Source organism: Cupressus sempervirens, chromosome 8 (genome assembly GCF_028749045.1).
Source record: "Cupressus sempervirens isolate cs-2001-9-10 chromosome 8, ASM2874904v1, whole genome shotgun sequence".
Taxonomy (NCBI): Eukaryota; Viridiplantae; Streptophyta; class Pinopsida; order Cupressales; family Cupressaceae; genus Cupressus; species Cupressus sempervirens.
Window position 1 is genome coordinate 163,883,760 of NC_143125.1, and position 144,179 is coordinate 164,027,938.

Here is a 144,179-nt window from a genome sequence, read left to right on the forward strand (position 1 = left end):
ATTTGAAAGAAGATGTCTATATGCTACAACCTCAAGGTTTTGTTATCAAAGGCCAGGAACAAAAGGTATGTAAATTGGTAAAATCTTTGTATGGTTTGAAGCAAGAACCACGTGCTTGGTATGAAAAATTGACTGAGCACCTCCTAAAATTAGACTACAAGCATTTTAGTCTTGATGATGCAACTCTCTTTGTCAAGAAAATTGGTAGATCAATTATGTATCTACTTGTATATGTTGATGATCTTCTCATCACTGGCAATAATGATGGTTATATAGAATCCATTAAGAGAGAGTTGAAAAAATGTTTTTATATGACTGACTTGGGATTACTTCATTATTACCTAGGTATTGAAGTGATTCAAAATCCTAAGTTCATTTTTATTTCTCAAAAAAAAAATATTGGAGTATTATACAGATTTGGCATGAAAGATTGTAATTTTGTTTCCACTCCAATGGAGCAAAATATGAAGCTTTCATCCAATGAAGGAAATAGTTTTGAAGATCCAACCAAGTATAGAAAGCTTGTTGGAAGTTTGATTTATCTCACCACTACTCGCCCTGACATTACCTTTGCAGTAGCAATTTTGTCCAAATTTATGCATAAACCATGTGAGGGGCATTGGATTGCAGCACAAGTTGTTTTGAAATAGTTAAAGGGAACTCAAACTCTTGGCATAAAATATTCAAGAGTTTCAAATTTCCATCTTACTAGCTATGCTAATTCATATTTTGATGGTGACAAAGAGCATGGGTTATCTACTTCTAGTTATTTGATGACCCTAGGATCAACAACTATTACTTGGAGATCAAAGAAACAAACAATTCCTGCTGACTCTACAACTAAAGCAGAATATGTAGCAGTAGCTCAAGCTACAAAGGAAATTGTATGGCTAAGAAAAATTCTTGATGACTTGTAAGAGGCACAGACAACTTCAACAACTTTATTTGTTGATAATAATTCTACAATACAATTGGCAAAGAATCCTAAATTTCATGATCAAACCGAGCATATCAACACCAAATATCACTTGATTCGATATCATGTTGAGGCAAAAACTATACAGCTGAAACATTGTTCCACTGAAGAACAAATTGCTGATATTTTTACTAAAGCATTGGCACTATGACCCATTTTTCCACATCTACAACATTGTATAGATTGCCTTTCTTTTTGTTGATAATCCCTATGTTGGTGTTGTGGCTAAGAATATTGTCTATCACCTTGATAATTTTTATTCCCCTTGCCTCTAGATTGTCTTCTTCCATGACCTCTATTGCTATTGTCATGTCTGGAAGGCTCATCTTTGGATGTTTGCCCCTATTGTTTCTATGCAAGACACAAAGTCTCTACATTTGAAAGTGAATCTTTTTTTCCAAATGCTTTTTCCCTCTCTGCAATCTTCTCCACAAGTTTGTCAAATGTTATATCTTTCACTTCTCTTAGCCTTACACTAAATTATTTATCATGTGTAATCACTCTCTTTCATCTCCTAGAGTGTGATGGTTGATGGGAAAAATACATAGATGTTTGAATCTAGAAATCTGTAATGTATTTATAATTGATTGTGAAAATCTGATATCTCTAAGTGATCTTTAAGTATAGCCTGAGTTGGCCTCAGGGAACCCCCCCCCCCCACAAAATTTATAAAATTGTGGTGAATCACATGTCATTTGGGTGAAAAAAAATTAATAGTGTTGGTGAATTATGCGTCAATGGATGGATATTTGGTGGCAATTTTTTTAATAGTTTAGACAATTTTTATAAAATAATGGCGATTATATTTTTTGTTTTTAATAAAATTATTAACATTGATGGAAAATTATGTTTTGAAATATGGATATTGGTTGGCAAATATTTTAATAACCGATACCTTTTTATAAAAAGGTGGCAAAATTATTTTCCAAAGAATTGAATTAATTTATTTGTTATGGCGAATGGTTTTCAGAAAGTTATAGTTGGTATGGCTATTTTCAAAAGATGGGAAATAAGTAGCCTAACCTAACATACCAACTTACATAAATTATTGGCAACTGGCAAGTGATGGTTTAAAGATGTGGTTGTTTGATCGTACATTATGGAAACATAATCTTTGCCACTACCACTATAATTATGTTAAATGTATTATTTGAGAACTCGGACTGAGTGATGATCCAAGATCAATGGCTGAGGTTTAATTTCGGCCAACATTTCTTGAAAGAAGAAGAATTGTTGAGGTAGTCACCAGAATATTGACACGTATCAAGGTAAGTTGTATGTGGAGTACAATGCACTCGAAAAGAATTAAATGCCATGTCAGTGATAGCGACATTCTCTCGCTAGTACGCTACCAAACATTTGGAATGAAGCCTCGACCTTGTTAAAGTGTTCGAAATGGTGACACGTTTCTGTCCAGCATGTATCACTTAAGTTGCAGGAGATAGTATATTGATGTCTTGTCACTGTTAATTACAATTTACAATTGGCCTTTTCCATCGGCTAAGTGGCTTCGCACACATTACAGGACATGCCACAGTCCACTAGCAGTAGTACTATTAGTCTTAATTACAATTGGCCTTTTCCATTAGTTAAGTGGCTTCACATGCATTACAAGACAATTGACGGTATTGGTGTTTAATTACAATTGGCCTTTTTGGCACGTACTTGCAATTATGTTCAAGATTGGAGAATATTTGCTAATTTAATGTAATTGAATTGGCATTCGGACGGAAACAAATAAATAATCCCTCGCACCCTGCCCACCAAGCTTATTTATAGGCAATTGAGCTACTTCTTTCATCATTGCTCATCTCATTTTTGGTAGTCGATAGGTCTGGTTTGTTTGGTGTTAGTCTACTAGAACTTAGAGTTTGAACTTTGCAGTAAAGATGGACAACCCTATTCTCATGAGATGCACTTTGGAAGAGGAGTAGAAGGCCTTTCTAGGTTGCATTCCTGAGGAAAACCTCTTGTCAATTTGCAATGAGGTTGTTCCATGCTCTGGTGTGAAGTTTTTTATTGCTGCTGTCAAAATGGTTCTGGGGCGTGAGTTTTTGAAGAATAAGAATTAGTATCCTGTCAATAGTGACATTATGTCACAATTTCTAGCCTCCCTGCTTGACCTCGGAGAAGCAAGGGCTGAAATTGTGCTGCTCCTGAGGAAGATTTTTAAAGTAGTATATTTGGGCGATGACATTGAAATTGTTGCTCATGCAGTTTTAGGAGTGGGGATCCCTTGGGCGGGTGAAGTCCACAAGCTTCTGGAACCTGGCCAGAATGTGGTCCTGCAACCATTTTTACTTGACTTGACTACTGGGCAGTTGCAGCACCATAGGAAATGCACAAGAATTGGGTTGAATTTTCTTCGAAAATGGTTTTTCCTTGATGAAGTGGAAGATGACAACCACTGGCTACAAGAATTCACAACCATGGTCAATTCTGGTGGTTTCTACGATGAATAGTACATTAGTTCTAGAGTCTAGGGTTTTCCCTTGATTTTGTAAATTTGTAAATTTCAAGAAATAACAATGAAATTTCTGGAGTTTCAGTTCCATATAAAATTGTATTTCATTGTTTTAAATTCTTATGCTTACTTATGCAACATTGCAATATTTTGCATTTTTGAATTTTCTATTGAATTGTTTAGAAAAGCCTATGTGAATATAAAATATTATTAGTTCCTGCCTTTGGCAGGAAACTAATGGAATCACCTAGTTCTATATTAGTTCTGTAATCTAAAAATTTCATTGATATACCAATGTTTGCAAAAGGTTTATTAATTTGCATTTTTTTTGAAATTGAAAAATACAATTTTTTTAAAACTTTATTGGTTCATGATGAAAAAGGCAATGAAAAAATTCAATTTTCTTCATAAAAAAAACAACTATTTTTTTCAACTCCTCTATTAATGCAAGCATTAATTGCAACCTTATATTTTATTGTGACAAGTGGATAAACTTTTTTTTTAATATATAATCATTTTTCTAACACCTCTATTAATGAATGCATTAATTTCAATTTTATATTTTCCACATTTGTGACAAGTGGATAAACTTTTTTTAAAAAAGACAATTAGTTTTAATTGATGTTTATCTTTGTAATTTGTAAAATGTTTTTTTTTTTTTTGGGCAAATGTGGACGGGGCCACAAACTATATATTAAAATAGCTGGTTTGATAACTCCATGGGGAAAGAACTAGAAAGAAAACCTCATTTCCTCGTTGAAATACAAAAATATAGATATAGATATTCAAATATAGACATTTTAATCAAATATAGACATTTTAACTCTTTTAAATTGTCAATTTTCAAAAATTATTTTTTATATAGTTTAATTTCATATTTATTTTTATTTTAATTTGTATATAAGTTTAAATTAGAATTTAATTATTTTTATTTTTACATATCTAAACCAATGCTTTTAATACATTTTATTTTATTTTATATATATATATATATATATATATATATATATATATATATATATATATATATATATATATATATATATATAATTTTATTAGATTATAGATTTATTTAACATATATAATTTTTACTATATTGATATTTTTAATTTATACTTTAAAATACATAATATTAATTTTGTATCAATTTTAATAGAGTTCAAATTATTTAGCTTGGTATATTATCAAAATTATTTATTATAGGTGTGTTTGGTTTTTTTAAAGCATAAATGTTATTTTAAAATTAATTTATGTTTTTTTTTTATGCATTATATTTAACCTTAAGAATATTGTCCAACTTCTGCAATTGGATGAATTTATCACTTGAACAAGATATATCAAACAATTTAATAATTGAAATTAATCAATTTAACTCTTTTTTAAAAAAATTATACAATTTTATCTATATCTCATGTATAATTAGTTGATAAATATCTTTGGTATGATAAATGTTCTTTAGGATGTTATCTAATTTTAATTTAGCATGATACTATAATTTTTATTTATATATTCTTTTACTATTTTAATTAATATACATCATTGCAGTTATATAATTTAATAATATACTAACTATACTCGTAATTTAATGGGAGTGGGACCCATGACCCACAGGGCAACCACACCATTCACAGTGTCGTTGGATGTTTATAGATCAACGATCGAAGTTGAGTTTTGGGATGAAAGGAAAAAGAAACCCTATCATTTCAAACGCATCTCGAAATCATGACACGTGTCACTAAACTCCTCGATCGACCAACAAATAACAATGTCATTTCAATTTGGTGATGACGTGACACTGACACATCTGACTCGTGATGTGAGTCATCCTGATACTTGACTAGCTTAGTTAATGGGAGTGGGACCCATGACCCACGGGGCCACCACACCATTCACCGGTGTCGTTGGATGTTTATAGATCAATGACCGAAGTTGAGTTTCGAGATGAAAGGAAAAAGAAACCCTATCATTTCAAACACATCCTGAAATCATGACACGTGTCACTAAACTCCTCAGTTGACCAACAAATAACAATGTCATTTCAATTTGGTGATGACATGACACTGACACATCTGACTCATGATGTGAGTCATCCTGATACCTGACTAGCTTAGTTAATGGGAGTGGGACCCATGACCCACGGGGCCACCACACCATTCACCAGTGCCGTTGGATGTTTATAGATCAACGATCGAAGTTGAATTTCAGGATGAAAGGAAAAGGAAACCCTGTCATTTCAAATGCATCTCGGAATCATGACACGTGTCACTGCTCAGTTAACACATTGACATAATCACATTCCACTTGCAGTTAATAGTGACATTATGAATGCCATTAATACATTATGACGGGTTAGTTAACACTTAACATGTGTCTAGTAACTACTAACTAGTGGTCCACAATTCCACTCACATTTAAACTAAAAGTGTACTGTGTGACAAGTGTGATGAATATAGACTATAGAGTATAGATTGTACAATTTTAGCACGTTAAGTTTCTTTAATTTTGCAGTTATACATTGTCTGCAGATTTAGAAATTAGAAAGGGGTTACAAATTATAATTTACAAAGTTATAGTGCAACAAAGTTATGGATTCTTAATTTCTAGGTTGAGGATTGTGGTCTGAGGAAAGCAACAAACTACAGTCTCTCAGCTCTCTGCAAAAATTGAAACTAAGGGCAACGTGAACGTGAACGGGTAAGTGCAACTACTAAAATCCTAAAAATTTACGTCTTGCATTTTAAATTTTACAACTTTACTATTTATATTATATAAAAAAAATTAGTCTGTAAGGTTTTAATTTTGAATCACCCATGTAGGCTTGTAGCTGTGTTTAAATATTTACCATGATGGGAAAAACAAATACCAAGAATAACATGGGAAAAATAATAGAATTCCACAATATGCTTAAAACACCAGGTTTTAGTGATTTATTCCATGATATACATGATCCTGTTGTTCATGGAAATAAGGGTATAATGGAGATAAGATTTGCACTTGAAAACAAGTGGAACGATCCAAATAAGGCTTCAAAATTTTGTTCATTTAACCCTAGTGTAAATGCAACTACAAATAAAATTGCACCGTGGGTAGCTGGGTTGGCACACATGGCATTACCTCAAGTATTCCCTTGCCCAAAAATTATTATGCTCTCTGCCAAAAATTATGATGAAAATAGAAAAGCAATTGTGAATAAAATTACTCAGGAGGAAATTTTGTCCATAACTGAGAGTGAATTTACTAGTCTGTTGAACCTAGGGTTTCAACAACAATAGTCAAACATACATATTGACCTGGGAAAGCTGGCAGATGATTATGAAAAATTAGATGCAGAACAGAGAGATTCTTATATCAGAGGAATAACAAGCGGTTGTAGGCTGAGTCCAAATCACATGCCTCCTTATGATTTTGAATTTTGTGTGCCATGGGCACAGGACAGTATTTCCTTGCTAGCATTTTGTTTGGGATTGGATAGTAACAAACAAGTGGATGCTAGCATTCTTGAAATGCTTTATCATATTCATTTTTAAAAAGAACCAGTAAGATATCATTTTATTGAGCACATTGTTCGTTGCATGCAAGATCAATTACTAATGATTCAAAGAGGTTCAGAGAAGACATTTAGATTCACAACCTAGTTGTGCTATCTTCTCCTTGCATTATTTGAGGCAAACAAGCTTTGCAGTCAGACTCAAGGCCAAAATCCAATATATGAGTGAACACCTCAGATAAGGATGATTGATAACAAAAGGAACTACAACAATTTTGTAGATTTCTTTTTGGCACCAATGTACCATAAAATTATAGGCACTCCAATGCCTAGATTGCCTGTTACTTGTAGAAATTGCATTCAACTCAAAAGTGAACTACAATTGGCTGACTGGTACTTAATGGAAGAGTACACTGTGTTAAGGTTTTATGATTCATGGTTAGAACCCTACAAACTTTCAATACATGTAACAGAGAGGGTATTTGTATTGGAATATGTATGACAAATGGAGAGCACAGATGTACTCTTTCATGGTCAGCAAAAGAAAAGGATATTTCCCTCCTTGCCATTCTCCTTTGGAGGGTTCACATTTGAAAGAAGAGGATTCAAAGTGGCAGAAGCCTTTTTTTCAATTTTTTGATTTGATGTTGATAGTCACTGGCGGTATGATCCACTGAACATAATTGGAGAAAGGCTTAAGGGCATTGGGACTTCTGCAAGCAAATATTAACATGAAAGTATGCCTTTGATTGAAAATTTTAAAAACATGGACTCTTGGGAGGAGGTCAAAAAATGGATGGAGAAATATGCTGCTGAAAATAATATGTCAATACAAGAATTGTCATCACAAATAATGGCATTGCACAAACAGAAAGGAAAAGTGCAGGGCATGACATCGTCCAATTTCTACAAGAAAGCTGATAAACCATCTACAAAACCTATTCCAAAAGAGCTAATGAATGAATGTATAGATGCTGGATGGAGTCGAAGCAAAATTTCTCAATTTTGGGAAATGAGTAAGAATCTCGGTGAGCCAAAGACCTCTTTAGATCATGATGAGGTTGAAGAGGATACAATATTTGACGAATTGTGGAATAAGGAGCATCCACCTGAAGCACATCACAGTGATGAACAATAGAACAACAAAATTGATATCTCTTGGTTTACCGAGTCCTGGACTTGATTTCTCAACAACGGGTTTCGTTGGAAGAGAAGTTTACAAAAAAAAGTTGGAGGACCAAATAACCTCTGATTTAGGCAACCTTCCTCGGGATAGAACTCATGAAGGCATTGCAAACTACATCAAAACATTCACAAATTTGCATACAGTAGTGGAACAAACATTGCTTGAAACTCGCTCTTCCAAGTATGGAATGCTAACGAGAATGCAAGTCATTTACCATAACATCAAATTTTTTTCCCTTCCAACCAAAGAAGAATGGAGCATACTACAGAAACTTATAGTCTGTATGTGAAAGTACTTTTAGTTTCAATCATCTCTATATCTTTACTATATATGAATATCTTTCATATTATCCTACATACTATAGTCTAGACTCTAGAATTGAGTTTAAAGTAACAAGTTTGAACTTTGTTTTTTGAACAGGATCAATGTTGTAGTCTTGCAGATGCTATTGCCTATGCTAAAATTGTTAATTTACTAACCCGGCCTATCAAATGCAAAAATGTACAACTAAAGTTGTAGAGATGTTGTAGACTTGTAGATGTCTTACTAATTTAGATTTTGAGACTTCACATTAGGCAAATTGACCTAAAGCTGTTGTTGCTCTCTTGTTTCTATAAAAGGGAATTCAAGGTCATTGGCTTACAAGAATTGTACCATATTAGCTGAATATTGCAAATGAAAACCATTAATAATTATTAATTGTGGAATTGAATCTATGATTCTATCTAATTTTCATGTTTTCCAATTCAATGTATGTTGAATAAATGAATAAAATAGAAAAAAAAATTTCATTCAGGAATTTCAAATTCAAATATGAATGATCATTGATGACATGATATAAACTACACTCTACAGTAATAATACTCTTTTTTCTCAAATTTTAATGATGAAACATAATACATTCTAATTTCTTGCTTTTCTAAAATGAACATTGAATGATAGGATATCATATAGTAGTTAATAAGTTCAAAAAATACCTATTGGTTGCCACTGCTAATTTAGCATAAATTTCCTAAATTTTCCAATTCATCTCTATGTCATCATCATCATCCAATTCTGGTAGTCCAGTTGCTTCATTGTTCTCTTCATTTTTGTTTGTGTCTTCTTCAATTTCAAGTTCACTCTGACCTCTGCTTCTATGACTCCCAACCCCATGGCTAGTGCCACTGCCAATTATACTTGTCCCACTTGGAGTCGCTGTAGGAGATTGGTTAATGGTGTTGCCCAGTCCCACCCCTCTTCTTTTCATCTTTTCTTCTAGATTTCCATTGCTTTTTGAAAAGGAAAAGCATTGACATTATACCTAGATGTGTATACCCTCAAGCATGATTCCAAATTCTTGTCTAGTTTGTTTCTTAGCTTTGATTTTAGGAAGCCCAAAGCACTAAAAACTCCCTCATCCTCCACTGAACCCAATATCATGGTTTGACATAGATCAGCAAGATTGAAGTACTCCAAAATTTCTTCACGCAACAATGTGCTCTGTTTTAGTTCTGTCCAAAGCTTTGTTGTCGAACCCTCTTCATGTGGGTTACGCATTAATTGATATTGATGCTTCATGGTCCTTGCAAAGGTGCCTGATTTCTCTCTAAGAAGACCCTCATCTAATATTCTGTTGATAGTCACTCCATTGAATTCTATAGATTTGCAAAATTTCTTTATCAAAATCAACAGCCTTCTATGATAATCTTCCTTATTGTTGAAGGACCAATATTGAGGAAACACAATTGCCATGGCCTCAAGTAGTTGATCATATGGGAATCATGATATTATTTCAAAGGAAACTCTATAGGCTATGTCCCTTGTAGCAGATGCTATAGACTCAATGATCTTGGTAAACTCTTCCCTTGTAACTCTTGTAGCTCGCTTCTTTGGGGCACTGTAGTACATTGGTATCTGAAATCCCCTTGCACACACACACATAAATCTCCATTTTCAATGATCTTTAAATAATTATCAGGATCGTCCAAATTTGTTAGTTTTCGCCAGTGATTAAATCTATCATCGGATAAATTTAGGTCAGTACGATAGAGACTATTGAGGGCTCGGCATGACATTTTACGCAACTGAGCATATTCTGCAATATACATGGCTCTTTGCTAGGCTTTTTTCATACTTAACCTCATTTCTTCTAGCATGGGAAGAAGAGATGCCAAATTCAAAAGTGTCTCTATATTGCTTAACCTCCGAAGCAGGTCGCCACATCTCTGATTTTCTGCATTGTCTCGATTTTTGTACATCAATCCAATCAAAGATTGATATTCAAAAAATACTCGATGCACTGGTCCATCCAAAGAGATCCATATGGTATCAACATCTTTTAGAAGCTTGTTTCCATTGGTAATTCCATTAGCAAAGTGTTGAAATTCCCTAAAACGCTTTGGACTTCGACAAAAATATACATACAACTCTCTTACTAAATCTTCAACCTTGTTTATTGAAGGAAACTTCTTCACAACTCTAAAAGAAAGATTCATCCTATGGGCCATACAATGAATGGCAACAACATATGGTGAACAAGAAGCCTGCATCTTTGTGCAAAGACCATTCCTTTGACCTTGCATTACTAAAGCTCCATCTGCTCCAACACAGACCAACTTCTTCGCTATTGTCAATTCATCCATAGCTTCATATTCAATTAAATTGCTCTTTACTAACTGAAATAAAGTTTTTGTTGTCGCATTGTCTCTCAATTTAGCAACAGATAGTAGATGTGGCTGGTGGACATTATTCTATACAGTATAAACATGCATGCATACCCATGAGGTATTATCTATTGCCGTAACTTCATCCAAGGACAATGCAATAAAGTTTGACTCTTTTATTTTTCTTTGTACATCCTCTATTTCAACCTGCGCAAGACAACTTGCCCATTCCCATCCACTGTTTATCGACCAATGACTGACAGGATAGTTAGGAACTTTCAGAAAGTGTAAAGAACCACTCATTTCTGGATAGTCTATCATTGGACGCCCTTTGCTCAAAATATAGAAAAAATTACTTAATTGAACAGCTTTTCCACATTCTTCTACTTCACTTGCTTTTGCAAAAATAGCATTAATAGAACCTTGAACTTCACCAGGCTTTGTCTGAAATTTTTGAAACATATAATTTTCTTCAGCATTCCTTTTATGTTGACATTGCTCCTTTGTTTTATTTCTTACCACTTTTATTTCCTTACCGTCTACAGTTGAGGTTTCGTAAATCTTACCAACATGTTTCTCTATGGTGTCTAGTTTAAGCTGCAACTGCTTTTCCTTTTTATACCTCCAACTACAAATTGCACATCTGCATTCTACTGGTGGCTCACCTACAATTGGATTGTCCACGAGCTCAATGAATGGATACTTTGCTGCCCAATCAAATTTAAATCTCTTGGCCATCTCCCAGTGACGATCAATTTTTTCTTTCAATTTTTCTCTCCCTTTAGTGTCACTATTACTGTTAATTACACCATCATCATCACCGAAGTCGATTGATTCATCCTGGTACTAGTTATTTACTAGATATTCTTCTTCAAGGTCATCTTCATTAGAGATATCAGGTTCTACAACTCCGTCACCAGATTTATTAGGCTCCCCAATTTGTTGAATGGACTCCTGTGTAGGTTGAGATTGTACAGGCTCCTCTGATGATGAACCTTCCTTACTTTGACCAACACTGTTTCGTCTATCCCCACCAAAGTATGAAGATATATTTTTGCATTTCATTGGCCTCTCTTGGACATCTCCACCTTCATTATTCCTACTCCTCTTCCTATTTAAATTTGACTATGACATCTCCATCAAATTAAGGCTGCAATAAAATACTATGGACTCATAGTCGTAGTCGTTCCGGTTCTCTACTGATCACAATACTATGAAGAAGGCTCCTTCTTTTAGCATGTTTCAATAATGAAACTCATATGTCTTAAATAGACAACTACAAATGAATCGTTTTCATTTTGGCGAATGGGCCGACTGTTACATATGATAAGAACTAATATTTGGCGAAGCTCACGTAATTTCAAGTAATTGAGTGGGCAAATAGGGCAAGAATTTGGGACCCCATTGTGTGTGATGCATGATGAATTGGGCCCTAGGAAAAATACAAGTTTCACATAGGAAAATGGGAATTTGGCAAATGATGATCATCGAAAGAGACACTCAATTAATTCCGTGGCGAATAAGAGTAAACATTAAAGAGAAATATGGGCGAAGAACTCGACTACCAAACTGAAATTACGTAATAATAGTGGCGAACATTTTGACCACTATATGAGTATTTTATAAAATATGGGCGAATCGATCAACTAGTATACGGTGTTTTTTTCGCCAATTTCTATAGCTCGATCAGGGCATATTTGCCAATTGGCGACTAATCACCACTAAAAAAATCCCTGGTTGGCCTAGTGGTGATTCATTGTACTCTCAAAAGAGAGGGCCTGATTTGTAGTGCAGTTAGGTACCTCTTGCAAAGAGTACGAGGTAGTGGTGTCGTGGACTATAAAACTATAAAACAAATTTTCCTTTCCTTTTTTTGTTCTATAAAATAGTTGGCATGAAAAATTGTAAGTATTTGTTGGAATTATCTATGTTTGCACCAAAAGCTCCAAGGTCGTCAAGGATCAAAGTTTTGGTAAGTGCAAGACTCCAAAATTATAAAGATTGAAATTAGGATTATACCTCTGCCAAATTTAACATAATAAATACTCTTCAATCTTGAACTCTTAACTAAAGAATTTTTAACCTATACACACAAATTCTTTATAATAGCTGAATTGATTTACTAATAGACTCCCTAGCCTTTGAACAACCTTTAGATTGTTAATACTTTCAGTAATTTCAGTATTAATTCTTTAGAGTGTTATATTTATGCTTTAATTAAAATATAGTCTAATAGTTCATTAGGCTCCATAACTTCTCAACCTCACACTAAGCGATTTATCATGTGTGATCACTCTCTTTCATCTCGAAGAGTGTGATGGTTATGGTAAAAATACATAGACATTTGAATCCATAAATTTGTAATGTATTTATAATTGATTGTGGAAATTTGATATCTCTAAGTCATATAATTCTCAAGATTCCTTTGTTCTATAAAACAATTGGCATGAAAACTTGTAAGTAATTGTTGGAATCATTTGTTGTTGCACCAAAAGCTCCAATTAGGTATCATACAAATGTCAGATCTAACAAGATCCATGGAAGGTCGTTAGATCATGTAACAATCTTCAAGAAGTTCCCGAGCACGGAAGCAATGGTCCAATTTTGCTAAATGTATGACTCCGAATCTGCCAAATTAAACCTAATAGATAATCTACAAAACTCTTAACTAAAGAAATTTTAACCTAGACTTTAAAAAATAAATTATAATATCATGACCCTAGGTGAATTGATTTACTAATAGGCTCCCTAGCCTTCGAACAATCTTGAACCTCCATCAAGAAAAAGGCTAGGGGTATTGTACAAAAGTGTTTTTTAAGTTTATTCAATTGTTTAAAAGCAAAATCTATGGGAAAAGTTGAAAAAAAACACACAAACAAGAAACACGCCTAAAATGTAAGCAAGTGGAGTAAGAAGACGCGTGGACTGGTATATCACTAAGGTACTGAACAGATATGGAAACCATCATGACCAGTAAAAAGTGTGTGGAGAAAGTTACAACATCTGTTTCAACGAAGCTGCCAGACTATTATCAAATTTCCGCAGTGGTTTCTCCACTATACGTCTTTTCATCTTAAAAAACTTTCTAAATTCAGGCAACCAGTAATCAAAAGATTGTATAACAACAACACCCAATAAAATCCATCCAAATACACATAAAATATTAAAAAAATCCCAATATCATGACAACCATGTTCCTGTATCATATGTCACTCATTCTCCACAAGTCAAACGATTGATTTAAATGTAGCTCAACAATTTTGACAAGAATGTCAGAAATATTCCCAAACTTAAATAATAAAACTAATTTCTCTGCAGACTGTTGTAAAATGGGGATTTTATAAAGAATTTTAGCCCTAAGAAAATTGCCAAATGTAAGAATGGAATCAAAATAATGTTTTTCCTTGAGTGCAATCATTTTGAAAGCAGTGGATCATGGGTAGATGGGCAACAACACAATCAAAAGGAGGATTTATTTTGTCCCAAGTACTAAATTTTAAAAACCAAAAGACTCCAAAATTGTGCGGACTCCACTTTCATCCAAAGTGCGATTTCCGTGCTGTACCGACCAACTAAGTTCACTATGTACGGACCAACTGTGACGCCACTAAAAGGCAACATGACGTCATCACTGGGATCTCTTGTTCTCTATAAGAGGCCCCTGCAGTTGTACTGCAAATCACTGCATAACATTGGATTTTGAGCGAAATTGGTTAAGTTTGAGAAGAAGAAAAAAGTTGTGTTCTTGATCAAGAAAAAATTGTGCTCTTCTTGATCGGGAGCTTGTGGGTCTTGCTTTAATGGCGGTTCACAATCTGGATGAGTGCAAGATTGATGTTGCAGTAGAAATATCAGACAGTTGTGGAAAGATTTCTTGGGACAAGTTTAGAGTGATTAAGAGGAAATTAGGGTTTGGGTGGTTTGAGAAATTTGGGGAGATGGTGTGGAAATTGGGTAAAGATGACCCAAGGAGAGTTATTCATGCAATGAAAGTTGGTCTTGCATTGTCTCTGGTGTCACTCTTTTATTTGATGGAGCCTCTGTTTAATGGGGTTGGGGATAATGCCATCTGGGCTATCATGACTGTTGTAGTTGTTTTTGAGTTTACAGCAGGTACAGGTTGTGATTGATTGCTAACAATTATTGGAAAATAGTGTTGTTAATTGGGATTTTGGATGTTTCAAGTAATAACATTTTAAAGTTATTTGGAACTCAAAATTTCTATCTTTGTAGTTTGTAAATTTGCATTTGTTTTGACATTTGTGTAGAAGATATCCAACAGTGAGATTTTTTACTATGATGGTCTTTCAATTATGTAGGAGTAAATCTAAAGTATTCCAATTCATCATCATCATTTGTTTTCTAATAGTTTGTGTTGGAAATTAAGTGTATATTTAGATCATAGGTAAACTGACCACAATGGTAGAGAAATCTAGTAATAATTAGAAGGTTCTAGGTTGAAATTCTCATTGGTCTATGAAAATTCAACAATTTATCAAAGTTAGAGTGAGAAATTGGAAGCAACTCTAAAATACTTCAGTTTTGAAAGTAGACCACATCATCTTCTTTCGTTTTACTTTCTAATAAAAGATCATAGAATTTGAATCTAAATAAAAATAAAAATATACACAAACAAATATGCTTTAAAATCTCTATTAATGCAACCCCTTAGTGCCATTATGATTATGCCAAGAAACGTAATGATATAGTAGCTATTATGTACATGGGTGCTCATCTATCTAATCCATTGAAGAAGGAAACAACAAAAATATGGTTTATAGCACATGAACATAGTAATCTTTTTCCTTGAGAAATGTATTTGTTAGTATTCTCTCTCAACAAGCTTGGGGAATTTGGTTTTGCAGGTGCTACATTGAGCAAGGGACTCAACAGAGGATTGGGCACAGTGGTAGCAGGTTCTCTTGCAGTTTCAATTGGTTATCTTGCTGAAAAGGCCGGCAAAATTGGAGAAGCTACTATTATCGGTTTTTCTTGTTTTATTCTTGGTAAGTTCCATTTTAATATAATTTTTAATTAATGGATGTATGGTCAGTAATTCATTACAATATTGTTTGAATGATGGTTTTTAAATTTGATTGTGTGAATATTAACATTTTTATGATCTATCATTATAAGAATGGAAAAAGAGATTATAAGAAGAAACATTCTGCTCATAGACAATGGAATTTGATCTAAAAAGTTGATATAAAATTAATCACTCATCTAAACAATAAATTCAAAAAAAATTATAGATTGTAAAAATCTACTTGCTGTCATTATGAACTTACATTTGTTTATTGTCCACAGGGGCAGCAGCAACATTCTTTCGTTTCTTTCCAAAGATTAAAAATAAGTATGACTATGGAGTTGTGATTTTCCTTCTTACATTCAACATGATAATTGTATCTGGATACCGGGTTGAGAACATATTTGCCATGGCTTACGAACGCCTTTCCACAATAGCAATTGGATGTGCAGTCTGCATGGCCATAAGTCTCTTTATATGTCCCATCTGGGCAGGAGAAGATCTTCACCACTCCATTGTTAAGAGAATTCATTCTTTAGCAGATTCCCTTGAAGGTAACGTCAATTGCATATCAACTTTCTACTTCTTCTTTTTCCCTTTTATATCTTAGGATTCAAATCTTAGACCATTAATTTGACCACCCAATTACTGATATTTTAAAGACTAATCAATCCGTGTTTATGTTATAACATTTCTCCTGCCTGTTGCAATGTCACAGGATGCCTGATTCAGTATTTGGATGGCTCACGGTGTCATGAGATTAGCGAGGACAAAATTGAAGAAGGATACAAACCAGTCCTAGATTCTAAAGCCAGTGAAGAATCCCTGGTACATCCTAATTTCTGCTGAGTTTTGTAAAAGAAAGCATTAGATTTTTTTCTGTTTTGTTATGGTGATAGATATGCATCTTATTTAAAAGTTCAGTAATAAATTTCAAAAGCTTTATTATTTATACCATCAAAATAATACAATTTTTAAATCAAAATGATAATTGAAAGCATTTGGATTTGATTGTATTTATTTTTCTAATCAAGTTTCAGATTTTACTTATATAATTCATCATTTTCTCTTTTCTAATTTATTACTCTGACAATAATCATAGAATATGATCTGAAACACTTTTACAAAATATGCAGCTTTAATATTTTTAATATAAATAAAATGAAGTTTTGTTAACACTCTAGCATTATTACATTCCACTCCTGTCATTGTAGAATATCTAACTACATGGTATCATTTTGCAGGCCACTTTTGCGAGTTGGGAGCCTCCACATGGAAAGTTTGGATTCAGGCATCCATGGAAACAATATGTGAAAGTAGGAAGCCTGGTTCGCCACATGGCTTACTGTGTTGTTGCTCTCCATGGCTGCCTTCGTTCAGAACACCAGGTAAGTTATCAGATCTATATTCAACATTGATCTTATCCCGGAGTTTGAATTGATATAAAAATATGCACACAATCACAATCAAATCCCAGAAATTGTTTGTCATAATTTATGAGTTTTAGAAATCTATCAACAGAGAATATCTCAGCCATTGACACAAATTTCACCTGACAGGCACCCAACAGAAATCAACTGGCATTCAAGAATCCTTCTGCCCATATGGTGGGCAAGGAAGTGGCAGATATTCTTCATGAGTTAGCTGAGAGCATAAAATGTATGAAACAATGTAGACCCAGAGAAGCCATGATGGAGAGTTTGTATGTTGCAGTTGAAGAAATGCATACTTCATTCTGTTTCCTTCCAAGAATATGTTATCAAATCCAGTCATTGCATAAACCATATCAAAGCAGCCCAAGTCTTTTAGAAGCCACTAACATCCATGGAAATCCTACACAACAATCCTCACAAACAAAGGAAGTCATGCAAGGATTGAAAGATATAAATGCCCATGTTGTCAACATAATTTCAATTGAATCCAAAGGGAAAGAAGAATACAAATCAGAATCAAGTAATGTGGGTATGAAGGAACAAGATGGCCCCACTGTAAATGGAGGAGAGGAGAATCATGTGATGTTGAATATTGCAGATAAATACAAAGCAGACTTCTCAGAGGCAATTCCACTGGCCATGTTTGCTTCACTTTTGATAGAGATTGTGGCAAGACTTGAACTTGTGATTGAATCTGTAGAGGATCTCGGAAAACAAGGAGGATTTAAATCCTAGTCTTATTATATGGTTGCTTAAGTACAGAAACTTGTTGTACTTACATTTAAGCCCTAGTTAGAATATTCTTATGAAAGATTAAAATTATAGAAAAAATAATAATATGGACTCCATAGTGCCTTGCTATAGAAAAGGAGCTGGTCCACATTTATCAGATTAGTATAAGCTTCTAAAGAGAAAGCATTTTCTCTACGAAATACAACAGAAATTTCTACTGATGTACGAACAGAACATTGATATGTATGTGACAATATCAAGAAAGGTTATATAAATTGCATTATACTTTTAAAAGTTTTGATGTTGATTTCCATTTCTCTTTTTTGTTGGGTCACTCATCAAAACGCGTGAACCATTTGAATTTTTTTTATATATATAAAATTAATGACTTTTCAACTTCGTTATTATCTTTTGAGGTAATTTAATCGATTATAAGTTAAACATTCTAGTTAAATTATTTATTCAAGAGTTTAGAAGATTAAAGTTAACTAAAATAATATAATATATGAGTTTCTTTTATAAATAAATTAAAAATAAAAATAATCAATATTTAAAATCATAAAAGCTTTGAGTTGGTTTATAAGATCAAATGTTTGGTAAGGTTGTGATAAGGATTTAGGTTCTTCTCATATAGATCTAATGTTCAATTAGGTTGTTTGAGCCTATCCTCATCCATTTTGGATGACTAACCTTGCCCCAACACAACCAGAATTGGGTTTGTAGGTTGGATTGGTACATAAAAAATAACTACCAAAGTTTTGACTTCCCTAAAAAAACTTCCCCAACGGATAATTCCTTGAGTGAATAGATAACAACATCAAGGATCAATTGATCATATAGATAAAAGATAATAATTGCATTACAACATCCTCATTGCATAGAGGTTTTGGACAAATTCTCAACTTAAGCATTGTGAAATAGATTGTATAATTGATTATTTTTAGCTTCATGTAAGACTAAACAAAGATTGCATGTGAGAGGAATTTATGATGCCAACAATTATCACAAGACATAAAGTCTTCCAAACAAATAAATTAAACATTATGTACAACCCATGCAAACATTAATTTTACATATATCCACTCTTCTAGAAAGCGTTTAGACTTTTAGATTTGTGATAAAATTGTATCAAATTCAACTATTTATTTATAACTTGATTTCTCTTAATACCTTTCACTCAAAACATGTTATTTTGTAAATATGTAACTTTATTGTATTTTTTTAATATAAGAAAGGACTATTCATCAAAAAAAAAATCATAGTATTGAAACATACCTCATATCACTTTTCTTCATTAAAGATTGAAAATTTCTCTATTACCATTTATATCTTTTATAAATGTAAATATTTTTAAGAACTATCTTATCATATTTTTTTAATAATATTTTTAAGATCTTCACAAAGTTTTCAGCATACCAATCACTTAATATATTCACATAATATAATGAAAATAAAAATCAAATGAATACAATAATATATTATTTATTTATAATTTAAAGTATAAATGTAAATAATATTCATTACAAGACTTACAATATAATGAGACGTTGACGAATAATGAATTACAAACGATGTCAAGTTGATTGCTCATTACAATCTTTTGAGAAACTATAAGGTGCGATCATCTTGAATATTCAGTGGTCTTAAGCTACTACTAAATATCTTAATATGTAATTGGCCTCTTTTCTTCAAATGTGAATGAATGATGTTACTACTAACTGCCAAATTAATTAACTTATTTCCTTAACATGTGAATGAATGATATTCTTATTAAGTACCAAAAAGTAATATGTTATGAGCTAATACTCATAATTGTATATTTCTCAATACAGGGGAATGTGAATGTGTTTTAAAGGATTTTTTTTGAATGAATGCAATAAGACACAAGCATGGAACTCAATGTTATGTTATTTATAAATTTCTAAAATACTTAAGAAATATTACACAATATTAGAATATGATGTGTTGAAGTTCTAATATCAATTTAAAGGTTCTAATGTTATCATATGTTTTTACACAATAAATCATATTTATACTATAATGTACTATTCTTAAAGAAGCTATAACTAGAGGAGCTTACCTAAGATGAAAAGGAAAATAAAAGATTCTTTAAAAAAACATAAAATAAAGTATATATTGCATTAATCTAAGATAAATATATAAAAATATCAGAAGTATTTAGAATATCTTCTAAGTAGTAAATACACTAAAAAATTTTAAAATTGATTGAAAAATAATAAATGTACTTAGTGAGAAAATTGTAATAAGTAAAAAACTTAGTAAAAACCAAATAAATAACTTAGTTCTCTTAATCTTTCTCATATATGTAATCTAGACCTATGGATTCCATCTTTTGAAACATTCTCAATATCTCCTTATGAAATATGACACTCAAATGCTCTAAAATGAAATATAACTATAACTAATCTTTACAATGCTTGAATGCCTTGAATCAATATACAAAGATAATAGACGAGTAATCTCAATCATAAATGAGATTTTGAATTTTTAGTAAGTAAATGAAAAATCAATTGAAATCACTTCCATGATTATAGATTCTAACTACAGTAAACAAAGATAAACTAAATTTTGTAATCGTATCTAAGAATTAGTAAACTTTCGCATTCTCAACAATAGTTAACATAAGGAGTGACACCACAGGATCATTCTACAGGTTTCTGGCTCCAACTACTGCTGGATAAATTAGAGGAGAAGGAGAAGAATAAGGAGAATTAGTTCTCCTTGTGTGTTAAGTTTTAGTTTTAATCTCTTGTTATGTTAACTGCTTTAGCACCCCACCCTTTTCGACGTTGTTCATGGTGCTGTTATGGACTATTTGCTTCCTATACTTTAATGCAGGAGTTTTTAGAATTAAAAAAGAATAAGCTAAATTTAGTCTCTTTTGACTTATAGTTGTTCTGCAGCATTTTGTTTTTCAGATGACCCCAGTTTTCTGACTGCTTTTAATATTTTTAATTTCAAAAACAATAGTACAGCATGTAGTACACTTATTATCATATTACAAAAGTCTCACTAACCAAAACAATAGACCCAAGGTGTCAAGGTAGAAGGCATGAACATGGTATCGTCACCAAGAGAATTCTAAGCTCTGTAAAGATTGGTCGCACTCAGTTTCTTCAGAGTTATGGAAGCCATGGCCCCATCATGGCAATAGAAACACCAAAGTCTTGAAAACAATAATAAAAATAAAGGCGAAAACCAAAGAGAAGACAAACATAGAACAAAGGCATTATCCGACATGTTTGAATGACTCCTGTTGAATGGTTGCAGTGGGTTCTCCACTTAATTTCCTTATTAAAACATCTGTCAATCAAACCCAAAAATGCAACATCTTGTCGACCATTCTTTTTTTCCCCATAATTGCATTTCAATTGTTGATTTATCTTTAACGGCTCGAAGAAAAACTCCCTGCATTATAATATTGGATTGTGTGGCTGAAAACACTATCACCTTTCAGTGGATCAAATAACTGATATGAAATGAATCAAAACCCTATGTCAGACCAATTGTTTTGCAGTTTTGTGAAATCTGTTTAAAAATGTTATCAATGATTCAGTAGATATACTCTGACATCTTCATTCTTCATTGCCGGGGAAGATACGATGAAATGAGGGCCACAAGAGGCCACGCGCACAATAATTATGTTGAAGAAATTTGAGAGACAATTACCCAACAGGAATACAATTTCTTTGTACTTGAGATCTGACAGAATCCAGATCTAATGGAACCCATTTTATCATACGTGAAGTAGTATTGCGTATGGGTTTATGGTAAATTGTTGTTTACTTATTTTGGAAATGTTCAAGTTGATGATAGATTTGAGAAGTCACATTAGTTGAGCGCACTTAGTATTTGGTAATAGTATATCTATGAGTTATCGTACTTGTTAAAAGTTATCTTGGTGGAAATAATATCTTTATATTTGGTCAAACAGATATTAAGTATCGAAGTTCAAATTTATGAGAGGTATGACATAAGGAATGAGGTCAAGATTGGGTTCCCTCAAGTTGATAGGAGATTGATCAATTCAATGGTTGAAAGTTACTAGTTGAATATGATTAGTGTTGGCAATAGTATATCTTTTAGTTACACCATACAAAGTTTAAATTGTCAGAGGTATTGATAGAAGGGATAGAATCAAGATTGGACTCTATACTACTTTGGTGGAAAGGATACTGATTTCTGATCAGAGAGATATTAACAACCGAAGTTCAAATTGTAGGAGGCATGACATAAGGGATGAGGTGAAGATTATGTCCCTTTAGCTTTGGTAAATTATTTTGGGAAAGTTCAAATTTACGGGAGATTGATCAATTCAATAGTTAAAAGCTCTACTAGTTGAGTACAATTAGTGTTGGCGATTGTATATCATTTAGTTCCATCATCTAAAGTTTAAACTGTGGGAGGCATGATATAAATGATGGGGACAAGATTGGGTTTTGTAACTTTTTTGTGGAAAAGATGCATTGATTTCTAACCAAAGAGATATTAACCATAAAATTCAAATTGTGGGAGGTATGACATAGGGGACGAGGTCAAGATTGGGTCCCATGCAACTTTGGTGGAATGAATAGCTATAATCTCTATATATTTTTACCTCAATAGACATCAACCTAGACTTCTACTTTTATGTCAAATAATAATAAGAATTGGTAGATCCATAAAAAAAAATTGATACATATGAAAGATTCACATATAGATATATGAGTATTAGATGCACTTAAAGATTATAAAGTAGTGTTGTGTGTGTGTGTGTGTTATTTTTTCCAATATGACCCTTCCACTTCCATTTCCACTCTTCCACTACCTTGCCAATTCTTGATGTTATATTCCATTGTCTTTAGAATCAAACATTGGAAAATAGATATCAAATTTATATTAAGAATTATTGTTTATCACAAATTTTTGTTGCCATTATAAGAAAGTCTTGAACAAGATGAAAAATCAGATTAAAAATTATATTTCAGTTAAATTAATAAAATATATACTTCAATTTTTAGTTCTGATTAAAAATATATTAACCTACACATAAGATTTTTATTATTAAAAAGATATTAACCTACATTTAAGATTTTTATAAAGTCTTCCACTTAAAAATCTCCTTAAAACTTCCTTTAATGGAAAAATCACACACCCACTATGTCAAATGGAAAAAGAGTAGATGAATATTAAAAGAAAAGAAAGTAATTTTTCAGTTCCCTTATTTAGCTAGACATATAAATGTGATAAATGGATAATTACCCTTGCCACTCGTTAATGCAGGACAAAGTGATTTATCCATACAAACTTCATCTCTATCCTATCTATAAAAAGCTCCATTGTTTTAAAAAGTTGCTCAAGCAAGTGTCAATTTGTGAGATAATTGTGTTTATTGCTCACCAATGGCAACTGATGGTCTCTCTCACTGTAATATCGACATTGCATTGTCTGAGCTTGAAAATTCTGAAATCAATTGTTTTCGAAGTCTTTTTGCATGTATGAAGAAATTGAGCCAGCTTTTGGAGACACCTGCGAAGAAAATATGGAAGTTTGGCAAAGATGATCCAAGGAGAGTCATACATGCAATCAAAGTGGGCCTCGCATTGTCTGTAGTATCACTGTTTTATCTTATGAAGCCTCTCTTTGATCAAGTTGGTGATAATGTCATTTGGGCTGTCACGACTGTTGTTGTTGTTTTTCAGTTTACAGCAGGTATGTTCTTTGTACTCATTCGCTGAAGAAGTTAGCATTGGGCAAGCTTTTATTTGTTAAGATTTAGGAATATCTATATATTTGATTGGAGTTATGAACTATTTATATGTGTATCTCATTTCTAAGAGAAATTCAATCTTGATGGTAAAGAATTCTAATATCACAATTTTACTATCATATGATATGTTATATTATTTTTGACAAAATAGTTATTAAAATTTAAATTAATCAATTCTGTCAAGCCTATATTATGGAAAAAGAAAATAAATATAATTCTATGGCTAATTATTTTGCAGTCAGTTTCTCTCTTTTTGCCAATGGTTATTAAATTTATTATTTTTAATAGAAATAAATTGGATTACATAGATGTTAGCATCTTTCTTTTCACATATGGAATTTCAATTATTTGGGTAGATATATATCTAGATAAAAAATAAATTTTAAATTAGTTTTTTGGTCAATGGATCTTTGGTCTGTTGGTGAAGGTATGTAATTTTTTATGAGCTCACCAAGGATAAGTCTTGTTGAGTACAAGGCTGTGACATCAGAAGAGACGAGGCTAAGATTGTCCTTAGATGAATTTGGTAAGATGAATGCTCTTCAATGACTGAGATTATATTCATTATTTCAAAATAAATTGGAATGAATACTCCTGAATCAAAACCTCTTATTTGAATAAGTTTCAGCCTAAGACCTAAGGTTCACATATGCAAATTTAGTAGAATAATTATTCTTCAGTTCTCGACTCTTCAAATCATACTTTTGTATTGAATAGCTGAAACAACTTTATAAATAAAAATTTCTTCATAAAGAATCAATTCTAATTATAGATATAAAGACATTGAATAGTTGATATGAGAAAGTTAAATACTTAACCAAATTTTTGGCTATTGGGTTTTCAGGTGCTACTCTGAGTAAGGGGTTAAATAGAGGACTAGGCACGGTGGTGGCAGGTTCTCTTGCTGTACTTGTAGGTTACATTGCAGACAAGACTGGCAAAATTGGAGAACCTATTACAATCAGTTCTTCTTGTTTTATTCTTGGTACTCCAACTCAGCTCTAATGAAAGGAGGACCATGATAAATATTTCTAAACATTTTGATCCATTACTTGGTAGGGATGGGAATAATTCATTATGCTCATGCTTCTTTTGTTGTTGTTTAACAGGGGCCCTTGCAACATTCTTTCGTTTCATCCCCAAGATAAAATTAAAGTATGATTATGGCGTCATGATTTTCATTCTTACATTCAGCATGATAACAGTGTCTGGATACCGAATTGAAAACATATTCAGTATGGCTTACCAACGCCTTTCCACCATAGCAATTGGATGTGCAGTTTCACTCATTATAAGTATGTTCATATGCCCCATCTGGGCAGGGCAGGATCTTCACACCTCCATTGTTAAGAGAATTCATGGTTTAGCACATTCTCTTGAAGGTAGCACCATCATGCTTCAATTCACCACAATAGAAACCATTTTATTTCACTAAGTGAATAACATTTTGTCTGAGCTGGTACACTGTTGCAGGCTGTATGGTAGACTATATGAAGCTTTCTCAGTATTCTGTAATAAAGGAGAATGAATCAGGATTAATACTAGAAGGCATTATCTACAAAGGATACAAGGATGTCTTAGATTCTAAAGCAAATGATGAATCCTTGGTAAACAATAAAACTCTCCTATAAATACATCTAATATGTGTTTATCAGTTTATATATATATATATATATATATAATTCAAAATATACACAATCAAATTCATAAACAACGAAAACAATGTTCTGAACCATTCAATTTTTGCAGGCCAATTTCGCTAGTTGGGAACCAAGACATGGCATGTTTGGGTTTAGGCATCCTTGGAAACAATATGTGCACGTAGGTTGCATGCTGCGTCATCTGGCTTACTGTGTAGTTGCTTTACATGGATGCCTTCGTTCAAAATATCTGGTAACATTTCATTACAGGCATTTTATAATTATATATGATGAGGAAAGAATCAGTATATATAATTTTCCAGTAAGCCAACAGCCATTTTCAATAGTAGGCAAAAATATTTTCTATATTGTATGATATAAATTAGGAGATTTGTGTATTAGTACTGGATAGATTGTATAAATTTTATAATGGTAAAATTGAACGATTATTTAAAAATATGTATGAGATGTCAATTCAAAATGACAACTGTTCTATAATTGGATACATAACAAATCTTTCAATGATAGTTATAATATCTACAAGTCCAAACAATAGCTATAAGCACTTAGCTCATTTATGAAGATAAGGAAAAAGGATGGGTACATGGGTACTTAGAGTACGAGTATGGGTTCTACTATTTTTTTAAATGAGAGATGAGGGTACTTGGGTACTTCAATTTTTTTTTAATATAATTTTATATTTATAGAAAATCTGAAATTATGAGTCATGACAATATTTTCTAGAAATAAGACCACTAATAAAGTTTGCAATTGTAATGCATGCTTTGAGTTTCAGATTTGCAATATGTTTGTAACAATAACATATGACAAATGCTTAGATGCATAACATAAAAGGCAGACTTTAAGCATGAACAAGATCATAAATCATATAACAATGACATATTGCAAATGATAAACTTTTGATTTGAAAAGTTTACTGTTAATTAGTATTGTATCAAAGTTTCTTGAAGTAATTGTGTGTTGAGTTAAGCTTAGTAAACAAAAAAATGATACACACAAAACAATCAATTCAAAAATCAGAAATCTTAATCAAGATGCTTAAGCTATAATGCTCTCCATTAAATACTCAATACTTGAATACATAAGTACCTTACTAGAAACGTACACGTATCCATACAACCTAAATAAAAACTTCAAAATAAATACAACTTAATATATTAATATATGTTTTATAATAGTAAAAATAAAATATTTCATACTTGTTATATAGATTTTTTTTAAAGATATATAATTAGACACTTTATTAAGCTCTTGGCAGAATTCTTTCTTTTTACTGAAATTTTTACCATGCAGGCACCCCACATCAATCTATCAGCATTCAAGAAACCCTCAACTTATAAAGTGGGCATGGAGGTAGTAAAAATACTGCATGACTTAGCTGAGAGCATAAACAGTATGAAGCAATGCCCTCCTCCACTATCCATGATGCAGAGTTTGCATGTTGCAGTTGAGGAACTCAATACTTTAGTCTGCTTTCAACCAAAATTTTGGCACATAATCAAGCCAGATCAAAATTCTACTCAACAATCCTCACAAAAAAGGTGCTTAGCTGAACTTCACAAGCCAATACATGTACTTAAAAATTATGCCCATATCGATATTTCCACTGAAGGGATCTCCATGGGTTTGGAAGAAGAAGATTCATGTTTTGATAAACAAGAGAAGCATATATTGGTAGGTGTTGAGCCACCTCCTAAATTTAACATGACAGTCAGTTTGGAATATCCAGAGGCAATTCATTTGGTTACTTTTGCATCACTTGTGATAGAGATAGTGGTTAGACTTGAACATGTAATTGAGGCTGTTGAAGAACTCGGCACACTTGCAGGGTTCGATCACTAGGCCTACTCTCTCATAACAGTGAGCATAACAGTATAGGCTATTTGTTCTCATACTCTTACAGTAATAATAGTAATGGGTTGTAGTCTAGATTAATTATTATTATGTGTAAAGTTTGAGTAAATTTGAAATCAAGAGCTCGCATATGAGAGATTCACAAATTATCATTGTGTTGTAGGCTCTTGCCTTGTCTTAACATAGATTTAATGGATTTGCTGATAGAAAATATAAATATGCTAATCAATAATATTTTCTTATTAATATTTTTACATATATAATAGTCCTTCAATGATCTGTTTTTATTCCAATAAATTCTTAAGTACATTCTAAAATTTGAAATTATATATACTTATATTTGTCTTGATATTCTTATTTATTATTATGAAATGAAAAAACATATTCTTTTTGTAAATGAAATTTTCAATAAAATATTATGTTTATAATTTATTTTTATTTTTTAAAGACATTGAAAAGTATTTTAAACTAAAATAACATTCTAGCTGCATCAATGTTAGAAGTTCATTTAGTCAAACCGTCAACAAAAATATTCACTCTAAAGAAATATGATAAAAATGATGAAATTAAAAGTCAATGCTAGGTAGAGAATTTGTGGCCAATCTCTAAAAAGACTTGGAAGCTTTCCCATTATGCAAAAGAGAAACCAAAACTATTGAATCCATCTCACAAGCTATTTCCATAGCTAGTAAGATTAATTGAGCCTCCATGTGATAAAATGTAGCAATCTAACAACTAATAAAAACAAGTGAACTAACTTAATATATAATATTCCTCTAATTCCATCAGTCCCTATACAACTCCTAAAGTACCCCACGAAGAACCATCATTATTAATCTTAAAAAATTCAAAAGAGGACTGGACCATTTAGCAACTTTATTTACCTCATTCAAAAATCTACCTTTGTTTCAAAAAAGTCAACTGCTCCAAGTCTAACTTATGAAAAACTAGATTATCAAAAGAAGAATGAAAAACATTCAAAGAGCACTTGGAACCTTTTCCCTAATACATCTAATAAAACTTTCATAACCTTGAAAATTTTAAATATTTCTTCCAAACCAATTTTTTCAAATGATGACATTCAATTAATAGACGATAAGGTAGGAGAGAAATCTAAATAGCCCAACATTAGATATAGAAGAAGCATTCAAACAATGGGGTGATTCTAAATAGACAACTATTATCTCCACAAGTCATAAAAAATGACATTGAAAGAAATGATAAAACACAATCTCCTCACTAGACCCACATAGAACATATTAAGGACCTTGAAAGCCTCATTTTATGTTAATCCAAATGATACACTTATGATGAGAAAAAATCTAGAAAGAAACATCATGGTTGTCCAACAATATGATATTCATCTTTTCCACCAAGGAAAAGCCTCATACCCATTTCAATCTTATAGAAAAAATTTATAGTCATTTGAAGCTGAATAAACTCCCTTGGATCATAGCCCCAATCATTTTAATTCCTACCCATAGACCAACAATTCATATCTTTCTAAGAAGTAATGTGAGTGTTACACACAAGATTTGAAATCAATAATTTTATACCAACAAAAACTACTGCAAGATATAAGATCAAGAAAGTGGGGTGAAGAATAAGAAATAAGCAAAAATATCCTAAGAATTTTATTGTATTTCTGTTTTTTTGTTTCTTAAAAAATTTGCTAAAGTTGTTAAAGTTGTTATGGAATAAACGACTTCAGATTTTTATCTTTAATTTTTTAGTTACAACTAATATTCTACCAAAATCTTTATGTAACCCCTTCAATTTTATAAACCAATATAAATTTTATTTTTATTCTGATCCTCTACCTACTTTAAATATATTAAATAAATTGTTAACACAAATTTTAAATATTCACATTGGAAAATATAAGGGTTGGACGGAATAATTGAATGTTGAACTCACATCAATTTATGAGATGACAAACAGTTGATCTTAATTGATTAGCTTACGAATGAAAGCAACAAGGAAGAATAGAGGAAGCTTAGGGACAAATAGATCTTTATGTTAACTTAATGAAACCACAAAGGAAAAAAAAAGAAAAATGGAGCCTAATCAGGCGACAAACATATAATCTTGCCTAATCACTGCTAATAATACCACAGACAGGAAAAACAAGATGCCTGAACGACAATAACCAAAGCATATATACATCCAGGTCAAGTTATCACTGAATTTTCATTTGGACGTACAAATGCAAAATTATTTGGAAATGATATTCAACTGCTGACAATAAACACCATCAGCTACACTATAGTTTGTTTGATTGTAGTTATTTGAGCACTTTTCATTTATTGTAATTTAGACCATAAGCAAGTGTGATGTAATGCTACGATAAAGTGACTTTGAAGTTGGTTTAATAACATTTTGAAGCTAAAGATACATTGTGATGACTAGTATTTCTCTAGCCTTCTCAAAGATTGAACTAATGAGGGAGCCCTTATAGAGGTACATTAGGCGTAAGGGAAGCTATGAAGAAGATTGCATGAGGATATTTTATTATGTTATCATTGTGTGTTGTTTGGCATTTTTGTATTAAGCTGATTAGTTAAGTTTTAGATTTAGAATTAGAGGTTTGGATTAATAAATTATTATTAGTTGTTTTTGTGATTATAAATTATTCATTATTTCTTATCTAAATGTACTTTGACTGGTTGAATGAATGGATCGAATATAATTCTAAATACATTGAGTTTGAAATTGTTCTATCGTGTGTGATTTCGAGGTTGTCTATATTTGGTTGGCTATTTATTTATATTGTCTAGATATTTGTGTCACCTTCTAGGTTATGTAATTCATCATCAATATCTCCAATTGTTACATATACAATACATGCCATATATTTGATGATCAACATGAGAGATACAGGAAAAATCAATATTTGTCAAATGTATTAAGGAAGATTTTATGGATAAGGTATAGGAGAAATACAATAACGAGGAAGCAAGTTTTAAGAGAATCAAAGTATAACCATAAAGCACAATGCAAAGTAAAAACTTTATGATAAGAGAGTGTGAAGATCTGGTAATGTTATTGTGTACTTGAGTGTATCCCTTACGACAAATTTGAAAGTGGAAAATTAGTAGTGTGTTAATAATCCATGTGTCAATTATCCATGATTGTAACCTTGTTGTAACAAGTGATTTTAGTTTAGAATGTGAGAGGGTCATGTTGAGCCTTCCATATTTAAAATGAATTTTCTTCTAATATGATCTCAATCTATTAAATTGCATGCACAAACAAATATGGTAGGACTTAAAGGATCATAAAACTAAATATCTAAGAACATGCTTTATTTCAACCTCAATTAGAAATAATTTTGATGAATTTCAAATAACCTATAATTTAGTGACCATTATTGCATTGCATAAGAAACACTATATCTAAGAAGGATTGCAATGGATTCAATAAATATTTTAGAGATAAATGCATGTAACCACCATATTACATGTATAGATTTTGCACATCACTCTCTTGAAATAATTTATAAATTTCATAGAAATTTTCATCTTGGAGATCATATAACACAAATTATATCACAACATAGGAAGAAAATAGCCACAAGATGATATGGTGCTTATTAATTTGCAATTGGTATATGAGTTGTTCTAACTCCCTAATTTTAGAAAAAAAAATTGCAAAACTTAAATATATTTTTAAAAATCACTTAAATACCTCCATACTCGGTGTCTAAAACTAAAAAAACAAAGAAAATTTTCTCTACATCCAAAAATGATCTTTAGGTTAAAAACTTAAAAGTTAGATTTAATTTCAAATCCTAACCCCAATTTTTTTTTTACACATTGTCCTAATTGAGCATAAGAAGAAAATTATAATCAAGCACACTATTAAAAGGATTTCAAATTATTACACTGTTAATAATATATTATTGTAGGAGAAAGGAATATGAGTTACTAGCACATATTATCATATTACTAACATGGTTGGCCTTGCACCTTTGTAGGTTTAGGAAGAGTGCTTAAAAATTATATAATGTGAATGCATCTAGAACCAAGATGAGTTTGGAGTGATGATGAACTACACTCATAAATTTTTTTGATAATAGGGTCTATTTGATATTCTCAAAAATTTAATTCATCTTTGAAATCATCACCTAGAGAATACTGGAATTCCTCATAGCCTTCATGGGTTCGTCTATGACATAAGAGACTTAACCATTAGACCAAAACATTCTTTGATGATAACAACTAATATGTTTGATTCACTAGGATAGTATTAAAAGGTGTAAGGAAGGGTTTAAGTAATTTTTCTGATGTCAATATTTTCACTATAACAATCTTCATCATCATAGCATATTTCTTCTTATAGTCCTTTAAGACATGTTGGTTTTCTTTTTTTGGTGAGTTACTACTCCAAATGTATTTTTGGGTTCCACATAGGAGAGTTTCATTTCTTTGTTGATATTTACATAAAATCCTTGCAATTTCCATAAATTTTTCCTTCTATCTATTAGTAAAATTAACTTGTGATCAAGATCTACTTCTTACTTCTTAGACTTAATCATTGTGTTATATTCATCAATCACTTTTCAATGGCACTGGATGAACTATTAGATTAAATTACTTCCTTTAGACTCCAAGGATTCTCTTTAATTTTATTAGGGACTAAAAATATCTTTAGAGGATTATCTATTCTTATCTTTATCCTAATTGTTTAACACAATATGATATGGTGCACTAGAATGTGTTAGCACCATGAGGTGATATTTATAAGTAGTGAGCTCACCAATTTGGGCCTTAACTTTAAATCACTATCCATAGTGTTCTCATATTTGGTCATAATTAATACAATATGGTATATATAAAAGTTTTGAAAGATTAATTTTCTTCCACTCATGTTTGGTGACGAAGATTTAAGGTTTGAAACGAACCAAGATTTCAGGTTTGAAACTAACAGTCTCTTGGTTTCTTGATTTCTTTATCCTTAGCTACTATGAGAGTTACTACCTATGTATTTCTTACTCTACAAGAATGATATTTATGGAGAAGAAGGTTCATAATTTATAACATTGGACATAAAAAAAATTTAACCAACCTAGAGAATTAATTCAAAATAGGCTTTTCATCCTTTACTTTTTATTGACGATGACAATCAATCAAATTAGTAATCCTAAACTTTTGGGTAAAGCATAATTTATATGTGTATTGGGAGGTGTTGGCTACTTGAGGAATGACTTTGTTACTTATAATTAACTAATTATTAAAAATAAAATAGGTTCAATGATGGAGCTCTATGAAAGGGTATTTTCATATTTTTGCCAAAGTACCCTAGTAAAAATATTTAGAGTTGAAGTTGAATATTGTTTTAATTTTTTCCCAAGATTTTTAAGTTTCTACATAGACAATTATAGATCAAAGGGCTTCAATTGAAAACCTCTCAATAAATGGCTTTTCATTTCAAAATTTGAACAAAATAGACAACTGGACGATTCAAATATCTAATGGAAGATTAATTTTAATCAAATAGTATGTAAAGTTTCCTTTGTCATTAGATTATTTTTCTCTCTTGCTTAGGATTTTTCAAGGTAAAAATTATATATTGTGAGATTTTTATTTACCATTTTTAGCACAATGATTCGTAGTCAAAGTAAAAAAACTTTCTATTTTCAAATAGGTTCCAAAACACTTTTGTTATGTTCACTTCAAAACTTTGAAGAACCTATAGATCATGCACTGATTGAGAAATGGAGTAACTCAAAAAAAATTGGAACCCTTTATAATATATAAGCACATTCTAATGTCATGTTTGGTAGCTTATTCTTATCAAAAGATCTATTGAATTGAATGAACCAATGTTTGAATATACGGATGGGTTCTTGAGGCTAAGTGTAATACCAATGCAAAGAACAATGTTTGAAGGCCTTGAGAAAATATCATCGAATCCCAAGGAAGGAATTCTCAAACAAATGTTACACATGCAAGGTAAAGGTTACAAAAACACAAGAAACTCTTATTAGGTCCTCCTAAGCCCAAGTTACCAGTAGGAGGGATAAAGCATGTTTATAAATCACTTATTTGGTTGGTAATGAAGAATAATATGAGATGATGATTACTTTATGAGTTGACTATTGATTGGTAGCTTGTAATTTAACCAATTTAGATTGTAAACTAATTAGTTAAATTAAATAAAAATCATCAAATATATTAATTCCAATATATTTGGTTAAATATAATGAGTTTAAGATGAGAACTAAATGTTCATGAAGGTGAGTAATGGATGATCGTCCCCAAATTAGTCTTGAAATACGGATGAGTTCTTAACCATGAAGGACATGCTTTTAATATATCTCTTTCATAATATGATATTGATAAGTGTGAGTAGAGTTATAAATTGTGGCATCAAAGCAGTCATATGAAATCAAATATAAAATTAAGTATGTCCTCAAAGAATGACATCCTTATTTTTAAATCATGAATAATGTAGTAATTATGAGATCGTGCACATAAGAACCTACTAGAGGGTGTAGCGAAGAAATCTAAAGTTCAAGGACAAGCAATAAACATGGAAGAAGACAATAGAAAACATGTACTAGAATTAGTGAATATTTATGAGGATGCAATATATATAGAAGACAATCAATTAGACAAATGACTATGAATATATGGTGAAATGAATATTCATGTAATAGTGTAGTAAATAAAATAAAGGCTTAGAATAGTGAGAAAGGTATTGTTCTAGGATATTTATGGTCCATGTGAAGGAGTGCAAATGTATATAAATTTACACTCTTTAAAACATGCTTTTTTTAATGAATAATCCTTTTTTATTAATAAAAATAACATACTTGTTACATATACACAAAAAAGGGCCAAGGATACAAGACCACCCCATAGAAACAACAACTATTCACCAAAAGAACATATAAGCATGCATTTTAAAACATGCTTTTTAAGATCACCCCACGAAAGTTAAAACATGTTTTTTCACAAAGTTTTAAAAATAATAATAGAGAATTCTGCACATGTTTTATAATAAGAGAATGTCAAAAGAATATAAGAAATAAAGAACTAGATTCTTAAAACACTCAAAATCATGTTTTTCATTTCTTGGCCACAAATTTTGGCCACAATAGATAGTGGAATGTGAAACTTTTATGGTGGCTTTATTTTTGTGCAAATTATGCAATCATCATGAAGCTCATGCATTTATTAGCTAGTTATGTGACTATGACATACTATGCAAATTGCAATGCTTTCTTATAACCACTACATGGTAAAAAATTATTTTGTTAAAATACTAGATGAAAAAATAGATTTGTAAGAAAAATAAATTACAAAAGGAAAACTAGGACCAAACTGAAAATACATATGAAGACAATGCAAGCAAGACTAAGCGGAATGTCCAAACTTTTCAACTTATTGACAGTTTTATATCATAATAATACTTTATATATAATTAAATTATTATTAAACATAATATTGATCCATCAAAGGACGTGAAAAAAATGGTGCAATAATTTTTTTAATCCTAAATTTAAAAAAAATTAAAAAAATACCAACGCTCTCTAGATTGATGTATAAGTTGACCTATACACCTTTGCAACAATTCTTTTGTATTTTCTTTTGCATGTTTTTCAAAGTTTGATGTCTATACTTTTATTACAAGAAATAAGGGCAAGTGAAGGCTTTCATGTTCAAGTCATTTATTCAAACAAATAAATTCAAATATTCCTTTCCATTAAGAAACAACATTTATTTTTATCAATTTATTATTTTTACAATTTGATTTAGAAGTAGAAGTCATAATTTATACTGTTCAATAAAATATTTTCAAAAATATCTCTTACCATATTAAAGACCTTTCACTAGATAAAATTCAATTTATTATTAGCTTGCTCAACCCTTTTCAAATTCACTAATAATTTGAAATCTAAAAATTGTGTAAATTATATCTTAATAAAAACTTAATATCTTTAACAAAATTTATTGAAAACTATGTTAAAAACAAACATTTATATTATTTACCATCAGATTGAAAACACTGAGTCTTATTTAATCACATAATGTATATTTATAATAACAACTGTATATATAGATTGTCCATTCCTTAACTCCCTCCTAGATTATATATAAGCTAAACTTCAAACATAGCGATCTTCCCAAGTTCATGTATACTCTGTACGAGATGCTCTAGTCTGCCTACCATCTCAATCACAAGTGAAGGAAAGGTGGCAAATGGTTCACCACCTTTTGCCACGTTGTATGTACTTTCACACTGCATCTTCATATCACCATCACTCTTCTCTCCTTCATTAAGGTGAGGTATTGTAATGCTGATATGCACTGATTTTTCATGATGCCCACTTGGGTTTCTAGTTAAATCAGTGATTTTCATAGTACTTGTGAGCTTTTCATCTAGATTGATAAGATGCCATATTTTGTGCTCCATGCAGACTAAGGAATTGAGCTCCTCTACTGCAACTTTCAAATTCTCCATCGTGGATTGTGGAGGAGGACATTTCTTCATGCATTTTATGCTCTCACCCAATTCATGTATAACTTTCGCTACCTCCATGCCCACTTTATAAGACCATGGCTTTGTGAATTCAAATTGCCTAAAGTTGGATTTCTGCATGGTGAAAAAGCTTTAGTCAATAGAGTCTCATCAATTGTCTAAAAATTCATCTAAGTTTATCTAAAATTTTAGGCATTAGAGTCTTCTAAATTCTCTAAGAAGTTTGAGTAATGAAGATAAGATTTCATGTCTCACCTCATGTGGGGAGTGAATGCAATCATGCAAGGCGACCACACAGTAAGCCATGTGGCGAAGCATGCCTCCTACTTTAACATATTGCTTCCATGGATGCTTGAATCTGAACTTGCCATGGGCTGGTTCCCAACATGCAAAATTTGCCTAAAAAAATAACTTCAAATAAATTAATATATCCATAGTTTCATTTGGGGTACAGTAAGGCTAAATTGTTGGTTCAAACTATGTGTTTGCTTGACTGTGTGTCTATCGTTAATAGTCTAAGCATATTTATAGATTATCCTATTTTAAAATAGGATGAGATAGATTTAGCAAATAATAATATGGTATGTAAGAGAGGAAAATTTTTACTCTATAAAATTGATATATGAATTTTTGTATGTAATTGTATAATTATTTTTAAAATCTTACATTTTATTATTGTTTATTATGATAAAGAAAGAAGAGTAAAGACACTTTATTCTATTATCTAAGATATTGATATTTAGATGAAATCATTGTTAAATCTTAAAATTCTATCTTTGGACATAATATCTTTTTAGTATTTAAATATCAATATATCTAATATGTAAATTTAATCTTTATAATTTAATAATACGTATAAAATTTAAAAGTATTTATATATAATTTTTTTACATTATATAAATTTTGAAGCATATTTCAATTGTCAAGGAGAGTCTCATGTTTGACACCTGTGGACATCATCAACACACATTGAGCGCTAAATGGATCGTTCATTCTCATGACAGGTAAGTTCTGTGAGCCCCTATTCATAAGACACCGATTAATGAGACGGACTTCAAAACTACACTATTGAATTCTAATAACTATTATAATTTCTAAATAATATTTAATAATAAAAATAAATTTATAAAACATATAATACAAAACACAATACAGAAATCACAATTTATTATATAAACCAATCATTAAGAAAAAAATTGGAAGCTTTTTCAGTATAATGTCTGAGAAGATGCTCTTAGCTTGTGTTAAATCCATACATTTTGTAGTTCAATTTAGAAAAACAAAAAGTAATCTGCTTTCTTTTCAAAAAGAATGAGATATACCAAGGATTCTTCACTAGTTTTAGACTCCAAGACATCATTACATCCCTTCAAGATTGTGTCTTCTATACTTTTGACTGATTCTCCCTCATTCATCTTACAATTCTCGTATCCTTTTATGTACTCCATCATGCATCCTGCAACAATTTATCACTTCCTTGAAATGCTTAAAAATAGATAGATAGCCCATATGGAAGCAAATTAAGGCATTGATATTGTCACCTTCAAGGGAATCTGCTAAAGAATGAAATCTCTTAACAATGGAGTGGTGAAGGTCCTCTCCTGCCCATGTAGGAGAAATACACAGATTGATAAGAAGGGCTGTGCTGAACCCAATTGCCATTGTGTAAAGGCGTCGGCAACAAATAATAACTATATTGTCAACTCTGTATCCAGAAACTGTTATCATGTTGAAATTCAGTATGAAAATCAGCAACCCGTAGTCATATTTTCTCTTTATCTTGGGGAAGAAACGAAAGAATGTTGCACTTGCTCCTGATGAAAAGTCAATACCAAGTGAGTGATATATAAACTGATGTTAATACTTATAATTTTTAAAAATATATGAATATTTGGCTTTGGTAGCTACATTAAGCTTTGATTTGTTTAGATGGTTCATCTAAAACTGATAGATTTTATGGACGAAACTAGTATACTTTTAGACGAACCATCTAAGCATTTATCAGAATATTGAATGTACAAATTTTAATGAAACTAATATGATTTTAAATAAACTATTTATATCAATCAAAATTTAGAATATATTGTTTAAGTCTAAATATTTGTCCAATAACCTACCAACGATGAAACAGGAGAGAGCAATAATAATAGGCTCTCCAACTACACCAGCCAACTCTGCAATATGACTAACCAATATAGCAAGAGAACCTGCTACCACTGTGCCCATTCCTCTGTTGAGCCCCTTATAAAGAGTAGCACCTGGACAACAAATATATTCAAGCTTCATTCCTAGAGATTGGTATTCACAAAATTTTAAAATGAGGACAGAATCAGATCAATCATGAACCATCAAAGCTGTGGCAGGTCAGTGGAAGGAGATTTTTGATATAAACTAAGTTTTTAAATACAGTGATGCATATATCAATGACATTAGATTTGTACAATTTATTACAATGTTTTGGATCATTCTATAATCTATTATTAATATGAGACTGCATATAAGAAGAAGAAAAATGAATTCTAGAGTGCGAATTAAAACATTTTAACGAAAAATTTACACAATTCAATCCAAAAACAATAGACTATCAAGAATGTAAATAATTTGACCATCAACAATCTGTATAATTTAACTATTAAATGAACTTAATAAGTATTCACTGACAAATTAAAAACGGATTGTAGAGTGCTGTTTAAAACATTAGAACTGTAAACTCTTTCACAATCAGATCCAAAAACAACAAACTATCAACAATCTATATAATTTAACTATTAAAAAAACTTAGAAAGTATTCACTGAGATAAATAACCTGCAGTGAATTCAGAAACCACAACAACAGTCATGATAGCCCAAATGGCATTATCACCCACTATATGAAAGAGAGGCTCCATGAGATAGAGCAATGAAACAACTGTTACACCCAAGCCAACTTTCACTCCATGTATGACTCTCCTTGGATCATCTTTTCCCAACATAAAAACTTCTTTGGCTAGCTTTTTCACAATGCCCATCATTTCAATCACTTTCTTCCTACATAAACACTGAATTTCAGAAGAATTCTTCCCACCCATATCTTCCTTATCGATGGCAACCTTACAATCATCCAAAACAAGACCACCCATTATGAAGAAATGCTATACTGAGCTTTCAAACAACAATTCCAAGCTTGAGAATTCAATTCAAGCCCACCAAAACTTTCTAGGCAAACCACAAGTAGTGCTTCATGTTCTTTATAAGCTTTGTGAATTGCAGTATGCGAAGAGCCTCCCTATCATACATATTAGGAGAGTACTATGTAGCACGGTATGAGGAGTAATAGTTGAAATGGGCCCATTCTGACATGAAGATTCAGAGGGCATTGATGTGGTGATGGTAAAGTTTGTATGATAGATTCCTTTTGAAAATGTAATTTGTGGCTCACAGTTGTCTTCAATAAATTTCACTGCCACCTACACCTTATGGTTAAATCTTGCATTTTAATCTTGAAAACAACAGCCTTAAAGAATCAGTAATATTCTTAGCATAATCTCCTTGTTTTGGAGAAAAGTGCCATGGCTTTTATGATCATGCTCATTTATTTACTCTCTGAGTAATTGCAGAAAAAATAGCCAAATTTATGTGATTGACGACATGAAAATGCCACTCTCCTGGAAGCAGTTAGCGGTCGTTATCAATGCCATTGCCATTCTTAACTAAGCGAGGAATCTGAAGGAACGATACCATTTTGGAAAAGGAAAAAGAAAGCTGTAAAATTATACCTCTGAAGATTAGAAAACAAAGAAAAAAACAGTCAAGGAGATATTTTTTCTAGTTGCAGAAGTCAGTTTACATCTGTATTTGTTGTACTATCATCTCTTGGTTTTTCTGTTTCTTCATAGCAAAAATATAGTTGAATTGTACAAGGAATTTGTCTGATCTCAACTACTTATTGGTCCCACATTACATATGTTGGTTGAAACTTGATATAATTCAAGCTATCTAGAGCTTCTCATTTATTTCCATGATATGAGCCATCTCTTTTTGAAAATTGATTTCTTGGAATAGGAAATGGTAGGAACTTGCATTGAATTCTTCTTCAATCTTTAGAAAAATCAAATATTAAGAAAATTTGATGATAGTAGTTTGCATTGAATTTTTATACAATTTGATATATATATTTTTAATTGAACAAATGATCCTTTTGCATGATACAATTATGAGACTGTGGTGGTATAGTTTAAAGATATAAGTATGGTTTTTCTATCATTAAATTAATGTTTTTATTTAATTTATAAAAATAGAATTCAAACAATCAGTTAATTCTAGAAGAAAATGACTATTATGAAGGTGGATTTTCTTAGGGCAACATTTTATTATTTTAATGAGTGAATTTTTAACTAGCAAGTATATAATCAACCCTCTTATTTTATATATCGCTTGTTTGTAAAACTTTGAATAAATTAATATAATTCTATACCATATTTTTGTTCAATATAACTTAATATAATCACGGTTCACATCATGGTTAAGGCTAAAGCAAGTGTTTAGGTTATGCTTAGAAATAGGCTTTAGCATTAAGTGTTTAGGATTACAATTAGGGTTCTTAGGTATATATCATGATTAGGGTTAGGATTTGAGTGCATTGTTAGGGCAATACATAAAATTACCAGTGAGGAGGTTTGAAGTACCATAAGGATTAGGGGTAACATTTACATCATAGTTAGGGTAGACATTAGGGTTATAGTTACAATAAGGCTTAGGGGTAGCATTTACACCATGATTAAGGCAGATGTTAGGATTAGGATTATGGGCAGGGATAGGTTTTGGGTTATGTTAAATATATTATGATTAGGGTTTGATTTATTGATAAGTTTAGAGCTATAATTGTGGTTAGGGAAAGTGTTTAGGAAAAGGGCTATATAAATGGTTAAGATTAGAGTTTACATCATGTGCTTAAGGCTAGAGTAAGTATTTAAGTAAGAAATAGGGTTAGGGTTTAGGTTTATTTAGGCTGGATGTAGGTTTAGGTTTGGGATTATTGTCAGGGTTCTAGAGTATACATCATTGTGAGGGTTACAACTTTGTGAATGGTTATTGCAAAGCTTAGAATTCTTATTGTAGTTAGGATTTAGGTTATAAGTATATTTGGGGTTAGAGTTTGAATTAGGGTTTGGTTAGGGCTTACAGTTAAGGTTATGGTCTAAATTATGCTTCTAGATTAAGGCTATATTTATCTTTGGATTAATGATTTTGTTAGGTTTAGGGTCATTCTTAGTTTCTAGAAAAATAGTTAGAGTTTATGTTTAGGTTATTCTTAGGGTTAGAGTTAGAGTTATGTTTAGGGAGAACAAGTCTATAATTTGGATTAGGATATGGTTAGTGTTTAGTTTATACACCATAGTTATGTTTAGTGTTAGGATTTAGGGTATGGTCAAGACAAGACTTTAAATAATTATTAGGGTTAAGACTATGGTTAGCTGTATGATTATAATCACAGTTTTAATTATTCTTATGATTATGATTAGGATTAGATTAGGGTTTAGATTAAAATTTAAATTAGGGTTAAGGTTAGGGTTAGGTTTAGGAAAAAGATTTTGGTTATAATTAAGCTTTAGGATTAAGATTCTTTTTGAATTATGGTTTGGGTTGGGTTAGTCTTAGAGATTAAGATTAGGTTTAAGGTTTGAAATGAGATTGGGGTTTAAGGTTAGGATTAAGTTTATGGTTTATATTATAGATAGTATTATAGTTACATTAGTATTTTAGTTATTGATAGGGTTTAGAGTTAGAGTTGAAATTAAAGTTATGCTTTCAATTGTTGTTAAGGTAATTGTTTACATCATGGATAGTATTATGGTTTAGGTTGGTGTCTAGACTAGGTTTAGGAATTAGGGTTTAGGGATTGGAATTTATTCACATCAAGTTTGGGATTATCGATGGATTGGGTCTACATCATGGTAAGGGTTGGGTTAAGTCTAATATCTTGAGTATGGATAGGGTGAGAGTTAGAGTTATGGATAAGGCTAGGATTATGCTTAGAATTGGGGTCATGGTATAGGATTATACTTCAGATTTTGTTAGAGTTATTTTTTCTCCATGGTTAGGATTAGGGTAGATTGTGATTTAGGGTTATAATTTTTATTATGGTCTTAAAGTTAAGGGTAGGACGAGGATTAGGATTTAGGGTTAATATTATGATAAGAATTAGAGATAAGGTGTATCATTAGAATTATCATGTTAGGTTTAGAGATTCTATCATGCTTTTAGAGCTAAGGAAAGGGTTAGGTTTACCGATGAGAATATGATTAGGTTTTAGTTTATGGTTTAGATTTTTTGTATGGTTAAGATTTATAAAACTTATTATTAGGTTTAGGATTGGGATTAAACTTAAGGAAAATAGAAGAATTCCTCTTATGGATTATGTAGACACCCATTACATATTACTAAGATTCAAGAACTAGTGGCATAAGGGAACATGTTTGCTTAGTGCAGAGAGGTAAAAGGAGGAAGATAAATCAATAAAAATCCTAAACAAGATGCACCAAGATGAAATTTTAAACATGACCAAAGAAATGACATATTAAAGTTGAAAAACATGGAAATTTAAGAAAAACACATAAATTATCCATCGTGAAATACTATAAAAAGGCCATTCTTAGCAATACTACAACCAAAAAGTAATATATATGGGAGTCTTATGTAGGTATGAAGAAGTTGCAAAAAATATTTTCTTTTATCTTCCATGACTACTACTTGCGGGTGGAACCTTCAAAATGTTGAATCTAATAGTCTTGGGCATGCCTGATTATAACAAGGCCCCACTTTGTTTTTATATGGAAGAAAGGTGACATGTATGGAGGAATATTTGAGGGCCTCTTCTCATACCTTTGATATTATTTTGATGAATAGATGGTAATAGCAGCGAGTAATGATTGTGAGGTTTATATTTGCATTGAGGCATGCCAGTGTCAATATAAAACCTATAGTTGACCTAGTGCCCATTAATGTGCATATCTTATCAATAAATGTCCCTACAAGGGTGTTAATATACACACTACTAAAATAATTGAAGGAAAGAATGGTTTTACTCATAGTAGTCAAAATTCATAACAAAAATTAGGGATCCAACAAGAAGGTATGGGAAGGAGGAAAGTGAAGACAAAATCTTTGTGTCATTATGAATGAGGTAGAGCCTATGAAGAAGATACATAAGGAGCAAAAAGTTCATTTATAAGAACATTCATGTTTGTTGTGGGTATGTGTAGCATCATGGTGAGCCAAAAAGTGGCACTTTAAAAAATATGTAGTTCTAGAATGCCTCAGAGTATTTCAAAATTTATTCCAAATTTTTTCCCTCCCATCACAATACTAAACGAAAACAATTAATACCTTTATAAGGCCTACTAAATCTTTTGATATCAACCCTATATGGTCAACTTTAGAAACATCCCAAAAATGAATTTTTGGCCTATTCTTGTGTGTTTATTACTTCAAACATGTAGCTAACGAAAAATTTTCACCAAAATTTGATGAAATGAAAAGGGTTTCTGAAGAATGTTCTCAGCTTTCCATAAATGTAAGGTTTTTCAAATTATGAGTTCAGTAAGTAATATTACTTATTTTCTAATGGAGTTATGTATAAAGTGTTGACTGACATACTACTTGAAAAACAACTATAACTTTTAAATGGTACAACATTTTTGCAATCCAAAAGATGCATCGCATTCTATGTTTCTTCTACTATAAGGAAAAAAATAAAATCAATGCTACAGATTTTGCAATTAGTTAAAGTGGCTAGACACAAGAGTTTTTTTACTCTAAAAATACTAAAGCAAAGAAATAATAATTAATTACTTATTTAGAATAAACATACCCAAAAATATGTGTCACATCCAGGCATGAGTCTACTTCTTATATCTAAATTATTATTAAAAAATATTATCATTTTATTTTTATTAAGGTGGTCAGACATATGTCTATTTATTTTTCTCCTAAAATTTTTGTACTAATGCATTACAATTCAAACTTTTGACCAATCAATTTTTACTTTTATTTTTTTTAGATAAGGCCTAGTAGTTTAGAAACTAAATTCAATTTCCTAGAGATTCTTTTGTCTCAACTTTTTGATATAAATTTTATAACAAGTAGAAAATTGCATGTCAAGTTGACATAATCCTAATTTATTGATTTTTTATTGCCACTTAAGAGCATAGTTTGGTTGACCATGATCCTGCACATACCCTTTTTTTTTTTAAGTATGAGATAGAAGGGTATATCTTAAATAGAGATGAGGAAAGGAGTTTCATGTGTAACTCCCAAGTCTATGAAAGCCATCATTCAATGGTAGGTGTATAAAAAGCGTAAACATCCTCTTAAGGAGAATTAGATAATTTTATTATTATTAACTTTACAAAATATGATATGTCTTCACAATTATATAAGAGGATAAACAATCCATTTACAATACATCCAAGGAAAGACTAGATTTCTAACAATTTGAACCTATATCACAAGGAAAAATGACATAACATGTTTGAAAAGTTGTGGTTCCATATTTATGTCGTCAAATTATCCAAGAACATTTCCAAATGTACCACCAAAGATCCATATGAATAGATTTCCATTGCAAGATTGAAATCTATCAATAGTCAAAAAAACTAGAAAGATCACGTTACCTATGAGGAGATGGGTCATGACTTGAGAAAAAAATGGAATAAGCTAAAAAGCTAGGATTAGGAACTAGACTAAATCTACATCATATTCCAAACATCATAAGTGTTGAGTTAAACAAAACAAAGATCACTGAAATGAAAAAATGGAAATATAGAAAAGTAGGAAAACTGAACATATAAGATATTTTGGTTGATGCAAGATTGCTCCAAACTCAAGATGCTTCTAAATTAATTTTCATGGAGTGATATAATTTTAGGATTTGATCCACATCATCTAGATGCTAGTGTAAGGTGTCAAGAGAAGGATTGGTTGTTAGAAAATTGGAGATCACACTCATTAAGCTAGTTTTACGGTGGTAGAACATTGAATTCAAATTTTAATTTAGAAGGTTTCATTAGGAGGATTAATTAGTTGGATAAGTTGATAGTTTCCTAGTTACAATTTAACAACCTAGTTGATCGAGGAAGCTTTTAGTGTTGGTATATTGTTAGTTCAAATTGGGGAAATTGTCACTTGTAATTCAATCACCAAACCCAAGGACTTAAGGATTGGCATCTTGGTAAACATGCCACCTAGAAGAATTAATCATAAACATTAGAAAAAATAATGGATAATTTAAAAATTCGATAAATATAGAGATAAAAAAATTATGGCTAGGGTTGGGATAAATCCTAAGACTGAAGAGAAATTTGGGGAATTTTTAGAAGATTTCATAATAGGAGATAATTTCCATGGCAAGTCAAACTGTGATATTGCTATCAAGATTTAACTGTGTTATTTTTGAGTCAAACTCATTGAGCCATGTTTCATGAGTAGTGGCCTCTTGGGAAGTCCCAGTGCTTCACCCCTGTGAGCATCACCTAGATCCATTTATTCTAAGTGCTAAGTGTTAAGTGCTAAGTGTGATCTTAATGAGTGCTAAATGTTCCATTTATTCTCATGAGATATGGATTCATTTTGAATCACTAGTCATGAAACACGGGTCAATGAGTTTGATTGAAAAATCACACAGTTAAATCCTGATAGCAATATCACAATTTGACTTGTGGAAATTATCTCCTACTTATCAATTGATGATCTTAAGGGTCTTTCTAATGAATGGTTCATAAGGCACAACACTTGGTGAAGGTTTTGCAAATGGGGTTGCAAGCTTTGGGTTTAACCATGGAGGAAAATTTGTAGTTAAGTGCGCTTAGGCTAGAGTAGTACTAGGATGGGTGACCTCCTGGAAAGTCTCAATGCTTCACCCCTATGAGTGTCACCTAGATCCAATGAGTGCTAAGTGTTCCATTTATTCTCATGAGAGATGGATTCATGTTGAATCACTACTCATGAAACATGGGTCAATGAGTTTGACTAAAAAATCACACAATTAAATCCTAATAGCAATATCACGATTTCATAATAGCTAAAGTTGATATTCTTACAGAGGAGCAAATATTTTTGAGATCTATGTCAAAAATTGGTAAGAGTCATAGAACCAATGTTTCATGTCTTTCTAGTTATTTACATACAACTAAATTGATATATTGGATTAATGAGCTAGAGGATTACATTAAGCTTCAAGATATTTGACATACGTAAAAAGTTATGTTAGCATATACTAATTTGAAGAGTCACGTTTCCTTATGGTGGAAATAATTACAAAAAGATAGGGAAGATAATGGTGAACTTAAGATCACTAGATGGAGAGTTATGATTTCAAGATTTAAGGCCAATTTTATACCAAATGATTTTTAAAGTAGAATTGTTTAAGATAATACACAACTTAAAGAAGAAAGATCAAATAGTCAAGATTATATCAAAGAGAAATACAAGATGAAAATTATATCTAAAATACTCATCCAAGGAAAAGGAGGCTAGGTATTTAAATGGTTTGATAATTAAAATTCAAAATGAGGTAAGTATATTGAAGATTAGTACAAATGAGGATGATTATTAGTATGCTGTGAAGGATGAGCATAAGTTAAATAGAAGACAAGCTACCCCTAGGGTTAGACATAAGCTAGGTGTTGAGAAGTTGGAAAAGGAAAACTTATGAGTAAAGAGGAACCTAATCAAAAGATTCAAGGGAAGGGAAGACACGGTGATGACTTCAAAGGTACTTGTTCAGATGTGGTAATGTTGGACACAAAGCTTCTTAATATTCTGGTGGTACAAATAAAATAAAATAAAACCTAGTAGCACACAAGGAATAAGAAGGCAAAAAAGAACTTGTTAAAATAAAACTTTTACCTAAAATGGGATAATCTCTAATGTTCAAAAGAGTTGTGTTGAGACATAAGGAACTAGAGTGTATATAGAGAATGTAGTTGTTCTAAACTTTTTGTAATTCACAAGGAAAATATTACAAATTGATAACAGATGGTGGAAGTATTGATAACATTATACTAGAGGAAGTGTTATAGAAATCATAATTACAGAGACTCAAGAAACCATTTCCTAATGGGATAACTTTTTTTTAGGATGATTTGGTAGAAGTGAAAGAATAATTTTGGGTTAATTTCAACATTCACCCTTATCAAGATGAAGCATTATGTGATGTGGTTAGCATAAGTAATGCTATTTTTATCATCAAAAGTGGAAGAAGATTTACCTTACTTCCTTTAAAAAATTGAATAAATAAAGGAAAAGAACCTAAGTATGATGAAGATTTACACCTTAGACAATCAAATTGCTTCAAAATAAAAAGTCATGGATTTGTAGTAGGTGGCCAAAAATTTTACCAAGGTTGTATAATTGTTGAAGAATTTAATGAATGAATGTGAAATAGTGAAATTAAAGATTGGTCACAACCAAATGATGATGTCATATTATATTACTAGTAAAATGATATTAGATGAGTAGCATAATCTTGTAATAGATTAGGGAACACTAACTTATGGACTAATGTCAGGAGTGGAGTCAAACAATAAAAGTTGAAAAAGTTGTTATTTGGTGATTATAGAGATGCCACAAATTGAAATAGAAATACTTTATATGGTAAGATTGACCATGACAAAGGTTTTTAAGTAGTAGTAAGATACATGATGATGGAGTGATCCTTATGCATTTATTAATTTGTGGAGCCTAGATATCCATTTCCTTCTTGATGAAGAAGATTTATAGGTCAAGAATGAGCATGAAATTTATGTTATGAGTCCCATCATCTATTTATAAGTTCCTCTTTTGGAATATCTTCTATTTAACTAGGGTTTCTTATGAATGTGCATCCTTAGGACATTGAAAAAATTACATAACCTAAGAGTATTTCCTTTTAGTTTATCTATTCATTGTTCATTCAGATAATTTTGGACTATTATTTTAGGCTGTGATCATTGTAGTTGGTTCATTTTCTTATATAATCCTTATGGAATGAACTAGGCATCATGGAGATCCTATGCCTAGCTTTGCATATTTTTCTCATGTTACTAGGTTAAGTTATCTTGATATTAGTATGATTCTATACTTGTTTTCCTATTCTAAGGACTAGGATGGTGAGTTGTGGCTTGTGATGCATAATGGCTATTTTTTATATGTTTCAATATGTTTTATTGAGACTTAATTTTATCATGTTAAAATATTCAACCTCAAGATAAAACAATAAAAGAGACAAAATGAAAACATGAAAGAGAATGAAAACCTCAAGAAACCTAATTATAAATTCTTTTTATTGTATATATTTTTCATACCTATTTGATGTGTCTTAGTAATTTCTCAAGTTCAAATATTTTGAGAGATTTGAGCAATATAATGATATGTTGGATTATGGGTTGGTCTTAATTGTGCATTATAAGTTTGTACAAAAGGTACAAATGAAGAAATAAATATTAGGCTCTCAATTTATATAGTTGAAGGAGATGCAGTAAATAGAACTAATTAGATTGAAGGATAATGAATGGTCAAGATACACTCCAAGAGATCTTGAGAAGACTTTGGGGGTAGAGTAGATTTTCCAAAAAGATATTTCTTATCTCACAACCCAAAGGGAAAGATTGGGGAACGTGACCATTTTGAGGAAAATGAATTAACTTAAATAGGCCGTCTAAGTTTATTTATTATAACTAATAGAAGATTAATTAATTAAATGGTTATGGGTTCCCGTTTAATTAATTAATGATAGTTAATTAATTGAATTGATTTAACTAGAAGGTTAACATTAAATAATTAAATAATATATAATTATTCAATTAATAATCTAAGTAGAAGATTAAATAGGGTTTAAAACGTTAATCAATTTCAGGTATCTACACTATCCAAACTTTCTGTCCAAAAAATAGTAATTTAATATTAGTAATCTTCAATAAGGAAAATGACAGAGAACTTAAATACTCTTGAAAGATAGGCTACAAGTTCAAGCCTACTAGGGTGTAGGACATAATTTTCTCTTTTATAATAAATTGCATTGAAATGAAGTGCAAAGTACTCCCATATACTATAAACATCTATATTCATTGAAAAATAAACTATCTCATACACTCTATAAATTATTTGTAAATCTAAAAACTAATCACCCCATACATATTATAATAGACGATTCCAACATTATGATTATTTATCATTTATGAATAATTATTTAAGTATTAACATAACTTCAAATATTTATTAAACAATCATCGAATAAGTTTTCATTTATTAAACATCTTTTTACTTAAATCTTCATTGAGATTTAGTTTTAAATATTTTTAATAACCTTATAAGTCCACATTAAAATCTATTTGTATTCAAATGGCATCTTGATTTTTGAATATTTTTAAATCTTAACTAACATCTTCATCCCAACTCTCATTGTAAACATAAGTAGTGTAGTTGAATTAATTTGATGAGATTTTGTACTCTTGAAAGTATGGTCACAATTTTAAATCTTAATGGTTTAGGATATGTAGTCTCCTTCATAACATAATTAAGTTCCCTTTATATGAAGTACAAGTGTTCTAATATAGCATTACACTGAAACTTGCGTAAATGTACTAAGATGGTTTATTAGTCAATATGTTATTTGTTGGAGCTTTGCTCCTTGGAAATGTATTAAATTTATGAACCAAAGATGATAATAAAAGATGAATATCTAGGTAATTACCATGAATTTTGTTCTTCTATCTTATTTTGTATCAATTTTATCTTCTATTAAAGTTTTTTTCATGATCTATTTTTCAAAATCTATTTTTTCTTTAAAGATTTTAATTTCTATTAATCAAAACATGTAGAGAAACTTACAAGGGCAATGTTAGAATACAAAAGGTAATATACAAATTCCATTACATTATGATTTATACATTTTTTTAATTGATTTTATTTCCCATTTTTTATTTGAGACACAATTGGTCTTCTTTTGAGAGCCTACATTTCAAGTACATTTATATCTTAGATATAAACCCCAAAGCCATTTTTTTGAGCCAAGTTCATATTTACAAACTATTTTAAAGTCTTCATTCTAAGAGCTATGAAATTTTAACTAGTGGAATTTATCTATTTATGACTCATTCTAAAGTTTTAGTTGTTTTGATAGACTCACATGATTTTTTAATGGTTACGTTTGTTTCTATTAATTAATAGGTAATCATATTTACTAATTATTAATTTATTGTGATAATATTAAAGTTTTATATGTGATTTATATTATCTAAAAAAGAATATTTTAATTTTAATCATTAAACTAGTAGATTTTAATTTCTTTTGCGGTATAAAGTTTGAAAGGGAAAAGGAAAAATTTAAAATATAAAGTTTGGAGGGAAAAAAAGAGTCCCTAGGTGTCCTAGGATCCCTAGGGACATATTTTATCATTTAATAGGTCAAAGGGGGTCATAAGTCACCCTATGACCCACTTTGACCCATATGAACGATTCGAATATGTCCTTAGGGGTCCTAGGACCCCTAGGGACATATGTCGTCGTTTAATAGGTCGAAGGGCGTCATAGGGTGACCTATGACACTCTTTGACCCATTAAATGAGGACACATGTCCCTAGGGGTCCTAGGACCCTTAGGGACATATTTGAATCGTTCATATGGGTCAAAGGGGGTCATAGGGTGACCTATGACCCTCTTTGACCCATTAAACGATGACATATGTCGCTAGGGGTCCTAAGACCCCTAGGGACATATTTGAATGGGTAATATGGGTCAAAGGGGGTCATAGGGTGACCTATCACCCCCTTTGCCCCATTAAATGATGACATATGTCCCTAGGGGTCCTAGGACACCAAAGGACATATTCAAATCATTCATATGGGTCAAAGGGGGTCATAAGGTGACCTATGACCCCCTTTGACCCATTAAACGATGACATATGACCCTAGCGGTCCAAGGACCCCTAAGGACATCTTCGAATAGGCCATATGGGTCAAAGGGGGTCATAGGGTGACCTATAAAACCCTTTGACCCATTAAACAATGACATATGTCCCTAGGGGCCCTAGGACCCCTAGGGACATATTCGAATCATTCATATGGGTCAAAGGGGGTCAGAGGGTGACTTACGACCCTGTTTGAGGCATTAAACTACAACATATGTCCCCAAGGGTCCTAGGACCCATAGGGACATATTTGAATCGTTCATATGGGTCAAAGGTGATAATAGGGTGACCTATGACCCCCTTCGACCTATTAAATGATGACATATGTCCCTAGGGGTCCTAGGACCGCTGAGGACATATTCGAATTGTTCATATGGGTCAAAGAGGGTCATAGGGTGACCTATGACCCCCTTTGAACCATTAAATGATGACATATGTCCCTAAGGGTCTTAGGACCCCTAGGAACATATTTGAATAGGCCATATGGGTCAAAGGGGGTAATAGGGTGACCTATGAAAGCTTTTAACTAATTAAATGATGACATATGTCCCTAGGGGTCCTAGGACCCCTAGGGACATACTTGAATCGTTTATATAGGTCAAACAGAGTCATAGAGTGACTTATGACCCCCTTTCACCCATTAAATGATGACATATGTCCTTAAGGGTCCTAGGACCCCTAGGGACATATTCGAATCATTCATATGGGTCAAAGGGGGTCATAGGATGACTTATGACCCCCTTTAACCCATTAAATAGTGACATATGTCCCTATGGGTCCTAGGACCCCTAGGGACATATTCGAATCATTCATATGGGTCAAACGACATCATAAGGTGACCTATGACCCCCTTTGACCCATTAAATGATGACATATGTCCCTAGGGGTCCTAGGACCCCTAAGGACATATTCAAATGGGTAATATGGGTCAAAGGGCCCTATGACCCTCTTTGGACCATTAAATGACCACATATGTCCCTAGGGGTCCTAAGACCCCTAGGGACATATTCGAATCGTTCATATGGGTCAAACGGGGTCATAGGGTGACCTATGACCCTCTTTGACCCATTAAATGACAACATATGTCTCTAGGGGTCCTCAGATCCCTAGGGACATATTTGAATGGGTAATATGGGTCAAAGGGGGTCATAGAGTGACCTATGACCACCTTTGACCCATTAAAAATTGACATATGTCCCTAGGGGTCCTAGGACCCCTAGGGACATATTCAAATCGTTCATATGGGTCAAAAAGGGTCATAAGGTGACTTATGACCCCTTTTGACACATTAAATGACGACATATGTCCCTAGGGGTCCTAAGAATCCTAGGAACATATTTGAATCGTTCATATCGATCAAAGGGGGTCATAGGGTGACCTATGACCCCCTTTGACCCATTAAACAATGACATATGTCCCTAGGGACATATTCAAATCGTTCATATGAGTCAAAGGGGGTCATAAGGTGACCTATGACCCCCTTTGACCCATTAAAGGATGACATATGTCCCTAGGGGTCCTAGGACTAGTAATGACATATTCAAATCGTTCATATGGATCAAAGGTGGTCATAAGTCACCCTATAACCCCCTTTGACCCATTAAATGATGACATATGTCCCTTAGGGTCCTAGGACCCCTAGGGACATATTCGAATCGTTCATATGGGTCAAAGGGGGTCATAAGGTGACTCATTACCCCTTTTGACCCATTAAATGACAACATATGTCCCCAGGGGTCCTAGTACCCCTAGGGACATATTTGAATGAGTAATATGGTTCAAAGGCAGTCATAGGTCACCCTATGACCTCTTTTGACCCATTAAACGATGACATATGTCCCTAGGGGTTCTAAGACTCCTAGGGACATATTCGAATCGTTCATATGGGTCATAGGAGCTCATAAGGTGACCTATGAAACCTTTTGACCCATCAAACGACGACATATGTCTCTAGGGGTCCTAGGACCCCTGAGGACATATTTGAATGTGTAATATGACATATGTCCCTAGGGGTCCTAGGACTACTAGGGACATATTCGAATCGTTCATATGGGTCAAAGTGGGCCATAGGGTTACTTATGACACCCTTTGACCCATTAAACGATGACATATGTCCCTAGGGGTCCTAGGACCCCTAAGGACATATTCGAATCATTCATATGGGTCAAAAGTGGTCATAGGTGACCCATTAAACGATGATATATGTCCCTAGGGGTCCTAGGACCCCTAAGGACATATTCAAATGGGTAATATGGGTCAAAGGGCCCTATGGGCCTCTTTGACCCATTAAATGACGACATATGTCCCTAGGGGTCCTAAGACCCCTAGGGACATATTCGAATAGTTCATATGGTTCAAAGGGGGTCATAGGTCTTTGACCTATTAAACAACGACATATGTCTCTAAGGGTCCTCAGAACCCTAGGGACATATTTGAATGGGTAATATGGGTCAAAGGGGTTCATAGGGTGACCTATCACCCCCTTTGACCCATTAAACGACAACATATGTCTCTAGGCATCTTAGGAACCCTAAGGACATATTCGAATCGTTCATATGAGTCAAAGGGGGTCATAGGGTGACCTATGACCACTTTTAACCCATTAAATGACGACATATGTCCCTAGGGGTCTTAGGACACCAAAGAAAATATTAAAATGAGCCATATGGGTCAAAGGGGGTCATAGGCTGACCTATGACACTCTTTGACCCATTAAATGATGGCATATGTCCTTAGAGGTCCTAGGACCCCTAGGGACATATTTGAATCGTTCATATGGGTCAAAAGGGGTCATAGGGTGACCTATGACCCTCTTTGACCCATTAAACAACGACATATGTCGCTAGGGGTCCTAGGACCCCTAGGAACATATTTGTATGGGTAATATGGTTCAAAGGGGGTCATAGGGTGACCTATGACCCCTTTTGACCCATTAAACAATGACATATGTCCCTAGGGGTCCTAAGACCCCTAAGGACATATTCGAATCGTTCATATGGGTCAAAGGGGGTTATAAGGTGAGCTATGACCCCATTTGACCCATTAAATGATAACATATGCCCTTACAGGTCTTAGGACCCCTAGGGACATATTCGAATGAGCTATATGGGTCAAAGGGGGTCATAAGGTGACTTATGACCCCCTTTGACCCATTAAATGACGACATATCTCTTTAGGGGTCTTGAAACTCATAGGGACATATTCGAATCGTTCATATGGGTCAAAGGGGGTCATAAGGTGACTTCTGACCATGTTTGATCCATTAAACAACAACATATGTCCCTAGGGCTCCTCGAACAAATAAGGACATATTCAAATCGTTCATATAGGCCAAAGGGGGTCATAGGGTGACCTATGACCCCATTTGACCCATTAAAAGATGACATATGTCCTTTGGGGTCCTAGGACCCGTAAGGACATATTCGCATCGTTCATATGAGTGACAGGGGGTCATAGGCTGACCTATGACCCCCTTTGACCCATTAAAAGATGACATATGTCCCTAGGGGTCTTAGGATCCATAGGGACATTCAAATGGGCCATTTGGATCAAAAGGGGTAATAGGGTGACTTATGACACCCTTTGACCCATTAAACGACGACATATGTCCCTAGGGGTTCTAGGACCCCTAGGGACATATTCGAATCATTCATATGAGTCAAAAGGGGTCATAGGGTGACTTATGACCCCCTTTGACGCATTAAATGATGACATATGTCCGTAGGGGTCCTAAGACCCCTAGGGACATATTTGAATTATTCATATGGGTCAAAGGGGGTCATAGGGTGACTTATGACCCCCTTTGACCCATTAAACAATGACATATGTCCCTAAGGGTCCTAGGACCCCTCGGGACATATTCGAATGGTTCATATGGGTCAAAGGGGGTCATAGGGTGACCTATGACCCCCTTTGACCCATTAAAAGATGACATATGTCCCTATGGGTCCTAGGAGCCCTAGGGACATATTCGAATCATTCATATGGGTCAAAGGGGGTCATAGGGTGACCTATAACCCCCCTTTGACCCATTAAATGACGACATATGTCCAATCCTAAGACCCATAGGAACATATTCGAATGGGTAATATTCGTAAAAAGGCCCTATGACCCTCTTTGAACCATTAAACGATGACATATGTCCCTAGTGGTCCTTAGACCCCTAAAGACATATTCAAATTGTTCATATGGGTCAAAGGGGGTCATAGGGTGACCTATGACCCTCTTTGACCCATTAAATGACGACATATGTCTCTAGAAGTCTTCGTACCCCTAGGGACATATTCGAATGAGTAATATGGGTCAAAGGGGGTCACAGGGTGACCTATGACCACCTTTGACCCATTAAACAACGACATATGTCCCTAGGGGTCCTAGGACCCCTAGGGACATATTCGAATCGTTCATATGGGTCAAAGGGGGTCATAGGGTGACTTATGACCCCCTTTGACCCACCTAGGGACATATTCAAATTGTTTATATCAGTCCCTTTGACTCATTAAACATTGACATATGTCCATATTCAAATCATTCATATGGGTCAAAGGGGGTCATAAGGTAACATATGACTCTTTTTGACCCATTAAAGTACAACATATGTCCCTAGGGGTCCTAGGACCTCTAGGGACATATTCAAATCATTCATATGGGTCAAAGGGGGTCATAGGTCACCCTATAACCCCCTTTGACCCATTAAACGAGGACATATGTCCCTTTGGGTACTAAGACACCTGAGGACATATTTGAATCGTTCATAGAGGTCAAAGGGGGTCATAGGGTGACTTATTACCCCTTTTGATCCATTAAATGATGACATATGTCCCTAGGGGTCCTAGGACTCCTAGGGACATATTTGAATGGGTCATATGGGTCAAAGGCAGTCATAGGTCACCCTATGACCCCTTTTACCCCATTAAACAACGACATATGTCACTAGGTGTCTTAAGACCCCTAGGGACATATTCAAATCATTCATATGGGTCATAGGGGGTCATAGGGTGACCTATGACACCCTTTGACCCATTAAACGATGACATATGTCTCTAGGGTCCTAGGACCCCTAAGGATATATTTGAATGGGTAATATGGGTCAAAGGGGGTCATAGGTCACCCAATGACCCCCTTTGACACATTAAATGACGACATATGCCCCTAGGGGTCCTAGGACCGCTAGGGACATATTCGAATCGTTCATATAGGTCAAAAGGGGTCATAGGGTGACTTATGACCCTTTTTGACCCATTAAACAATGACTTATGTCCCTAGGGGTCCTAGGACCCCTACGGACATATTCGAATCGTTCATATGGGTCAAAGGGGGTCACCTTATGACCTCCTTTGACACATTAAATGACGGCATATGTCCGTAAGGGTCCTAAGACCCCTAGGGACATATTTGAATGGGTAATATGGGTCAAAGGGCCCTATGTCCCTCTTTGACCCATTAAACGACGACATATAACCTTAGGGGTCCTAGAACCCCTAGGGACATATTCGAATCATTCATATGGGTGAAAGGGAGTCATAGGTCTTTGACCCCTTAACTGACGACATATGTCTCTAGTTGTCCTCGGACCCCTAAGGAGATATTTGAATGAGTAATATGAGTCAAAGGGGTTCATAGGGTGATCTATGACCCCCATTGACCCACTAAATGACGACATATGTCGCTAGGGGTCCTAGGACCCCTAAGGACATATTTGATTCATTTATATGGGTCAAACGGGGTCATAGGCTGACCTATGAACCCCTTTGACCCATTAAATGATGACATATGTCCCTAGGGGTCTTAGGATCCATAGGGACATTCAAATGGGCCATTTGGATCAAAGGGGGTAATAGGGTGACTTATGACACCCTTTGACCCATTAAACAACGACATATGTCCCTAGGGGTTCTAGGACCCCTAGGGACATATTCGAATCATTCATATGAGTCAAAAGGGGTCATAGGGTGACTTATGACCCCCTTTGACGCATTAAATGATGACATATGTCCGTAGGGGTCCTAAGACCCCTAGGGACATATTTGAATTATTCATATGGGTCAAAGGGGGTCATAGGGTGACTTATGACCACCTTTGACCCATTAAACAATGACATATGTCCCTAAGGGTCCTAGGACCCCTCGGGACATATTCGAATGGTTCATATGGGTCAAAGGGGGTCATAGGGTGACCTATGACCCCCTTTGACCCATTAAAAGATGACATATGTCCCTATGGGTCCTAGGAGCCCTAGGGACATATTCGAATCATTCATATGGGTCAAAGGGGGTCATAGGGTGACCTATAACCCCCCTTTGACCCATTAAATGACGACATATGTCCAATCCTAAGACCCATAGGGACATATTCGAATGGGTAATATTCGTAAAAAGGCCCTATGACCCTCTTTGAACCATTAAACGATGACATATGTCCCTAGGGGTCCTTAGACCCCTAAAGACATATTCAAATTGTTCATATGGGTCAAAGGGGGTCATAGGGTGACCTATGACCCTCTTTGACCCATTAAATGACGACATATGTCTCTAGAAGTCTTCGTACCCCTAGGGGCATATTCGAATGAGTAATATGGGTCAAAGGGGGTCACAGGGTGACCTATGACCACCTTTGACCCATTAAACAATGACATATGTCCCTAGGGGTCCTAGGACCCCTAGGGACATATTCGAATCGTTCATATGGGTCAAAGGGGGTCATAGGGTGACTTATGACCCCCTTTGACCCACCTAGGGACATATTCAAATTGTTTATATCAGTCCCTTTGACTCATTAAACATTGACATATGTCCATATTCAAATCATTCATATGGGTCAAAGGGGGTCATAAGGTAACATATGACTCTTTTTGACCCATTAAAGTACAACATATGTCCCTAGGGGTCCTAGGACCTCTAGGGACATATTCAAATCATTCATATGGGTCAAAGGGGGTCATAGGTCACCCTATAACCCCCTTTGACCCATTAAACAAAGACATATGTCCCTTTGGGTACTAAGACACCGAAGGACATATTTGAATCGTTCATAGAGGTCAAAGGGGGTCATAGGGTGACTTATTACCCCTTTTGATCCATTAAATGATGACATATGTCCCTAGGGGTCCTAGGACTCCTAGGAACATATTTGAATGGCTAATATGGGTCAAAGGCAGTCATAGGTCACCCTATGACCCCTTTTACCCCATTAAACAATGACATATGTCACTAGGTGTCTTAAGACCCCTAGGGACATATTCAAATCATTCATATGGGTCATAGGGGGTCATAGGGTGACCTATGACACCCTTTGACCCATTAAACGATGACATATGTCTCTAGGGTCCTAGGACCCCTAAGGATATATTTGAATGGGTAATATGGGTCAAAGGGGGTCATAGGTCACCCAATGACCCCCTTTGACACATTAAATGACGACATATGCCCCTAGGGGTCCTAGGACTGCTAGGGACATATTCGAATCGTTCATATAGGTCAAAGGGGGTCATAGGGTGACTTATGACCCTTTTTGACCTATTAAACAATGACTTATGTCCCTAGGGGTCCTAGGACCCCTACGGACATATTCGAATCGTTCATATGGGTCAAAGGGGGTCACCTTATGACCCCCTTTGACACATTAAATGACGGCATATGTCCGTAAGGGTCCTAAGACCCCTAGGGACATATTTGAATGGGTAATATGGGTCAAAGGGCCCTATGGCCCTCGTTGACCCATTAAACGATGACATATAACCTTAGGGGTCCTAGAACCCCTAGGGACATATTCGAATCATTCATATGGGTGAAAGGGAGTCATAGGTCTTTGACCCATTAACTGACGACATATGTCTCTAGTTGTCCTCGGACCCCTAAAGAGATATTTGAATGAGTAATATGAGTCAAAGGGGTTCATAGGGTGATCTATGACCCCCATTGACCCACTAAATGATGACATATGTCGCTAGGGGTCCTAGGACCCCTAAGGACATATTTGATTCATTTATATGGGTCAAAGGGGGTCATAGGCTGACCTATGACCCCCTTTGACCCATTAAATGACGACATATGTCCCTAGGGGTCCTAGGACACCTAGGGACATATTCGAATGGGCCATATGGATCAAAGGGGGTCATAGGGTGACCTATGACACTCTTTGACCTATTAAACGATGATATATGTCCCTAAGAATCCTAGGACCCATAAGGACATATTTGAATCGTTCATATCGGTCAAAGGGGGTCATAGGGTGACGTATGGCCCTCGTTGACCCATTAAACGATGACATATGTCGCTAGAGGTCCTAGGACCCCTAGGGACATATTTGAATGGGTAATATGGGTCGAAGGAGGTCATAGGGTGACCTATGAGCCCCTTTGACCTATTAAACGATGACATATGTCCCTAGGGGTCCTGAGATCCCTATGGACATATTCGAATCGTTCATATGGGTCAAAAGGGGTCATAAGGTGACCTATGACCCCCTTTGACCTATTAAATGATGACATATGCACCTAAGGGTCATAGGACTCCTAGGGACATATTCGAATGGGCCATATGGGTCAAAGGGGCTCATAGGGTGACCTATGAGCCCCTTTGACCCATTAAATGATGACATATGCCCTTAGGGGTCCTAGGACCCCTAGGGACATATTCGAATCATTCATATGGGTCAAAGGGGGTCATAGGGTGACTTATGACTATGTTTGACCCATTAAATGATAACATATGTCCCTAGGGGTCGTCGAACCCATAGAGACATTTTCGAATCGTTCATATAGGTCAAAGGGGGTCATAGGGTGATCTGTGATACCCTATGACCCCTTTTGACCCATTAAATGACAACATATGTCCCTTGGGGTCCTAAGACCCCTAAGGACATATTCAAATCATTCATATGGATCAGAAAGGGTCATAGGTCTTTGACCCATTAAAAGATGACATATGTCCCTACGGGTCTTAGGATCCCTAAGAACATTCGAATGGGCCATATGGGTCAAAAGGGTTAATAGCTTGACCTATAACACCTTTTGACCCATTAAACGATGACATATGTCCCTAGGGGTGCTAGAACCCCTAGAGACATATTCGAATCATTCATATGGGTCAAAGGGGGTCATAGGGTGACTTATGACCCCCTTTGACCTATTAAACGATGACATATGTCCCTAGGGGTCCTAGGACCCCTAAGGACATATTTGAATCATTCATATGGGTCAAAGGGGGTCATAGGGTGACTTATGACCACTTTTGACCCATTAAACGATGACATATGTCCTTAGGGGTCCTAGGAGCCCTATGAACATATTTGAATCGTTCATATGGGTCAAAGGGGGTCATAGGGTGAGCTATGACACTCTTTGACCCATTAAATGATGACATATGTCCCTAGGAGTCGTATGACCCCTAGTGACATATTCGAATGGATAATATGGGTCAAAGGGCCCTATGACCCTCTTTAAACCATTAAATGACGACATATGTCCCTAGTAGTCTTAGGACTTCTATGGACATATTTGAATCGTTTATATGGGTTAAAGGGGGTCATAGGGTGACCTATGACCCTCTTTGACCCATTAAATGATGACATATGTCTCCAAGGGTCCTCGGACCCTTAGGGGCATATTTGAATGGGTAATATGGGTAAAAGGGGGTCATAGGGTGACCTATGACCACCTTTGACCCATTAAACGACGACATATGTCTCTAGAGGTCCTAGAAACCTTAAGGACATATTTGAATGAGCCATATGGGTCAAAAGGGGTCATAGAGTGACCTATGACACCCTTTGACCCATTAAACAATGACATATGTCTGTAGGGGTCCTAAGACCCCTACAGACATATTCGAATCATTCATATGGGTCAGAGGGGGTCATAGTGTGATTTATGACCCCCTTTGCCCCATAAAACGATGACATATGTCTCTAGGGGTCCTAGGACCCCTAGTGACATATTCGAATGGGTAATATGGGTCAAAGGGCCCTATGACCCTCCTTAAACCATTAAATGACGACATATGTCCGTAGGGGTGATAGGACTTCTATGGACATATTTGAATCGTTCATATGGGTCAAAGGGGGTCATAAGGTGACCTATGACCCTTTTTGACTCATTAAATGATGACATATGTCCCTAGGGGTCCTAAAAACCTTAAGGACATATTCGAATGGGCCATATGGGTCAAAAGGGGTCATAGAGTGACCTATGACACCCTTTGACCCATTAAACAACGACATATGTCTGTAGGGTTCCTAGGACCCCTAGGGACATATTCAAATCATTCATATGGGTCATAGGGGGTCACAAGGTGATTTATGACCCCCTTTGCCCCATTAAACGACGACATATGTCCCTAGGGGTCCTAGGACTCCTTGAGACATATTTTAATCATTCATATGGGTCAAAGGGGGTAATAGGATGACCTATGACCCCCTTTGACCCATTAAACGACGACATATATCCCTAGGGGTTCTAGGACCCATAGGGACATATTCGAATAGTTCATGTGGGTCAAAAGAGGTCATAGGGTGACCTATGACCTCCTTTGACCCATTAAACGATGACATATATCCCTAGGGGTCCTAGTACCCCTAAGGACATATTTGATTGGGTAATATGGGTCAAAGGGGGTCATAGGGTGACCTACGACCCCCTTTGACCCATTAAACAACAACATATGTCCCTAGGGGTGCTAAGATCCTTAGAGACATATTCGAATTGTTCATATGGGTCAAAGGGGGTCATAGGGTGACTTATGACCCCCTTTGACCTATTAAAGGATGACATATGTCCCTAGTGGTCCTAAGACCCCTAAGGACTTATTCGAATCGTTCATATGAGTCAAAAGGGGTTATAGGTCATCCTATGACTTCCTTTGACCCATTAAACGACGACATATGTCCCTTGGGGTCCTAAGACCCCTAGGGACATATTCGAATCGTTCATATGGGTCAAAGGGGGTCACCGGGTGACTTATTACCCCCTTTGACCCATTAATTGACGATATATGTCTCTAGGGGTCCTAGGACCCCTAGGGACATATTTGAATAGATAATATGGGTCAAAGGCAGTCATAGGTTACCCTATGAACCCTTTTGATCCATTAAATAATGACATATGTTCCTAGGGGTCCTAGGCCTCTTAGGGACATATTCAAATCGTTCATATGGGTTAAAGGGGGTCATAGAGTGAGCTATGATAACTTTTGATCTATTAAACAACGACATATGTCTCTTGGGGTCCTAAGACCCCTAGAGACATATTTGAATGGGTAATATGGGTCAAAGGGGGTCATAGGTCACCTTATGACCCCCTTTGACCCATTAAACGATGACATATTTTCTTAGGGGTCCTAGGACCCCTAGGGACATATTCGAATGGTTCATATGGGTCAAAGGGGGTCATAGGGTGACTTATGATCCTCTTTGATCAATTAAACGATGACATATGTCCCTAGGTGTCCTAGGACCCCTATTGACATAATCGAATCGTTCATATAGGTCAAAGGGACCCACTTTGACCCATTAAATGATGACATATGTCCTTAGAGGTACTAAGACCTCTAGAGACATATTTGAATGGGTAATATGGGTCAAAGGGCCCTATGACCCTCTTTTACCTATTAAACGATGACATATGTCCCTAGGGATCCTAGGACCCCTAGGGACATATTTGAATCGTTCATATGGGTCAAAGACCCATTAAACGATGACATATGTCGCTAGGGGTCCTACGACTCTTAGGGACATATTTTAAGGGGTAATATGGGTCAAACGAGGTTACAAGGTGACCTATGACCTCCTTTGACCCATTAAATAACAACATATGTCCCTAAGGGTTCTAGGACCCCTAAGGACATATCCAAATCGTTCATATAAGTCAAAAGGGGTCATAGGGTGACCTATGACCCCCTTTGACCCATTAAATGATGACATATGTCCAATTTGAATAGGCCATATGGGTCAAAGGGGGTCATAGGGTGACCTATGACCCTCTTTGACCCATTAAATGATGACATATGTCCCTAGTGGTGCTAGAACCCCTAGGGACATATTCAAATCGTTCATATGGGTCAAAGGGGGTCATAGGGTGACTTATGAACCCTTTTGATCCATTAAATGATGAGGACCCCTAGGAACATATTCCAATCATTCATATGGGTCAAAGGAGGTCATACAGTGACATATGACCCCTTTTGACCCATTCAATGATGACATATGTTCTTAAGGGTCCTAGGACCCCTAGGGACATATTCAAATCATTCATATGTGTCAAAGGGGGTCATAGAGTGACCTATGACACCCTTTAATCCATTAAACGATGACATATGTCCATATGATTTCTAAGACCCCTAGGGACATTCGAATTCTTCATATAAGTCAAAAGGGGTCATAGGGTAACCTATAACCCCTTTTGACCCATTAAACGATGACATATGTCCCTAGGGGTCCTAGGACCCCTAAGGACATATTCGAATGGGTAATATGGGTCAAAGTACCCTATGACCGTCTTTGACCCATTAAACAATGACATATTTCTCTAGGGGTCCTAAGACCCCTAGGGACATATTCGAATCGTTCATATGGGTCAAAGGGAGTTATAGGGTGACCTATGACCCTATTTGACCTATTAAACAATGACATATGTCTCTAGGTGTCCTAGGACCCCTAAGGACATATTTGAATAGGTATAATGGGTCAAAGGGGGTTATAGGGTGACCTATGACCCCATTTGACCCATTAAACGATGACATATGTCCCTAGGGGTCCTAAGGACATATTCGAATCATTCATATGGGTCAAAAGTGGTCATAGGATGACCTATGATCCCCTTTGACCTATTAAATGATGACATATTTCTCTAGGGGTCCTAAGACCTTTAGGAACATATTCGAATGGGCCATATGGGTCAAAGGGAGTCATAGGGTGACCTATGACCGTCTTTGACCCATTAAACGATGACATATGTCTATAGGGGTCCTAGGATCCCTAAGGACATATTTGAATCGTTCATATGGGTCAAAGGGGGTCATAGGGTGACCTATGACTCGCTTTGACCCATTAAATGATGACATATGTCGCTAGGGGTCGTAGGACCCCTTGAGACATATTTGAGTTGGTAATATGGATCAAAGGAGGTCATAGGGTGACCTATTACCCCCTTTGACCCATTAAACGATGACATATGTCCCTAGGGGTCTTAGGACGCCTAAGGACATATTCGAATCATTCATATGGGTAAAAGGGGGTCATAGGGTGACCTAGACCCCTTTGACCCATTAAATGATGACATATGTCCCTAGGGGTGCTAGGACCCCTAGGGACATATTCGAATGAGCCATATGGGTCAAAGGGGGTCATATCATGACCTATGACCTGCTTTGACCTATTAAATGATGACATATGTCCTTATGGGTCCTCAGACCCCTAGGAACATATTCGAATTGTTCATATGGATTAAAATGGGTCATAGGGTTACTTATGACCTCCTTTGACCCATTAAACAATGACATATGTCCCTAGGGGTCTTAGGACCAATAGGGACATATTTGAATCGTTCATATGGGTCAAAAGGAGTCATAAGGTGACCTATGACCCCCTTTGACCCATTAAACGATGACATATGTCTCTAGGGGTTCTAGGACCTCGACAGACATATTCGAATTATTCATATGGGTCAAAGGGGGTCGTAGGGTGACCTATGACCCCCTTTGACCCATATTACCCATTCAAATATGTCGTGAGGGGTCTTAGGACCCCTGGGGACATATTTGAATGGGTAATATGGGTCAAATTGGGTCATAGGGTGACCTATGACCCCTTTTGACCCATTAAACGATGACATATTTCCCTAGGGGTCCTAGGACCCTTAAGGACATATTCAAATCATTCATATGGGTAAAAGGGGATCATAGGGTGACCTATGACCCCCTTTGACCCATTAAATGATGACATATGTCCCTAGGGGTCTTAGGACCCCTAGTGACATATTCGAATGGGCCATATGGGTCAAAGGGGGTCATATGGTAACCTATGACCCCCTTTGACCCATTAAATGATGGTATATGTCTCTTAGGGACATATTTGAATCGTTCATATGGGTCAAAGGGAGTCATAGGGTGACTTATGACCCCCTTTGACCCATTGAATGATGACATATGTCCCTAGGGGTCCTAGGACCCATAGGGACATGTTCGAATTATTCATATCGATCAAAGGGGGTCCTATGACCCCCTTTGACTCATTAAATGATGACATATGTCCCTAGGGGTCTTAGGACCCCTAAGGACATATTCGAATTGTTCATATGGGTCAAAGGGGGTCATAGGGTGACCTACGACCCGTTTGACCCATTAAACAATGACATATGTCCCTAGGGGTCCTAAGACCCCTAGGGACATATTCGAATGTGCCATATGGGTCAAAGGGGGTCATAGGGTGACCTATGACACCTATTGACCCATTAAACGATGACATATGTCCGTAGGGTTCCTAGGACCCCTAGGGACATATTCGAATCATTCATATGGGTCAAATGGGGTTATAGGGTGACTTATAACCCCCTTTGACTTATTAAATGATGACATATGTCCTTAGGGGTCATAGGACCTCTAGGGACATATTCAAATCGTTGATATAGGTCAAAGGGAGTCATAGGGTGACCTATGACCCCCTTTGACCTATTAAACAATGACATATGTCCCTAGGGGTGCTAGGCCCCTAGGGATATATTCAAATCATTCATATGGGTCAAAGGGGGTCATAGGGTGACTTATGACCCCCTTTGACCCATTAAATAACCTAGGACCCCTAGGGACATATTCGAATCATTCATATGGGTCAAAGGGGGGCATAGGGTGACCTGTGACCTCTTTTAACCTTTTAAACGATGACATATGTCCCTAGGGGTCTTAAGACCCCTAAGGACATATTCGAATGGTTCATATGGGTCAAAGGGGGTCATAAGGTGACCTATGACCCCCTTTGACCCTTTAAATGACGACATATGTCGCTAGGGGTCCTCGGACCCCTAGGTACATATTTGAATTGTTCATATGTATATGGGTTAAAAAATGAAAGGATATACATATACATATATATATACATATATATATATATATATATATATATATATATTCTATTTATACTATTTTATGATAATAATAATAATAATATAAAGAAACACTAAATATTAATATAATTATATCTATAGTAATAATAATAATACTATTATAGCTATAATAATAATATATATATTAATACTATATTGTAGCTTAATAATAATAATAATATAAATAAACACTAAATATTTACACTATTATATCTATAGTAATAATATTAATATTATTATGGATATAATAATAATATTGATACTATGGCTATATTAATACTACTATATATTAATACTATTGATACTTTATATTAATACTATTATACTATTAATACTATTATACTATTAGCTTAATAATAAAGCAAAGTCAGGTTCCCTCCAATGATTTTTATAATATTAATATAATTATGGCAAAGGAGAGAAATTATAGCAAGTTTTTCCCCCAAAAATTCACTTTGCCAAATCAGATATCCAATTATACTGGCACCAATTCTCAATATTTTCTTGTCCCTACAAACCTGACAACATCACTTTTTCACTTCTTTTTTTATTGATTTTGCAAAAAGTCACGTTTTGGGGTCCAACCAATCGAAATTTTTTCGAAAATATAACCTTAGGTGTTCGAATGTGTCATCTGAATGGGGAGCAACAGTCGTCGAAAGGATAAACGCAAAAGGAAGATATCCAATGAAGACATTGTGGCATATAGTGAAAGGGACAAAATGAAACACCGAAAAAAAAGACAAGGTATGCTAAATATTAGTCAAGTTGACGATGAATTAATCGAAGGTGAAATCATAGAGATCAGATAATGAATATGTATAGTTGGAGAATGTAAATGTACCTATTGAAAATGATAATGTCAAAATTGAAAATTTAAAGAATGAAAATTTTGAAGAAGAAATGCCACTAAGTCATAATCCAAATTGCATAATTGACCATGTCGAAGATGACAATGCATAGGAACCTTACATATCTCCTAATTATAATCGACATGAAGGTTCTAAAACACCAAAATGGATAATTGAAATTGATGAAACAATTATTACTAGTTTGGAAAGAAAAAAATTAGAAAGAACCATTCGATTATGGGCTTCAAGACTATATCAGATGTTTTTTGGTAACAAGACAGTGGTAGAGCAATGTCAGCTTTTCATGCACTTATTAAAGATGCAAAAGATGAGACCTATGCTTTCCAAATTGAAGATTCATGTCAATAAAAAGTTGGAAAGAAATGCCATTATTGTGAAGAATCTTTTCAGTGCTCTCAATAGCATTGAGAAAAATAGCAGAGAGAAGGATAATAGAGCTGCTCGAAGGGTTATTACAACCTCTTTGGTAAGTCATCATTTGAGAAATGGTAGATATATGAGACAAACTTATATTGATTTGAATCTAAATTGTACTACTTTGAAAAGAGCACTTAGTCGACGGGAGAAAATTGATGATCTTCTTCAAAATGAAATATGGGCATTTGGTGGGAGACTTCCACGTTTTGATAAGAAGCTATTCGACGATGTGAAGGAAGAAATTACACAATTTTGGCATTCTAACTCACGAGTATCACCCAATGCTAAAGACGTCTTAAAGTGGAGAATTGGCATCAAAGACCGCACGCCACATCCTAAACACCATTTGGAGGTAAGTCAAACTATGTTGTTCAAACAATTTAGAGAGAGTCATCCAAGTCTTCATATATCACAAAGGTCTTTTGAATCTTTGAAGCCATTTTATTATGTGCCACTCAAAATTTGAAATACATGTTGTTGCAAATATCATGTTGAATTTTCTATGCACCATGAACTATTACGCTCCATCCGTTCTACTTTACATAGTAAAGAAATGTTGGAGGATTGTGGGGCTAGTGGGCTTCCAAAATCATCAAGAGACTTGCTAGATCAACTCTTATGTCGTATAGTTGATTGTTGTTCCTTTTATAGAAATGGTTGCTTAAATGAGAAGTGTTCAGAATGTGGTGGCTTATCCAAGTTTGACACATGTTTCTATGAGGGGTGTGAATAAGATCTTGAAAAGACAATATTGAAAAAAAGGGTATATGAAACGATGAAATACACATTGAAGAGTGGGAGTGAGAGCTCTAGATGTGAATTGGTTGGAAAAGATATTAGTGTGGCTAATTTTATTTCAGATTTCAAGGAAAATCTTTTTTACAAGTATGCAAGACATAGTCATAGGGCTCAGTGGTTGGATCAACAATTTAGAACGTGTAAGGAGACTTTTTCCATTGGCACTATTATATCAGTTGTTGATTTTGCTAAGAACTACACATTGCAAGCTCAAAATGAGACATAATCTCAGTATTACAACTCCATTTAGATTGCAATTTTTGTTCACATAACATATAGACATGCCCCTGATAGTGTGGAAGATAATCGAAAGATTATTAGAGAGTATCATTTTTTTTATGAGTGATGATAGATCCAACTCTCATGATTTTGTGCAACATTGTTTTAATTTTTTTTTTGATTTATTACATGAGCATGCAATTGCTATGGATAGACATATCATTTGGTCAGATAACTATACAGGTCGATTCAAGAATGCTCGCATGTTTTATTGGTTGTGTAGGATGCATGTAGAGAGAGGGGTGCCTCATATTTGGAGTTTTTTTGAGTTTGGCCATGGAAAAGGGGAACATGATGGAGCAAGGGCATGCGTGAAGAGAGCCCTAGTTAAGGAGCAACTGAAGATTTCAACAATAGAGCTTCTTGATGCTCATAGCATTATTGATTGGTGTAGTTTAACATTATCATAGGGGAGGGCTCTTGATTGAGTGGTATGCAATTTCTTTTGGTTGGTTGAGGAAGGGTCCATAGACGATAGATCAGATTGTGCTACAGTGAGAGACTCATTAAAAATGCATTCATTTTGAAGCTCTGATTCTAGTACATGGATCATTTGGACATGACAACTAGCTTGTTTTTGTCGTACTTTTTTTCAGTGTGATTGGGATCACTGTGAGTCAAGTGAGTGGGTGGACACATGGGCTCCACATTATCTCACTCCATTTTCTATCATACCCTCTATCAAAAATGATGACATGGAAAGTTCACTTGAGCATAACCATCTATCAAATCTACTTTAGCTAGGACATGTCTTTGCATTGGTTGCACCATAGGGGAATGATGAGAAATCTGATTATTGGTTAGCACGTTGTGTAAGAGGTAAACAAAAACTTTCACAACCAATCACAGATGATGATGGATTCACATATCCTACTGGTTCAGTGGTTGTTGCTGGAACATGGCTGCACACATACATGCTTAGAAGGAATGGAATTCTTGCATTCGAAGACTATCATAAGCACAAAGTAATTCTCATATATTCACATCTTATTATAGCAACAAATGTAAAGTTATTGATGTTGGAAATGAGAATAGATTAACTAAGAGGAGGAGGGGGTGAATCAGTTACTTCAAAAAATTTTCACAATCCCTAAGATGTCTGAATATCTCCTTAATCTGATTAATATGAAATGTTGAAACTTGATAATGCAACAAATGACAAATATTAAGAATTGATACGTTATCATGCACAAAGTATTTGGCAATTAAGAACACAAGAGACACCAGATTTAACGTGGAAACCCAATATGGAAAAAATCACCAATGTAACTAGATACTGTTTTTCACTCTTCTGAAGTGAGCCCTGTTAGGAGCCAACCCTATTAAAGGTTACAAAAACACACTGTTAGGTGTGACCCTGTTAAAGGATTTAATCACCCTGTTAGGAGTGGCCTTGCTAGAGGTCTTTAGAACAATTCAACTGAACTATCACCTGGTTAGAGGATTTATTGAATGGCTGTTAAACCAACTGTGTTAAGAGATTTTGAATTCACTGTTACAATGTTTAGAAAGAAACAATGAAGTGACCTGATATAATGTACAACTTATCTTTGTTGATTACAGATCTCAGTTATGCTTGACTAGATCCTTATTGATCAAATACAACTTTACAGATCCTTCAACACATCTGATTCTTCATCAGACTTTGCTCAACATTCGCCTTTTCATTTCATACTATAATTCACATTCATAACTTCTTTTTCATAATCTCACACTTTAATTCATAACTTGAATGACCATATATACCTTTCAGATTATCTTAGTCGGCTCGAGTCACTGACTAAACAAACAATTACAACAGTTGGCTAGAAGTAATTAATTTGTAAATCCCTATACTGGTCAACTCTGCACGGTAAACTTTGTCAGAAAATAATTCCTGTGTTGACCGACTAAGCTCGGTTAATACAGCGAACTTCGTGACAATCCTTCAATCACCGGGAGAACTTGGTAAGTACTGAGTTTCCTGAGAAAACTGAGTGAGCTCAGTGAAAACTATTCTTTGGAGACCGAGTGAAGCTCGGTTAACACTGACTTCTCCATAATTCCTTTGATGACCGAGTGAGCTCGGTGGAAACTTCCCTTTGGAGATCGAGTGAAGCTTGGTTAACACTGACTTCCTAATTTCCTTCATTGATCGAGTGAGCTCGGTGATCACTGTCTTTCAACTTTCCTTTGTTGACCGAGTTAGCTTGATTAACACTGTCTTCCACATTTTTTTCGATGACCGAGTGAGCTCAGTTGACACTGTAGATTGCATTGCAAACTATCTAAGCTTGGTGAATTTGAGACTAATGACTGATATGAAATTTGTGTGATATCAAGGACAATATTATCAACAATCTCCCTCTTTGGCATTGATGGCAACACAACATGTCATAACAGAATGAAATTTTGAAAACAAGTCCAACAAGATAACATACTTCTCCCTCTTTCAATAATCTCCCTCTATTAAGGGACTTCATGGAAAACTTTTCAAATTTCACAAATTTTAGAAGGATATGACAGTAAATCTCTCTCTCTTTGACAACACATGCCAAAGAAAACAGAAGTTAAGTGAATTATAGTGTACCTTTAGTACTATTTCATATGCAATGATTTCTGATTGAACTGCATCAACAGATGGATCTTCAATCTTATATGCGTTGATGCATCACTAGAACTTATTTTAGTGGACTTCAGATAGGGGAATGACCCCTAACTTACCTCTGAGATACAAAAATGCATCCTTAGGTAAAGGCTTTGTGAATATGTCAGCAATTTGTTCCTTTGTATGGACATATTCCAGTCTGATCTCCTTGTCTTGCACCAATTCTCTGACAAAATGATATTTTATTGCAATATGCTTGGTCATGGAATGCATCACTGGATTCTTAGATATGTTGATTGCACTAGTATTGTCACAGAATATGACAACTGGTTCTTTGATCTCCATCTTCATTCCTTGCAATAACTGCTTAAACCAAAAAATATTTGAACAGTTTACTACTGTAGCAACATACTCTGCCTCTGTTTTAGATTGGGATGTACAATTCTTCTTTTTGCTTATCCAAAAAACTAATCTTTTTCCAAGAAAGAATGCTCCTCCACTTGTGCTTTTTCTGTCATCAAGGTTTCCTGCCCAATCAGCATCAGTAAACACTTTCAAATCCAAATTACCTCCAAATTTGTACCATAAACCATAATCTTCAGTTCCTTTCAAATATCTCATTATTCTTTTGATTTCCATCCGGTGAGTTTCTCTTGGCTTCGCTGAAAATCTTGCAACAATGCCAACTGCAAGGGCAATATCTGGCCTGGTATGAACTACGTATTGCAATTTTCCAATCATAGATCTATACAATGTTTGATCTACCTCTTTGGATTCATCATCTTTGGTAAGTTTCAATCCAGTACACATAGGAGTTCCAACAGGTTTACAGTCCTCCATACCAAACTTTTTCAATATCTCCTTGATGTATTTAGATTGAGTGATGTAGATGCCATTCTTATTTTGTTGAATTTGAAGACCAACAAAGAATTTTATTTCACCAAACATAGACATTTCAAATTTCTTGTTCATTTGTTCTAAAAATTCTTTGCAAAGATCATCATGCCCTGTGAAGACAGTATCATCTACAAATATTTCTGCTAAGACAATCTTATTATCTGGTCCTTCCTTTATATACAAGCTACTATTATCATTAGTTCTTTGAAAACCAATCTGAATAAGATAGTTATGCAATCTTTCATACCATGCTCTAGGGGCTTGTTTCAGACCATACAGTGCCTTGTGTAATTTGCAGACCATGTTCTTTTTATCTGGATCAACAAAGCCTTCAGGTTGTTCAATGTAAACCTCTTCATCCAGTATTCCATTGAGGAATTCTGACTTGACATCCATCTGATAAACTTTGAATCTTTTGTGAGCAGCATATGCAAGTAAGGTTCTATCTCCTTCCAATATTGCAACAAGAGCAAAGGTTTATCCATAATCTATGCCTTCTTCTTGAGAGTATCCTTTGCATACCAATCTGGCTTTTTTTTTGGATACTTTACCATCTTCAGTCAACTTGTTTATGAAAACCCACTTGGTTCCAATTACATTCTTATTTTTAGGCCTAGGTACTAGAGTCCATGTCTTGTTCTTCTCTATCTGTTCTATTTATTCGTTCATTGCCTCAATCCAACTATCATTTGTCAATGCATCTTTAATGCTTCTAGGTTCAAAATCAGCAAGTAAACAAGTATTTTTCAGCTTGTTTCTTGTCAAGGTTCCTTCAGACTTGTCTCCAATGATCTGATCTGGTGCATGATGTCTTCTGACATATTTAGCTAATACATGTTCTTTGCCTTTTGAATGAGTTTCATTGCTATCTCCTTGTGCTTCAATTTCATGTTTAGCCTATTCTAGCTCGGTAAGAATTGGCTCGAGCGCTTCGAACTTGATAGATACTTGCTCGGTAATGTCTGAATGTTGCTGTGGCTCAGTTTGAACTTTTTGTAACTCGGTTACTGATGACTTGGGAGTTGAGGATTCTTGAGTGAATGGTATGCTTGGTATAGTATCTGGTTCAATGTAAACAAATCTTTTGTAATCTTCAAGTACCTTTTTGCTTTCTTCCTCAAATTTGTCTGCAAATTCATCAACTTTCACAGGTGCACTTTCTATGACTTTGTGAGTGGATAGATTTAAACATCTATATGCTTTGCTTTTGCAAGAATATCATAAAAATATTCCTTCATCACCTTTTACATCAAATTTTCCTTTTCTAGATTCTTTCAAAATATAACATTTGCTTCCAAATACTTTCAGATAACTTACATTGGGTTTGTAGCCATACCATAATTCATAGGGAGTTTTGAATGAGTCCTTCTTCAACTGTACTCGGTTTAAGGTATGAACTGCAGTGCTGATGGCTTCCTTCCAGTATTTGATAGCAATGTTCTTTTCTATCATCAAGGTTCTTGCACAATCCATGATGGATCTATTTCTTCTTTCAGCTATTCCATTTTGTTCAGGAGTTCCAGGTGCTGAGACTTTTCTTTTAATACCTTTTTCAATGTAGAAGTTGTTGAATTCATGTCAGATGAATTCACCACCTCTATCTGACCTTAAGCATTTTAGTCTTTTTCCTGTTTCTTTTTTCTACTCTTGCCAAATACCATTTGATTTTTTCAAATGCTTCTGATTTATTCCTTAGATACATGACAGTCATCATTCTTGAGTAGTCATCAACAAAAAGAATGAAAAACTTTTCTCCAATATAGCTTTCTATTCCAATGGGTCCACATAAATCAATATGCACAATTTCTAATATATCTTCAGACTGATAGTTCTTACTTTTAAAACTAGTCTTTCCCATTTTACCAATCTAACAATTCTTGCATAGACCAACCTCAGGTTTCTTAATGTTAGGAATACCTCTCACTTTCTTGAATTTGCTTATTTTTACCAGATTATCAAAATTGACATGACACAACCTTTTATGCCATAACCAACTTTCTTCAATTTGAGCAATAAAACATGAGCATTCACCAAGTTCTAGATAAAACAAGTTACCTTTAGTTTGGGTGCCAGATCCTATCAGCTTTCCTTGCTCATTTAACAGTCTTGCCTTTCCATGCATGAATTCCACCTTGAATCCAGTATTGAGTAATTGTGCCACACTTAGCAAATTATGTTTAAGACCTTCAACCCAATAGGTATTATTACATACAAGTTCTTTGGTTAGATAGATTCTCCCTCTTCCTTTTATGAAACAAGGTTCATTATTACCAAACCTTACACTACCACCATCATAGTCTTCAAACTGATCAAACTTAGTTTTATCACCAGTCATATGATGTGAGCAACCACTGTCTATAATCCATGTATCGTTCTTACTTATATGAGAAACAAGTGCCATTTTATCTTCCTCATCACTATCAGAATCATCTTTAATGGCAATATAAACAATTTCATCCTCACTATTATCAGAATCTTTAGAATTTTCAGCCATGAAGCATGATTTCTTACCTTTGTTCTTGGATGATTTGAAGTCTTTCTTGCCATTCCATTTCTTTTCATCATGGTTTTTCTTGTTTGGACACCTTGCTGCAATATGACCAATTTCTTCACAAGAAAAATAGATTAGGGGAACTTTACCTTTGTATTTTTCTCTGCCTCTAGAATATTTCTTTGCTAGTAGAGCTTTAATCACTTCGAGGTCACTATCTGAACTTTGGCTTGATTCATTTTCACTTTCTGACTGAGATTCCTTCTCCTTTTTTTTTTTCTCCTTGAGTGAGAGCTTGACTTGAAATGCTGATTCAATGTTCTTGGAGGCTGGAACATAGTTGTCAAAGTTATCTAGTTCAAAAGCAATTAGTCTTCCAACTATGGCCTCAAGATTTATCTGATGATTTTCTTCACACCTTCTTTCCTGAATTGTAGAAACTCTTATTGCATAAATGGGAAGCAAGGTTCTAAGAACTTTTCTTATAACTGTTTCTCCTTTGATATCACCTCCAGATGCTCTGATTGCACTCACACATGCTTTAACTCTTTCAACATACTTTGCAATGTTTTCATCCTCTCTCATCCTCATTTGATCAAATTGTCCTCTTAGACTTTCTGCTTTTGCTCTTCTCACATTATCATCTCCTCCATAGATTTCCTTTAGCTTGTTCCACATCTCAAAGGCAGTTTTGCAGTCCTTAATGTCATCAAATTCTTCATAACTGAGAGCAGATGCTATGTCTATCGTCATATTGTTGTGAGTCTTCTTTTCAGCAATGTCATTGACAGACAATGTGCCAGGAGGTTCTTCATATTTTTCTTCAAGGTATTTTAGTCCAGTATCACCAACAGTAGCCAGATGAAGTCTCATCAATCCTTGCCATGTGGAGAAGTTATCTCTATTGAGTTTTGGAATTTCTCTTTTGTAAGACATCTTGATCTTTGGCTTAGATCCTTGAAATCTCTTCTTGCAAGCACCAAATGCTCTGATACCAATTGTTGGAAATGAGAATAGAGTAACTGAGAGGGGGAGGGGGTGAATAAGTTACTCCAAAAAAATTTCACAGTCCCTAAGATGTCTGAATATCTCCTTGATCTGATTAATATGAAATGCTGAAACTTGATAATGCAACAAATGACAAATATTAAGAACTGATACGTTATCATGCACAAAGCAATTTAGCAATTAAGAACACAAGAGACACCAAATTTAACGTGGAAACCCAATATGGGAAAAACCACCAATGTAAATATATATTGTTTTTCACTCTTCTGAAGTGAGCCCTATTAGGAGCCAACCCTGTTAAAGGTTACAAAAACACACTGTTAGGTGTGACCCTATTAAAGGATTTAATCACCCTATTAGGAGTGGCCTTGCTAGAGGTCTTTAGAACAATTCAACTGAACTGTCACCTGGTTAGAGGATTTATTGAATGGTTGTTAAACCAACTTTGTTAAGAAATTTTGAATTCACTGTTACAATGGTTAGAAAGCAACAATGAAGTGACCTGATATAATGTACAACTTATCTTTGCTGATTACAGATCTTTGTTATGCTTGACTAGATCCTTATTGATCAAATACAACTTTACAGCTCCTTCAACACATCTGATTCTTCATCAGACTTTGCTCAACATTCACCTTTTTATTTCATACTGTAATTCGCATTCATAACTTCTTTTTCATAATCTCACACTTTAATTCATAACTTGAATGACCATATATACCTTTCAGATTATCTTAGTCAGCTTGAATCATTGACTAAACAAACAATTACAACAGTTTGTTAATACAACGAACTTCGTGACAATCCTTCAATCACCGGGAGAACTTGGTAAGTACTGAGTTTCCTGAGAAAACTAAGTGAGCTCAGTGAAAACTATTCTTTGGAGACCGAGTGAAGCTCAGTTAACACTGACTTCTCCATAATTCTTTTGATGACTAAGTGAGCTCGGTGGAAACTTCCCTTTGGAGACCGAGTGAAGCTCGGTTAACACTGACTTCCTTATTTCCTTCGTTAACTGAGTGAGCTCGGTGATCACTGTCTTTCACCTTTCCTTTGTTGACCGAGTTAGCTCGGTTAACACTGTCTTCCATATTTCTTTCAATGACTGAGTGAGCTTGGTTGACACTGTAGATTGCATTGCAGACTGTCTGAGCTTGGTGAATTTGAGACTAATGACTGATATGACATTTGTGTGATATCAAGGACAATATTATTAACAATTGAAGCATCAAGGAAGACCAAAAGTAAAATAACTTTTCACTATTGCTAATGTTGATCATGAAGCCCTGTTGGAGACCCTAAAATAGAGAGAGGACCCTATTAGAATACTCGACTAGGTATATATACTTCATATGTTATTTTCTTCATAATGATTTAATGAATTGATAATTATCTTGTTTAATAGAATAAGTTACTAATTTTTTTATGATATTGGAAGGTAGGTACATCATGAAGAGTTGGAGGGGGGTGGTATTGGGGAGAATTTCTAAAATTTATGATGTAAAATGTGTACTTTTTTTGTATATGTTTTTTTTTATTTTGGTAGGTTCTTTATAAGGAATTATAAGAGGAAGATATTGAACAAGTTCTTACAAATCATATTTGCATGTGATACAAGGCTATAAGGAAAATTTTAAGAGCATTTATAACTATATGAAAGATAATTGCTTGCGGATATCTTATTACAAATTTGGTTTTTTTCTTATTTGACATAAAGCTGACATTGTGATTATTAAAACTATTTTTATCAAACTAATCAAATAAGAAAAATCTTGAAAGTACGGATGAACAATTAGAATACTTGATTTCTTCCATTTTGCAACCAATCATGGCATTTGAAAGCATAAAGAGTCATAATGTTGTATAATGTTTTGAAAGACTTTCATATTGAAAAGTTTTATGAAGCACATTTGGGATAAGCCATGAAATCCATGAAAGAAGATAGCATGTAGGAGAAGAAATTAAAGGCAATAAGCAAGATAGCATATGCATAATGACATGATATGAAGTTGGATATGAAGGCTATGAGTGAATGAGAAAGTAAAATAGGGAATCTCATGGATAAGATAGCCAATACGTAAGGATAGCTCAAAATTTTCAAGATCAAAGAGGAAGAGGGAATAGATGGATGATGGAAGAATTACACATGATGCATGTTTACTAGGTTTTCATCATGGTACTTATCCAAAGAGAAACAAGAAGTGGTTTTCACCATAGAATGAATTTATTTCTCTTTACTCTTTCTACCAAGGTGCCACAAATAATGGTTTTCACCAAGGCACATTTTTTATCTTCTTTTCTATTTTTTTTTATTTTTTAGAAATAGGTTGAAACTCTTTTCAAGTTAGATAGTGTTCCTATAGGAAAGATAAGTTATGATAAGCCAAGACCATAGATAAGTATGCTCAATGATGTTGATAGGGTGAAGGAAGTGAGATGATAGTAAGATAAGAGTTCATTCCTTGGAAGGATTGTATGAGTATGGATAGTAGGTAAGTGTAGCTTTGAAAACATTGCATAAGGGTAGGTGACAAAGTGGGGAAGATCAACATTTACACACACCTTCGAGGTTTCTGAATGATGGAGGAATCATGGAGGAAATAGGTCAAGGTTTAGATGTATGAGCTGGTAGGACAATGTTAGAAGAACATTGAGTGAAATATTTGTAAGATTTTGAGAAAGATGTTTGGAAGAAAATGGAGTGGAAGCCTTTGAAATATTGAATGTCAACTTAGATTTATGTTCAATATTAAAGTCTTTCAAGAGATACTTTGGAATCCATGTAGCTTTAGATTTTCCTTTGGATACTTTATAACACATTTCTTCAATAATGGGTTTAGGAACCCATATTTTCTTTGATTTCACTTTTTGAATAGTGAACCTTTGTGGTATCTTCAATATATTTTCGTTATGTCCATTCACATGTTGATTAGATGAGACATAATGATCTCTATTTTTTAATGTATTATTGTATTTCTTGTGTTGAACATCCAAATTGCTTTCAAAAGATTTGGGACTTATGGATGAATAAGGCTGATATGACTGGTTTAGATGGTTGAGTGGACAGTTATTTTCTAGGATGAATTTCTTGTTGATCTTGAGGTACATTAGGAGAGATAGAAGTAGAAAGTGTAGGAGAAGGTTTGAAGACTTTAGATTAGATGGATAAGGACCAAGGATAGAAATAGGAAATGTAAAGGGATAGTGACTAGGGATTTCAACATCTTTTGAGTGAGTAGCATGACCAAAGTCATCAATAGACTCATGAGTACCTTTTATAGGAGAAAGACCTTTGATAGGAGTTTTTGAATATTGAGCATAGTTTTGAAGTGGATATGGAGAAGTAGAACATGAGGGGACACTTTGATCTTGACATGTTTCTTCATATAGCATAGAAAGATCACTTTTCCCATAAGTTTTAGTAAGCTCAATGGAGGTAGTGGAAATGGTATCCTCATCATATGTAGGAGGTGGGTAACACACAAGATATAGAAAGGTGAAATTTTGGATGAGATGAAAAGGTGTTTGATCTTGATTTTTATTTATATATTTTTCTTTTTGAGAGTCATCTTGATATGGAGCACATTCTAAGGACAAGGGAAAATGTGAGGTGTGCATGATAGAATCTTAAAGCAATAATGTAGAATTAGCTAAAGTGGTCATAGTAATCATAGTATTGCATGAATGTTGAGGATCTTTAGTCTTAGCAGCATGGAAAAGGTTTGTAGACAAGTGAAGGTTAGCTTGATTTTCTTTTAGTTGTAGCCCTTGAGGGTATGCATGGTCTATATGGAAAGAATTAGGTTCTTTGTTTGGTGGAGGCATTTTGGAAAGCTTTGAAACTTTTGGAGGTTCATTAGTGTTATAAGAAGTGAAGGTGTCAAGAAAATCATCACTTGACATAGGTTCATCAACATGATCTTGTGACACATGAGTCATTAGAGGTATCAACAATCCCATCATAAATGAGATCTTGGATTTTATGTTTCAACACTATGGAATCTTTAGTTTTATGAAATTTTCTTCCATGGAAGTGGCAATAATGATAATTTCTCCACCATGGAGTTTTTCTTTTGGGTTCATAAGGTCTAGAGTTGTCTAGTAATGTGATGGATTCATTATTAAGAAGTGTTTGCAAGATGTTATCATGAGAATCTTCCAATGGAGTAAAAGTTCTCTCAAAAATTTCTCCATGATAATTTTGTTGTTTCTTAAGTGAATAGAATGCATCCATGTCTTCATCACTATCTTGGTCAAAGATAGGTCCATAATGAAAGTTTGGCATAGGCTCAAAGGAGGTATCACTTGCTTGTTCTCTAACGAGGTCTTTAGATCTAGAAGATGAAGATATTTGATGTCTTGGAGTAGAATATGTAGACCTTGAAGAAGATGATACATGTGTATGTAAAGGTCTTAAGGGAGATTAATTTAAGAATGAAATATTCTCCTCTAACCTTTTCTCAAGTTTAGAATTGATTTCTATCATCTGCTTAGAGAGATGAAGGTAAGAAATATTATTTGTCTCTTCTAGCTCTTTGTATTGAACATATAGATCTTGAAACTCTTTAGTGGCATGGAGGATATCATGATCATCTAGATTTGGTTGAGGTTTGGTAGCACAAGGTTTGAATACCATAGTCGTAGATAGATAATAAAGCATGAAGGAGACTAGAGGAATCTAATAAGGTGACACAAGATAACTTGATGTCCAAACTAAAGAGGTAGAGTGTTCACATATCAAAGAGAGGTAGAAATGAATGAGTGACTTGTCAAAAAAATTGTCCAAGTAGGTTACAACACTAGTGACTCAAGTCAAGAGCTACAAAAAAAATCCCAAATAGCAATGTAGATAAAGAAAGAGATATGACAAGTGAACAAATTTAAGTGTAGTCAATAGATCAAGGAAACAATTTAGTGAAAGAAATTCTTAGTATGCATATCATAGACCATGAAGTTACAAAATACCAATAGCTCTAAGACCAAAGAGCCATTTTAAGCATGTTCAAGCACTAGAGACATAGAAAATCAAAGTCAATTTATGAAACTCTCCTTAGCAAAAAATGCAAACAAATATTTGCACTTGATGTTTTGACTTGGTTGAAAAAGTTTGACAATAATTGATAATATTGAAAGCTTGATCTTCAAAAGCAATTTTTTTTCCAAGAAAGATAGTGACACATGGAGTAGTCTTCAAACAATCAAGCAAGGCACAAAGAAACATTTCATGATACAAGTCAAAGAGGTCAACCTTTCTTGACAACTTTTCAAAATCTAACTCCTAACGGCTACAAGTCAATGCCATTAGCTCCGAGTGGGTGGGTGAACCCTAGTGACACCCTTGTTCCAACCACAGAGACCATCTATCGTCTATGGCCACCCCGTACTGAGGAGTCCCCAAGGTTCTCTAAGTGCATTTTGAGGTCGATCTTCTGAGGGTCATAACTCGGAGCTCATGAGGGCTATCAATAAACTATCAAATGCTACAAGACACTGATGTTGAGGCCTAAAATAACCTATCTCATTTTTGAGAGATCACATTCTATTTGGATTCGGCAGAGTGATCTCGCTCGATGCCAAAATTTGCAGTGTGCCTTAGTTCATAGGTGCACCACAACGTAACTTTGAAACCACTAATCTTGGCATCAAATCGTCAGTGCCATTAGCTCTGGATGGGAAAGTGAACCCTAGTCACACCCTTGTTCTAGCTACAGAGACCATCCATCATTTGCGGCCACCCTGTACCGAGGAGTCTCTAAGGTGCTCTAAGTGCATTTTGAGGTCGATCTTTCGAGGGTCATAACTCGAAGCTCATGAGGGCTATCGATGAACTACTAAATGCTACAAGATGGTGATATTGAGGCCTAAAATAACCTATCTCATTTTTGAGAGATCACATTTTGTTTGGATTTGGCACAGCGATCTCGCTCGATGCCAAAACTCACAGTGTGCCTCAGTTCATAAGTGCACCACAATGTAACTTTGAAACTGCTGATCTTGGCATCGAATCATCAGTTCCATTAGCTTTGGATGGGCGGGTGAACCCTAGTCACACCCTTGTTTTAGCCACGGAGACCATCCATCATTTACGGCCACCCCGTACCGAGGAGTCTCCAAGGTGCTCTAAGTGCATTTTGAGGTCAATCTTTCGAGGGTCATAACTCAGAGCTCGTGAGGGCTATTGATGAACTGTCAAATGATACAAGATAGTGATACTAAGGCCTAAAATAACCTATCTCATTTTTGAGAGATCACATTCTGTTTGGATTCGGCACAGCGATCTCGCTTGATGCCAAAACTCACAGTGTGCCTCAGTTCATAGGTGCACCACAGTGTAACTTTGAAACCACTGATCTTGGCATTGAATCGTTAGTTCTATTAGCTTTGGATGGGCGGGTGAACCCTAGTCACACCCTTGTTCTGGCCATGGAGACCATCCATCATTTGTGGCCACCCCGTACTGAGGAGTCTCCAAGGTGCTCTAAGTACATTTTGAGGTTGATCTTTCAAGGGTCATAACTCAGAGCTCGTGAGGGCTATCGATGAATTGTCAAATGCTACAAGATGATGATACTGAGGCCTAAAATAACCTATCTCATTTTTTAGAGATAACATTCCATTTGGATTCAGCACAGTGATCTCGCTCGATGCCAAAATTCACAGTGTGCCTCAGTTCATAGGTGCACCACAACGTAACTTTGAAACCACTGATCTTGGCATCGAATTGTCAGTGCCATTAGCTCTGGATGGGTGGGTGAACCCTTGTCACACCCTTATTCTAGCCATGGAGACCATCCATCATTTGCAGCCACCCCATGCCGAGGAGTCTCCAAGGTGCTCTAAGTGCATTTTGAGGTCGATATTTCAAGGGTCATAACTCAGAGCTCGTGAGGGCTATCAATGAACCGTTAGAGGAGAAAAGTTTGTAAGAAGTAGTGACTTAGTGTTTTTTCTAAAATAAGTTAGTGGGAAAGCTTTATTAGAGGGTCTTGTCCAAACTAGTGGGGTGTCTACCCACTCTCTAATTTTAGAGACAGTTAGGTTTTGGAGGGAGATTAGGGGAGCTCTACTACAACTATCCTTACCCTAGCCGTGACCAAGGTTGGTATCTCAAACTTGCTTCTTTTTCATTTCTTTCTTTTAGTATGGTTAAGAAAATATGCAAGTGTGGAGTTTATCAATGGAGTATGCACTACATTGCATTGTGGAGTAGCATTCATGTGAGTGCTTGAATGGTGTTCATTCCATGTAGATTAGTGTGACACCATTGTGCATATTGTTGTATTATGTGGTGTATTATGAGTATGAGGTTTGGATTCCCTCTATTTCCTTGTTGTATTATGGGTGTTGATATTTGTTGTGAAAATGTGATGTGCTCTTGAAAATTTCTTGTTTTATTTCTACTTGGTTTTGTTTTCTTGTTTTGTGCTTGAGTGTTGTTATGGGTGTGGACTTACACTCACCCTTGTGGGAAGGGAAGAGAAGTCCAGGGTGAAGGGCTTAAGTTGGGTTTGAAAAATGTATTGAGAAACTTAGAGTATGGGCTCCATTGTATGCCATAACCATTCATATCTTGTTGGGGGTGATAAGGAAAGTATGGTGTAGAAAGGAAGTTTGAGGAGTTACAGCTAATGGTAGTGGGTTTGGAGGAGGAAATGTGGAGGCCCAGAGAGGGCATTAACTTGTTGATTTATGATAGCCCCGAGAGGGCATGAAAATTGTTTATTGCATATATGGTTTGGTATGGCAAGTCTCCATTTTAGAACACACCTTCACCCTATGTTTATGGTTCCATCTGTGAAGCCATTGTGAAATAGCCTTGGGGAGAAACTGTTCAAGTTTTAAATGTAATTTTTATGCATTGAAAGAATGTATGTGTATGCCAGTTTGAGCCTTGTTCTGTAGCGTGAGGGTGGTCTCTTTGAGGCCTATGGTTGGGTGGAAAGCACCCATGGTACTTGTTATTTTTTTGTGTTGCATATGAAGATTTATGTCCAAGGGAGCAATGGAAATGGCTTGGAATGATCATCTTGCAGATTGATGTTGGATGAGAAAACTTGACATTGTGCCCTCACTTGTGAAGGAGGATTCACCAGCTTGTTCATGTTCTCAATGATCATGTTGGACAATGTTCATGCTACTCATTGTCCATATCTTTCAATGTTCATGTTCCTTATGATTTTGAAAAGTCCCTTATGTTGCCCCATTGTGATGGAAGGAGATTGTATTATTGTTACCTAATGTACGCGTAGAGGAAATAATTGATAAGGTTGTATATGCATGTTTCATTTGGAGTTTATATTGTTATGAAAGCATTGGTATGAGTCACAGATTTTCTTTGACATCATTGTTATCATTTGAAAATGTGAAAAAAAGTTTTCTCCTTGTGTTATTGTAAATGACTAGTTGATAATAACAATCCATAGATGTTATGTGATACCATTGATTGTATAAATTTAAAACTTAGTAGATTGCTTACAATCTTGTTGTGCACTCAATAATTTGGAAGGAAAGTTTTATGTTCATATCACATGCATGGATAACATTGATTTTAATTACCAAGCTTAATGCAATTCTAGGCAAGGAAATCATCAAATTAATTTCATGATATAACAAAATCAAGTTTGTTGTAAGAGAAGAAATAATAAAATCTATGAGGTACATTGCTGTAGGCATGCATTTTTCTCTTTGGAAAATGTATGGTAAAGGCAAATAAATCCCTTCCTTAATACAGAGCAATAAAATATTAAAGAATATTCCCAGATTCTAGACTGGTATCCAATAAAAATAAAAATAATAATAGCATATAGAGACTAATGAGTGTCCTAGACTAATATATTTCCTAAGTGACAGAATGGTACAAATTACAATCTTGTGACCTCTAAGTCACATCCAACACTCAAATAATAAATTAGTAATTAAATAAATAAAGGCATATTAGTGTGCATGTTAGAGAATATGACAAATTTAAATATTTAACTCAAAAATAAAATAAAAGCCAAGATTGATCTTGACCGCCATTCTAGAGTAGCCCCCAACATTTCCTAAGCCATCATATTGTAAAAAGTTTTCTCCACTCCCCAAGGCGTATTGTTAAATCTGACATTCATTCTGACATGTCATGTCAAAACTTTTATCCTTGAGCTTGCCTCCTTGAAAAGGGGTTTCATCCCCATTAATATACTTGGGTGGATAGGACAAAGGGTTTATGTCACATCCTTGTCTTATGCACTAGTCGTCCCCTCCTTGCAACAGTGGTCACATGTTCCCAAGCATAGGTAGTCAACTTGAAAGATGTCCTAAGGCTTGGATTAGTCAAAATTCAGCACATGACCCACGTGGGACCTTGTGGGGACCACATGTAGGAAGAAATGTGGCCTTGGTAAGAGTTAGGGAATGCTGAGGATTTAAGATAGATAGGAGATTCACCTTTTAGATTTGTTTTTATTTTTATCAGATAATTATTTAATCATTTCAAGTCTTGAATAGAGGATAATGACACTTAGTGTATTTGAGCTTAGTTTAAGGGTAATGTTTATATCAAGGAGCTCATTTAGAAATAGGTAACAATTAAACTATTTGGTAATGGAAAAGCTCAATATAGGAAAATAAATTAAATGAAATAAATAAGTTTACGAGAATGCATATATAATTGAACATGATGTTAAGTACGAAGGGTTTAATTAAATTAGTGTTAAGACTGTAAATTAGGATAGTTGGATGTAGATATAATAGGGTTAATATGAAGTAAGTTGTTAGGATGATGGGATTGGAGAATCAAGGATAAGGATGGATGGTGGATTAAAATAATAACTCAAATCTAGTTTTATCTAGTCAATAAAGCACATTGATAGATAAGAGTTACTAGATAGAATTGAATGAATGACAAACCTGTGTAGATGTTGGATTTAATGTCAAGTGAATTTTATATTTGGCTTGAGGGAATGTTAGTTAGATAATGAATATTGTGGATTCGATTGAAGATATTAGTAGAATATCAAAGTCAATAGAATATATATACCAATTTGAAAATGTAGTGTAGGAATAAAGCATTAGTTAGCTAGTATGTAATAAGGGTCAATAGGCATGTCATTAGAGGTAGCTCGTCAGCTCATGTACCCTATGTATAATTAATGATAATATGATTCATGTACACCACATTTTACAATGTTAGTTGCATGAAATGATGAATACATATATGTCAAAATGACAAGGTATGTTATATACAAACCTTATTTATACGGTTGCACCTAATCCTTGCATAAACAATTCATCTAACAAATTTAAATTGACACACTCAATACGATGGTGTAGTAGGATGTGTTTAAATACTAATCATGAATTATTGTTGAGTTAAGTACTTTGAATTGGCCCTTATACTTACTAAGAGTTTCTCATTTTATGTGCTTACTAATTTGTACTATGAAACTACTTTGAATCTTAATAATCTTTGATAATAATAATATTGATAGTGAGAAAGTGAGCTTTTGGTGAATAATTAGATGTAATAATGTAAAAAGTAAATGTAATAGTATATTAATTATAGTAATTAAAATAGTAAATGTAAAAGCATGGCAATGTAGCTAGATTAGTTAGTAGTTGATGAGCTAGATAATTAGTAATTATCTTTTATTAGAGTGACTTTAATTTATGTATTGAAATAGTAATTTTTGTGTTTAGGAAACGGTAGTGAGTGCTAGTTTGGTGAGAAAGCAATGTTGATAGAATGCATAAGGATGACTAAATAGAGTAAAGAGCGAGAAAAATGACTCAGTATTGGTCCAATCTTCGAGAGGACCTGTAACTAGTAAGATATGGATGCAAGCACATGATACATGTTTGGCACATAAAACAAATTGTTTATTCCATAAGTTGTGTATAGTATGTGCTGAATGATGGATACTATCAATACAAGTGGCCCCTTCTCCATCATGTAGACTTCAAAGCTACCTTTGGGGCATATCTTTTCTAATTTCCAATGGTTAGCTCCGATATAGTGTGGTAGATAAGTGCACATTTTCTTATTTGACTAAGGGTGCTCATGTGATGAGTACTAAATCTAAATTCTCTAGATATGTGTGTTTAATCGATTAAGATATACTACACTTCCACACCATATAGTAATTGTCACATTAATATATATTGTAATGATTAATGAATGTGTGTACATTGGTAATGAGGATAATAAGTAATTCTGATCCCCTTCCCTTACATGCTAGAATCACAACTTAGTCCATATGATACAACCGACAGACCCTAATAGAATATTAGTATCAGAGGCTTGTTAGGATATGAATTACCTCACTAATTTATGAGTGTTGTATCTTGAACTTTCTCTTTTGACTCGTGACACTAACTTGAACTAGATTGTCATCCAACCTATTTGAAAACAACTTGTGACTAAATGTTACAATTGGATGACACTATCCACATGAGTTTTGAACACCTGTTCAATGATAACCTTGTTTTACAATATGTAATTTCTTATGCAACTTCATAAGCTACAAAAAAAATTTTAAAAAAATAAAAAATTGTTGTGTTTTTACTAGTAAAATTTAGGGCATGACACATGATCCACGATAAATTGAACAATACTAGATACTAAATTAATATGTATATCATTGTGCATGTAAATGACAAAAATATATATCAAAATACATGTATCCATAGACAAAATTTTACACAAATATATATCAAAGATCATGTATCCATAGACAAAGTACTCAAATATATATCAAAATACATAGATCCATATACAAAATGTGGTTGATCATGCCATAAGAATGTGTATAATATCAATGTTTCTTTATACAATGTGGCATATGCCATCTCAAAATGTCTCATGATGCATCCTATGAAAACTATACTATCCTAGGGTGCTAGTGGATGATCAAAATGCAGCCTCTTCGATGCACTAGGTGGATCGGATGCCTCCTACATAAACAAAAAAGGAAAACCCAAAGTTAGACTACTAAATTTATATGATTCTATGTATCTAACATTGAATTACTCAAATGCATAATGATCTTTTTTGTAATGGAGATTAATACTATCAAAATTTCATAATAAATACCTCTCTCGTCAACCTCCTGCACCAGTCAGGAGTCCTCTCGTATGCCATCGGCAATGCTGGTACCTCTCTGATTGTGAGCTGTATATGTTCAAATACCTTTGTCAGATGAATCTACAATTTAAACTATAAAATTATAATTCATAGCATGCTAAATTTATAACATATTTAATCATGAATTCAAACTACAACTTACTATTGTAGGCTCCTCCTCGGGAGTGAGTGGTTGCATCATCAAATCTAGATAACTGTCTCATCGAACCTCATGTTCACTAGGAGTCTCCTATGAGATACAGAATAGTATTTGTTAATATCACAGAAATCAATTTTGAATTTATTTATGAAGATAAGGATAATAAAAAATAAATGATACTTATACATACAATGGGGCTCTTAGTGCGAATGGAAATCCCTGATGGTCTACGATGCGAAAGCTATACAGGCTCATCACCAGTAGCGACACCCTATATACAATAAAAATGTAATTAAATGGGATTACCACAAAAATTTTACAAGAATGCATCGATATTTAATCAAATAGAAAGCACCTAATTACCTTTCCCTTATCAATGCGTGCTGGCTCACCCTTCGCACTTTGTCCCTCTAGGATAGGTGCTACCTGCAAGATAAAAGAAAGATTAGCTACCATATATGCTACAATATCAAATAGAAAAAAATGTGAACACAACATAATGTACTGTAGATGTCTCGAGGCCAAATGAAATGGCCGAAAGCATAGCATCATCAATCTGTCTGAGCTCCTCCTTGGTCATCAACTAAACATAAATGAAGATCACATACATATAAAAGTCAATATGGCTTAAAAATTAAAATTAACTTTAAATCACATATGTCATAACAAATATATATATATATATATATATATATATATATATATATAGTACCGATACCGAAGGAGTCCATGCCTCTGCATTCCCCTCCTCTCTCACATCAGGGTCTGTAGCCTCTGCATGTGTGTTTGGTGTATCCTCGTCTAATACAAATTGATACTCACCAAGATCACCTATGGGACCCAAGAAAATATTCTTGTACGTAATGCATGTGTGAGGCACACAAACATGTGATGAGCTAGCCGATGATGAACTGGCACCAACATCATCAACATGAGGAGGCGGGATTGACCTAGCCTAAGATATCATTAGGTTACTCAGCCTATGAATGGCTCTGATAGTCTGAGAGCTAGCCTCTATCATAATATCTGGATGTTGCACTTGAGGAGGAGGGGAGATATCAGGTGGGGGGACAAAAGTGCTAGCTTTCTTCCACTGGGAAGAGGGTCTATCCTAAGGAGCTCCTAGTCCTAAGCCCATGTTGGGCTTCATGCTCCAATAGTTCACTTTAAGTTTCAACACAAATTCAACATATAATTTTCTAAGGAAATAAAATGGTATGTCTAAATTTCCACATGGAGGGATATCAAAGACCATCCACCAACAATCCCAAAAGTTCGCACATATGGCATCATTTTTGCACCATTTAATTGATAGTTTGGATTTTTTTGGGTCAACTGGTAAATCTATTTTTGAGTTCGCAAAAAGGCTGGCCAAATTGTATTTGCTTATGTTGAGGGCTGCAACCTCATCATAATCCAAACTATCATCAAACATCTCATGCATTTGATACGCTAACGAAGAGCAACATTTTGTTGGTTTGTAAGGGTTTCAATATTATCCACTATGGTGTTTAACGTGGATAATGTAGGAGCCAATGTGGGTACATTATTATATGTTCTATGCAAACCTCTCAACTAGGTGAGATTTTTATTTATCAAATCCTCGATTCGAGGAGGGTTTTGAGGGGGTAGAGGATCGTTTGGTGGACAGTTTTGTGGGGGTATTGGATCGTTTGGTGGGAGGTTAAGAGGAATATTATTCCCTGCCTCAGTGTCATCATTTTGATCAGCCATTCCTATTGAATTGCAAAATGTAATACATATTAATAAAAAACCTTAATTTTAACTTTTTTTTCCAAAAAAACCCTAGATTCAACTAAAACAAACAAAATCATGCTAAAATCTATTGAATTTAGATTAAAAATTAGTTTAAAAAACAAAAAAAAATTACCTTAATATCCGATATCCGATTTTGTATTTGATATCCGATCGCATGGTAATACTGGCCCCCGAAATGTGAGAAATAAGGGCTCGTGGGTCTGTTCTTTTTTTAAATGTATGCTACAAGTATCGGATATCCAATCGCACCCATATCTTATATTTTATATATAAGATATATAACATATTTTATATTTTATATATAGCTTTGAAATATTATATTTTATATATATTATAATATAAAATATTATATTATATTATTATATTATTATAATATATTATTATTATTATATTATATTATTATAATGTATTATATTATATTATATTATTATAGTTTATAATATATTATACTTTATTATTATTATATTATATTATAATATTAAATATTATATTATATTATTATAATATAATATTATTATTACAGTATAATATTATTATAGTATAATATTATACGATTATAATATAATAATAATATTATTATTATATTAAAGTATAATTATTATAATAATAATACTATATTATATATTTAATAACAATATTATATAATAATATTATAATAGTATTATATTTAATAATATTATATTATAATGTATTATACTATTATAATATAATATTTTTATATTATTATAATAATAATGTAATATAATTATCAGATATCCGATATATAATCGTATATTCGATAATATCAGATATCTGATATTAGATTGGATATCTGATATGGCTCGGCCTTTCCTTCTAGGCTTGGTACTTGGATAGGTGAAAAAAAGTGAAAGTGGATTTTGAAGAACTTTTAGACGTGTTCAAACTCTTTTTTTTTCACATCGCCACTTTTTGGCACACCATGATTCTACACATACCCTACTGTTTATTAAAAAAAAAACATACCACAGTACAAAGTGTGGCCCCCCTAAAATTTTAACTTTTTTTTTGAAATTCTTTAATTGCTCTTGTCAAAAGTTACCTAACACTGTGTAGTTTATCCTAGATTTTTCAGGTTATTTTATAATGTGTATTCTTTTAATGAATTTTTTAATTGGACACATCCCAAAAACATGAAATATCTATGTGCTCCCCCTAGAAATGATTGAAAACTAATCGAAAATCAAAAAAAAAAAAATTCAAAGTGTGTAGAATGGAGTCTAGTTTCTTAAAAATTAAGTTGTTGCAAAATTTGACGAATGAGCTAAAATCTATAGCCCAATTAGTACATGTTGGTTTTTGACAAAAAATGGACATACATTCAAAATAAATTATAGTTGAAAGGCTTTAAATAGTTCAAATAAAAAATAAATTATATAATTATATAGCTAACATAGAGACCTACAATGTCATGTAACTTGATTTTATTAATGTTCAACTATGAGGAAACTTGAAGGAGAGCACACAAGAAAAATTAATCATTTTTTGTATGTTTGCAGAAAAATACACCTTAGACCAGTTTAGAGACTCCAAACCTTTGGGTTGGATCCCCAAGGCAAAACTGAGCCTTAGGCTCAATAGAATTTAAAGCTTTAAATAGCACATGCACACTATAGCGCGTGTACACTATTCAAAGGTTTTTTAAATTTTAGTCTTAATAGTATTTGCACACTTTAGTGTGTACATGCTTTAGTGCACATAGACTATTAAGACCTAAATTTGGAAGAGAGAGAGAGAGAGAAGGGGATGGGAGAGAGAGGAAGTGTGAGAGAGAGTAGGGGGTGACAAAGAGAGAGTATAGGGGATGGGGGAGAGAGTGAGAGTAGGGGATGGGAGAGAGTAGAGAGGGGGAGAGAGAGAGTGAGAGAGAGTAAGCAGTGGGAGAGAGAGAGAGAGAGAGAGAGAGAGAGAGAGAGAGAGAATAGGGGGATGGGAGTGTGTTAGAGAGAGAGAGTAGGGGATGGGAGAGGAGAGAGAGAGGTTGGGGGATGGGAGTGAGTGTGTGTGAAAGAGAGAGTAGGGGATGGGAGAGGGGGGAGAGAGAGTAGCTAGAGAGAGAGAGGGGGGGGATGGGAAAGAGAGTGTGTGAGAGAGAGTAGGTGGTGGGAGAGGGAGTGGGAGAGGGAGAGAGAGGGGGGATGGGATAGAGTGTGAGAGTGTGAGAGTAGGGGGTGGTAGAGAGAGTACAGGATTGGAGAGAGAGATTGAGAGTAGGGGATGGGAGAGAGAGAGAGAGAGAGAAAGAGGAGGATGAGAGTGTGTGTGTGACAGAGAGAGAGTAGGGGATAGGAGAGGAGAGAGAGAAAGAGAGGGAGATGAGAGAGAGAGAGAGTGTGTGTGTGTGTGAAAGAGAGAGAGTAGGGGATGGGAGAAGGGAGAGAGAGAGTATCCTGAGAGAGAGAGAGTAGGGGATGGGAGAGAGTAGGTGGTGTGAGAGAGAGTGGGAGAGGGAGAGAGAGAGGGGGGGATGGGAGTGTGTGTAAGAGAAAGTAGGAGATGGGAGAGAGAGTGAGAATAGGGGATAGGGGAGAGACAATAGAGAGGGAGAGAGAGAGTGAGAGAGAGAATAGGTGGTGGGAGAAGGAGAGAGAGAGGGAGGATGGAGTGTGTGTGAGAGATCTAGAGAGTAGGGAATGGGAGAGGAGAGAGAGAGGGGGGATGGGAGTGCCTGTCTGTGAGAGAGAGAGAGTAGGGGATAGGAGAGGGGAGAGAGAGAGTAGGTGGTGGGAGAGGGAGCGGGAGGGAGAGAGAGGGGGGATGGGAGTGTGTGTGAGAGATCTAGAGAGTAGGGGATAGGAGAGGAGAGAGAGAGGGGGGTGGGAGTGTGTGTCTATGAAAGAGAGAGTAGGGGAGAGAGAGTAGCTAGAGAGAGAGAGTAGGGGATGGGAGAGAGAGTGCGAAAGAGAGTAGGTGGTGGGAGAGGGAGAGAGGGGGGATGAGAGTGTGTGTAAGAGAGAGAATAGGGGATGGGAGAGAGTGTGAGACTATGAGAGAGAGATAGAGTATAGGATGAGAGAGAGAGAGAGTAGGTGGTAGGAGAGGGAGTGGGAGAGGGAGAGTGAGAGAGAGAGAGAGAGTAGGGGATGGGAGAGAGTGTGTGAGAGAGAGAGTAGGTGGTGGGAGAGGGAGTGGGAATGTGAGAGAGATGGCGATGACAGTGTGTATAAGAGAGAGAATAGGGGATGGGAGAGACTGTGAGACTGTGAGAGTGAGTAGGGGGTGGTAGAGAGAAATTACAAGATGGGAGAGAGTGAGAGAGAGAGAGAGAGTAGGAAATGGGAGATGGAGTGGGAGAGGGAAAGCAAGAGAGAGAGAGAGGATGAGAGTGTGTGAGTGAGAGAGAGAGTAGGGGATGGAAGAGGAGAGAGAGGGGGATGGGAGTGTGTGTGTGTGTGAAAGAGAGAGAGTAGGCAGTGGGAGAGGGAGTGGGAGAGGAAGAGAGAGAGGGGGGGATGGGATTGTGTGTATGAGAAAGAAAGTAGGGGGTGGGAGAGAGTGTGAGAGTGTGAGAGAGAGTAGGGGATGATAGAGAGAGAGTGAGAGTAGGGGATTGGAGAGAGTAGAGAGGGAGAGAGGTAGAGTGAGAGAGAGAGAGCAGAGTATGGGAGAGAGAGTAGATGGTGGGAGAGGGAGTGGGAAAAGGAGAGTGAGTGAGAGAGAGAGTAGGCAATGAGAGAGGGAGTGGGAGAGGGAGAGTGAGAGAGAGTAGTGGATGGGAGAGAGGGTAGGTGATGGGAGAGGGAGTGGGAGAGGGAGAGAGAGGGGGAATGAGAGTATGTGTAAGAGAGAGAGAGTAGGGGATAGGGGAGAGAAAGTGAGAGAGAGAGTAGGTGGTAGGAGAGGGAGTGGGAAAGGGAGAGCAAGAGAGAGGGTGGGATGGGAGCGTGTGTAAGAGAGAGAGTAGGGGATGGGAGAGAGAGAGTGTGACAGAGAGTAGGGGATTAGAGAGAGAGCGAGAGAGAGAGTAGGTAGTGGGAGATGGAGTGGGAGAGGGAGATAGATAAAGAGAGAGTAGCTTGAGAGAGAGAGAGAGTAGGGGATGCAAGAGGAGAGAGAGTGAGAGAGAGAGTAGGGGATGGGAGAGAGAGTGAGAGAGAGTAGGGGATGCAAGAGGAGAGAGAGTGAGAGAGAGAGTAGGGGATGGGAGAGAGAGTGAGAGAGAGAGTAGGGGATGGGGGAGAGAGAGTGAGAGAGAGTAGGCAGTGGGAGAGGGAGATAGATAGAGTAGGGGAAGGGAGAGGAGAGAGAGAGAGATAGAGTAGGGGATGAGAGAGGAGAGAGCAAGAGAGTAGGGGATGGGGGAGAGAGAGTGAGAGAGAGTAGGCAGTGGGAGAGGGAGATAGATAGAGTAGGGGATGGGAGAGGAGAGAGAGAGAGATAGAGTAGGGGATGAGAGAGGAGAGAGCAAGAGAGTAGGGGATGGGAGAGGAGAGAGAGTGAGAGAGAGATTATAGGATAGGAGAGAGAGTGGGAGAGAGAGTAGGTGATGGGAGAGGGAGATAGATGGAGAGAGTAGGGGATGGGAGAGGAGAGAGAGTAGGGATGGAGAGGAGAGAGAGCAGGGGATGGGAGAGGATTGAGAGAGTGAGTAGGAAGATAGAGAGTAGGGGATGGGGGGTAGAGATTATTCTTCACATAGTGCATATGCACTATAGTGTGTATGTGCTTTATAGGGCATACGTGCTATAGTGCCTACGCACTATATGAGAACACAAAAAATGGTCATAACGCAAGTTTGGGTCGCTATTGATCCATATTCTACTTTTTATCTATTGTGCATTCTGTAGTTATGATAAAAAACACAAGTTTCAAGCTACTGGAAGTTAGTAAACACTATTTGAAGGCTTTTTGAGCATTCTTTCATTCTATTTGAAGTTAGCAAACACCAAACTCAATCATTAGATACACTATTTGAAGGTTTTTTGAATATTCTTTCTATAGAAAAGGTTAGTTCAGTCCTTTTTAAATATTCTTTATTTTTATATAGAGACAAATTTGATTATAATTTGACATGTTGTTTAATATAGAGTGAATTCATTGAAATTTGTATGTTTGAATAAATTGTTATTTGAAAATGGTTAAAAATTTGAAAAGTTAATATATATTGTATATTCATTGAAATGATTGTAATTTGTATATGTATTTGAATGAATTGTAATTTAAAAATTGTAAGTAATTCAAATGTTTGAATAATTTGACATATAGAAATCATCATCATGCCAAGGAAGAAACCAAAAACTCAAACAATGGAAGAGAGGGAGAGAGATTTGGCAATTAAAAGAGATAAAATGAAACTACTATGTGAACAAATAAAATTGTAAATCAATAATGAAGAATTGACTTTCAAAGAGGAACAAGAACCACCGATACAAAGAAACAAAGAGGAAGAATTGGAATGACAAAGAGTACGAATGAGATTGTTATGCTCAAGAAGACAATTGAATTGTGAAACTATACCATCTTCCAATCTTGGATTCATATCATCATCTCATGTTGAAGAGACACTAATTTGTAGATTCGGTGATGTGCACACTCCATCATGTCATTTTGAAGGCACAACATCAACATATCAAGTAGGTGATATTCCATCTTTTGCATCTTATTGCAAAGGCACATCATCTTCAGTTCAAGGTACACAAAGCACTCAACCTTATGTTGATGTTTGCAATGTTGAGGGAATGAAAGAGATTATAACACCTTCTAGAATTCATTTTAGAAGATCAAAATATTTTATTGATATTTATACTAACATTTTGAAATCAATGCCTAACAAGATTAGCAAGCATACTTGTCAAAGAAAATTTAATCGTATGTGGAGATTATTCTTTGAAGAATTAAATACTATAGGTCAATGCCAATTATTTGTTAAAATGATGAGAAATTTTAAATTTAAGCCTATCATGAAGATTCTTTGGCTAAGAATGATGGATGATTCAAATGAAAAAATATTGTAAAGAATCTATTGAGTGCTTATGACAAAGTGGGTTCTAAATCACCCACCAAAGATAGTAATATCACAAGATGAGTACTTTCATCAAAAATAGTAAGTACCCAAATGAAGAAAGCTTGACTCATGAGAAAGACAAGAAAAACATTGAAAATCAGTAGAGGTACTCTAAGGAGAGCCATGCTAAGGTGTGAGAGATTGAAAGATCCAAAAAACAATGAGTTATGAACATTTAGCGGTAGACTACCACAAAAGAATAAAAAAATTAATGAAGCTTTGAAATCAATTATCAAAGATTTTTTAACAAATAACACAAGTGTATCCCCTAATCAAAGAGATGTTGTAAGAAGGAGGATTGGTAGCCAAAATCGCAACCCACATGTGAAACATTTTTGGATTCAACTTAGACACAATTTTTTGCAAAATTTATTGGTATGTATCCTCAAATTTGAATAAGTCAAAGATTTTTTGAGATGGGTAAACCTTTTTATGTGAAGATAAATCACACATTCACAGCTTGTTGTTGTAGGATGCACAGTGAATTTTCTAACTATTTTGATGTTTTTAGGCATATATGTGTGTTTTTGCATTCTAAGTTTATTTTGCAAGATTGTGACATGAATGAGCCACCTAGATCTTCAAGGGAATTCATATCCAACATTTTATGTGAAATAAGGGATGGTCAACAATTTTACAAGACATCATGCTTGGATGGTACATGCTTATTTTGTGGTTCATTGCAACTTTTATCAATTTGTGAATATATGGATAGTACACATGCAATTGGAAATGAAAGAGTAGATTATAGAAAATATAAGACAGTAACATATGCTCTAAAAGATGGGAAATAGGGTAAAAGATGTGATTTAGTCATTGAAAGGATTCTAGTGTATGAGTTCATGAAGATTTTTCGTGAAAAGATTATTTATGAGTATGCAAGGCATACACATAGAGCTCGATGACTAGATTTAAAATTCAAGTTGTGCAAGGATATATTTCCACTGGATACCCTTGTTTTAGTTGTAGACTTCACAGAGAACTATAGACTACAACCACAAAATGAGCTGCAAGCAAAGTATTATACTTCTCAATAGATTTCCATATTTGTTCACATAACATTCATGCATTCACTACAAGTACAGAGGATGATAGGAAGATTTTGAGGGAGTACCATTTTTACATCAGTGATGATTGATCATATTCTACAAAGTTTGGACATGGTTATTTTCAACTATTTTATGGAGATTTGGCTAATAGGGGCATACCATATTGTCAGTACATTATTTGGTTAGACAATTGCACATCTCAATTCAAGAATTCATAGATGTTCTATTGGTTGAGAAGGATGCATAGGTTGTCTAGAATTCAATATATGTGAAATTTCACAGGGGTTGGTCATGGAAAGGGAGAGCACTAATGGTGTAGGTGCATGCATCAAAAGATCCTTAGCTCATGAAGAACTAAAGTACAAAGATGGAGCAATATTGATAGATGTGAAATCCATTGTCTAGTGGTGTAATGCTACAATGGGTCCAGGTAAGGAAGGTGAGTCTACAATTCATAGATTTTTTTGGTTCATAGATAATACTAACATTGCACTATATGACGATTGTTGCACACTAACAAGATCAAGTGAGTTGCACTCTTTTAGAAGCTCTAATGTAGGTTCATGGAGTATCCACACAAGAGAAATGGCATGCTATTGTCCATCATGTGTAGAGGAAAATTGAGATGACTATGAGTCGATTGAATGGGTGGACAAATGGGATATATAAGTTTTGGACCCAATTGACACCTATTATCCCCCACAAGCACTGGAAATGGTAGAGATGGATTTGTCCATTAACTTTGACTACTTGTTTGATCTAGTGCAGCCTGGTAATATATATATATATATATATATATATATATATATATATATATCTTTGTAATTTTAATATGTAACTTTATAAATTTTATCTAAGTAGTTTCTAAATTAATGACCGCATTTTGTACATTTATCACTGCAGCCATGCTTTTTTTGTTATTGCACCTGAAGACAATGAAGAAGGGACATATTATTATTTGTATCATTATGTCCAAGACAAACAAAAATTGGATCACTCAGTTATAGATGGCGAAGGTTTAGAGTACCATATCAGTGCAGTGGTTGTAACTAACACATGGCTTAGATGATATTTTAAGAACCCTAACTTGTGGTTATTTAAGGATTGGCAAACAGAGAGGAAGATTCTTTATTATTCAAACCTTGTTTTTGCATCAAATATCCACTTGATAAAATATGGTGGAAAACCACATAATAAGACTCTTTGGAAAGTTCACAAGTCAGACCACGAGGCAATACTTCAGACATTAAAATGTAGAGCAGATCGAATTGGTTTATTAGATTGAAAAGGGAGAGAGAGAGAGAGAGAGAGAGAGAGAGAGAGAGAGAGAGAGAGAGAGAGAGAGAGTGGTATAGACTGGTATGAACATTAGAACATGTGACAATGACCCCAGGAGTTAGATGAGTGAGTTACCTTTCATTTTCATTCAATTTTATGTTTTGATCCTTTGTAGTTTGCAAGTTATTCAAGTTTTGCTAAAGGTGCATTGAAATCAGCATTAAACCAAAGGTTTCACCTAGGGCCTTGTTGTTTTGGCACTTTCTACCATGGGAATTTGATTCCCCTTAGTGGAATGCAAGACTTATCTATATAATTCATGATTTTGTAGGTTTTATAGATGGCCAAGCAAGGAATGAATTTTGCCACCATACCCTAGGTGTATGGCTCCATACATGCACCATTCAACATTTCATTGCAATCACTATAACGTTTTCTCCAGAGAGATCCAAGTTATATAACTTTGGATTTAGACCTCTTTCACATGGCCCTAGATGTTCCAATAATTTTTGTGTAGATTGGCATGTATGAAAGGGTACCGATAGTGTAATTGTAGCCTAATTAGGCCTATCAACACTTTCCAAATGTTGTTATAGCAGTGGCTTCTAGTCTCTTCCAATTTGTGAGGCTTACATATGTTTTATATGTCCTAAAAGGGTGTTTTAATCTCACTTTAAACTATGTCTTCATGTGGGGTTTTTCCATATTATGTTCAATTTATAGTTTGAAGGGCTACTAGACTTTTCAATGGAAAACTATTGTAATTTTATATCAGTGTTGTTTGGACACAATAGAATCACTTTATCTTCTGTATATATACCTTAATAGGTCTAAGGTGTGTTTGTATTCCATTCCATGGTCATTGTTCTCTTTTCATTCATGTTTTGGGTATGTTCTTGGTGTAGAGCACCAAGGCACTTGGTTTATATTTTGGTTTTCATTTTTTTTTTTACCTACTTAGGCTAGAATAAACAAATCTTGGATGAGAAGTCCATGGTTGTCAAAGAAAGACACCATTTTGTATGCTTAAGGAACTTTATGCAATATATGAGCAAAAGTTGTTCATTAGGAAAATTTTGGATTTTTAATGTTTTTGGTCAAGAAATCCTAGGATTAGTTGTTTTTAGTTGGTTTTGGTTAAGTTGGAACCTTTTCTAAGTCCTAGAAGTGGAATCAAGTGAAAAAGGTAAAAATTGCACTTTTTGTGCAAAGTTGCTCAAATTTGCAACTTAGTGGGAAAAGGGTTATAATTATTAAAATATTGGTTGTTACTATTAAAATAGACATGGGAGATACATATACCTCATTTGTGAGGTCTAGAGGGCATTAATGTATGGATTGGAAGAAGTTGCAAAGAAAGAAATTTAGTTTTGGAGTCATTTTTACTTTTGTTTGCAAACTGCATGAATTGTATAGACTTTTAGACTAGATGTGATAGATTTTTGAGATAGAGCTTTGAAAATTTTTCTTTTTCTTCTAGTCTCATCGATCTAAGTGTTTTCTAACTCAAGTTATTGCATTTTTAGTGAAACTAGGCTTTTAGGACAACATTTTGGTGCACATAGAAAAAATGGACCTCTAACTGCAATTTCTTTGGTTGAAATTTCATGGCCTGTTGGGAAATGATAGTTAATAGGGTCTTTTTGAAGATTATAGGGTTTCAAGATTGTAGGATGTATTTTGTGATTTTTCCAATCAAGCCCTAGGTCAAGTACCATGAAGGATTTGACCTCTTGTAGCGTGTTAAATTGTGAATGACAAGAGTTTGGAGTTTGGAAATTGGTGAAGGGATGAGCATTTGGAAATAAGTTATTTTAGTGTTTTTGATCCTTTTTGAGCATTTATTTCATTTCCACAACCCTATTTCTTACTGGTTGCTTTGTAAACCATGCCTAACTTGATCACTTAGGTCTGTGTTGCTTTGTGAAAGAAAGGGAATGTTGGAGTGGGGCTAGAACTTGATGCTTTGGGGTTTAAAGTAACATTGAAAAGGGTATTCAATAAATTAATTTTTTTGGGGTCTTGTTTGAAACTTTGTGGTGTTAGATCCCAAAAACCATTTCACGAGGGCTAAAATGGGCTCACAGGACTACTAGGCCAAGTCGGGGTTTGAGGCTTTGTGCAAGTGTATGATTCAAACCAGTGGTATAGTCTTTGGTAAATAGGCACCCTAAGATCATTTAACCTCTTAGAACCCTTGGTACAAACTTCTAGGGTGTTTTCCTAGTATTAACCTAGTTGTGGAAGATTGGTGCAAAACCCATAAAGTGGGCAAGTTTGGTTCTTTGTCTTTGGGTTTCTTTGATCCATTAGAGGATTGGAGTGTGCTAAAACCTTGCACTAAGGTTAAAGATTTGATAGCCAGTTGGTTGATTTCAAGAGTGGGAAGCTCATTTGAAGCTTCTTAGTTGTGCTCTCTACATCAATTCCCTTATTAGGCTTTTGGAGAATCCTTATGTTTTGGTGCTTTTGAACTTAGGAAAACCTAGTGATTAGGTTCCCTACCTTATTTGGGTTGTGATAACCTATGATAAGTTCATTATTGATGCTTGTGATAAGTGTCCCAACACTAAACCCTCTTTTTGGGAAATTGGAAGGATTCCAACCTTGTCTAATTGCCTAGTGGCTTGCATTTTAGAAGCTTCCACCATGCACTACTGCATTACAACCTATCCTAAGTGAACTGTCTAGGATCCTTACTTGTGCCTTCTTTGATGAGTCTAGAATGGGTGCTCCTGCACCAAACATCTACTTGACTAGGACATGTTTTGGAACTGACAATCTCTATTTAAACTGAAGTCTCCATTTAAAAGTGGCAATGAGCTTTGTGTTGTTTTGATAAGATCATTAATATATTTCAATGAGAACTTTGAGGGATCATGCCCAACTTGAGTATCCTAGCTTCCCAAGTCCTGTAAATGCAAGGCCATTGATGAATAGACATTTGTAATTGAAACATTTTTCATGCTAGAATGAAGTGCCAGTGCAAGAGTACTCTTCCTTGAAATAATGAAATAAGAGTGTTTGGTTCATTTATGACCTTGTTCAAGTTTATTTTCCTTGGTTTTCAATAAGAGACAATGTTGTTAGGTTCATAAGTTCACTTTTAACCCTTTTGTGTGACCCATTAGCAATTTGGGTGTTTTATAAACTTGTTACTCAATGAGGTCACAAGGGCACAAATTTGATGTAATTGGATACATTTTCTATAATTTAGGGTCTATCACTTTTTTTGAGTCATTTAGGACTCATTTAGATAGTTACAATGCCTTTAAGGCTTTAAAATGCAAAAAATGCAATAAAAGTGCAAAAGTTGCTATGCAACTTTGCAACTTTTTTGCATAACTAAGAAAAAATGATTGTAATCATTCCCCCAATAGTCACAACCTTTCAAATTTGGTTGGATCAGTTGGGGAAGACCTTCATATATCCCTTTCAAGTAGGTGAAGGTACAATGTAAGTTTTTGGCATTGAAATCAATAAAAGTAACCTTGTTTTTTGCATTCTGGGTGAGCTTTCTGAATGGTATGGACATGTATAGATGCATAGGAGGTTGAGCTTGACATTTTTAGATGCATCATTGAGTTAGCTTTCCAATGCAACTATTTTGAGGTCCTAAGGCTTTATAAACTCAAGTTACACCTATTTTTGTGCAAACAACCTAGATTTTGAGGGTTTGTAGGGTTTTGAAGGAAATTGTTTCACAACTCTAGATTCCACCATAGGAAATTCATGGCCTTTTTTTGAATCCTTGTACTTCTAATGAGATTTGAGATTTTTTTGGTTTCAGGTGATAATATGTAGGGAGAAGGGAGAAAATGATGCCCTGGATGCATATACCTTGTATGCATCAACACATAGTCCTATTGTAACAAAATTTTAAGACCCCAAAACTTCATGTTCTAATATATATCCCTATTGGTTAGCTTCTTGATTCCATTTAAAATATATAATTTATAGGCCAAAATCCCATTCCTTGGGCTACAAGGAATTTAAGGGCTTAATGAACGAACTATGCCATTTTCTCAGTTTGGGGTTTTTAATTTTAGTCCACATGTCCATACTAATGTAAGAACAACATTCCTTAAGTCAAAGTTCTTGGTTCCATGTTTGGATTATATTTCATGTGTTAAGCCTTTATTGTTGTCAAGGTGCAAGTGCAGGGTCTTGGGTCTAGTTTAGCTTTCAAAATTTGTTTAGGTATTCTTGTGGCTTGTACTCTCCCAACCTTCATTGCTAGTACCCTAACTATTTACATCAAGTGTGTGACTAGATTCTTTTCCTAATAATGAGCCAATTTGAGGCTTCACTTCACATTGCTCCATGGACAATTCTATAGCACCTGTTACTTCTCTATCTAAAAATTTTGTGTCTTTGTACATGTGCACCCTTTCCCAATAGCTGTAGGTTTTTACTCTTCATCCTAAGTAATTGGCATACCCTAGATGGCACTAATATAACCATTTTCTTCTGAAATGTCTTTTTCTCTTAGATTAATCTCTCTATTAAGCAGGTTTTCTATATCTTCCTTTGTATATTTAATAGATGTAGCTACAATTCCTCTATATATTAAGCTTCCCTCCATATGAATGATAAGGCATGGGGAGTGAGGAAAACTTTTTGGCACTATATTAAAAAGGTAGTTCTTGGCCATGCCAATGAACGAAATCATTTCAATCTTATATTTAGAATTAGTACCTCATTTTTGTTGAGAGAATAATATATATTGTTTTCAATGTCTTTGAAATATTTGTAGCTGGTATCCAATTGCTTATTCATTGTATTTTAATATTGATTGGAAACTAAGGTATTTGGTTACCTAATAGGTCCTAGGAATCTTAACTAGGGTTGTGGAATAGTCCTAGATGGACCCATTTGACCTAAATATGTAAAGAGCAAAAACTGCTCAAAAGTTGTAATGTTGCTCAAAAAGTTGCTTGAGCAACTTTTGCAATTTTTGCAAAAAAGTTGCAAATGGAAGTTTGGGAAGTTGTAACTATCCATGTTCGGGTATATGAGCATGAGAAACTTTTTTCTAAAGGTTAGAAGGTTTCTAGTCAGATTTGCATTTTTAAGCAACTTTTACAACTTTTGCAATTTTGCACAAAAAGGGAAACTAATGCAAAGTTCACTAGATTTCATGTCTAGGACTTAGAAAAGGTTCCAAACTATTAAAAGACAACTAAAAACACTTAATCTAGGCTATCTTGACCAAAAATTCAAAAAGACCCAATATGGCCTAATTAGCAATTTTTGCTCATATCTTGCACAAAGTGGCCTAGGCATAAATATCTTGCTCATATCTCTCTCACCATTCATTGTGGGATCAAATTGTCTATTCCATTAGCTCCAAGTGGTTGGGTAAACCCTAGCCCCAAGCTTGTCCCATCCTATTGAGTGCTTGCACATTCTCAGGCATGCCAAATCAAAATGTCCCTAAGAGTCACTAAATGCCATAGGACAGAGATCTTTGATGGGGCATATCTAAGAGCTCATGCAAGGTCTGGATATGATTCTAGGTACTATAAGACTATGTTGCAGAGACCTACAATAACCTCTCTCTCTTTTTGGAGATCTTACTCCATTTTGATTTTGCAATGCCATCTTAGGTGATGTTGAAACTCGTAGTGTTGGCCAGTACAAAGTTTCCAATTGCCAAATCTCCCTCACTGTTTGTTGTGGTATTAAACTATCTATTTTGTTAGCTCTAGGTGGCCAATTAAACCCTAGTCCCAAGCTCATCCCATCCTGTTGAGTTCTCAAACATTCTCAGGCATGCTGAACCGAAATGTCCCTAAGAGTCACTAAATGCCATAGGGAAACAATATTTGATAGGGCATATCTTGGAGCTCATGCAAGATATGGATGTGATTCCTAGTGCTATAAGACCATGTTGTGGAGACCTACAATATCCTCTCTCACTTTTTAGACATCTTACTCTATTTTGATTTTGTGATGCCATCTCAAGTGATGCTAAAACTCGTAGTGTTGGCCAGTAAAAAGTTACCAACTGCCAAATCTCCCTCACCATTAGTCATGGGATCAAACTATCTATTCCATTAGCCAGTAAAAAGTTACCAACTGCAAAATCTCCCTCACCATTAGTCGTGGGATCAAACTATCTATTCCATTAGCTCTAGGTGGCTAGGTAAATCCTAGCTCTAATCTTTTCCCATCTCGTTGAGCACTCGCACATTCTTGGGCATGTTGAACTAAAACATCCCTAAGAGTCACTAAATGCCATAGGGTAGTGATCTTTGATGGGGCATATCTAAGAGCTCATGCAAGGTATGGATGTGATTCTAGGTGCTATTGAACCATGTTGTAGAGACCTACAATAACCTCTCTCACTTTTTGGAGATCTTACTATGCTTTGATTTTGTGATGCCATCTCCGGTGATGCTGAAACTCATAGTGTTGGCTAGTACAATGTTGCCAATTGCCAAATCTCCCTCACCATTCGTCATGGGATTGAACTATCTATTCCATTAGCTCTAAGTATCTAGGTAAACCCTAGCCCCAAACTCACCCCATCTCATTGAGAGCTCACACATTCTTGGGCACGCTAAGCCAAAACGTCCCTAAGAATCACTAAATGTCATAGGGCAGCGATCTTTGATGGGACATATCTCAAAGCTCGTACATAGTATGGATGTAATTCTAGGTGCTATAGGACCATGTTACAGAGATCTACAATAAATTCTCTTTATTTTTGGAGATCTTACTCTATTTTGATTTTGTGATGCCATCTTGAGTGATGCTAAAACTTGTAGTGTTGGCTAGTATGAAGTTGCTAACTACCAAATCTCCCTCACCATTCATCATGGGATCAAATTGTTTATTCCATCATCTTTTGGTGGCCAAGTAAACCCTAGCCCTAAGATCATCCCCTCCCATTGAGTGCATGAACATTCTCGAGCATGTCGAACCAAAACATCCCTAAGAGTCACTAAATGCCATAGGGAAATGATCTTTGGTGGGGCATATCTCAGAGCTTGTGTGAGGTATGGATGCAATTCTAGGTGCTATAGGACCATGTTATAGAGACCTATGATAACCTATCTCACTTTTTGGAGATCTTACTCCATTTTGATTTTGCAATGCCATCTCGGGTAATGCTGAAACTCGTCATGTTGGTAGGTACAAAGTTGCCAGTTGCCAAATCTCCCTCACCATTCATCATGGGATTGAATTTTCAATTCTATTAGCTTTGGGTGGCTGGGTAAACCCTAGCCCCAAGATCACCCTATCCTATTCAGCACTCGCACATTTTCAAGCATGCTGAACAGAAACATCCCTAAGAGTCACTAAATGCCATAGGGTAGCAATCTTCGATGGGGCATATCTTGGAGCTCGTACTAGGTATGGATGTAGTTCTAGGTGCTATAGGAACATGTTGTAAAGACCTAAAATAACCTCTCTCTCTTTTTGGAGATCTTGCTCCATTTTGATTTTACGACTCCATCTTGGGTGATGCTAAAACTTGTAGTGTTGGCTAGTACAAAGTTGCCAACTGTCAAATCTCCCTCACTATTCATCATGGGATCAAACTATCTATTCCATTAGCTATAGGTGGCTAGGTAAACCATAGCCCCAAGCTCATCCTATCTTGTTGAGTGCTTAAATGTTCTCGGGCATGCCAAACCCAAACATCCCTAAGAGTCACTAAATGCCATAGGGTAGGGATATTTGGTAGGGTATATCTCAAAGCTCATGCAAGGTATGGATGTGATTCTATGTGCTATAAGACCATGTTTTAGAGACCTACAATAACCTATCTCACTTTTTGGAGATCTTAATCCATTTTGATTTTGTGATGCCATCTCGGGTGATGCTGAAACCTGTAGTGTTGGCCAATACAAAGTTTCCAACTGCCAAATCTCCCTCACCGTTCATTGTGGGATCTTACTATCTATTTCATTAGCTTCAAGTGGCTGAGTAAACACTAGTCTTAAGCTCCTCCCATCCCATCAAGCACTCAAATGTTCTCAGGAATGCCGAACCAAATTGTCCCTAAGAGTCACTAAATGCCATAGGGAAGTGATCTTTGACATGGCATATCTTAGAGCTCTCGCAAGGTATGGATGCAATTCTAAGTACTATAGGACCATGTTACAGAGACCTAAAAAAACCTCTCTCATTTTTTGGTGATCTTACTCCATTTTGATTTTGTGATGCCATCTCGGGTGATCCTAAAATTTGTACTGTTGGCTAGTACAAAGTTGCCAACTGCCAAATCTCTCTCACCTTTTGTTGTGGGATTGAATCGCCTATTCTATTAGCTCTAGATGGCTAGGTAAACACTAGCCCCAAGCTCCTCTTATCCCATTCAGCACTCAAACATTCTTAGGCATGCTGAAATGAATCATCCCTAAGAGTCACTAAATACCATAGGGTAGCAATCTTTGACTGTGGTAACTAGATATGTCATCTCATCCAATAATGGAGACTCACGATAGAAGGTAAAGGGGTGATCATACACATCATTTTTAACATGTTATTTTTTTATGGTAATAAGGTAATCCTTGTTTGTAAGGTCAAGGAATTTGAGGTCACCTATAAATCCAAGTTGTCTTAGTCCTAATGATTTTCCTTTTTTTATTTATTTTTATTAATAAGTTGACTCAATAAGTGTTTTGAGAGTCATTAGACCTTATATAGCTGCATGTTATCACTAAATGGAGTTAGTGGAAAATGTTAATGATCTTCTTGGTTGAAACATAACCACTTCCCTTTGTGAAGAGTTGTCTAAAAATAAGCAAATCACATATTGTTGCAAAGAAACTACAGTCATAGGATGTTGGAAGATTGTTTTCACTCATGGGATGTTGAAGAATCTCTTGGAAGGATGGAATAGATGACAAATTAAAGTTTGTGAGATATTTATTAGGTGTTCCTTGAAGTGTCTAAGATGTTAGTTTGGAGCAAGAAGTTAATTATGATCCATTTCTCAAATTTGCTCATTTTTCTCTTATTGCTTCCCAAGTCTTGAATAGGGAAAGTGATCAAGTAGTTTTGTGAAGTTGGGTAGAAGTTTGGTCAATGTTGTAACCAAGTTAAAAAGAGTCTTTGAAGACACTTATGAAGGTGGGAAAGGTAGTTTTCCTTAAAAGTATTCTTGCTAGGAATCCACTAGCTTTTGGTGTAAGCACTTTGCATCATTTTGGATGTAATTTACATTAAAATGAAATACATGAAATGTACTTAAAACATAAATTAAAAAAACAAGATATATATTATGATAACCAATAATGTCACACATGAACAATAATAGCATATATTAACCAATAATGTCATAAGTCTAATAATGTCATGCATCAAATATATGTCATACATCAAATATAAAACGTCATATATACATCAAATGTATATCAAATATGTCTACTAACATAAAATCCAACATATATTTTCACTAATACCTATAAATGTGTGTCTATCAATTATATCTTCTCCTTCCCATCAGGGGAAGGAAACAAATCCCTAGAGATCTTCGGTAATTGTGTGGAGGAAGATGATGGGGTCTTCCTCACATGCTCGCTCGTCCTCTTGTTTAGGCTCTTCTCTAACTCAAGCTAATAAAAAACAAAGTAGATATGAATCAATAATTATTATACATTGAAATCAAATATATGTACACACAAAATTAATTATTTTCTTACCACCATCAAATAGTCACTCTGTACGTCCACCTCAAAGGCTCGTGGACGTTCGGGTGTAACAAGGCCCTACAACAACTCAATCAATATAATCACTTATAAATAACATTATAAATTTTGATACTAACTATTATAAACAACAAATAAAACCAAGAAAATTCTTTCATACCTCAGTCAATGGCTCTGAACTAGCCATCACTATAGCAACTCCATGATCGATGGTCTAGCGAAGATGAGGAGGAGTTTCAAATGTCAAGAGCTGCATGTCATACAATGCAAGTTATATGTAACATGAAACATGAAACAAATATAATCAAATTAATTAAATAAAAATGAAACAAATGTACCTCTATGAAGTTCATATCACGCCTAGGGTCGGAGTCCCTAGTGAATGTCGATGGTCCAGTAGAGAACTAATGCACATGCATAATTTTTTTTTGTCAATCCTTCATCTGATTACTTAATAAATGTATGTATTAATTTAAATGATTAAATCGATACATACCTCTAGACTCATCGTCTGGATAAAAAATGGGGCTGGGGGATCTCTATTAGGGCTAGCAACACTCTTACCCTAAATTTTGAACAATGTCAATACATGCTAATTAATTATTCATTCAATATACATATGAAAGTGATCAAATTAGTTTATTATAATTGTAATTTACCTATGTGTCAATGCCAAATGTCTGACTTAGGAACTGATCAGTGACTAGTCCATCATCCATACTATCTCTAGCATGACTGCCAAATGTGCATAAGGATTCACATGATGTGCACATGTGACCACAATGCACAAAATGCTCCTCCTCAATTAATGGACTTGTGTAATGAATGAGGGTCTACATCAAAGCATTAATAATCCCTAGAGTGTAGGTCTCTACATGTTCCTTCACAACTAAAGGAATAATCAGATGCTTACCCTATGGCTTGACAATAGGTGTGCTAACTACATTAGGGTCACAATGTGCCCCCAACCTCTCAAATGATGACCCCCCACTTCTACCTTGAGATTCTAATATATCAAAATAATTGGGCATCTCCACAAGGACAAATTCACAATACAATTTTTTTAAGAAATACATTGGAACCTTGTGATTATTGTAGGGAAGGGCATCAAAGACCATCCACCATCTATCTCAAAAGTTATTTCTAATATTGTCATGTATGCACTAATAGATGGAGAACCTTTTAGTTGTTTCTCTAATAGTATTTTGTTCACTAGGCTTTTTAAATAATGCACAAATGCTACCTTTTTGTTATTTCTTTTTTTTTTTTACATCTTGATATGATAATTTGTTTTCATAATACCTTCTTTTCTCATCCCTCTTAACATGTCAAATATCCAACTGACCACTAACAGAAGCTACATGGGTCATAATGGACTCGAGGGAGGATGCTAATTGTGCTCTCATAAGATTGATTTATCCACAACATTTCAACCTACCAAGGAGTGCTTCTAATTCATTTTTCCCTCTTTCTATTTCATTCATAATGTTTTTTTGAGTGCCAAGAGTAGGTCTCCCAATCAGTGCAGTTTGCAAAATTTCTTGCTCTTGTTGTGGAGGGTTTTATTTTCATCATGTGGAGGGCTTTGATTAGGATCTTGTGGAGGGCTTTCATTTTGATTTTGTTGACCCAGCTAGGGATTTTGTAGTTGGTTATTTGCATTTCTTGATAAAAAACCAATTGCAATCTAAATAAATAAACAAATTTAAAGAAAAATTGAAAAAAAAATACAAAACAATGTAAAAACTTACAAAACAATTCAAAAATATATTAAAAAATGCAAAAACAAGAGTAGAAAACATACTACATGATTTTGATCTTGAACTTCAGCAATGAGGAGGCAGGTGAAAAAATTATTCAACTTCTTCAATCTACGTGCGCATTGTTTGTGAGAAATGGAAAACTAGATGCAATGGTACAATGGGTCGTAGGTTTGCAACCCATTTATAATTTTCTTTTTCTTTTTCAAAGCACATACGTCCTATAGTGTGTATGCACTGTGCAAATTTTTTTTAAAAAAATTAGGTGTCATGTTTTTGGCACCACAAATTGGTGCACATACCCCATGGAAATATGATTTCCTTTACCTAATCTAATTTGTATTGGTTGTTCCAATTGATCATGTCCATTGGTGCATTTGGAAGCCATAGAAAACCATGCATATGAGTGTAAGCTTGTTGTTGACACTCATACCTATGCCAATAATCATTTATAGGACTAACACTTTTAGGTAGCTCAACTTCCATGCGAGGTAGGTGGATACCAAATTTTGTGATTTGGTTGGGCGAGATAGGTGATTTCTCTTGCATCTTTTTTTGAGTATGTACAACATAAAGAAAGTTTCAAGCATATAAGATGATATTAAGGAAGACCTAGAAATGATCAAATACAATGCAAAGAAAAATTCAAGCATAACTACTTAGTTCATTTTATTATTATTGATTAAATAAAGTTTTATTTTTCCAAATTCATTTCCTTTACTAATTCTTGATGAGCAATGGAACTCTATGTTTTATTGATGTGTAATTGGTTAAATTGACTAATATTTAATATCCTAGATTGAATTTTTATTTAGAATTTAGATGTAGAAGGAATTTAATGAACCTAGACAAAAATGAAATGTGCAAAAACAAAGTGTAGCTTGGCTACTAGGCGAGCATAAGGATCAGTATAATGCTAGTAGAGCTTGAAAAAACAATATAAATTAGTCATACTTCTTTGCAAAAGTTAAATGATTTTTTTTACAAATTTATGAGAAATATTGTAACTCTATGTTATTCGATTGATTTGGAAGGAGCTTCATATTATATTTTAATCTACATATTATGTTTAAATTTTATTTGATTATGATTAGTTTCACCATTCTACTCCACTTTACATCTTATTACAATGAGACATAAGAGACACAAAATGAGTCCTCATTTAAGGGCACATGATACAGTTATGAAAATGATAAATTTTCCAATTTTGGTAAGAAGCAAAAGTAATTCCAATATGACTTCATAATAAGTTGTAAGAGTAAATAATATAAATGGAATATTTTACTTTAATTGACTATATATTGAATTTCATTTACTTAAGAAATTTTGATAGCCAATCAAGAATTTTAAGTTTATATTAGTTTTTACATTGATTATTATTTTAAGAACTATATGTACATATATTATATATTTTATTGTATCATATAATTTACATATTTAAATTTAAAAAATAAATTAAAAATATTGTCTAGTTTAAATAGTTTAAAAAATAATAATTAAAAAAATTAATATAGAACATCTTTTAAGAAAACTAATATTGACTAATTTATAATATAATATATTATTAATATCTTGATACTATTAATATTTTCATTATTAAAATATAAAATAAATAACATACTCAATAAAAACTAATTCAAAAAGTACATGTAAATGAAAATTGTAACAACTTACAAATTGTGGGGTGAGTCCTTAGAAAAATGTGGTAGAGAAATTAAGACTCCTAATATTCTACTCTACCCACTCAGTGGATCATTAAAATCAATTGTATTTAGCATTGATGTGAAAAAAAAAATTACTTTCTATTTCATTATGATATAATAGATACATTTTTTGTCTAAGGATCAAGATAAAGAAAACTATTCTATTTCATGTCGATTTTCCTATCATGGATCTTAAACAAGAAACTCTCTTTTGTGATAGATGAGACACAAAATTAATGCATTTGAAAATACTCCTCCATGTGGATTCTTCTATTCCCAACATTAAACAAGAAACTCATCTATATTTCTTTTCGAGTATTCATAAAATCAATGCATTTCAATTTTAAACTATTATTTTCATTGGGAAGATAGGTTATGATGTATGATTGGAAACATTGTTGATAAAAAATTCACAGTGTAATTAAGAAATGAAAAATTATGAAATTCTCTTACATATATTCTTATGTTAATTTGTCACATACATGATTCTTCTGTCATGCAATGATTTTTCTAAAAACCATTTAAAGTCAAAATAGTCTCAAATTCCTTTCAAACTAGATTTACATTATTCTTAGTTCTCTGAAACCAACTTTGAAGAAATAGGGAAAAAAACTCCAAAAATGAAAAAGATGAGAGGCCTCTCTGTAACTGACCTTGCAATACAAATGAAAAAAGCATAAATCAAATGGTAGAGCTTTGAGTGGCTCCAACCAAACATCCAAGACCTCAATGCCTTAGGATTTCTAGAAGAACATTAGCAAGGATGTTGAGTACAAATATTTATGAGTGTAGTCCAAAGTGAAATAAAAGGACAAATATGAATGAAAAGACACCAGAGGCTAACCCTTATGATGACTGCTTGTGCACCATGGGAGAGAGAAGCACAAGTGGGTTTTGGCTTTGTTAGTGACCAAAGGTTGGTGGTAGAGGCTAAGAAAATCCACTAAGATTCTGCCACCAATCCACCCCACTCTATAATTAAGTTAAATTTTTTTTTTTCATTTTATGGAATCTCATAGGTAACACATTTTGTTACTCGTGTGGAAGGTGACTTCTACGGCCATTACCTCATATATTTAATGCAAAATGAAATAAAATGAAAGGAGAAGAAGACCACCGACAACAAAGAGAAGTTGTGTGAGTACTTAGCAGTGGGTAGAGAGAGTACAAAACACTTTAAGAAAGTAAAAGTTTTGATGAAAGATAAGTATCGTACCTGGGGTGTCGAGCTCAAACCTCACCAAGGATACAAATGGCTGCAAATATTAGACAATGATTTGGGTTCCATTGTAGATTATTACAAAACATGTAGATTGTAGTTGAGACATTCAACATCAATGTTTAAGGCTATCCATAAACATTTAGGGCCCATTTGGCAATGAGAATACAAGTAGAATAGGCATATGTATATTCTTAAAATTTGGAATTCTCTGTTTGAATGCACCAAATATGAATTGCAATAGGAATAAAATTGAAATACATATTCCAATGTTGACCCAAAAATGAGCATTTGTTATTCCACCTAAATAGGTGGAATTGGAATACATATTCCTATTCCATTTTTTATTTTATTTTAGAAAATATAAATTTTTTAGTCTGTAAATTCCACATCAAATTATGGGTGAACCAAATAAGAATAAGAATACATAACCCCATTTTCTATTTGAGAAAAAGTATTCCAGAATAGATATTCCTATTCCCATTTTTACATTCCTGCAGCCAAATGGACCCTTAGGGCCCTAGCATAGGAATTGAAAATTAGAATAGAAAAATAGAATGGGAATGGAAATGGGGAATGGGAATAGAAAAGAGAAATTCCAATCCTATTTGGTTCACTTAGAATTCGATTGGGAATATGTTAATCCATTGTTTGGTTGCACAAAAATGGAATAGGAATAAGGTTAAGTTTTGTATTTTTAAAAATACTTCCCTTAAATTTTTTTATTTTAAGTTATTATTGTTTGGTTAATTTTTTCAATAATGGTAAAAAAAAGTTAATTTATTTTCATTTTTATTTTATTCATTGAAGTTAATAAGAAATATAATTTATTTCATTTTTTTAAACAAATAAATCTAATAAAAAGAATCTCATAAAAAATGTTTTTAAAAAAAACTTCAAAAATAAATAAATTTAAAAAACAAAATCAGATTGGGAATAGGAATGGCCTATTTCAATAATAACTATTTTTTGGAATGGACATATGCTCATGTTAAGGGAAAAATTGGAATATGTCTATTCCTTATTCCAATTTGAGGTACCAAACAAAGAATACATCTCCTATTCCAATTTTTCTATTCCTATTCCAGCAACCAAATAGGACCTATAGAAATCCAAGAAAGACATATAAATTGGAGAATTATCAACTTCAAAGAATATTAGAAAGTAGAGAATTAACAACTTAATAGAAAATTAGAAAGTTTATATAAAAAATTATAATACAAAAAATTCTTGAAAATAATATTAATCAAAAAATGTATAGTAAAAAAATGATTGGACTAATAACTTTTCCGCTGAAAATTAACTTTTTCTGAGAAAAGCTCTCACATAAAGCCTATTGGCTTATTTGGATTAAAAAAAAAGGAAAATATAATTAAAAAAATAAACTTAAAAATTTGTTTCTAATAAAAAAATACTTTTTAATTTAGATTTTACTAATCTATTATAATACTTTATTTTTGTATTTTCATTCTTCTTTAATATTATTCAAAAACCATTATCCATTTTAAATGCATCTTGAGATTTCCTTATTTATTTAGTTTTTTGTGCAAGTTTTTATAATATTTAATAGTTATTTTTATGAAATTAAGTTTCATTGCAAATAAGCAAGTAGTACAAGTCACTCAACGCAGTACAACCACTTTGTGGTGAGTCCTATGTAGCTAGAATCTTATGAACTAAAAATTATTTTTGACTAATTATTTTCAATATTTTGATTCATTTTAATTTTATTTAATCATATTCAATAGATATTTGAACAAAAAAATAAATTGATAGTTGTACAATATGTGGAATATGTAGATGAAAATTGTATAAATATGTCAAAATGGCATGTCTCATGATTATTTGGTCTAAAATATAATTACAATTAGTATACTAAATTATTTTATTATATAAATCAAAATTTTGATGTGTCAATTCTAAGTTGTCTATAAAATAGAAATTTCTATAAAATCAAAATCAAAATTTCTATTAGCGAACCATTACATCCACAAAATCATGCAACTGCTAGTAGTATAATGCTTGAGAACTTGTACTTTTGAAAGAGAAGTAACAATTTCAAATTGCTTCCTCTATAATTAATTTAGCTAGCACAACACATGGAGGATGAGGAAACCCTAATAGTTGTAAATTATAATTAAAATACTAAAATTAATAGCATGTTGCCATCAACAAAATGAGAGTTAAGAACAACAACATTGCTACATTGTTAGGAATATGCTTGCCTCTAATAAGGCTCATTTGATTATATTTGCAAAAGATAGCCAAGAGCATCTACAAAAGGAAAATAAAAGAATGGAGACAAAGAACATCCTTGCCTTATAAACCCTTGTAAGGGGAACAAGTCAATAAGTGAATTATTTATAAGTAGCTGAGCATTAACATCTTGGAAAAATATGAGAACATGTTTATAGATCTTTGGCACAAAACACCAACCACTACAACATTTACTAATTAATCTCCACCTAATTCTATGGTAGGATTATCAAAATCAAGTTACAAGTATAACATTCTACCCTATTTGTTGTTAGAAATGCTTTAGAATAATTGAGAGGGGGGGGGGGGGGGGTGGGGGTGAATCAGTTATTCAAGGTCCAGATGTCCTATTCAAACTTTTCACTAGGTATAGTGGATCCATTCAACCATTCAATCGTCCAAGCTTTACCTTATCTAATCAACAAGTTACTGCAAATCAACATGCAAGCATAACACATAAGAAATCAACACATGACACTTTGATTTACGTGTAAACCCAATTTGGCAAAAACCACCAGTAACATGCTACTCAATTCTCACTCTTATGAAGTGATGCCCTATGAAAGGCCTGCCTTGTTAAAGCCTTACAACACACTGTCAAATGTGACCTTGTTAGAGGATTTGACCACCCTATTAGAAGTGGGCCTGGTTAGAGGACTTTAGAACATTCACTTGGAATGCCACCTTGTTAAAGGATTTACAAATGGTTGTTAGGCCAACCTAAGTCCATAGGATTTTCAAATCTAATACAATTGCTAGAGAGTATTAGAAAATCTTGACCTGACTACAACATACAACTTATCTTGTAGATCTCATATCACTTTTTAGTGCATGCCCTTGCCTGGCCTTCAATCTCTACAACTCTTGATAGCTTGTCTTCTTTCAAGGTTTGTCTCCTTGAGTCTCCACACTCAATGTGCTAGTGCAATCATCTCTTCATGACCACTCATAGAAGTAGAGCCTCTATGCTCTTCCTTCTCCTAGATGTCTCCTCCTTGACACCCTTCTAACTACTTTGTAGATTTGGCTCTTTAGTAGTAGTTGTATCAGCAGCTCTTTGCTTCTTGGTCTATGACTTCTTAAATAGAAGTCTTGGAGTACCTTTTTCCTACTCGATTCTTCCATTTTTCAATTTCAATTCACATGGATTAGGTAGGATTCATTGCATTGAATAATCCTTTATAATTTTCTCAAAAATGGTTTACATAGGATTTTGTGCCACCAACTTATCATCCTTATCTTCCAACTCATTTACAAAATTCAATGTAACCACTATGTCGGCTTAGATTTGGTGAATCTTCATCTTTTGAAATAATGCAGTAGCTCAACACTATTGAAATACTGGTGCTTGGCACATACTATGTTACTCGGCATCAACTATGTTTTTCCTAATGCTCGGCACTCGAAGATCATTCAAAACACACTAGAAATTTTTGTTACTCAACTTCTACTGAGAATTTTCTCAGCTTCAACTAACTTTCTTAGCACCCACTAATGATCTTAGTTTAAGCTTTGCAGTCAACCTTGTTACAACTTCTTCCTCCAATAATTCTAAGTGTGACCAACCTCTATATTTTTGAGTATGTCATCAATACATTACTTAACCATTATCTTAACTGATCCTTACACTTCATTACAACATCATAACTCAACCTTTCCCTTAGGTGCTCTTGTTACATCTTGTTGATCAAATCCTCTTCATCAATCAACTAAGTGATAGTACTTGGATCTTATAAGAAAATATCATCCCTACAAATAGAAAGTTTGATGTCAATGACAAAACAATGATTGAAAACATTCTTTTACAACAATCTTCCTTCTTTGCAATAGTCTCCCTCTTTGATCTTCAATGATGAGCTTTTTCAATCAGATTTCCAACATTTGTTGCACCCACTCGCAAGTTTTCCAAGCAAGGATTTAGTTGTCAAGAATGAAACATTCTCCTTAAAGAAACCTAGTACTATTATGGTCTAATAATCTCCTTGGTTGTCAACTTGATGTCTAGGGTTGATGTTGATGCTAATGCTAATACTAAAGCTTGTAGGTTGTAAACCTATATTGATCTATGTTAGGCTCCAAATTAGCTCATCATAAAATAAAATTCCTTATGGTCAATTCTTGTCTAGTCCCTCCTTGTATGCCACATGATTGTAAATAAATTAGACATGGACAAACTACAAGATATTTGGGTATTACCTTTGGCTTGGGCATATCTCTAGCTAATATATGGAATTGGTTCTTGAAGGTATTTAATTGGGGAAAAAAATACCTTTCATTATTTGGGAAAGTTCATGCAGTGAATAAAGTTCAATTGGCATCTCATGTGTATTATTCCTCTTGTCAAATGCCTTCTAAAAAAGGATATGATGATCTAAACAAATTTGTTCAACAATTTTTGTAGGCTAATTGGGAAGAAAAATTAGGATTTAAAACCTCTTATTGGTTCCATTACATACAAACCTTGGAATAAGGGTAGGTTGAGGTTGTTAGATCCAAAAAATCAAGGTGTTTTTTTATTAGAAAAATGGATCCTAAGAGTTGTTAGTGGTAATGAGCCTTGGAAACTTTTGGTTTGACATTGTATTCTCTTTAGATTCTATGAGTAACAAATGGAAAAGTGTAGGGTGAGTTGATAAGATTTTGATGGATCCTTTGTTTCATTTAAGAGCTTCTGTTCCATAACAATAAATTTGGATGCATGGCAACAATTTTACCACTTTTTGAAATGGAGAGAATCTCTTCAACATGGGTTCAATTTTGAGAGTTCCTCTATTTGGTGAGTAAACTAGTACAATATCATGGTCAACCATCAACTATTGGCTTTCCCAAACAAGCTCACTATTTAAATATAGAAAAGGTGTGAAATGGTCTAGTGACATTTCAAATTCTCATTCTCTTCATTGGGAAGAGTGAGAAAATTTTAAAATACCTTTGAGTTACATAATAGGTTTAAAAGTTTTATCATATTTGTGAAATGTTTGATGGAATGGATCTTAAGATGAAACTCTATAGTCTTTTGGAGTGTAACATTGTTAAAGATTGGGAATGGTTTTGCTAAAAAAAATCCTTCTATTTTCCTTTGAAGACAAATTATTTATCTCTTCTTCAAAATTTTAAATTTAACCCATGGCTCAATGTCAAATAGGGTTATAAGTGTTAATATTAGTGTAGTTTTAGTGATATGAAACTCACTAAGGATGTATATAAATGAGATATATATTTAATTAGATTTATGAGATATATTGATGAAGGGTGCTCCCCTTAATACCTTAAACATAGAAGAGAAAAAAAGAAATAATAGAAATTTGCAAGAACACAATATGGGGTTCTTATTATCACTAAAAATGCAAAATTATAGAATTCATAATTGCAATATGATAACCCACATGGGCACCTCCATTATGGTAATCTATAAGACAAAGCTACAAACTATCACCTAGAGCTGTCTTAGACAATGCAAGGACATTTCTTAAATAGGTAATTTTATGCCATCCAGGAAGGTTCTAGACACTCAAACTTAATACCTAGAGCCAACAGACCCTAATAATATATTCAAAATTGGCCAAATACACCATTGACATTTATTCTTGAATTTTTGGTTGGCCCAACTTTGGAAGGCCATAACTTTTGAACCATTGCTCTGATTGGCTATTATAACCACTTTTCAAAATCCTTAGCTTCTGATCTATGTACTTGGATCAATGCAAGAGCCCATCCCTTGAGTTTTTTGAGCCTCATGTAGGCACATTTAGGCCTTCAACAATTATCCTAAAGTTTTTTTATACTTTTTTGGGCCTCATTTGTGCACATTTAGGCCTTTAACAGTGAGCCTGAAGTTTTTATACCGAAATTATACACCAAAAATACATAGTAAATCCATGAATACTCATGATATGGAACTGAGCCTCAACTAGTAGGTTGATATATCTAAGTTGAACATCCACCTCTAAAATTAGGACATTTTGAGCTTGTATGATTGATTTACTACATAGCAGGCCTCTACAGACAATAAATCTACATTAAGGTAACCCTTATTTACACCCAAGATTCTCCTACATCAGAGACCTAGGGTAATTTGAGAAGTGACCCCATCACATCTCAAGTATTCAGAGGAAAATCAAGATGGTTAACCTCCTCTCTTGCTAGCCATGATGAATCTTCTATTGGCCTCCCTTTCCATTTGAGTTCATATTCTTCATAAGTTTTATTCCTCATACTTTTGCGAACATGACAATCCAATATCTCCTTAATCTTCTTTGTAGTTGAACTAACTATTGGAACTCTCACTACAATTCTTCAACCTCATCTCCATCACTTCCTTCATAATACTCTATCAAATCTAAAATGTTAAATATTAGTGAAATATTCAATTTAGCAGACAACTCCACTTCATAGGCATTTCTAGAATCATGTCTTTTCACTATCCTACATGGTCAAAACTTCTTCATTTTCATCTTATTATATGTATCCACTAGAAAATGTTCTTTTCTCAAATGAATGATGACTTCATCTCTAATATGAAATTCCTTATACCTCCTTTTCACATCTTCCTTAGCTTTATATTGTGTATTCATCTTAATAATGTGCTTCCTTACCTCCTCATGGATATTCTTCAAATATTAAGTAAATTCTTTTGCTTCAACACTACTTATCTATCTTTAATCCAACTACCTCAATTTAGAAGCATTTCTGGGACTTCTCCCATATAAAATTTGGAGAGGTGACTTACTAGTAATTCTATTGACAAAATTATTATATGCAATTTCTATCTATGGTAAAATCATATCCCAACTCTTTGGTTTACCTCCAACCAAGCATCTCAGCAAATTTCCCAAACTTCAATTCAAAACTTAAGTTTGTCCATCAGTCTATGGATGATGTGATGAATTGAACTTTAAATTTGTATTCAATTTCTTCCCCAATGTATGCCAAAAATACCATAAAAATTTGGTATCTTGATATGAAACTATACTCTTTGGCAAACCATGTAGTCTCAACACTTCTATGAAAAACAACTCTTCCACATGAACAACATCACTAGTCTTGTTATAGGGAATGAAACTTACCATCTTTGAAAACCTATCAACCACCACAAAAATAGAATCATGCCCTCACCGATTCCTTGGTAATCCAAGAATGAAATCCATGCTAACATCGTCCCATAGCTTCTCTGGTATAGGTAATGGCTAATACAACCCTATATTATGCTTTACTCCTTTTTCCATATGATGTACTCAACAACTTTGTATAAACTTATTCACATCTTTCTAAAACTATAGCTAGTAATATTTTTTTGCAACCAAAACAATGGTCTTATCTCTCCCAAAATATCTACCCAATCCTCCACTATGCTTCTCCTTGATAAGATTCTCCCTCATAGAACTTGTGGGAATGCACAACTGACTTCCTTTGAACAACATAACATCTTGGATAATAAAATCCAACCACTTTGTCCTATTAAGTGTAATAGGTTTTGCATGAGTCTTCCAAACTTTGCCAAAATCAAGACCCTCTCGATAAAAATTCTTGAGTTCCTTGAACCCAACCACCTCAATTTGCATCTTTGTTAGAAAAAGTTGTCTTGTACTAAAAGCATCTGCAACTCTATTAGACTTCCTACTCCTATGTTTCAAAATAAGTATATAACTCTACAAAAACTCAACCCACTTCAAATTTCTTTGGTTCAATTTTCCTTGACTATTCAAATATTACAAATCTTGATGATCAGTATACAAAAAAAAAACATTAGGAAGAAGATAGTGTCTCCACTTCTTCAATGCATGAATTATAGCATAAAATTCTTGATCATAAACAAAATATTTTCTTTTTGTAGCATTTAACTTCTCACTAAAATAAGCAATATGTGTACCTTCTTGGCTCAAAATAGCTCCTATTGTAGCACCACTAGCATCAAAATATACTTTAAACACCTTGTTAAAATATGGAAGTGCTAAAACAAGCCACTCTATAACTTTTTGTTTCAACAAATTGAAACTCTTATCTACTCCTAAAATCCACATCAATTCTTTTGTATCCCCTCTCGTTGTTTGAGTCAAGGGTCCACAAATACTGTAAAAACCTCTCATGAACTTTTTGTAAAAGCTACGAGTCCATAAAAACTATAGAATTCTTTGGAGTAGGCCATTCAACAATAGCCATCACTTTCTCTAGGTCCATTTTTATACATTCTATTGAAACTACAAATCCTAGGTACACCAACTCCTTCATAAAATTACACTTCTGTAGGTTTATCAACAACTTTTCTTCCCTCAACTTATCAAAAACCTTTCAAATATGCATCAAATTCTCCTCCAATGTCTTGCTAAAAATTAGGATATCATATAGGTAAATAATGAAAAACTTACCCTTAAACTTCTTTAGTACCTCATTCATGAGCCTGATGAAAGTTCTCGATGCATTGGTTATCCCAAAAGGCAAGACTAACCACTTGAATAGTCCTTCCCTTATCTTGAAAGAAGTCTTCCACTCATAACCTTCTCTGATGTGAATTTGATGGTATCAACTTTTTAGATCTATCTTTGTGAAATATAAAGCTCCACTTAAACAGTCCATAATATCATCCATCTTTGGCAATGGAAATCTATACTTGATTGTGATCTTGTTGATAGCATGACAATTTACACACATCCTCCATTATCCATTCTTCTTAGGTACTAATATTGTTGGTATGACACATAGACTCAAATTCTCTCAAATCAACCCCTTCTGCAACAAGTCATGAACTTGTATGTTTAACTCTTCACTTTCTGTTGGTGTCATTTTGTGCACTACCTTGTTTGAAAAAATGGCTCCTAGAATTAAATCCATTTAGTGACCGATCTTCCTTACTGGAGGTAATCCATTACATACATTATCTAACATAATATTAGGAAACTCTCCCAACAAATCTAGAACTTCTACATGTACCTCCTCTACTTCTTCTTTACCAAATTTTGGGATTACAACAAAGCACATATGCTCATTCTTCATACCTTGGAGAAACTCCTTTCCATCAACAAAACATATTCTAGTAGAACTACATGTCTTTTCATATTTCTCCTTCAACAACTTCAACTTATGTTTCACTCCATCCTTTGTCAGAGTGTAGGTATTTTCTCACCCATCATGTACAACATGCCTATCAAACTTCCATGACCTACCCATCAACATATGACATATATTCATAGGTATGATATCAAAAAGTACCTCATCCTAGTAACTTCAAATCTTGAACTTTATTAGGCATTTCTCATTGACCATGACCTTGTGGTCATCTTGCACCCAAGCAAAACAGTATGGACATGGGTGTTTCTTCCTCTTTAGATTTAACTTTTTGACCATATTTTATGACACCATATTTTCAGTACTTCCACCATCAATGATCACATCACAACACTTATCTTTACATTTTCACCTTGTCTGAAAAAAGCTCCTTCTTTTGTCAGGTTCATTCTCACCACTCAATAAGATTCTTCTGTTAACTAGGATTTCTCTTTTAGAATCTTTAGAATGTGATGATCTAGCATCTTCATCAACATGTGAAACTCTATTTTGACCTTCTATTATTCGATCTTCCCTTCTTTTGTGCTAGGAACATTAAAATGTGTTATGCCCTTCTTCTCTACAGTGAAAGAATTTTCCACAGTAACCTCATTTTTGAGATCCTTGTTGTCTACCCCTTCCTCTCTGATCTTTATTTCTTTGATCATCAAAATTATTGGGATTATTTCCCCTTTGGTTCTGACTACTACTATTGGTCTCATCCTTGTTCTTCTAAACATTATTTTGGCCCTTGTGAGACCATCTACTAGATCTTCCACCATGACCTCTTCCACTATTCTTGTTATCATTTTTTTGGCTTAGCTTTAGCTTCTCCTCAATTTCTAGGGAAAAAAGATACACCTCCTCAATAATGTGTTGGTATGTTTTTTATTGCACCAAAAGCTTGAGCTATCAATTACTGTCACAAACACCAGACTTACCTAGATCTATGAGAGGTAGTTAATCCATGTTGAGAACCATAAAGGTGGTGCTGACCACCATGTCAAAAATCTCCCCCTTAGCACCAATTGAGGGTTCTACACCAACAGAATGAAGGAGACCTCTCAAGGTTCAAACTCGTGACCTAAGGCTTTGATACCAATTTTTGGCATGTTTTCCATTATACCAAAAGCTTGAGCTATCAACAAATGTCATAAACACTAGACTTATCCTGATCTATGAGAGGCAGTTAGGCCATGTCGAGAACCCCAAAGGAGGTGCTAACCACCAAGTCAACATACTGGTCATTCAACCTAGACTTGACTCTTCCTGAATACTTGGCCTTAACCCATTAATATAACATGAAACTTTCTCCTTATTGGCTTCTACATGGTTAGATCTAATGAGAACTCAATAGAACTTCTTGGTATACCCCTAGATAGACCTTCCCACTCAATTCAACCCTTGTATCTTCTTCAATAGATCAATCTCATAATCCATGAGAGTGACATGTCACTACATTTTAGCTATCATTTATCCTATTTTTTGATTTTGACTTTTCCTCTTCTATTTCATTCCAACTAGATTTCTTGCCACCGGATCTTTGTGTGGCCCTTCAGTTTGGCCTTTGCAAACTTGCCCCTATTTAGATCTTCAATATCTTCATATTTAAAGTAATCTTCCAATTCATTGATCCAATCAATCCATTCCTTTGGGTTAAGATTTCCCAAAAATGTTGAACATCAAACTTATTTCTTTTTGCAATCTTGGAGATGGCCTTAAAAAGCCTCTCTTCCTCTAGATTTGGAACCTCCTCTACTTCAACATTTTCTTCTTCTTCATCCTCATCCTTTATTTCATATCTTATGCCAATATTTATTCCCTTTCATATTTTTTATTACAATGCTTGCATCTATCTATGGCAGGCTCTAAAACCTTAGGTAAACTCTTCCACTACACTCTCTTTGTGGAGGCATTTTTTGTACTTTCACTAAAACCCTAGTGCAAACTATCTCAAAATTGGTAGTCTATCTACACACTTAGCCCAAAATAAAATCTTGGTGCAAACTAACTTACAATTGATGATATAGCCACACACTCAGGAACTCCTACTTTGATATCACTTGATGAAGAGTGTTCTCCTTAATACCTTAAACATAGAACATAAACAAAAAAATAAAATAAATTTGGGAGAACAAAATATGGGCTTCGTATTATCACTACAAATGTGGAATTATAGAATTCAAAATTACAATATGCTAACCCACATGTGCACCTTCATTATAGTAATCTATAGGACAAAGTTGCAAACTATCACCTAGAGTTTTCTTAGACAATGACATTTCTTAAATAGGTAATTTTATGCCACTCGGGAAGGTTCTAGACACTCAAACTTAATATCTAGGGCCAATAGACCCTAACAATACATTTAGGGTCAGCCAAATACACCTTTAACATTTATTTTGGAAGTTTGGTTGGCCCAACTTTGGAAGGTCATAAATTTCAAACCATTTCTTCAATTGGCTATTATAACCACTTTTCAAAATCCTTAGCTTCTAATCTACAGGCTCAAATCAATGCAAGTTCCCATTCATCAAGTTTATAGGACCTCATTTGGGCATGTTTAGGCCTTCAATGGTGAGCCTAAATTTTATATATATTTTTGGGCCTCATCCAGAAATGTTTAGGCCTTCAATAGTGAGCCTAAAGTTTTTATACCAAAATTGCACACCAAAAATATCTAATAAATCCATGAATACTCATGATATGACATTGAGCCTCAATTGGTAGGCTGATATCTCCAAGATGAACATCCACCTCTGAAAACTAGGACATTTTGAGCTTGTATGACTAACTTACTAAGTAGCAAGCCTCCACAGATAGTAACTCTACATTAATACAACCCTTATTCAAACAATTGAAATGATTTTATTTTAGTTGATGCAAGATTTCTCTTTCACCTAGGATGCTCCTACATCATATATTACATATATTTTATTATATGTGATGTTTATATACACACAAATATGTGTATGTGTGTATGTGCATGTGTGTGTGTTAAATAACAAACTATTCTATGAAATACTAATGAATAGACATGTCCTATTAAGGGACATGTCTATCCATATTTCATCTAATATAAGAGAGATGTATTTCATTTGTAAAATATATACCAAGAAGGCAATACTACTACATTTGCAACATTCCTCTAATCTTTATCATGGTATCAGAGCAAGGTTCCCTCAAATTAGTATTACAAACTAGAAGGTAGATCTGAAGAGAAAACTTTAAGGGAAATAAAGATAGAGAGATCATACATCTTCCAACAATTACTTTGTGTAACATAGTCTAAACTGACACAGGTTGAAAAGAGTAATACTCAATACTACTCATACATCATTCGGTACGAGACTATGAGGAAGTTCTATAAATTTCTCAAGGCTCAATAGTAGTGTGATATAAGGTTCATTTCTAGAGAAAATGACACCCAACATATAGGTTCCATGCTTATATTGAGTATACGAGTATTAATACCATCAACCATGGATTACATGGAATGTGGTTTAACAATGATTTCAAAATCTATGAATGGTACAAATTATTTCCAGGTAACAACCATTGAAGTGGGTATATATTATATCATGTAAGTATATACCATATAATATGAGGTTTCTTTTCATATTATTATTAAGAAATGTAATATTAGTATAGATGATTTATAAATAGATGATTATTTAAGTCAAATTTATAATGTTCTTGTAGTGAAAATATAATTATATTATTATTGAGAATAATTATTAAAGGTGATTTTCATTACTATAAGAGTTTTTCCTTGATATTTTTTGAGGATGTTCTTGCAAGAAAAATGAGATTGAGACTTCTTCAAAAGAAATCTTGGATAAGAAGCTTAGATTATTTGTATTCAGAGGGAGTTCGAAAGTCCTTGTGTGCGAATCTATGATTTTTATGGGCCTAACCCATGTGTACATCATGAGGAAGTGACGACTTCCAAATTATTATCACTTGTATTTGCATAAGTTATTGAAAGATAATGATATTACAATAGCTTAATTTTCTATTATGATGGATATCTTACGATGTCTATGTAGATCATGATAGACTATACTTTTGATGGTGGATATTCATATGGTAAGAATTATGTGTGTTCACACACCACATGAAAATTTTGATTACATGGTGACTATTATGCAAATTTATGTTCAAGAGGCCATTACACATAGTACTTAGTGAATATCATATAAAATGACATTCAGGAGCCCATTACTCAAAGTATTTTGTGAATATCTTACAACTTGATATTTAGGAGGCCATTTCTCAAAGAGTACATGGTAAATACCATATGAGATGATATTGAGAAGGTCATTACTAGTAATACATTTACTAAAAGTATTTTGTGAATGTCATATGTTTATATTCTAGAAGCCAATAGTCATGATATCAAATGTTGATTACCTTTTGATCAAATATATTCTTATATTAAATTGAGGTAATATATGGTCATATGTTTGTCCTCCCTAACTATGAGGGAGTGTTAATATTAGTGTAGTTTCAATCGAATAGAATTCACTAAAGATGTATATATATGAGATATATATTTAATTATATATATTATATATGTGATATTTATATATATATATATAAATATATGTGTGTGCTAAATAAAAAATTATTATGGACTATTGTTTGGTTTGGGCTTCTTTGAAAATTTCTTGATATGTAAAGGGTTTCAGACTCCCTTCAAAACTTGTTTTTCTTATCAATTTTTTTATTATTATATTAAATACTAATAAATAGACATGTCCCATCAAGGGAAATGTCTATCCATGTTTCATCTAATATAAGAGAGCTGACTATCATTTGAAAAATATATACCAAGAAGGCAATACTTCTACATTTGCAACATTCCTTTAAACTTTATAATTAAGTTTAAAGAAAAAATGGAGGGAGTTGAGTATTTAGATTTGGAGGTTGAGGGCTGATGTGAATGCTCAGGTGTTAAGCTATAAAATACTACATTTTAAGTTGTCAAGTAGGGGACATAATGAAAATTCTACATATTGGTCCACTAAAGTGTCCCTTTTTCTAGTATTTTGAAACTATTAGACACATTTTTTGGGGTTGTTGGTCTAAGGAAAAATGGAATGTTATTTTTATGCTATTTTTAATCATGTCTTCTGTTGGAAAGAAGTTATTTTGGGCTTATAAAATGTGATTGTTAATTCTATAAGATAGTCTATTCTTATGAATATTTGGAAAACTGAATGTTTAGCTATTTTTTCTAATCACATTATTCATTGGGAAGTGGAAATTCTTTAGTTTTATTATGACATATTGTAACATTTTCCCTCTTTGTGTCTATAGCTAAAGGAGAAGAGATGTTTCAAGCACCTTGAAGAGATTAGATTTCAATTTTTGTAGTTACATGATGGTGATTTTATAGTTTCTAGACAACTTTGTTCTCTTATATAAGTTTGATGGTTCATGTTTATTTTTGACTTCTTATTTTGGCATGTGTTTGAATATTTTTAGCTCATTGTTGTATTTAACTAAAATGTGATATTTGTTGTCATATTTATTTTTATTTTTCAATTCCTTGTGAACTTCTACTTTTTATTGCACTCAACATAGTTCAATAAATTTTTATTTTGTTTGATAAATCATATGTAAACTCAAAAAGAAAATTGTCTCGTATACTTTTAACCATCTATAAGTTTAAACCAAATACACCTCCCAATATACTATAACCTTAAAATTAGATTATCCCATAAATCAAATCATCTATATGTCCAAATATTTGTAAGACAATTTTATACTTCATATATATATATATATATATATATATATATATATATATATATATATATATATATATATATATATATATATATATATATATATATATATATATATATATTCCAATCATTCGTAAACCCAAAAACTTATGCCTCTCATATACTTCAAAGTATAAATTTTAAATAGATTGTCCTCTATAGTAAAAAACTATACTTCCATTTTCATTTCTAGTTTGTGTCACATTATTTACAACTTGTAGGTGCTCCTATTTTTTCCTTAAAATTCATGAAGTTGACATGGTTGAGAGATAAACCAAATAAATCCATAAACAAAGTGACAAAGAAAGGTGCCTAATGTTGGCATGGGGCACTCTTTCCACACTGTAAAACCAATGACAGACTCTCTATTTCAACTCCATCCCAACCCATTTCGCTCCATATCCACACCAAATGATTTCGAGAGATATGGGCATTATAATGATATGTTGGTTTATAACTTGGTCTTCATTTTGCATCATAAGTTTGTATAAAAAGTGAATGATGAAATAAATATTAGGTTTTCAATTTCTAGAGTAGAGGTCGATGTAATGAATGGAATTGAGATTGAATGATAATGGAATGTTTCCATGCACTTAAAGAGAGCTTGAGAAGTCTTTTGGGGGTTGAGTAGATTTTTCATAAAAATATTTATTGTCTCACATTCTAGAGGGAAAGGTCAGGAAAAGTTACCATTTTGGAGATCATGAAAGAATTTTGAAGAAGTGAGAATAAAGAATAAAATATTCTTTGTAGGGAAAAATATTTAAGAATCCTACACCAACTCTTAAAGGTTGAGAAGATGTTCATTAAATTTGGTGGTTAATTTCTTTGGTTAAGATATACAAATGATTAAGAAGAGAATTAAGTTTGGATTAGGGTTAATTGGTTGGCAAGTGGGATATGTTGCATTGGAAGTATAGGCTAGCTATTTGGAATAAGGTTAGGTGAGGGTTAAAGTCAAGACCCATGTGTTTAATTAGATTCAAGATAAATCATTTAATTACAAGTGAAAGAATTTAGCTAAAATGAATTAATTAAAATAGACCTGAGTATGTTTATTTAAATTAGTAGAAGAAAATAGAATAATTAATTAAAAGGCTTGGGTTCCCATTTAATTAATTGAACTAATTTGGCCAAAAAGTTGACATCAAACATTTTAATTTAATATGTAATTATTCAATTAATAATTTAGGTAGAAGACTAAATAACATTTAAATTATTAATTATATTAACACAATAACATGTCTGAAAGAGAAATGGTAGAATAAAATTTGAATATCAAATCGAGCAGGAATGTTGTAGGCGGACATTCAAATGGGCATGGAGGTGGGGATGCCACTGAATTTGCGACTACAAGACAAGGAGAGGTAGAATTAGATGATGGAATCCCATAGATTCAACAATTTGACCTAGGAAAATATGAGATTTTTGCACCCAAAAATATTCCCGACATTCATATTGTGTAGCTCAAAGTCGGTCAGAAGAAAAGGGACCCATTGCATCCTCGTGATGAGTGTGTGTGCAATAAACCATGGTCTTCTCTTCTTGGGGTTAAACTTACTAGTAAGTCATCCTTTCCTTAGGTCAAGGTTGTTTCTAAAGTTGAAAAAGAAATTTACATTATCTTTGTCCCTGATGAGATCATAGACCACAATATTGGCTTAATGGAGATGACATTGGTGGGAAAATTCTTGGGGCCTAGGCTAAATATTTATATTATTAGTATCTTTGCCAAAAAGAAATGGGACTTGAAAGGCAATGTTGTCATGAGCCCAAATAATAGATAATAGAAAATAATTATATTGTCATAGATACAAATAATTATAAACACATTTATGTTTTAAACAATAGTAATTCAAGTCATATAAATCTATCTTATTGAACTAATTAATCTATTATTGATTTAAGGCACATAATTAATCATAATAGTTAATGTGTTATATAACTATTCAATCAATAAAAAATTAATAAACAAATAATTTATTCTATAAATATAATAACAAATAATTTACCTGATGGCTTAATGGTATTGGCACACATAATAACATGTTTGAAAGGACATGACTTATGACTGGGGGTTATGTCAAACTATATATGAAATGCATATAAACTAGGAACGATAGAGGCATGGAAGAAGGCAACCATTATTCAAATTCATAATTAAAGTCAAAGGAAATATTGGAGGTTGGAAAATTTAATGAAATACTGATAAGTTCCCACAAAGACACTACATCATCGATCAAGCAGAAAACCAATTATAGCACACAAAGGAGCAAGTCATCACATGTTGATTGGATAGTCCTATGAGTCAGGCATTAAGAGTCTTACTAGTTGATCAAACAATACAAGCTGGTAAAATATACACCAATTGAGCTCCCAAGTGGATAAAGTAAGGATAGGTCCCTCTCACATTGTGCTACCTAAGTTTGAACGTGGGTGAATATAAAATTTGCGTAGAACTCCACCATATAATTAAAGAGGCATGTGACTATATGCTAATTTGAAATCATATTGATATATAAGAAGGAGATAGTCATCTATAAAAAGCAATAAACAAACACCATATATATATATATATATATATATATATATATATATATATATATATATATATATATATATATATATATATATATATATATATATATATATATATATGTATGTATGTATTTGTGTTTGTTTATGTGTGTGTGTGTGTGTGTGTGTGTGTATAATGGTATACATTGTGATGTACTATAAGTGAGGAGTATTTAATAGGTTAATATATATCAAATCTAAATGAAGGCATATAATTGATAAAATAAAAGGGTTGGGATGATTTTTAACCAATTCTATGATTTTTCACTATACTCATAGGAGTTGATAGATGGTGTAATATAGGGAGAGGTAGAGTAAAACCAGATGGTATATTGGTGTCAAGTGCCCTATGATAAGTAAATCCATGCTCTCCTTAGGATAGGTATAGTAGAAGAAATATAAAATTAATGACATTAACCATATTAATTATTGGCTATATTATAATGTGATATTGTTGAAATATCTAATTAAGTTCCCTATGTATAATCAAGATTAAACTTTGTTTATTAACAGCCTTCGAGAAAGTGGTCATCACAAATGTCGATATCTCAGCAATGACCAACAATTTTCTCTCTTTTTCCTTCATCTACTAGGAAGACCTTGTAAATATTTTGTGTGAAGGCCCTTAGATGGTTGGGAGGGCTACTCTCTAGCTCCAAAGGTGGCTGCCAAATTTAGATCTTAATGATTCTTTCTTTAAGAAAGCCCTAGTTTGGGTTCAGTTACTAGAACTACCGATGGAGTTGTGGTATGAAGATGTCTTTAAAGGTATTACAGATTCATTTGGTAACTACTTACCATAGATCTGATAATAACTTCCAGAAGAAGACTCATGTATGCAAGAACCTGTGTGGGTGTAGAGAAAGACAAAGATATGCTAGAAGTTATAGAGGTTCAATATAAACTTAAAAAGAGAATACATAAGATGGACTTTGAGAGTATTCCATTTTCTTGCTTTTATTGTAAGAAAGTAGGAAACATGGAAAATTTTTGCCCCTCTATCAAGGAAAACAATAAGAGCAAAAGGGTTCAAAAGAAGGAATGGAGGATAAAGGAAAATTTAGCTATTAAGGATGTAAGGGAGGAGAAGGTTGTGGAGAGGGACAAGCTAGTGTGCCATGATCTTATTGAGAAGGGTCTTCCAAATCAAATCACAAGGAATTATTAGGTAGTGAAAGACAATAATGATATAATAGCGAAAATGCTAAAGGGGTGGGTGTATGTGAGTCTTCTAACCTATTTAGATATGACACTCCTTTTTTCCTAGATTCTCTTGTGGACCAATTTTATGAGGAGGGTGAGATCAAGGGTTAGCATGATTTTCTTGAGAGTGGGACTCTTCAATCCCTATCTCAAGAGGGATAGGGATGTAATTTTTTGGGGGATATAGGTATGATCTTGCATGCTAATTTTGGTGATAACTAGAGCGAGGGAGGAGAGATATGTTGGAAATAGGAATGCTAATGATATTCCTATGGGGGAGTATTGTAGATGATGATATGCTACATTCATGATTGAGTTTATCATTGATGTCAACATTTTTTTGTGGATCTAATAGAAGGACAATAGAAAGATAAAGTTGGTATAGATGACTAGTTGGGTATTCTCACTATCCAAGGTTATGGGGATACTTTCGAGTATCTAGTATATGTAGTTAACGTTGGGTGAAGAAATCTTAAGTCTAGAGGAAGTTATGTAAGTTTTGGTGATGCATGTTTTGAGATAGAGTTTATAGAGGCATGATCTAGTAAACTTGTTATATCTCTTAGCAGAATTGTTATTCTGAGAATCAAGGTTGAGGATGTGAAGAAGACACGTTGATGATGACATGGTTAAGCTTGCTCATCATAATGTTACATGTACAAAAATTTATTCAAGTTGAAAGGTAGAAGATTAATGTTATTGCTAAGTGTAACATGTTCTTAATGTAGTCCTATAATAATTAATTGAGAAGGTGTAATATTCAACTTAGGAAATTTTTTTATGGATTTGGTATAAAAGAAGGACATTTTCCTTTATCATGACAAGAGAAGTGATTTGTAAGAAACACAAAGAGCGAAATGTGAAGTTGAACAGAGCAAAGTGGAAGTGAAAGAAACTTCATTGCCGAGGTTTTATTATGTGATCCAAGGTTTGAGATTTGGATCTAACGTTTGTGACTTGGTCTACAAGGTTTGACAGTGATTGGCTCAGTTGATAGAATAGAGGAAAGACAAACTTACTAGTACATTACTATTTTGGGTAGTGAGGTCTTCTTGTAATTGAAATTTCATGTTTAGGCAATGGGCTCTTTTTGCATAGATTGGAGTATAACTCCTAAAAGGGTTGGCATAACTCCTAATAGGGTTAGAATCTCCTAACAAGGATTCGAAGTCTCCTAATAGGGACTTTATGTACTAAATGTTGTAATAGACTCCTAATAGAGTCCATCCTCTATCAAGGAATATTTATATTAGTACAACATCTTGTGGACATCATTCCCACAAGGGTTTTCCCTTTGATCAAGGGTTTCCCTAGTTAACATATATGGTGTAATTGTCTATGTGCATCTTGTTATGGTTGAGTTGTCTACTTTGGTTGAATGGATAAGATTGTTTAAGGTTAAGAAATGTTTTAATTATTGGACAAATGATTCAAACTCCCCCACTATAAGTTAATTTGGGGGACCATTGTTTCTAACAATTGGTATAAGAGCATCATGTCCTTGAAGATAAAGTCTAACATCTTTGAGAGATCCATGGCAAGCTTTCTCAAGAAAGATAGTTTGAAGTTTGATGGAACAAATTATGATAGACGGAAGGAAAAGATGAAGAAACATCTACTGTGTATGGGTCCAGGATATTAGATCTTGATAAAAATATGAAAGACAATCATTGCTGAAAAAGATTTGGAATCTTGTACTAAGGAAGAAAGAGATATTTTTATGTATGACATGAGAGCTAGAGAAGCACTATTAATTGCACTTCTAGAAATTGAATACAATCAGGTAAAGTCACTTGGTACTTCACATTTTATTTGGAAAGCTTTGGAAACTAGTTTTGAAGGTGATGAAAATTCTAAGAAATTGAGGCTACAAAATTGAACTTGTGCATTTCAAGATGCTAAAATGATGAAGATGAATCTATAAGATCATATGTAGGAAGAATATTAGAAATCAATGTAGGTATTAAATCTCAAGGAGGAACTAAAGAAGATGATGAGATCATATGGAAGAATATGAAGACTTTAACACCACCATTTAAGTCAGTAGTTCAAATGATACAATTATTGATATAATGTACCAAAGATTTCACAAAGGAGACATTGCTTGGAAGAATTGAAGCAGTTGAGAATGAGCTTAGATAGTCTGGAGAATTGACCAGAATAGAAAAACCTTTCAATGCCTTGAATATTCAACCTAGTTTATTAAGGAGCACAAGTGCTAGAGGAGACTTTGCTAGCAATACTAGATCTGATGAAGACATAAAGATTGAAGAAGGAGTCACCATTCTAGTAAGGAGAGAAAAAGATGACAAGAAAACCTTTAAATATTGGACTTGCATTGAATTTGGTCATTATGCATCTAAGTGTCCTAAAAAAGAGAAAAATTATAAAGGAAATTACAAACCTATAAGACATAGAGAGTGCCTATATGCAAATGAAGAAGATGATTTTGATGAACAAGCAGTAAGTGCTAGTGATGATGACATAGGATTTGTAGCAATCAAAGAAGAAAGCCTATAGAAAGTAGCTTTGATATCATAGGTTGAAAATAAATCTAAATGGATAATTGATAGTGGTTGTTCACATCATATGACTGGTGATATGAACAAGTTTGTTGACTTCAAAAGTTAGGATGGAGGCATTGTCAGAGTTGGAAACAATGCAAATGCCAAGTTAAAGGTATTGGATCTATAACTCTTGATGGTAAAACTAACACTGAGGAAGTACATTTTTTTGATGGTTTGAAGCACAACCTTCTAAGTGTTGGATAACTAGTAGATAAAGGTTATCAGTTGTAGTTCACAGAAAAGACATGCATGATTAGAGACAAAGATGGAAAGGTAATTGGAATAGGAACCAGATCTAGAGGTAATGTATTTCAGTTGAATCCTACTGAAATGACATGTTTGGTTACAAAGGTAGATAAAAGTTGGATATGGCATAAGAAATTTTTTCATATAAACTTTAACAACATTGTTAAGACTAGCAGTATGTTTTGGGTTAGAGATTTACCTAAGATTGTAAAACCTTCTAACACAATGTGCAAGGAGTGTGTTTTGGCAAAGCATAACAGAGCTTCTTTTCGCTACAATAAGTTTACTACTACAACAAAATTGGAGATTGTACACATAGATCTTAGCAGTCCTATGAAGACTAAAGGATTTTATGGTGAAAGGTATTTTATGATTTTAGTTGATGAATTTTTCAGAATGATGTGGATTGCATTTCTTAAAAAAAAATCTGAGGCATTTGGTAAGTTCAAGATATTCAAGAATAGAGTTGAGAATGAATTAGGCATGAAGATTAGATGTTTAAGATCAGATAGAGGAGGAGGAGAGTTTACTACAAATGAGTTCAATCAGAACCTTCAATAGAGCCAAGAGTTGAGATAATAATTCCTACTTTAGGTAAGAATATGACAAAGAATCATCCATCTGAGCATATCATTGGAAGCAAAGATAAAGGTGCAATGACAAGAAGCAAAGTCAATGAAGAACTATGTTTGATATTTCAAGTTAAACCTAAGAATGCAAATGAAGCATGTAAAGATGACTATTGGAAGCAAGCAATGAAAGAGGAATTAGATCAAATAGAAAAGAATAAGACATGGGAATTGGTCCCCAGACCAACAAACAAGAATGTGATAGGAACTAAATGGGTATTCAAAAAAAAGATGAAGGAATAAGGAAAAGTTGTAAGGAATAAAGCAAGATTGGTATGCAAAGGTTACTCATGGCAAGAAGGAATAAACTATGATGAGACCTATACTCATATGGCTAGAATAGAAGTAGTAACATTATTCTTAGCATATGCAACATATAAGAAATTCAAAGTATATTAGATGGATGTCAAGTCATCATTTTTGAATGGAGAACTTGAAGAAGAGGTATACATTGAACAACCTAAAGGTTGTCCTTTGATAGATGATAAAGACATAGTATACAAACTAAAGAAAACATTGTATTGCTTGAAACAAGTACCTAGAACCTAGTATGTAAGGTCGGAAAAGAATTTGACAAAGCTTGGATATAGAAAAGGTATGGTTGATAGAAATCTCTATTGAAAATAAAATGATGATGGATTAATGATTTCGGTAATATTTTTTGATGATATTGTATTTGGTGGAAATGATGAGGAAAGTGACAAGTTTGCTGAAGAAATGAAGAAGGAATTTAAATGAGTATGATATGAGAAATGAAATATTTTCTAGGATTGCATATTGTACAGGATAAAGAAGGAATCATTATTTCTCAGATTAAGTACTTGAAGGATTTATAGAAAAGGTTTAGTTTGGAAACATGTAAACCTATTGGAAAACCTATGGTAACTAGAAGCAAGTTATCTACAAAGGATTAGACACCTACTATTGAGCAAAAGAATTATAGATCTTTGATCGAAGGTTTTTAATATCTGACTCACACAAGGCCAGGTATAGCAAATGCAGTTGGAATTCTTGCAAGATTCCAAGCTAATCCCAAAGAAGCACATTATGTAACAGTTAAAAGGATATTTAGATACCTAAAAGGAACACCTGAGTTTAGATTGTGGTATGACAAATCTAATCATTTCACTCTAAGTTCTTATATTGATGTTGATTGGACAAGCGGTATGGATGATAGAAAGAGCACTGGTGGTGGAGCCTTCTTTCTTGAAGGAAGATTAGTTTCTTAGCTAAGAAAGAAGAAGGATTGTACCTCACAAAGTATAGCAAAACTAGAATATGTTGCACTGGAAAACAATTGTAATCAAGTTGTTTGGATGAAGCAGATGTTGTAGGATATAAGGATATAATTCAATGAACCCATTGTCATACATTGTGATAACACAAGCACAATAAATATGTCTAAGAATCCAATGTTGCATTCTAAGACAAAACACACTTCTATCAAGTATTACATATTGAGAGAGAAAGTTGAAGAAAAAGAAATTAGATTGGACTATTTGAGCACTAAAGAGTAGATTCAAGATATATTTGCTAAGCCTCATCCCAAAGAGACTTTTGAGTATTTGCGAGTTATGTTAGGGGTTATTCCCCTTCTTACATCAAAGTAGAAGATACAAGGATGCATCATTCTAGTGCAATAGAGCACCAGTATTTGTCTGGACTGAATGTTGATGCTTCCTATAAGGGGGAGTATCTCTGATGGACAAAGTCATTTAGGACTCTTGTTGGATGTTATTTTTGAATAGTGTCTTTGGACACTTGAGCTAGTCAAAATTAGTTGTTGTAGAGTTTTTAGGGTTGTTGAAACATTTGACATTGATGTCAATGGGGGAGAATTCTATCATGAAAAACATCATGAGGAAAAGCATCATGGGGGAGAAGCAAGAACAAGTATAACATGTTTAGGAGAAGAAAATAGCTGGGGAGAATGATTGACGAAGAGGATTTGAAAAGAAAGGTTAATAGTCTTTTGCATTTGATATTCTTGGAACTAGATGTTTTTCATCTATGTTTCCATCAATTCCAAAGGGGGAGATTTTTGGAAACATGAATGCTGGTGATATTCCTATGGGGGTGTATTATAGATGATGATAGTTTTTTGTGGTATCTGACAGAAGAACAATGGAAAGATCAAGTTGGTATGGATGGCTAGCTAAGTATTTTCACTATCCAAGGTTATGGGAGATACTCCTAAGTATCTAGTATATGCAGTTAACATCGGGTGAAGAAATCTTAAGTCTAGAAGAAGTTATGTAAGTCTTGGTAATGTCTATAGGCATGTTCTGGTAAACATGCTATATCTCTTAGAAAAATTGTTATTCTAAGAATTGAGATTGAGGATGTGAAGAAGACATGTTGATGATGATGTGGTTAAGCTTTCTCATCATAATGTTATGTGTACGAAAAGTTATTCAAGTTGCAAGGTGGAAGATTAATGTTATCACTAAGTATAACGTGTTTTTAATGTGGTTCTATAATAATTAATTGAGATGGTGTAATAGTCAAATTAGGGAATTTTTTATGGATTTGATATAAAGGAAGGACATTTTCCTTTATCATGACAAGAGAAGTGATTTGTAAGAAGCACAAAGAGTGGAATGTGAAGTTGAGAAGAGAAGAGTGGAAGTGAAGGAAACTTCATTGCCGAGGTTTTATTATGTGATCAAAGGTTTGATATTTAGATTTGAGCTTTGTGACATAGTCTACAAGGTATACTAGTGATTGGTTTGGTTGATAGAGTAAAAGAAAGAGGAACTTAACAGTAGATTACTTGTTTGGGCAGTGAGCTCTTCTTGTAATTGAAATTGCATTCTCAGGCAATGGGCTCTTCTTACATACATTGTACTATAACTCCTAATAGGGACTCTATGTACTAAATGTTGTAATAGGATCCTAACAAGGTCCATCCTCTAACAAGGAATATTTATATTAGTAAATCATCTTGTGGGCATCATTCCCACTAGGGTTTTCCCTCTAATCAAGGGTTTCCCTCTTTAACATATCTGGTGTAATTGTCTATGTGCATCTTGTTATGGTTGATATTTACTTTGGTTGAATAGATAATATTTTTTAAGGTTGAGAAATGTTTTAATTATTGGATAACTAATTCACTCCCCCTCCCCCCCCAACTCTCATTTATCTTGGTGGGCTATTGTTTCTAACAAGATACTGTCTAAAGAGTGGAAGACAACATACTCTAGGAAACATAGGAATAAAAATAATAAATATCCTTCCCCTGTTGCGTTAGTTGTCACTAGGAGTAAAATTAAGCCTAATGTGGGAGCTAAGTCAAAGACACAAGACATAAAAAGGTCCATTTTGGTAAGGTAATAGGAGGCACACAAGAATATTGTGGACAAGAATCAACCTACCATCCATGGGGCTCTTCTTAGAAAAATAATGAAGATTATTTCTTGGAATATTTATGGTCTAAATAGACCACATAAACATGATGTATTAAGGAATCTTATTAGAGACCACAAGCTAGATGTTTGTTTGATCTAGGAAATGAAAATGTAGAAGGATAAAGTGGAGTGTGTCAAATTTTGTAAGAACTATTTTTGTCTTGGCTCTGATTCTATTGGGGAACTCTTTTAGAGTTATGAATGATATTATTTTTGAAGTAAAAAATATCATGCTTATGAGGTTTAATAATATTAGGGATAGGGATAAGTGGAATATTTTGAATATATATACTCCCAACACAAAAAAAGGGAGAGCTAGGTACTAGGTTAGGTTAATGGGCATAATTGGGAATATTTTAAGTGGAAGGTGGATTTTGATGGGGGATTTCAATATCCCTCTTAAAAGTAATGAGAAGTAGGGGGGCTCTAAAATGGATTTTAATAGTAGGATGGAATTTATGAACTTTATAGATGATCTTTCTCTCCTTGATATGGATCTTCTTGATGCAGATTTCACCTAGACTAATAAATGGTTTGGGAAGGAATGTATACAGGTTAGACTTGGTAGAGCATTAATCACACTATATTGGATATCTTCTTACTCATGTACTCTATCTTCCCTAATGAGGATTAGGTCATATTACTCCCCATCTCTTTGTGGATATATACTTTTAATAGAAGAAAGGGATTTTGTTTAGATTTGAGAAAATGTGGATTAGGCATCCTTGCTTTAAAATTAAGATTTTGGAATGGTGGCTTGTAGATATTTACATATCTTCTATGTTTTAGGTAACTAAAAAATTGAGGATGTAAAGCATAATATTAAGTTGCGGAATAAGACAAACTTTGGAAATATCTTTGAAGCTAAATCTTGCTTAAAGATGGAATTTAGCAAGACCCAACAAACTATGCATGTTCAAGGGTATGATGTTGACTCTTTGGCCAATGAAAAAGCCTTGCTCTATGATTATCATGATGTTATCAGTAAGGAGACTTTATGGAGACAAAGACTTAGAACCAAATGGCTTAGAGAAGGGGACATGAACTCAAGATTCTTCCATCTTACTACTCTCAAGCGTAGGGCAACCAATCATATTTCCCATTTTATGAGTAATGAAAGAATCTTAAAGGAAGAGGACACCATTAGATTGGAAGCTAAGAGTTTCTTTGAAATACTACTCTCTAAATAAATCTCTCTTTTAGCATCTGACCAAAATGTGCTCATCAGTAGCATTCCTTCTCTAATTGATTGTGAGGAAAACAAGCAATTGCAAGCCATTCTGGGGAAGAGGGAGGTGGAAGAGGTGATTTTTTTGTTTGATGGTGACAAGTACCCTATACCAAATGAGTTTTGATTGGTATTTTTCAATACTTCTTGGACATTATTACAAAGGATGTGGTAAAGGTGGTGCAAGAATTCTTTGGTTTGCAAAATTTTCTTAAGGAACTCAATGCTACCTTACTAATTCTGATTCCTAAAGTTGTTGGTGCTAATTCCATGGATATTTTTAGACCCATCATCCTTTTCAATTCATTCTATAAAATCATTTCTATGGTCCTTACCTCCAGATTGTTGAACATCCTCCCTCTTATCATTTGTCCTCAACAATCTGGCTTTACATCGGGAAGACATATTTTGGATTCAGTCTCCCCTATCCATGTAGTTATACATTCCATGATGGCAGCTAATAAGGAAAGCTTTCTTTTGAAGTTGGACCTTTCCAAGGCCTATTATAGGGTGGATTGGGATTTCCTAATGTGTGTCCTATTTTCTTTCATTTTTGATGGAAAGGTTTGGGAGATGGTATATCAGTTAGAGTCTTCTACTTCTATGGCAGTCATGGTGAATGGATCTATATATGCCCTCCTTTTTCAAACCCTCTAGGGGTCTTAGGAAGGGGATCCTCTATCCCCAATCTTCTTTGTCATATTTGCAAATGTATGGCGAGATTAATTTTTGAAAAGGTTAATAGAAAATCTCTAGAAGGTATTAAGCCCTTTTCTAGTTCTAAAGTATTCTCCCATCAACAATTTGTTAATGATACTATCCTGGGGGGCATGGCTACCATTAAAGAAGATAGAAACTTGAAGAAAAACCTAAATAATTACTATAAGGCCATGAGACAAAACATTAACTAGGAAAAATGTCCTTTATTCTTTATCAATATGCCTCACGATAGGCAAAGAAGAGTAGCTAACATTTTATCTTGTGAAATTAGGGAGTTGTCGTCTTTATATCTGGACCTACCTTTGGAAGTTAAACCCCCAGATTCATTTTTGGAAGGATTTGATAGGATAAACCACAGACAGAAATAAAAACTACATGCAAATATAACCAATAACAAAAAATTATAGATCACACGGAAATGAACACAAAGCACCAAGATTTAACGCGGTTCACCCAATCCCTGGGCTACGTCCACCAAAGTACAAGTCCAATATTATTACAATCCAGTGATTATAACCTGATTACAATCTATAATCCCTTACAGCCAAATACCACCACAAGAAGCAATTTCACATCACAACATTATGAAAATACCTAACCCTAAACCCTTTTATACAAGTATTTTATCCGTTTTAGGGTTATAACATGTCGGCCATATCTCGGCCATAATATGTCGGCTACAACATCGGCCATGGCCAAAAAATTACAAAGCATAATCGGATATCCGATTTCAAATCGGATATCTGATATGGCTCGGTGAATTTTGCTGAGAATTTTGAAATCCCAACCCATTTTGGAGGTATAACCGGGTTTAAGAGTTATAGCTTATGATTTATAAATTATTTCAGTTATATTACTATGTAAAGATGTATTTTAATATATATTATATATATAATAACATAATGTAAAGATATAAGATATAATCTATTAATATATAATAATATATTATGTTATTATTATTATAATCGATAAATATAATTTAGATTATAATTTTTTTACTAAATATGATAACGTAATATTTTCATTAAATATAATATGTATTATATATTATTATATTAATATGTATGTTATTAATATATATAATAACGTAATATTTTTGTTAAATATAATAACGTAATATATATATATATATATATATTTTATTAATATATATTATTATTAGAATGGTTAATATGGGTCAAAGGGGGTCATAGGGTGACCTAGGACCCCCTTTGACCCATTAAGTGATGACATATGTCCCTAGGGGTCCTAGGACCCCTAGGGACGTATTAGAATTGTTCATATGGGTCAAAGGGGGTCATAGGTCTTTTAACTCAATAAATGATGACATATGTGTTAGAATTGTTCATATAAGTCAAAGGGGGTCATAGGTTGACCTATGACCCCCTTTGACCCATTAAATGATGATATATGTCCCTAGGGGTCCTAAGACACATGGGACATATTAGAATTGTTAATATGGGTCAAAGGGGAATTGTTCATATGGGTCAAAGGGGGTCATAGGGTGACTTATGACCCCCTTTGACTCATTAAATGATGACATATGTATTATAAATGTTTATATGGGTCAAAGGGGGTCATAGGTTGACCTTTGACCCATTAAATTATGACCCCTTTTGACCCATTAAATGATGATATAAGCCCTAGGGACATATAAGAATTGTTAATATGAGTGAAAGGGGGTCATAGGTTGACCTATGACCCCCTTTGACCCATTAAATGACAATATATGTCCCTAAGGGTCCTAGGACACCTAAGGACATATTAGAATTGTTCATATGGATCAAAGGGGGTTATAGGGTTACCTATGACCTCCTTTGACCCATTAAATAACAAGATATGTCCTTAGAGGTCCTAGGACCCCTAGGGACATATTAGAATAGTTACTATGGGTCAAAGGGGATCATAGGGTGACCTATGACCCTCTTTGACCCAGCAAATGATGACATATGTCCCTAGGGGTCCTAGGACCCCTAAGGACGTATTAGAATTGTTCATATGGGTCAAAGGGGGTCATAGGGTGACCTATGACCCCCCATGACTCATTAAATGATGACATATGTCCCTAGGGGTCCTAGGACCCATAGGGACATATTATAATCATTAATATGGGTCAGAGAGGGTCATAGGGTTATCTATGACCCCCTTTGACCCATTAAATGACGACATATATTCTTAGGGGTCTTAGGACCTCTAGGAACATATTAGAATGGTTAATATGGGTCAAAGGGGGTCATAGGGTGACCTATGAGCCCTTTTGACTCATTAAATGATGACATATGTCCCTAGGGGTCCTAGGACCCCTAGCAACGTATTGAAATTGTTCATATGGGTCAAAGGGGATCATAGGGTAACTTATGAACCCCCATGATCAATTAAATGATGACATATGTCCCTAGGGATCCTAGGACACCTAGGGACATATTATAATGGTTAATATGAGTCAAAGAGGGTCATAGGGTGACCTATGACCCCCTTTGACCCATTAAATGATGACATATGTCCCTATGGGTTCTAGGACTCATAGGAATATATTAGAATGGTTAATGTGGGTCAAAGGGGGTCATAAGGTGATCTATGACCCCCTTTGACTCATTAAATGATGACATATGTCCCTAGGGGTCCTATGATCCTTAGGGATGTATTAGAATTGTTCATATGGGTCAAAGGACTCATTAAATGATGCAATATATATTAGAATTGTTCATATGGGTCAAAGGCTGTCATAGGTTGACCTATGACCCCCTTTGATCCATTTAATGATGATATAACCCCTAGGGACATATTAGAATTGTTAATATGGGTCAAAGGGGGTCATAGGTTGACCTATGACCCCCTTTGACTCATTAAATGATGACATATGTCCCTAGGAGTCCTACCGCTAGGGACGTATTAGGGTCCTAGGACCAATATGAGACCCCTAAGGATGTATTAGGGTCCTAAGACCAATATGAACAATTCTAATACGTCCCTAGGGGTCCTAAGACCCCTAGGGACATATGTCATCATTTAATGGGTCAAAGGGGGTCATAGGGTGACCTATGACCCTCCACGACCCATTAAATGACAACATATGTCCCTAGGGGTCCTAAGACCCCTAGGGACATATTATAATGGTTAATATGGGTCAAAGAGGGTCATAGGGTGACCTATGACCCCCTTTAACTCATTAAATGATGACATATGTATTAAAATTATTCATATGGGTCAAAGGGGGTCATAGGGTGACCTATGACCTCATTTGACCCATTAAATGACGATATATGTCCCTAGGGGTCCTAGGACCCCTACGGACGTATCAGAATTGTTCATATGGGTAAAAGGGGGTCATAGGGTGACTTATGACCCCCTTTGACTCAATAAATGATGACATATATATTAGAATTAGTCATATGGGTCAAAGGGGGTCATAAGTTGACCTATGACCCCCTTTGACCCATTAAATGATGATATAACCCCTAGGAACATATTAGAATTGTTAATATGGGTCAACCTATGACCCCTTGTCCGTAGGGGTCCTAGGACACCTAGGGACATATTAGAATTGTTCATATGGGTCAAAGGGGGTCATAGGGTTACCTATGACCTCCTTTGACACATTAAATGATGACATATGTCCCCAGGGGTCCTAAGACCCTTAAGGACATATTAGAATGGTTAATATGGGTCAAAGGGGGTCATAGGTTTGACTCATTAAATGACGATATATGTCCCTAGGGGTCCTAGGACCCTTAATGACGTATTAGAATTGTTCATATGAGTCAAAGGGGGTCATAGGGTGACTTATGACCCCCAATGACTCATTAAATGATGACATGTGTCCCTAGGGGTCCTAGAACCCCTAGGGACATATTATAATGGTTAATATGGGTCAAAGAGGGCCATAGGGTGACCTATGACTCCCTTTGACCCATTAAATGATGACATATGTCCGTAGGGGTCTTAGGACCCCTAGGGACGTATTAAAATTGTTCATATGGATCAAAGGGGGTCGTAGGGTGACTTATGACCCCCTTTCACTCACTAAATGACGACATATGTCCCTAGCGGTCCTAGGACACCTAGGGACATATTAGAATTGTTCATTTGGGTCAAAGGGGGTCATAGGTCACGACCCATTAAATGATGACATATGTCCCTAGGGGTCCTAGGACCCCTAAGGACATATTATAATGGTTAATATGGGTCAAAGAGGGTCATAGGGTGACCTATGACCCCCTTCGACCCATTCAATGATGACGTATACATATTAGAATTGTTGATATGGATGAAAGGGGGTCATAGGGTGACCTATGACCCCTTTTGAACCATTAAATGATGACATATGTCCCTAGGGGTCCTAGGACCCCTAGGGACGTATTAGAATTGTTCATATGGGTCAAAGGGGGTCATAGGTTGACCTATGACCCCCTTTGACTCAGTAAATGATGACATATGTATTAGAATTGTTCATATGGGTCAAAGGGGGTCATAGATTGACCTATGACCCCCTTTGACCCATTAAATGATGATATATGTCCCTTGACGGACATATTATAATTGCCAATATGGGTCAAAGGGGGTCATAAGTTGACCTATGATCCCCTTTGACCCCTTAAATGATGACATATGTCCCTAGGTGCCCTAGGACCCCTAGGGACATATTAAAATCATTCATTATGGTCAAAGCAGGTCATAGGGTGACCTATGACCCTC

The 144,179-nt window shown here is 34.3% G+C and overlaps 3 protein-coding genes across 3 annotated transcripts; 2 read left to right on the plus strand and 1 right to left on the minus strand.

Moving 5' to 3' along the window:
• The first annotated feature begins 14,439 nt into the window (after positions 1-14,439).
• LOC149542069 (aluminum-activated malate transporter 12-like) lies at positions 14,440-18,243 on the plus strand. The gene is made up of 6 exons (XM_089796156.1): positions 14,440-14,871; positions 15,624-15,764; positions 16,066-16,338; positions 16,503-16,612; positions 17,029-17,172; positions 17,344-18,243. The coding sequence occupies exons 1-6, from the start codon at positions 14,559-14,561 to the stop codon at positions 17,950-17,952; spliced, it is 1,590 nt and encodes a 529-aa protein (XP_089652282.1). The 5' UTR covers positions 14,440-14,558; the 3' UTR covers positions 17,953-18,243.
• Positions 18,244-23,351: 5,108 nt separating this feature from the next.
• On the plus strand, positions 23,352-27,222 carry LOC149542070 (aluminum-activated malate transporter 14-like). The gene is made up of 6 exons (XM_089796157.1): positions 23,352-23,661; positions 24,564-24,704; positions 24,829-25,101; positions 25,193-25,326; positions 25,469-25,612; positions 26,674-27,222. The coding sequence occupies exons 1-6, from the start codon at positions 23,352-23,354 to the stop codon at positions 27,220-27,222; spliced, it is 1,551 nt and encodes a 516-aa protein (XP_089652283.1).
• An 8,118-nt stretch (positions 27,223-35,340) lies between these two features.
• Positions 35,341-107,644, minus strand: LOC149542071 (aluminum-activated malate transporter 14-like). Its single transcript, XM_089795686.1, has 8 exons — positions 107,633-107,644; positions 87,707-87,769; positions 38,528-38,852; positions 37,839-37,979; positions 37,263-37,535; positions 37,044-37,177; positions 35,977-36,120; positions 35,341-35,835 (listed from the first exon to the last, which is right to left on the minus strand). The coding sequence occupies exons 1-8, from the start codon at positions 107,642-107,644 to the stop codon at positions 35,341-35,343; spliced, it is 1,587 nt and encodes a 528-aa protein (XP_089651812.1).
• Between the last annotated feature and the right edge of the window lie 36,535 nt (positions 107,645-144,179).

Coding starts and splice junctions, on each gene's coding strand:
- LOC149542069 (XM_089796156.1), top strand. CDS start 14,559: ATGGCGGTTCACAATCTGGATGAGTGCAAGATTGATGTTGCAGTAGAA. Junction 16,613..17,028: donor AAGCCAGTGAAGAATCCCTG/GTACATCCTAAT, acceptor ATCATTTTGCAG/GCCACTTTTGCGAGTTGGGA. Junction 17,173..17,343: donor GCCTTCGTTCAGAACACCAG/GTAAGTTATCAG, acceptor TTCACCTGACAG/GCACCCAACAGAAATCAACT.
- LOC149542070 (XM_089796157.1), top strand. CDS start 23,352: ATGGCAACTGATGGTCTCTCTCACTGTAATATCGACATTGCATTGTCT. Junction 24,705..24,828: donor TTCTTCTTGTTTTATTCTTG/GTACTCCAACTC, acceptor GTTGTTTAACAG/GGGCCCTTGCAACATTCTTT. Junction 25,613..26,673: donor GCCTTCGTTCAAAATATCTG/GTAACATTTCAT, acceptor TTTACCATGCAG/GCACCCCACATCAATCTATC.
- LOC149542071 (XM_089795686.1), bottom strand. Junction 38,853..87,706: donor CACGCATTGATAAGGGAAAG/GTAATTAGGTGC, acceptor AGCTCAGTATAG/CATTTCTTCATAATGGGTGG. Junction 36,121..37,043: donor AAACTAGTGAAGAATCCTTG/GTATATCTCATT, acceptor TTATTTTTTTAG/GCAAATTTTGCATGTTGGGA.